Genomic DNA, 117498 nt, shown 5'->3' on the forward strand with positions numbered 1-117498 from the left:
ACCAAACAACAAAACATACATTGTCAAACCCAACTTGCCAAGCCATTTTCAGTAATTTTCTACTTACTCCTTTCTGTAATCTTCCATTTCCATGTAGTCACCTCGTCTCTTTTTTGTTTCCCTTTTTACTTTTCCATAGTTCCTTTTTGTTCCCTATCTGCTCTCCCTTTAAAAACAGCAGTCACCTTTATCTTAGTTGGAGTTGAACTCATTTCATACTGGAATCTCTCTCCCTTTCTATAAATGGATGAATAAAATCTATCTTGCCACCTTTAACAACTGTTCAGTTGTGTTTTTCTTTGTCAGGGACACATATGTTCTATTTGATTGATTTTATTTATACAGTAGATGTTTCTGAAAATGCTTGGTAAAAACAATCAGGCTTCTCACTCTTAAATCACAGAATAAGGCTCTAGTGAAATCCCTGTTTTTTTCAGTTAGGAAATTATATATGTCAGTATTAAAGTAGAATTATTTGAGGATTTATACAATTAGAATTATAAATTGAGCATAATCCATCTATAGGTACCACATCTTCTTTGATTTGATGAACAGAATTGAAGAATCTCAAGATAAATATTGAAGAAGTGTTTGTCAAAAAATACATAGAGTTATTTCTCCCTTAGGGTGGAATGGGTTAACTAACACAATATGTTTACCAAGAGGAAAATATTTGGGTATGGCACACATCTTACAACATGTGGAGGAGAATCTGTCACAACTTGATCCACAGTGGTTGAATTAAATAGAATGACTTTGCTTGTGCTTACTAGCTATTTCAAATGTTTACTACGCCTACTGTGTCTCAAAAGCCTACTCCCTGTTTTTTTCTTATTTTCTTTTTTAAACTTTTGACAACAAAACAAGCAACATTTTATGACACAGAAAGTAGCAATTACCACACAAGCCAGTAGGAATCCGATCACATCCAAAGAGTGGTCCTGGAAACAGGTGAGGTTGTAAGAAACTGGCCGTAGGTGCTCGGCTCCTTTGTGCTGTGTGACAAACTCAGTCCAGAAGACTGCTCCATCCAAAGGCTTTAGAACCTGATCATGATGAATGGTTGATAACCACATAGCATTCTCTTTGTAGCTGGAGGAAAATCAAATAATTTATAGAACAAACTGGAGAAGTATGTTGATTTTCACATGGAGGGTAAAAATGAGTGCCACATAACCCTGGAAGAAAAATCTATCATTTTTCTTAGAGATGATTATAGAGATCTTAATGGGCTAGAATTTGCTAATGTCTAGGATTTCAAGCTGTGAAGAAAAAGAGAAGTTGGGCAAGGACAAGTATTTCTAGTTTAGAAAGGCAAGAAAAAATACATGATTGAAATACATGATTTCTGTGTGCAAATTTTGAATTATCCAGTAAGGAATTGTTAATAGATCTGTTGAGAAAGTTTCAAAATATTATTATAATCCAGAGATAGGATATAAGTCCATGATGAGGTTAATGGACATGTCCGGGCAGAGCTGATCAGGAGCTGGTATTGACATGATAGCAGTGAAATTAGTGATTAGAAGTGTGGAAGTGGATTGTATTGGCTTGAATCCTGACTCTGACACTTGTGTGCTTTTTTTAGTGTTTCTGTTCCTCGGGTTTTCATTTTTGAATGCATAGGAATAGTACTTTTCTTATCTGATTATTTTGAGGAATGACGTATTGATTCTTGGATTTGACCCTATCATTTGGTGACCCACTTTGTGTTTGCTGTTGTGGTTTTTCTTGTTGGTATTGTCATTTTAGAATCTGGAGAGTGCTCAGCATTCCACTTTCAGGCATTGCCAGTTTCATTGGTTTCTACTGTTGAAATGATTATGAACTAACAGACAAGGAAGAAGGCTAAATAAAGAGGGCTTACAAACTTTAAATCACAAAGTGCTATAACATGGGACTGTAGCAGTACAGTGGAGGTAATATCTGTCTCTGTCCTGTAAAAACCAGTGAGAATTCTGGGTTTTTGAGAGGAGAGAAGTAATCCTGAAACACATTTGTAATACAATAGGCAAAGACTATAGTGAAGAAGTTACTTACTCCCTACAAAGAATTTACTAGTACAATGTGTACCATATCACAAACATTCAGTATACATCAGCTAGTTTTCTTTTTTGGGCACAGCTTTACCTTATTAAAAATTTTAAAAAGTAGAAAGACATCTATATTAGAAAGATGTGATTTGACATAAAACCACCAAATGGAAGATACAATCCTTAAAAAAAATGTGCTTCTCGTGGTGCTTATTTAAGATGAATAATAGTTGGACTAAATTAAAACTAGACAACATTGTTTTTAAAATGCAAATGTCCATTTAAAATGCAAATGATACTATAACCAATATATATTCAAGCAAAATTTTATTTCTAAAGTCATTATGAAACCAAAAGGAGAAAATGTATACATAATTATGATATTAATAATAATAGGAATAGTAACATCCTGAACTAATTTGGAAACCAAATATTTCTGATACAGAAAATTTGACTTTTAAAACGAATATTCCAATATATCTGTTCTAAGTCAATTGCTTTTTGATTTTATGGTTCTTCTACCAAATAAGACAAAAACAAGCATAAACAAAATTAATAGAATTTAACTAAATTTATAAGTAGTGTTCACATAATTTTTAATCGAGTAAATTTGAAAGCCCTAGTTATTTATCATTTATCTGTGGTGGGAGCAAAATATTACATAGAAAATTTTGGAAGTATTTAATGGGAATTTGCGACTGATCAGGTCATACTGGTTTACAGAAAGTAAACTATTTTAGACGAGTTTTAAAACAATTTAGTTCTCATGCTGAAAGAAAACCATAATTGTGCAGATTAGTACTATAACGGTACTAATCTTTTTTTTTCTGTTTACTTTTTTTGATTTTTTTTGCATTTCCCATCTAGCTTGGGTAATGAAACTAGACTGGTCAGTTTTATTCCAGTTTCTGTAAAACTCAGTTTTCCTTCCTGGTTTTCTGAGACTTGTGTGTTGGTTCAGAGCCCTGTGGGAAGTGTTGGAAAGCAGGCATACTCTGTACCTCCTGTTTTTCTGAACCTCGCAGATGATGCCAGTTTTGATATTTTCCTCCTTTTCCTTCTCCAGACGTCCAAACGGATTCTTTGGACAGAGGTGTTTGGAGAAACTGCTTTTGCGATTATACATGTCAGAGCCTAGACAAAGTATGTTTGAAGATACAGACACTAGTCTCTGCTCCTTAGAAAGCTTCTGGGTATAGTCTCCCCAGTGTAGGGCATAGGGCCAGGTGTGTTGGTTGTTTTGATATTTGGCTGTTTTATTTCTCCTTGTTTTTTTGTATTGTGGTTTGTTCTCTTGTTTTGCTTTGTTTTTCTTTTTTTTTAATGTTTTATTTATTTTTGACAGAGAGAGAGAGAGAGAGAGACAGAGACAGTGCATGAGTGGGGGAGGGGCAGAGAGAGAGGGACACAGAATCTGAAACAGGCTCCAGGCTCTGAGCTGTCAGCACAGAGCCCAACATGGTACTCGAACTCATGGACTGCGAGATCATGACCTGAACTGAAGTAGGACGCCCAACCAACAGCTACCCAGGCACCCTGCTTTGTTTTTCATTTTTGCCCTAATCCTTGGGTTTAAAGTTCAGGGCTGCAGGTAAGGGGCAGAGTGGCAAGGCCAGTACAAGTGGTACCCGTGCGAAGGAACCCAGCTGGCATCACTATAACAACATTCATGGTTCCCGACTTCAACTTTGTTCTCAGTGCTTCCTCTTAATCTTTCTGTTAACCATTTCAGTGATTCTTTTTATTGATATTTCAAAATTTATCCACTATTCTTTGTTTTAAAATTTTTAAACATTTATTTTTGAGAGAGAGAGACAGACAGAGTGTGAGTGGGGTGGGGGGTGCAGAGAGAGAGGGAGACACAGAAACCAAAGCAGGATCCAGGCTCTGAGCTGTCAGTACAGAGCCTGACTCAGGGCTCAAACCCACGAACCATGAGATCATGACCTGAGCTGAAGTCAAATGGTTAACTGACTGAGCCACCCAGGCACCCTAAAATTTCTCCACTGTTTTTAACACTGTTACAAACTTTTCCCCTAAAACCATTGAAGAAAATTTACTGTGCCACTCAAAATGGGTTATTGATGGCTATCTTCAAAACATTGAGCAGATCTTACTCATAATTGTGTTCATGTCAGGACTCATTTTTGCTCACCTGACCTTCATATTAGCATCTCTCTAGAAATTGTATCTAGTAAAAAAAAAAATTGTACTCGTGAAGAATCATTAATGACTCACTTCAATGCATTGAACAAATCTGTACTTGACATTGTGTTCAAGTTCAGTCTAACAGCTGCTTTTCTGGCCTTTATGGGAGTGATGTTACCGGGTTGATCCACAAGCAAAGGAATGCCCACCATTGGATCCCCGTGATAGATCATCAGTTCCACCATGAGTTATACAAGCTTCAGTTTTTGGATGACCTAGAATTGAGTGAATTTTACTAAAATTATTTTATAAGTCTTTAAAATGAGAAATGAGCATTATAATGCACTGAATCTAGAGGCAGTATTTTTTAGATAACAGACTATTATATATGTGAAATTGCATTTAAATTGCTTTCAGAGCTCAGAGCAAGAAGCATGTAAGTCTGCTGGAGAGGTAAATGAAGACTACATGAAAGAAGTGGTGTGTCATTTGAACTTCAAAAATGAACACAAGATTGGCAGGTGAACAATTTGAAGAACATTTTGGATAAAAAGAAACATGTGCAAAAAAGCAGGGGGCATGTTGGAAACATTCTCTTAAAGTAGTGAAGTCATTGAGTCTGATATAAAGGACTTCAGGGCAGCAGAAATGGTGATGGTGGTGGCACTGGAAACAGAAGAAGGAAAATCCACATTTATTCATGAAACGTATTATTAATTAATGAAAAACATTGTATATTTTTTCCTATAGAAAATGGAGTACAATAAAAGCACTGTTATTTTTCAATAGCATGTGAAATACCCCTGCAACTAGGAGAAAGATAGGTGTATGGAGAGAATTAAAAGACAGCAACAATTTTGGAAGTTATTGAAAAATTCACCTGTGAAAAGTAATTACACCTGAAATAAAGGTATTTTGATTTGGGCCATAAGGAATGTAATGAAATGCCAACTCTTACATTTTTTCCTTAATTTTTCTAGGACTGGAAATAATAAAAATAACTTGTTTTATTTTTTAATATTTCAACAATAAATGCAAAACAAAATAAATTTGTTTTTTGTTGAGCTATTATCACATTGCTCAGCTGTTATGTTTTCAGTTTTTGTTCTCCTGAGTCATACCAAGAAGGTCATTCTGGGGGATCCACATATACAGCCGAGAATTGATTGGGTCCTAAAGTTTCTGGCTTCTTGCCATCAAATCACCATAAAACCTGTTAAGATAAAGAAAATACTTTTCTGTAGTTGAACTTCAAAGTTACAGCGTATTAGGATTCTAGGGTGATTCAAAGACATCCAATTAAATCCCTTCCATATGATGGATGAAGAAATGAGGACAGGAGGTGTTAGGTAACGAGAACCAGTAAGACACCGTTATAATAGAAATGCTCATATAACATGTACATATTTTTTATGTTAAGTCAACTATGGAGTAAAGTCACGTATTATGGCGTAGGCAAATAATAGTGGCATAATCAATGACAAATTCAGATATTTAAGAAATTGTAAGGCTGTCATGATTCTAGAGCAGAAAACAATGGCAAATTAATCTACAAATTTATGTTACTATATATACTAGCTCTCATTTTCTAAACTTAATATTAGCCTGTATTTGTTTTTGGCTCTTATAGAAGGGAATTTACTTATATCCACTTGTTTCTCAAGTTATTACATGGAGTTTTGTATCTTTTGATATACAAAAAGGCTAATATATGCAATCAACTACTTATGAGAAGTATTTGTTATTTCCTTGTAATTCATAATTAATTCGGCTTAGGAAATAAGTATAACTTCTTTCAGATTATAGATTGTTAAAACACTACCCCCAAGAAAAATGTCAATTGATAAGTTTTGACATGAATCCAGAGTATTAACACTACTGCTGGTTTGCAAATTCTTTCGATGTTGATAATGTATAAATAGCAGTGTGGCTGTTGAAAAAGTTCCAAAATTGTAATGCTAAAATTTATTCAGCTGACTTCCAGTACTTAAAAAATGAAGCACAAAGCATTGACAGCATTGTTTAACATGCTTTATGTATATACCAGTACCAAAATACGGTGCCGATTTTGGAATTTCCAAGCAATCCCCATGACTTGGATTATAATTTACTAGGGTTTAACTTCTGTTTGTTAAGCAGAATGTAAAGTAACTTTAGATTTTCAGCAAAAAATAGGAGCATAGGTGATTAAGTGAAGATTCTATCAGATGGGAAACTAAAAAGTAGTTCACAAATACCCAAAGACCCCAGGTATTTTTTTATATATTAGTAGAAACTATTATATCTTAAGGTGAAGGATGCATCTGAGCCCTTTACATGCAGTCTTCCCTCTGCTTGACTCCTTTTATTCCTTCTTTCTCCATCAGGAGCAGTAGTTAGAAGCAGAGTCCATTTGAGGCCAGATTTTATTTTATTTTTTTTTATTATTTTTATTTATTTATTTATTTATTTTTTAATATATGAAATTTACTGTCAAATTGGTTTCCATACAACACCCAGTGCTCATCCCAAAAGGTGCCCTCCTCAATACCCATCCCCCACCCTGCCCTCCCTCCCACCCCCCATCAACCCTCAGTTTGTTCTCAGTTTTTAACAGTCTCTTATGCTTTGGCTCTCTCCCACTCTAACCTCTTTTTTTTTTTTTTTTCCCTTCCCCTCCCCCATGGGTTTCTGTTACGTTTCTCAGGATCTACATAAGAGTGAAACCATATGGTATCTGTCTTTCTCTGTATGGCTTATTTCACTTAGCATCACACTCTCCAGTTCCATCCACGTTGCTACAAAAGAGGCCAGATTTTATAATGCACAGGGTTCACTTAAGGACAGGACCCATCTCAACTATCTTTTATTTTCTTGTTTCAGATTTTAGTAGGGCCCAGTCAACCAGGACAGACTGATTTTTCTTTCTCTAAATCATCGTGGCTGGCTTAGATACCTGGACACGGCTTGGTGAGCTCTGGCCATCCTGAAAAGCACACTGAATAGGCCTATTCAAAATTTAGAGGAAAGAAAAGAAGGATTATATGGCATGTGTAAAAACTGCATGATGCATTCAGATTTTTATCAATATTGCTTAACATTATTGTGCTAGTACAGCTACTGTGAAAGTTTAACTTTTTTTCTGATAACATCTACAGCGTGCACAGTGTCCTCAGGAATCCTTCAGTGAAAAGGAGCAAATGATAAGGTAGAATTTAGTGATTTTGTACCTGCCCACAATACCATTATAATACCAAAATTTCATCGTGTACCTCATATATAAATATATATATATACACACACACACACACACAAACACACACATATATATAATTTATATATGGTATATAGATACATATTACAGTGTCAATGTCAAAGTTACTGTCAGACACCCTCGATACTACTTTAGCCCCTGCTGTGTTTTATTTTGGTTTTTAAATGGATATCTGAGGTAAATTTGTAGGCATAATAGTTACCTGTCTTGCAGGAAATGTTTATAATCAAAACTTTTACAGAGCTTGACTTATTAAGTAGCTGTTTGTTATAAGATACTTTACCTTCTGTGGAATCTGGCAAGGGCTGATGCAATCACGTCGGCTCTTTCTTCTGTCATGTTACTGACCATTGACCCCAGAGTAAAAACCACAATACCATTTTTTTCCAGAGCTCTGGGAAAACTTTCCCATTTCCTGTGAAAAAAGAATTTGCTCCATCACAAAAAAAGGAACAGCAAAGCAAACACTATTTAAAGGATAACTGTAGAAACAAACACATAAAATATAATCAGAAACTAAGGGAGCAGCTGTTTTTTTAAATTGTAAAATGCATATAAATTTTATCATCTTAATTATACCTAAGTGTACAGTTCAGTAGTGTATTTGTTGTGCAACCAATCTTCAGAACTTTTTTGTCTTGTAAAGCTGGAAGTCTATACCTATTAAAACTCTCTATCTCCCTCTTCCCTAGCCCTTGGCAATCATCATTCTGCTTTCTGTTTCTGTGAATTTGACAAGTCTAGATACTTCGTGTAAGTTGAATTGCACAGTATTTGTCTTTTTGTGACTGGCTCCTTTCGCTTACTGTCAACTTAGTCCGTGTTGTGACATGTGTCAGAATTTCCTTCCTTTTAAAGGCCAATATTCCATTTTTTGTTCATACCATGTTTAGTTTATTACTTTATCTCTTGGCCACTTGGGTTGCTTTTGCTTCTTGGCACTTGTTAATAGTGTTGCTGTGAACATGGCTGTACAAATCTGTCATCTGGATCCTGAGTTCAGTTCTTTTGGATATATACCCAGAAATGAAATGGCTGGACCATTTGATAATTGTATTTTAATCTTTTGAGGAAACTCCTTGTTGTTTTCAGTAATAGCTGTTTTTTAACAGATCTAATCCCTCATATCCTGGGAAAGAGATGTGTCCATGAGGTCAATTTCCTCTGTTATATATATTTGTGCAAATGAGTGTATGTGTGTGTAAGCAAGAAATTAAATAGAGCCAGTACACAATAGTGTGGAGGAGATACTCTTAGAGAGTATTATATTCAGACTCTTTATAAATAATGCTATCAGTTACTACTGTGGGGGCCCCTGAGTGACTCAGTCAGTTAAGCGTCTGACTTTGACTCAAATCATGATCTCATAGTTCGTGAGTTCAAGCCGCGTGTAGGGCTCTGTGCTGACAGCTCAGAGCCTGGAGCCTGCCTCATATTCTGTGTCTCCTTCTTTCTATTCCTCTCCCGCATTTATGCTCTCTCTCTCTCTCTCTCTCTCTCAAAAATAAATAAATATTTTTTTAAAAAAACTTTTTTTTTTTAAATTTCTACTGTGGATTTTTGGAAGAGAGCCACACAGCATTTTTTTTTCTTTCTTTCTTTTTTTTTTTTAATATATGAAATTTATTGTCAAATTGGTTTCCATACAACACCCAGTGCTCATCCCAAAAGGTGCCCTCCTCAATACCCATCCCCCACCCTCCCCTCCCTCCCACCCCCCATCAACCCTCAGTTTGTTCTCAGTTTTTAACAGTCTCTTATGCTTTGGCTCTCTCCCACTCTAACCTCTTTTTTTTTTTTCCTTCCCCTCCCCCATGGGTTTCTGTTAAGTTTCTCAGGATCCACATAAGAGTGAAACCATATGGTATCTGTCTTTCTCAGAAAGCCACACAGCATTTATCGTTTATTGTTATACTTCTACTAAATCATTTGTGTTTATTCCAGGCAGGTTTTCTGGAGAATTATTTTACTCATTAGAATTTCATTTACCTGACTATGAGCACTAGGAAAATGTTACTTACGATTAAGATGAGTTTATATCTAACATTATCTCAGCCTTATAATTCTTTATACCTTACCTTCAAATTTTTCGAAATTTCCCAAACTCTCTCCTTAAATTACTGATTGCTGACATTGAGGAGTATGGTATTATAGTTTGAACTTTTGTGAAAGCATCCTACGAATCCTCTTTATAACCCGGAAATATACTTCTGTAGTTACATATTTGAGTAACAATATTGCTGGGTTTGTCTACATATGATACCATATGCCCTGAAATTATATTGTAAAATTGATGTCTCATCAGAATGTGCTCTGTGTAGCTGGAAGTGAATGGAAGGGTCCTGGTCATCACCACAGTGAGTGTCTCAGAGAGCACTTGCACTATGGTGGGAGAAGTATGCAGGGCTTTGTCCAGCAGACATGTGGTCATCTTCCTTAGTAGCTCAGTTCAAACTATATAAGGCTCCTGGTGAGGACATATTTGCCTGCAAATGTTTCAGAAATCCATGGCGATTAAAAACAAATATTACTTTCTACGCTAGACTAACTCCACGTTGCTCAGTGTACCCTCCTACCAAAAAAAGAAACAAGAAAAAAAAAATTGTAGAGGAACAAAAGTTTCCTGGATACCTGGTCGAAACCATATACTCATCTTTGTCTTTTTTTTTTTTTTTTTTTTGCTTCTTTTCTTTAAATTGGTTATTAGTTCTTTTCTCTCTGGAACATAATGATCTAACTTTCCAATATAAAAACTCTACTTTCTCATCCTAATCATTGTCAAAAAACTTCTTTTCAAAATTGTTTTTACAGAAAAAGGAAACTGTTTTCAAGCTTTGGTGATCCTGTGGGCTATATTTGTGGAGCATTCTTCAAAGTATAATTCCACCCAGATGACATTATTTTTAATATGAGGATCACTGAACTTTCCTGTAATTGACCTAGTGCATCCTTATAACATGTGTGATTTCAGTGATGTGTACCAACAGTTAAGGTTACCTGTTTTCAGTGTTTTGTTTCATTGGCCTAAAGCTTCTTCATTTGTACTGTGGAAGATGGTTCCTTATGGTATTACAGTAGTATATCCTCTGTGGATTAATGACTGATGTGGACTGGTTGTTCTCATTCCCTGACATGCTTATGAAAATAATTTAAACTCATTGCAAGAAAATTTGCAAAAGTGTAAAAAATTACAAAGAAGGAAATAAGAGTTACTCATGCTTTATATCAGGATATGCCTGGCTTAATATTTTGTATGCTTTCTTTTTTTAAATTGAAATATGATATATAACATTGTGTAATTTAGGGTACACAACAGGTTGACTTGATACATTTGTATATTGTGATATGATTGCCATTGTAATTATAGCACCTCTATTGTGTCACATAATTATTTCCTTTCTGTGGTTGGAATAATTAAGATCTAGTCTCTTAGCAAATTTGGGGACTATAATACATTATTTTTGTATTCACTATACTCTGCGTTAGCTTTCTAAGACGTACTTACTGCTAGTTGCAAGTCAGTACCCTTAAACAATATCTCTGCTATTTCTCCACTTTTTTTGGTGGTTAGCCCCTGATAACCACACTAACCGCTCTCTGTTTTTTATGAGTTTGGCTTATTTAGATTCCACATATAAGAGATATTGCATATTTTTTCTCTGTCCTTTTGAAAAGATAAACAAAGTTGGCAAAGCTTTAGATAGACTAAGAAAAAAGACTCAAAATTAGAAGACATTATAGTTGATAATTCAGAAATGCATAGGATCAAAAAAAACTACTATGAACAATTATATGCCAACAAATTAGATTACCTAGAAGAAAGGGATAAATTCCTAGAAACACAGAACCTATCAAGACTGAATTATGAAGAAATAGAAATCTGAACAGACCAATAATGCATAAAGAGATCGAATCAGTAATCAAAAACCTTCCAACACAGAAATTCCCAGGAACAGACAGCTTCACTGGTGAAGTCTAACAAACATGTAAATAAATATTAATGCCAATCCTTTTCAAATTCTCCCAAAAACTTGAAGAGGAGGAAGCACTTTCAAAATCATTCCCCAAGGCCAGCATTACCCTGATACTAAAGCCAAATAAGGACACCTCAAGAAAGAAAACTACAAATCAATATCCTTGATGAATATAGATGTAAAAATTCTCAACAAAATATTAGCAAACTGAATTCAAGACCATATTAAAAGGATTATACACCATGACCAAGTGGGATTTATTCCTGAGATGCAAGGATAGTTCAATATATGGAAACTAGTAACTCTAATACATCACGTTAATAGAATAAAAAATAAAATAATCCAATCCTAATAGATACAAATACAGGTTTGATATAATACAACATCCTTATGGTATCTGTCTTTCTCTGTATGGCTTATTTCACTTAGCATCATACTCTCCATTATGTGGATCCTGAGAAACTTAACAAAAACCCATGGGGAGGGGAAGGAAAAAAAAAAAAGAGGTTAGAGTGGGAGAGAGCCAAAGCATAAGAGACTTTTAAAAACTGAGAACAAACTGAGGGTTATGGGGGGTGGGAGGGAGGGGAGGGTGGGTGATGGGTATTGAGGAGGGCACCTTTTGGGATGAGCACTGGGTGTTGTATGGAAACCAATTTGACAATAAATTTCATATATTAAAAAATAAATAAATAAATAAATTTAATTGTGAACTCCTCAAAAAAAAAATAATAATACAACATCCTTTCATGATAAAAAAAAAAAACCCTCAACATATTGGTCATAGAAAGAATACAACTCAACATAATAAAGGTTATATCTGGCAAATCCACAACTAACACTATACTAAATGGTGAAAAATTGAAAGCTTATCCTGTAAGATCAGGAAGAAGATAAGTATACTACTCTTGCCAGCCCTATTCAATATAGTACTAGAAGTCCTAGATAGAACAACTAGGCAAAATAAGAAGTAAAAGACATCTGATTGGAAAAGAATAAGTAAGTTGTGTTTTTTTGCAGATTATATAATTTTGTATATAGAAAATTCCAAAGACTCACCCAAAGAAACTGTTGTAACTAATCAACCATTTAGTAAAGTTGCAGAATATAAAATTGACATACAGAAATCAATTGCATTTTTATACACCAGTAGTGAAACATCCAAAAAATAAACAAAACTGTCCTATTCATAAAAGCATCAAAAACAATAAAGTATCTGGGTATAAATTTAACCAAAGAAATGAAAGGTCTATACAACAAAAACTATAAGACATTGTGGAAAAAAAAAAAAAAAAATAGAAGACTCAAATGATAAGACCTCCCATGTTCATGGATGTAAAGAATTAATATTGCTAAAATGTCCATAATACCCAAAACCATCTATAGATTCAATACAATCCCTATCAAAGTGTCAATGACTTTCTTCACAGAAATAGAATAAACAAGCATAAAACTGTTATGGAACCACAAAAGACTACAATTAGGCAAAGCATCCCTCAGGAAGAAGGACAAAGCCGAAGTCATAACACTCCCTGATTACAAACTATGTTGCAAAACTATAGTAATTAAAACACTATGGGACCAGCATAAAAATAGACATATAGGCCTGTAGAACAGAATACCGAGTCCAGAATTAAACCCTATATAAATGGTCAACTAATATTCACAAAGGGAACCAAGAATAACCAATGGGGAAAGGATAATCTTGTCAATGAATGGTGTTAGGAAAACTGTGTCAGAAAAATGAAATTGGACCTGTATCTTATACCAGTCACAAAAATTGACTCGAATAAATCAGAGACTTAAACATAAGATCTGATACCATAACACTACTAAAAGATAAGATAGTGAAGAAGCTCCTTGACATTGGTCTTGGCCGTGATTTTTTTGGACATGAGACCAAAACCACAAACAACAAAAACAAAACCAACAAGTGGGACTACATCAAACTTAGGAGCTTTCAAACAGCAAAATTAAAAGGCAACCTATAGAATGGGAGAATATTTGCAAGCCATATATTGGATTAGTGGTTATTATCCAAAATATATAAGGAACTCCTACAACTCAATTACAAAAAAAAACACAATATGATTAAAAAATGGGCAGAGGAACTAAATAGACATATTTCCAAAGAAGATATCCAAATAACCAAGAGGTACACAAAATGATGCTCAGTATCACTTATCATCAAAGAAATGCAAATCAAAACCACAATGAGATATAACCTCACATCTGTTAGAATGGCTATTATCAGGAAGTGATAAGTGTTTGTGAGGATGAGAAGAAAGGGGAACTTTTGTACACTGTACATGGGAATGTAAATTGGTTCAGCCACTATGAAAAACAATATGGAGATTCCTCAAAAACAAAATAGATCTGCCAGGGCTCCTGGATGGCTCAACTTTGGCTCAGGTCATGATACCACAGTTTGTGAGTTTGAGCCCCTGCTGTTAGTGCAGAGCCCATTTTGGATTTTCCGTCCCCTTCTCCCTGCCCCTTCTCCACTCACACTCCCTCTCTCTCAAAAATAAAACACTAAACAAAAAATATATCTACCATATAATCCAACAATTCCATTTCTGGGTGTATACCCAAAAGAAATAACAGGATATTGACAAGATATATGCACTCCCATATGTATAGAAACATTATTCACAACAATCGAGGGAAACAGCCTTAAGTGGCCATCAACAAATGAATGGTAAAGAAGATGTGATATATATATATATATATATATATATATATATATACACACACACACACATACACACACACACACACAATGGAATATTATTTACCTATGAAAACAAAGGAAATCCTGCTATTTGGGACCAAATGGATGGAGCTTGAGGACATTATGCTAAAATTTGTATGTTTTTATTCTAATCTTTATTCATATAATTAAATCTATATTATGACATGTTTTGAAAATTTTAATCCTAATTTATACTTTTTTTCATTCTGTAAGGAAATTGTGTCTTATATTTACCATTTTGTCCCTTTCTTTTCAACTAAACCTCATATTACAGCTAATTTAGTGTAATTAAGCATTATTTGATTAAACCGATTATAATGGTGTAATATGCACAAATATAAGTTATTTACTCATTGCTTAATTTTGGATATTTATGATACTTCCATTATTTACAGTGTTTACTCTTATGAATAATTGCCCAAAATAGATTTTGCACCTCTGGATTATTTTTCTTTGTATAGTTTTATGATTATATTATGAAGCCAAATGCTATAAACATTTTTAAGACTCTTGATGCATCTTGCCAAATGTCTTAATTCTTAAAAAGTGTACAAAAATTTTCTGAGAAGGTAATAATTAATGGAAAAGTAAGTAGTGTGTAGAAACCATTTCTTTGTGTAACAATGTCTTCACAGTCACTGACATGGATTCAAATCTTGTTTTTGCAACTTAATAACAACAGCTACTATTAGCAATCATTATTATCTGCCACACATCCTTCTTGTCCTTCTCTCCCTCCTTTTTTTTCTCCTTCCTACTGACAATTATTTTCTCAAAACTGAAAGAGGAAATCTTTTAAGAATAAGGTTAGCTAAGGTAGAACTTTCACTAATCTTACCACTGTCATTGAACTTTGTGAAACTTATCAGAGGTAGCATAAATAATTTGCAATCAAAAGATACATTGTGTTTTACTCTCAAATAAGATACCAGTTTTATGTTGCTACTAGTAAAGAGGTAGACAAAAGGATCTCTTAAGAGATTGTAAAGTAGTCCACTAAAGATCATTTGCTTCCTATTTATGTTTTAAAGATTTATCAATTTAAAATGTATTAGATTATTGTTTTCCTTCATAAGGAATATCATCCTATAAACTGAATAGAATTGTTTGTAATTTTAAACTGTGGGCAGTTTTAAGATTCAAGTGGTAGAGATTATTTGATCTTTATTATATGGCAGAATTTATGGTTCTTATTATATATGAAGTCTACATTTTCTTTGTGCTCATTCTGTCAGGCAGCTATGATGTTGAGACCTATATTCCCTAGGGGAGCTTTACTGAGGTTTTCTGTAAATTTGGTGTAGGAAGAAAACATCTGTTCTAACAGACTAAGTCACTCTTTTAAAATGCTCTAAGATGGGGGGTGCCTGGGTGGCTCAGTCGGTTAAGTGTCCAACTTCAGCTCAGGTCATGATCTCACACTTTGTGAGTTCGAGCCCCGCATCGGGCTCTGTGCTGACAGCTCAGAGCCTGGAGCCTGCCTCAGATTCTGTGTCTCCCTCTCTCTCTTTGCCCCTCCACTGCTCATGCTCTGTCTCTCTCTATCTCAAAAAGTAAATAACAACATAAAAAAAAAAAACTTTTTTAAATGCTCTAAGATGTAAAATCATGGGATTTCATATGAGGAATGTTTTTTATTATTAATAATTTATTTATTTTTCAATTTACATCCAAGTTAGCATATGGTGCAACAGTGATTTCAGGAGCAGATTCCTTAATGCCCCTTTACCAATTTAGCCCAACGCCCCCTCCCACAACCCCTCCAGCAACCCTCTGTTTGTTCTCTATATTTAAGACTCTCTTATGTTTTGTCCCCTTCCCTGTTTTTATATTATTTTCATTTCCCTTATGTTCATCTGTTTTTTGTCTTAAAGTCCTCATATGAGTGAAATCATATGATATTTGTCCTTCTCCGACTGACTAATTTCGTTTAGCATAATACCCTCTAGTTCCACTCACGTAGTTGAGGAGTGATTTAAAGGCTGGAGTAGATGCAAATAAATGTTGGATTTAGCTCCAACATTGTTAGGGAACACATTTATATCATCGAGGAATGGTTTTCCTTTTAGTTAGAGAACTGGCAAAGAGCCTTAACCCTTACCAAAAAAGGTGAGCATTTTAACATGCTTGTCTCATTGCCAGTCCTTACACATATACTTTTAAACAACTCCATAGGATACCTGCTCTCTAGGACTTTTCTAGAGAGTATAATCTTGATGTGTTAGAAAACCAGTTCCTATTAAATGAGGAATTAGATCTGGGTGGTTGGCACCATTGGGTTGATTATTAATAGTATGTGATAGTACCAAAATAACAATAATACCAAGTTAACATTTCTTCTGGATTACTGAGTATGTGCCAAAGATATTTGGGATGTTTTGGGGCGCCTGGGTGGCGCAGTCGGTTAAGCGTCCGACTTCAGCCAGGTCACGATCTCGCGGTCCGTGAGTTCGAGCCCCGCGTCAGGCTCTGGGCTGATGGCTCGGAGCCTGGAGCCTGTTTCCGATTCTGTGTCTCCCTCTCTCTCTGCCCCTCCCCCATTCATGCTCTGTCTCTCTCTGTCCCAAAAATAAATAAAAAAAAAAACATTGAAAAAAAAAAATTAAAAAAAAAAAAAGATATTTGGGATGTTTTATGTGTACTATTTTTTCCTCCACAACAGCAATATGAGCAATGATGATTATTACTATCATCTCTCTATGAACAGTGTAGTGTAGTTTTCCATAATTGCTGCCTATATTTTGCAACAGCCTGCTGAGTGGTCCCCCTTTTCACTCTTGCTCTTTTGCAGGCTAACTCAGTGACTACATCCCGAGGGATTTTTTAAAGAAGGAAATGTGATCATATTACTCCTTTTCTTAAACCTTTTTGTTTTCTCCTTAATGCCCTTACTAGAGGTTTGAACCTCCTTATGATTGTCTGTCTCCAGCTTCTCCCTCCAGCATCATCTGTCCTTCACTTGGCATCTTCCTGCTAGGCTAAATTTGGAGCTCTTGAAAACTATCATTCTTCTTTTACATGCTTTGCTTTTGTGTCTTCCTTACTCTCTGCTCCCATCACTTCTACATATCCTTCTGTATATCCTTCTGCATATCCCGTGGTTTGCACCTTGATTATCAATGACTGAGATATGCTCTCTGTGATTCCCACTGAATGTTCCTTACCGCTGTGATCCTTCGTTATTATAACATGTTTCATTCTGTTTTTATTATGTGCTTGTATTCTGTCTTTCCAGATAGAGTGTCAGGTCGGTGGTCATGAAACTCTACAGTTTCCCTGCATGTTGGCACTTACCTTTAGAATATGCTAACTACTTTGGAAGTATTCTTTTAGTGAATATCTGCTACTTACTTATGTATTGAATAATTTAGGCCTTGATTTAACTGAAACTATTCTCAAAGTCTCCCAGGAATTCCACATTATTTTGTAATGTTAACGCAATTCAGGTACTTGTGTTGTATAGAAATACGTGAGTTTCTAATTGACAGGTCACTTTAGCTTCCCATATCTCTCTCACTATAAATAAACTAAGTAAAGAATAGAATCATTCATATTGAAAATGCAAAGTGGGGTGCCTGGGTGGCTCAGTCGGTTAAGCGTCTGACTTCAGCTCAGGTCACAATCTCACGGTCTGTGAGTTCGAGCCCCGCCTCGGGCTCTGGGCTGATGGCTCAGAGCCTGGAGCCTGCTTCTGATTCTGTGTCTCCCTCTCTCTCTCTGCCCCTCCCCTGTTCATGCTCTGTCTCTCTCTGTCTCAAAAATAAATAAACGTTAAAAAAAAAAAAAAGAAAATGCAAAGTGACCAAAGCAAAATAAAGAAATAAAGAAAGAAGAACCTTAAGCAGGGGTTCAGCAGGTTTGCAGGTGAGTCCCCCAACAAAATGAAAATGTGGTAAGAGTGGACGAGAAAATTCAAAATCCCAGTAGGTTCAAATGAGCCATATTTGAGCCTTCCCCATTAACTCAGATAATATATTGGGTCTTTGTGGGTGGAAAAACACATACAAAAACATAAAACAACTGTTAGACAAAATGAGAATTTTGTCATGTGACTGTAGTAATTTTCTAAAAGCAATTTGGAATGATGAGCCAAAGATGTTTGACAGTGTTCTTTGATAAAGCAATTGTGTGTGGGTGTTGTGTATATCTATAAAGATCTACATATATATTTATATATATATATGAAAGGTGATGTGAGAGAAATGTGAGAGGAACATTTTATCTCTAATGTCATTCACATCAGTACATTCACCAACAAAATACTAACAACCAAATTCAAAGGCACATTAAGATCTTTCACCATGCCAAGTGGAAATCATCTCTGGTATGTGGGGATGATTCAACAAATTAACATGATACATCACACTAACAGAATGAAGGATAAAAGTCATATAATTATTTTAATAGGTGCAGGAAAGCAGTTGACAAATTTAACATCCTTTCATGATAAAAGCTCCCACCAAATTAGGTATACCAGGAACATACTTCAGTATAATAAAGGCCATATCTGGCAAGCCCACCTCTAACATCATACTGCTTGATAAAAATTTGAGAGATGCCTCGGTGGCTCAGTTGGTTAAGCACCCAAGTCTTGGTTTCAGCTCAGGTCATGATCTCAAGGTTCATGAGTTTGAGCCCTGCCCTGGGCTCTGCACTGACAATATGGAACCTGCTCCCAAGCAGAAAAGAAGTAAAATTCTCTCTGCAGGTGGCATGATATATATAGAAAATGCTAAAGACTCCACCAAAAAACTGTTACAACTAATAAATGAATTCAGTAAAATTGCAGGATCAAAAGCAACATACAAAACCCAGTTGAGTTTCTATACACTAACAATGAACTATCTGAAAGAGGAATTAAGAAAGGAATCCCATTTATAGTTGCATCAAAGGGAATAAAATTGTTAGGTGAACATTTAACCGGGAGGTGAAAAATCTGCACATGTGCACATTATCCTTTTTCATGGGTATATACCGAGAAGTGGAATTGCTGGTTCATATAGTAACTCTCTGTTTAACCTTTGAGGAATTTGCAAATTGTTTTCCAAAGTGGCTGTACCATTTTTAATTCCTAGAAGCAATATATAATGATTTTAATTTCCCCACGTTCTTGTCAACACTTGTTATTGTCTTTTTGTTTATAGTTATGGTACTGGGCATGAAGTTGTATCTCATTGTGGTTTTCACTTATATTTCCCTGATGCCTAACGATGTTGAGCATTTTTTTTCATGTGCTTATTGGTCATTTGTATATCTTCTATGTAGAAATTTGTTTTAGATACTTTAGATACTCATTTTTTATTGGTTATTTTCCTATTATTGAGTCGTAGTATTTCTTTATATGTTTTCAGTACAAGCTCATTATCACACATGATTTGCAAATATATTCTCTAATTCTGTGGGTTGTTTATTTTTCACTTTTTTGATGATATCCTTTGAAGCACAATAATTTTAATTTTGATGTTCAACTAATACAAATTTAATTTGGTTGTTTGTGCTTTTGGTGTTTTACCTAAGAAAACATTGTTGAATCTAAGGTTACAAATATTACCCCATGTTTTTTATTAAGAGCTTTTCAAATTATTTTTCTAAGTCTTACATTAGATTTTTTATTTATTTTGAGTTAATTTTTGTATATGGTTTGAGGTAGAGTGATCCAACTTCATTCTTTCACATGTGGATAATTAATTTTCCCAGAAGGAATTATTCTGGATTTAAAATCTATTGATCTATACATCTATCGCTATGCCTGTAACACACTCCCTTGAGTACTGTAGATTTATAGTTGGCTCTGAAATCAGGAAGTGATTTAGATAGTCTTTAATGTCCTTCCACAGTATTTTAGAGTTTTCAATGGTGTGAGTTTTGAATTTCCTTTGTTAAATTTATTCCTAAGTATTTTATTCTTTTTAATGGAATTGTATTCTTAATTTCATTTTGGAGTGGTCATTGCAAAATATATAGAAACTCAATTGCTTTCTGTGTATTGATCTTGTATCCTGAAAACTTCCTTAGTTTGTGTTTTGATATAATATTATTTTAGTGTCACCCTTAAATTTTCTCTACGTAAGATCATGTCATCAGTCAAGAGTTTTACTTCTTCCTTGCAAATTAGGATTTATTTTATTTCATATTCTTGTTTAATGTCTTAGCTAGTACCTACATACTACACTAAATGAAAGTGAAGAGACTGGCTTTCCTTGTCTTTTTCCTTATCTAAGAATGGAAGCATTTAGGTCTTTCACCATTAAGTATGATGTTGGCATGGATTTTTTGTAGATGCCTTTTCTCAGTTTGAGGAAGCTCACTTCTATTCCTTGATATATTGAGTATTCTTGTCATGAAGGTTGTTGGAGTTCATAGAATAACAACAGTGAATTTGTTTGCATTTATTGAGATAATCATGCAGTTTTGTCTTTTATTCTATTTGTATGTGGTATTATATTAATTGATTTTTCAGATATTAAAGCCACTTTGCATTCCTGGGATTAGTTCCATTTGTGTGTGTGTATATATAATTCTTCTTACATGGTTAAAGATTTGGTTCACTTGCATTTTTTTGAGGGTTTTTGGGTATATTCAAAAGGGATATTAGTCTGTAGTTTTCTTGTGATGTCATTGTTTGGTTTTAGTATCATGTTTTATTGAATGTATTTTCTGCTCTTGTATTTTTTGGAGAATTTTAAAAAATAATTGATACTAATTTTTCTTTAAATTCTTGGCAGAATCACTCAATGGATCCATCTGGGCCTGGGCTTTCCTTTGTGGTAGTTTTTTGATCCCTAATTCAATCAATCTTTTTGTTGTTGTTGTCATAGGTCTATTCAGATTTTCTGTTTCTACTTGAGTTCTTTTCATATTCATGTCTTTCTAGTGATTTGTCCATTTCACCTATATCTTATTTGCTGGCATACAGTTTCTGTTAATGTTCTCTTATGATCGTTTTTATTTGCCTAAGGTTGCTAGTTGTATCTCCAATCTCATTTCTTATTTTAGAAACTTGTGTCTTTTCTTTTTTGGGGTGTCCATCTAGCTAGAGATTTATTAATTTTGTTGATATATTGAAAGAACCAAATTTTTGGTTCTGTTCTTTTGCTTTACTGTTTGTTATTCTCCGTTTTTGGGTATCTCAGCTCTAATCTTTGTTATTTCCTTTCTTCTACTATATTTGAGTTTTGTTTGCTCTTCTTTTTCTAGTGTCTGTGTTTTAAAAATCTATTTTCTGGTTTTACTAAGAGATATTGGCATATAACACTGTAAGGTATACCACTTAATAATTTGGTGCATGTATATATTGTGTGTGTATATATATAAGTTTAGTTAATATCCATCACCTCACACAGGTACAAATCTTTTTTCTTGTAATGGGAACTTGAAAGATCTATTCTTTTAACAACTTTCAAATATACAATACAATATCATTGATTATAGTCAACATGCTGTATATTACATTCCCAGATCTTATTTATATCATAACTAAAAGTTTGTACTTTTGACCACCTTAACCCATTTCCCCCAAACTCCAGCTTTTATCTCTGGCAACCACCAGCCAGTTCTCCATTGCTGTGAGTTCAATTTTTTTGATTTCACATACAAGTGAGATTATACAGTATTTGTCTTCTCTGTCTGATTTATTTCATTTAGCATCATGCCCTTGAAGTCCATTCATGTTGTCACAAATGGCATGATTTCTTTCTTTTTTATGACTTAATAATATCCCTAGGTATATATCAATACACCACATTTTCTTTATCCATTCATCACTGATGACACTTAGAATGTTCCTATGTTATGGCTATTGTAAATAATGCCAAAGTAAACACGGGAGTGCAGATACCTTTTTGAGATAGTGATTTCGTTTCCTTGGGTGGCTGGGTCATACAATAGTTTTACTTTTAATATTTTAAAGAACCTCCCTAGTGTTTTCTGTGGTGGCTGCACCAATTTACATTCCCACTGAAGTGCACAAGGGTTTCTTTTTCTCCACATCCTTGCCAACACTTGTTACCTCTTGTCTTCTTGATAAGGGCCACTTTAATAGGTGTTAGGTGACATCTCATTATTTTGTTTCTGCATTTCCATGATGATTAGTGATGTTGAGCATCTTTTCATGTACCTGTTGGCTATTTGTGTGTCTCCTTTGGAAAAACGTCTATTCAGTTCATTTACCCGTTATTTTAATTGGATTGTTTGTTATTTTGCTATTGAGTTACATGAGTTATTTACATATATTTTGGATGTTAACTGCTTATCAGGAAAATAATTTGTAAATATATTCTCTCATTCTACAAATTACCTTTTCATCTTGTTGACAGTTTCCTTTGCTATGCAGAAGCCTTTTATTTTGGTGTTGTCCCACTGGTTTATTTTGCTTTTGTTGCCTTTGCTTTTTGTGTTATATCTAAAAAGTTATTGCAATGACCAATATCAAGGAACATATCCCCTATGTTTTACTCCTAGAAGTTTTATAGTTTCGGGTCTCATATCTAAGTTTTCAATCCATTTTGAGTTAATTTTTGTGTAGGGTGCAATATAGGGGTCCAGTGTTCTTATTTTGCATGTGACTGTCCTGTTTCCCCAACATTTATTGAAAATAGTGTCCTTTCCCCATTGCATATTCTTGCCTCCTTTGTCTTAAGTTAATTGACCATATATGTGTGAGTTTATTTCTGGGCTCTCTATTCTGTGCCTTTGATCTCTTTTGCCAATATTTTACTGTTAAGATCACTATAGGTTTGTAACATGATTTAAAATCAGGAAGTGTGACACCTCTAGCTTTGTACTTGTTTTTCAAGATTGCTTTCACTATTTGGGGCCTTTTGTGGTTTCCTACAAATTTTAGGGTTGCTCTATTTCCGTGAAAAATACTAAGGAGTGCCTGGGTGGCTCAGTCGGTTGAGCATCCCACTTCGGCTCAGGTCATGATCTCGCAGTTCGTGAGTTCAAGCCCTGCGTCAGTCTCTGTGTTGGCAGCTCAGAACCTGAAGCCTGCTTCAGATTCTGTGTCTCCCTCTCTGTGCCCCTTCCCCGCTCATGCTCTGTCTCTCGCTGTCTCTCAAAAATCAATAAACATTTTAAAAAAAAGAAAAATACTAAATACTATTGGAATTTTGATAAGGATTGCATTGAATCTATAGATTGCTTTGGGTAGTGTGGACATTTTAACAATGTTACTTCTTCCCATACATGAGCATGAAATATCTTTCTATTTATTTGAGTCTTCTTCAGTTTCTTTCATCAGTCTCTTTAATTTTCAGTGTACAGATATCTTGCCTCCCTAGTTAAATGTATTTAAGTATTTGTTCTCTTTGGTACAATTATATATGGGGTTGCTTTCTTAATTTCTCTTTTTTTAATAGTTTTATGGTTTTATTAACACAAATATGACATGCACATAAGCTGTCTATTCATTTTCTTCATTGTGCAGCGTGCACTGGAATTGGCCAGCTGGGCTGCTCTGTTCATAATGACTTTACAGTTCTTAGAGGAGACATTGTGAGCAATCTCTGCACTGTAAGATTTGCTGAAGAACAGTAGCGCTTTAAGCTCCTTGATGTTGTGGACTAGGAACTTCCGGAAGCCACTGGGCAGCATGTACTTTACTTTCTTGCTCCCATAGCCAATGTTGGACATCAAGATCTGGTCATTGAATCTTCTGTGCACCGTATTGCCAATGTCTCTGGGTTTCTTCCAGTTGCACTTAGTTTTGACATATTGAATTTCTGACTGCTGCTGGATGAACTTCTTGGTCCTCTTTTAATGATCTTTGGTTTCACCAGAGGTCTGAGGGTGGCCATGATGCCCAGTAGGAGATGGCTGCCACTTTTTGAGGTAGCACTGAGGAAGACGGCTTAATTTTCCTTTCTGATAGTTGATGTTAGGGTATAGAAATGCAACTGGGATTTGTGTTTGGATTTTGTACACTACAAGTTTACTGAAATCCTTCATTACTTCTAGTAGTGTGTGTGTCTATGTGTGTGTGTAGTCTTTATGGTTTTCTACATATAATATTATGTCACCTGCAAATAGAGACAGTCTTAATCCTTCCTTTCCAATGTGGGTGATTTTATTTTTTTCTTGCCTAATGCTATGGGAAGGACTGCCAGTACTATGTTAAATAAAGGTGGCAAGAGTGGGTATCCTTGTCTTGCTCCTTATCTTAGAGGGAAACCTTTCAGCTTTTCACTTTGAGTACCATCTTAGCTGTGAGATGGCCATAAATGGCCTTTATTATGTTGAGGTGTTTTCCTTCTATACCCACTTTGTTGAGAGTTTATGTCATAAATGGATGTTGACTTTCGTAGGTAGGTTTTTTTCCTGCATTTGTTGAGATGATCATGTGACTTTCATCTGTACTTTTTTTGATGTGGTATGTTACATGGATTGACTAGCAGATGTTGAACCATCCTTGGAATAAATTCCGCTTAATGATGGTATGCAATTTTTTTAATACATTTCTTTAATCTGTGGTTAAATTCAGCTTGCTATTATTTTGTTGAGGATTTTAGCATCCGTGTTATCTGGGATATCGACCTCTAATTTTCTTTTCTTATAGTGTTCTTGTCTGATTTTGGCTTCAGGTTAATGTGGGCCTCATAAAATAAATTTGGAACTGTTCTCTCCTATTTTTCTGGAAGAATTTGAGAAGGATTGGCAATAATTTTTCTTTAAATGTTTGGTAGAATTTGGTAGTGAAGCTACCTGCTCCTGCTCTATTATTTTTTGAGTGATATGATTACTGTTTCAACTTGCTTACTGATAAGTGGTCAGTTCAGACTTTCTATTCCTTCATGATTCAGTCTCCGTGGGTTGTGTGTTTCTAGGAATTTGCCCATTGCTTGTAGGTAGTTCAAATTGTTGGCATGTATTTTTTCACAGTAGCCTCTTATGATCTGTCATATTTGTGTGTTACAGTTTTACGTATCTTCTTTAATTTCTAATTTTATTCATTTGAGTCTTCTCTCTTTTTTCTTTGTAAGTCTAGCTATATCTTTTCTATTTTGTTCATCTTTTTAAAAAATGGCACTTAGTTTCATTGATCTTTTCTATTGTCTTTTAGTCTCTATTTCATTTATGTCTGTCTAATAATGAGTGTGGTTTGTTCCTTTTCTAGTTCATTGAGGTGTAAAAAAAATTTTTTTTAATTTGGGATCTTTCTTTTAAAGTTAGTGTAGATGTTGGGGTGCCTGGGTAGCTCAGTCGGTTAAGTGTCTGACTTCAGCTCAGGTCATGATCTCACAGTTTGTGAGTTAGAGCCCCGCATCGGGTTCTGCACTGACAGCTCGGAGCCTGGAGCCTGCTTCAGATTCTGTGTCTCCCTGTCTCTGACAACCCCCCCCCCCAATGCCTTCCATGCTTTGTCTCTCTCTGTCTCAAAAATAAATAAACATTAAAAAAAATAAAGTTAGTATAGATGTTTATCCATATGAACTTCTCTCTAGAACTGCTTCTGCTGCATGTTATAAATTTTCTTACTTTATATCTGTATTTTCATTTATCGTAAGATATTTTTTGATTTCCCTTTAATTCTTTGACCCACTGGCTGTTTAGTAGTATGTTGTTTAATCTCTACATATTTGTGAATTTACCAGTTTTCTTTTTTGAATTGATTTCTAGTTTCTTAATGTAAGGAAACATTCCAGTCTTCTTCCTGTGTTTCTCCTTACTCTTATACTACTACCATGCTAAAAACATTCTTGACACAACTGGCCACCAAATATGTGTTTTGTTTTGTTTTTTACCATATCAAGAAATTCTCTGTGATACCACCTGGGTGTCCTCGAATTTGATTCTGACACCAGCTACCTGGAGGCAACAGATCTCACAGGTTAAGGGCTCTTGTCCCATGAGATGTCACTTCAGATGCCAATTACAAGTAGTCCATACTTTCTGTTCAACTTGGCTACAAATTGTAAGTTTCCATGGCCTCCTCCCTCTTTGGATTTGATAAGTTGCTAGAACAGCTCACAGAAGTCAGGGAAACACTTAATTATGTCTATCAGAGTATTAAAGGATGTGAACAGCCAAATGAGAAGACACATAAGACAAAGTCTTAGAGGTTTTGGATTGTAGTAGGTTCTCTATCAGTGGATTTGTTCCATGTTCCATTTGTTCCATGTTCCATTTGTTCCATTGTTCCCCCAATCCATGGATGTGTTCTCGCATTTAAAAGCGCTCTGAACCTTGTGCTTTTGGGAGTTTTTATAGAGGCTTCCTCATGTAGGCATGATCAATATTAACTCCAGTTCTAGCTCCTTTGCTCTGTCTAAAGCAGTGGGGAGTGAGGTTGAAAGTTGCAAGATCAAATTATGCTGTGGTCTTTCTGGTGACCAGCTCCCGCCCAGGAGTCGGCCTAGAGTTACCTCATTAGAATAAAAGATGCTCTTAGTGTTCTTATCACTTAGGAATATATAAGAGTTTTAGAAGCCTTGTGTCACGGACAGGGATCAAAGACCAATTGTTATTGGAATAGAAGATGCTCTAGTGTACTTACCACTAAGAAATTTATAAGGAGTTTAGAGGTTCTCTATCAGGACCTGGGAATCAAGACCAATCTATATATTTCTTATTATTCCACAATACAACACTTCTGACACTTCTGACCACCACGTCAGGAAAGTTGCTTGATATGATTTCAATTTTCTTAAGTTTATTTAGACATTTTTGTGACCTAATGTATGATGTATTTGAAGAATATCCCAGAACCAAGGATCAAGTTTGGTGTTTCCTGTGCAGCTGCCACAAAAACTGGCATGTCAGAAGTGTGTACAAGCTCATTCCAGTGAAGCAGTGGTAATCTGCAATGGGCGAAAATGTGAACAAGAAAATGGTACACACAGGCCTCCCTGGACTCCGGGAAGGATTGCAATCTGTTGATAGATTTGTGCTGAATTGGAAGCCTATTCCTTGGGAAGCAGCTTTTAAAGTATGAAATAGACCTCTTTCAGGGAAAGACTGGAAGATGGGCATTTCTGTCTGCTGCCTCTGTGTTGAGCCTTAAGAGGTTAACCAGGTAGTAAGACCTTACATCTGTTACCTATCAAAGGCTGAATATGAGAGTGAAAGCAGCCAGGTGAATATTTTTTAAAAAATATGTATGTTTATTCATTTTTGAGACAGAGAGAGAGAGAGACAGAGTGCAAGTGGGGGAGGGGCAGAGAGAGAGGGAGACACAGAATCTGAAGTAGGATCCAGGCTCTGAGCTGTCAGCACAGAGTCCAATGCGGGGCTCAAATTTGTGAACCACGAGATCATGCTCTGAGCCAAAGTTAGACACTTAACTGACTGAGCCATTCAGAAGCCCCAGTCACGTGAATATGTTTAAAGGTCAGGAAGAAAAGAGAATTTGGTCATGAAATCAAAGACTTTCACATAGTTCAATTTTATAACAGGATGCAGGTATTAGTGGTTGTATTCCTTTATTTTAAGTTTATTTATTTTGAGAGAGAGAGCGAGCACAAGTGGGGGATGGGCAGAGAGAGAGAATCCCAAACAGGTTCCACAATGTCAGCACAGAGCCTGATGTGGGGCTTGAACTTATAAACCATGAGATCACGGCCTGAGCCGAAATCAGGAGCTGGATGCTTAACTGAGCTACTCAGGGTAGCTCATAGATTGGAAGAACAAATACTAAACTGTCTACACTACCCAAAGCAATCTACAGATTTAATGTAATCCCTATCAAAACACTAACAGCATTTTTCACAGAGCTGGAACAAACATTCCTATAATTTGTACGGAACTACAAAAGACCCAAATAGCCAAAGCAATCTTGAAAAGGAAAAAAACTGGAGGTATCACAATTCCTGAATTCAAGTTATACTACAAGGCTGTAGTAATCAAAACAGTATTGTATTGACACAAAGACAGACACATAGATCAATGGAACAGCATAGAAAACCCAGAATGAACCCACAATTATATGGCCAATTAATCTTTGGCAAAACAAAAAATATCCAATGGGAAAAAAAAATCTCTGCAACAAATGATGTTGGTAAAACTGGATAGCCACATACAAAGTATAAAACTAGACCACTTTCTTACACCATACACAAAAATACATTCAGAATAGATTAAAGACCTAAATGTGAGACCTGAGAACGTAAAAATCCTAGAGGAGAGCAAAGACAGTAATGTCTCTGACATGAGCAGTAGCAATATTTTTCTAGATATGTTTTTCTAGATTTTTCTCCTGAGGCAAGGGAAACCAAAGCAAAAATAAACTATTGGGATTACATCAAAATAAAATAAACCTTCTGTGCAATGAAGGAAATAATTAACAAAACTAAAAGGCAATTTAACTGAATGGGAGAAGATATTTGCAAATGATATATACAAGAAAGCATAAGTTATCCAAAATATATAAATAATTTGTGCAACTCAACATCCCAAAACCAAATAATCCAGTTAAAAAATGGACAGAAGACATAAACATACATTTCTCCAAAGAAGAGATACAGATGGCCAATAGACACATGAAAAGATGCTCCACATCAGTTATCATCAGGGAAATACAAGTCAGAACTGCAATGAGATACCACTTCACACCTTTAAGAATGGCTAAAATAAAAAACACAAACAAGTGTGGAGATTTCTCAAAAAGTTAAAAATAGAACTACCCTATGATCCAGCAATTGCACTACCATATACCCCAAAATACAAAAGTACTAATTCAAATGGATACATGTACCCATATGTTTATATCAGCATTATCTATAATAGCCAAATATGGAAACAGCCCAAGGGTCTGTAGATTGAACAGATACAGAAAAATGAAATCTTACCATTTGCAATGACATGGATGGAGCTAGAGAGTATTATGCTAAGTGAAATTAAGTCAGAGAAAGACCAATACCAAATGATTTCACTTATGTATGGATTTAAGAAATGAAACAAACAAGCAAAGGACAAAAAGAGAGAGAGAGAGAAATCAAGAAACAGACTCTTAACTGGAGAGAACAAACTGATGGTTATCGAGGGGAGGTGAATGAGGGGAATGGGTAAAATAGGTGATGGGGATTAATGAGCGCATTTGTTGTGATGAGCACTGAGTGATGGATGGAATTGTTGATTCACTGTATTGTCACCTGAAATGAACATAACACTGTCTGTTAACTATGCCGGAATCAAAATAAAAACTTAATAGAAAAAAAGAGTAAATAAGTAAGTTCATAAATAAATAAATAAATAAACCCACACCTAGCAAAAGGTAGAGGAGATGAAAGTAATATAATGTGAATATATGAGGGAATTTTCTGAAAGGAGTTTGGAATAATTTAGCCAAAAATGTTTAAAAGTGTTTGTGGCTTAATTATGCACACACACAATACATATATGATACAAAGCAGGTATGATGATGCAAACATATATAATGATGCAAATATATATTTACATATATATGTTGTTCACATGTGTATATATAAAAGACAAAGTGTAAGAGGCTCATTTCTAACATCACAGTAGTACATTCACAATCATAAACGATTATTAAACCTAAGCCACTATCAAATTAAACATGCATCTGTTTACTCTGAAATGCTGCAAAAGTAACAGATGCAAATGTAAGCAACTATTTGAGCTCCCCAATCAGTTAACCAATGGAAACACCTTTCCCTAGAATCCTGTCTAATTTCTATAATTTAGCAAGTTATTTCCTTGATCCTAGATTTTCCAAGAAAACTGTGAGGCTTTGAGGGTATGGCTTGATTCCTTGTGCTTACCATTGCGGTTGGTTCATATGAGTAGCTTAATAATTTTTGTGTATTAAATAATATTTGCAAATAACAGCTGGAATATTTTCATCAAGTATGGAAACACGTGCACTGTTAACTTTGGCTCATTTTGTCTTTAATGGAGTGACATAGTTGTGTGCACCCTTCAACAAGATTTTTAAGCCTTTAAAACATGATTTGTAAGGCCTTGTGAAAGAATGTGTAAACAGAAACTTCATATTATAGGTTCCTGAGTCTGGGATAGAGCCACCATATCCTCCAATTGTGAAGGAATCTTTCAGGTAATGTGACAAAACACTTTAAGTTTTAAATGAGGAAACTGAGGAGAAACAAATGAAAATAATGTCCTCAATACTCTATACAGACTGTTGTGCTAGAAATATGGAACTCCTTAGTCTACATGTCTGCTTACATCAAGATGGTGAAATTTCTAATGCCTTTTCTTTTTTTTTTTTTTTTAATTTTTTTTTTTCAACGTTTTTTATTTATTTTTGGGACAGAGAGAGACAGAGCATGAACGGGGGAGGGGCAGAGAGAGAGGGAGACACAGAGTCGGAAACAGGCTCCAGGCTCCGAGCCATCAGCCCAGAGCCTGACGCGGGGCTCGAACTCACGGACCGCGAGATCGTGACCTGGCTGAAGTCGGACGCTTAACCGACTGCGCCACCCAGGCGCCCTCTAATGCCTTTTCTTAAAGATGGGAAAAGTATAGTAAAATGGATATGTAGGAAATAGGTGCAGCAGAGAGGACTTTTAAGGCACTACTCTGATATAATAGTGGCGGGTACATGTCATTACAAATTTGTTAAAACCTATAGAATGTACAACACCAAAAGTGAATTCTATTGTAAACTATGGACTTTGGATGATAATGTGTCAATATAGGTTCATCAGTTGTAACGAATGTACCATTCTGGTGGGAGATGTTGATAATGGGGGAACTTACGAATGTGTGGGGACATTCGTTATATGGGAAATCTCGATTCAATATGCTGTGACTTAAAATTATTCTAAAAAATAAAGTATATTATAAGTAATATTTTCACCCTGTATTTAATAAACAAAGGAAGGATTAAACACTTTACCCAGAAAAAAGTAAAAAAAAAAAAAAAAAAGTTTAAATATTAAAAACAAACACACAAATAATGGATATGTAATTGCTTCAAGAAATCCTCAGTGCTTTATTTATGGGTATTGACTTCCTGGAGTATAATGTATTAATACTGGACCACAGGGGCGCCTGGGTGGCTCAGTCGGTTAAGCGGCCGACTTCAGCTCAGGTCACGATCTCGCGGTCCGTGAGTTCGAGCCCCATGTCAGGCTCTGGGCTGATGGCTCAGAGCCTGGAGCCTGCTTCCAATTCTGTGTCTCCCTCTCTCTCTGCCCCTCCCCCATTCATGCTCTGTCTCTCTCTGTCTCAAAAATAAATAAAAAACGTTAAAAAAAAAAAATACTGGACCACAGGTTCAAACTGACCCTGTTGTATAAGTCTTTCCATAATATTTGTGAGATTGAGGATTGAGAGATCATTTCATATTTTCATTTCATCGTTTCACTTATAAAAGACAAATTCCTCTGACTTTATACAAATGTACCTTCCAAGGCAATAGGATAATTAAGACTTCATGCCACCAGTGAAAAACATGACTTAGTACTTCACTGTAAAACTGAGCCCACCTCTTCTGATTAAATGTTTGGAACCAAAAGTCAAAATAAAGCACGTATATCATATTTTTTACTCTCTCCATGAATACCATTTGATCACTTAATTCTGACATAATAACAGGTATGTAGGATGGAGGGAGAGAAAGTCCTCCACTATACTTTTCAAATGTAAAGCCCAGAGAGAAGCGGAGACTCTACACTAAAGGTATTTTGAGTAGCTCAGGCAGCAGGTCACCACAGGGTCCAACGGTATCTGCAAGTATGACATCAAACTTTGATTCTTGTAATTTTGTCATGAGTTTCCTGTTCAAAACTGCGTCTTTACAGAGCTTTTCAATACAGTCAGAATATTCCCACGAGTTTTCTTGCAGTTGTGAAAAATATGCCCAGAATGTATCTTTCGATAAATCGCATGTCCATTTGGTGATCAATTTTCTGAAGAGAATCCTAAAATCATCTTTCAGTAAATGTGTAGGATAAATCTCATATTTAATAGTAGATGATTTGCTTGGATCAACAAGAATGGAAGCTCAGGATGTCAGAACAGTCACTTCATGACCTCTCTGGACAAGTTCATCCAGGATTGTCTTCATGTTGATCCAGTAGCTGTATTCTGTGGGCCACACCAGCACCTGTCCACAACTCCCAGAGCTAAAGTAAGCTCAGCTGTAGCAGCAGAAAAACTGAAATCCATTTCATAGACATCCTGGTGGAATGTAATGCTTCTTTTCAAATTCCTGTTTCCTTCTACCATCGCTTGTGCTAATACCCAAGGAGAAGTCAATCAAGAAGTTAAAATGTAACGCTTACACTCAAGGTAAACACATATGAACAGTCAAAGCATTTGGATGGCAAGCGGAAAAAGTCAAAGGCAGATGACTTCATCTATGTACACATGTGCTTAGTGTCTGTTTGATGATTATAAGTTCTATTATCTAGCTAAAAGCCAATGACCTTGCATGCGCAAATCACCTATCTTATGTAATATATTTTGAAGAGGCAAGAGGTAACTGTGTCTGCAATCTTCTTGACACAAGAATTAAAGTTATTATACAGTTGAATTATATTTCTTGGATATGATTGTTCAAGGGATTTTTTTGTTCTGTTCATAGAAATTTTGTTGACATGTAATTCACATATTATACAACTGCCAAATTTAAAGTGTACAATTTAGTATTTCATAGTATATTCACAGAATTGTGCAACCATCGTGAACAAAACTGATCAATTTTAGAGCACTTTCTTCACCCCAGATGGAAACCTTTACCCTCTAATGAAACTCTCCATTTTCTTCATCTCTCAGCCCTAGCCAACATTTTATCTACTTTCTGTCTTATATATTGCCTATTCTGAGCGTTTCATATAAATGAAATTATACATTATGTTGTCTTTTGTGCTGGTACTATAATTACCATAATGCTTTATTTTAAAATTTTGTTTTCTGACTTTATTGAGATATCATTGATATAACATTGTGCAGGTTTAAGGTGTACAAATATATTGTGAAATGATTACTCCATAAAATTAGTTAACACATCCTTCACCTCACAAATTTTTTTTTGTGGCATGGACTTTTTAAAGATAATCTTCTTTTCTTTTTTTTTATTGAAGCATAGTTGACACACAATGTTATATTAGTTTTAGGTTACAACATAGTGATTCAACAAGTTATCTGTCATGCTACGCTCACCACAAATGTAGATTCTATTTGTCACCATACAGCGCCATTGAAGTAACTTTGACTATATTCCCTATGTTGTACCTTTTATCCCCCTGACATTCGTTCCATAACTGGAAGCCTGTGTCTCCTACTCCCTTTCACCCATTTTGCTTTCCCCTTCCCCCTCTTTTTTCTAGCAGCCATCGGTTCTCTGTATTTTTTAGTCTTTCTGCTTTTGGTTTGTTTATTCATTTGCTTTGTTTTTTAGACTCCACATATAAGTGAAATCATATGGTATTTGTCTTTCTCTCTCTGACTTACTTCACTTAGCATAATACCCTCTAGGTCTGTCCATATTATCACAGATGGCAAGATCTCATTCTTTTTTCTTTTTTTACGGTGGAGTAACATTGCATTGTCTATATATACTATATCTTCTTTATTCATTCATCTATTGATGGACATTTGGGTTGCTTCCATATGCTGGCTATCGCAAATAATGCTGCAGGAAACATAGGGTGCATATATATTTTTGAATTAGTGTTTTTGTTTTCTCTGGGTAAATACCCAGTAGTGGAATTACTGGATCGTATGGTATTTCTATTTTTAATTTTTTGAGGAACCTCTATACTGTTTTCTATTGTGGCTGCACCACCAACAGGGTGGTGGTTCCTTTTTCTCCACATCTTTGCCAATAGCTGTTATTTTTTGTCTTTTTGATTCTAGCCATTCTGACTGATGTAAGGTGATGTCTCATTGTGGTTCTGATTGGCATTTCCTTGATGATTAGTGATGTTGGGCATCTTTTCATGTGTCTGTGGGCCATCTGTTTGTCATCTTCTTCTTCTTTTTTTTTTTTTTTAAGTAGGCTCCATGCCCAACATGGGGCTTGAACTCACAGCTCTGAGATCAAGAGTCATGAGCTCTACTGACTAAGCCAGACAGGCACCCCTTCATCTATTTGTCTTCTTTAGAAAGTGTCTATTCAGGTCCTCTATTTTTAATTGGATTATTTTGTTTCTTTGGTGTTGGATTGTATAACTTCTTTATATATTTTGAATATTGACCCCTTCGTGGATATGTCATTTGTGAATATCTTCTCCCTGTAACTTGCCTTTATGTTTTGTTGATGGTTGCCTACCCTGTGCAAAACCTTATTTTGGTGTATTACCAATAATAAAAATAGAAGTTTATTTTTGCTTTTGTTTCCCTTGCTTGAGGAGACATACTTAGAGAAATGTTGCTGCAAACAGTGTCAAAGAGATTGCTGCCTATGTTTTCTTCTAGGAGCTTTATGATTTCATGTTTCATATTTAGGTCTGTAATCCATTTTGAATTTAATTTTGAATATGTTGTAAGGAAGTGGTTCAGTTTTATTCTTTTGCAAATAACTTTCAGTTTTTCCAGCAGCATTAACTGAAGGGACTGTCTTTTCCTCATTGTATCTTCTTACCTCCTTCATTATAGATTAATTGACCATATAAGTGTGGGTTGATGTCTGGGCTCTCTATTCTGTTCCATTTATCTGTGTGCCTGGTTTTGTGTCAGTACCACACTGTTTTAATTACTATAGTCTTGTAGTTGTCTTGAAATGTGGGATTGTGATGCTTCCAGCTTTGTTCTTCTTTCTCAAGACTGCTTTGGCTATTTGGAGTCTTTGGTGGTTCCATACAAATTTTAGTATTATTAATTTTTGTTCTATGAAAAATTTTATTGGTATTTTGATAGAGATTGCATTGAATCTGTAGATTGCTTTAGGTAGTAGGGACATTTTAACAATGTTACTTCTTCCAGTCCATGAGCATAGAATATTTTTCCATTTGTTAGTGTCATTTTTAATTTATTTCATCACTGTTTTATAGTTTTGAGTAGGTCTTTCAGCTCTTTTCAGCTTCCTTTATTCCTAGGTTTTCTATTCTGGGAAACTCTTTATCTCTCCTTCCATTCTGAATGACATCCTTCCCAGGTAGAGTATTCTTGATTGAAGTTTTTTCCTTTCAGCCCTTTGAATATATCATGTATTCCATGAAAGGGAGATATATGCAAAATGATCTCTAAAGGTCAGAGGAACCATAAGACAAAATATAAAGACTGACAAGTCCTGCTTGACAATAAATGGTTTATTAAGGGGACTTAAGGGCAGAAACACATCTTAGGTAGCTGCAAGTAGATCTCCACAACTCCACCTCCTGTAAGACCTGCTTTTATAACTCCAGTGGCTGGGGAGTATGTGCTGGTAGGCCACTGGGGAGGAGATGTTTGAGAATTATAGTCATATCTCGAAAGCAGATCAAGGACATTATGTCCCAAGGGTGTATTTAAGGGTCGATTAAACAAAAATTGTAACCACTAATGTAGTTTACTTATTAAAACACATAGGTTATTCACGAAAACAAGTTTCAAGATCTCACCTCACTGTGTCCAACAATCCAAAGTTATGTCATAAACTTTTCCCAGTTCCAATCATTGCCATGCTTTACAAAATCTTCCTTGTGATCACCAACCCAGGCCCCAGCACCTTAGAATGATCTTCCCTTGACTTCCTTCTTCTCAAATCATTGTAAAACCCTGTCAAGGTGCTGTTCTCCCTTCTTGTCATGTCAAATAAACCTAGCTTTGATTGATCAACTTTTAATTAATTAATTTATTTATTTTTGTATTCTTTTGAGGAGTTGGCAGTTGACTTATATATTCAAAAGGATCTGAACTGCTAACAGAAATCCTTGAATACAGTGAAAGACAAATCCATAACTAAGCTTCTTACATTTGTGTGTCATTGTGTCCAATATAGGTGTTATTGAATCGATCCATATTTCTTCTTCACAACATTTCATGAAGTCTCTTTTGATATATAGATTTTCCTGATTGTGAAGGCTACATATGATAATATAACCTAATTATGAGATTACATATAACTACTTTGGTAAGAGAAGGACAGCACTCTTGTTAAAACATTGAAATGCACATAAGAAAGAACCCTCAATTTATTAACCACAACCTTTCCTTGTGTTTCAAATTCCCACTATCAGTAGGCTCCCCAAGTTTAAGCTTCAGCTAAGATTTATCCATTAATCCTTTTTTCTGGTGGTATTATATTAATTGATGGAAACAAAGATTTATGGAAATATTTTCCTTTTCTTAAGGTTTTATATCTTTTTTCTTTCTGCCTTATGTTCTGCTAATATCTGACATGGTATATTAATCTCATCTCACATTAAGGAAATAACTGTTCAAAACCTCGTATACTTTTTTTCTTCGTTTTTACTCAGAACTTTTTACTCAGAGTTCTAACAAAATTGCAATGATGTGCATTAACATTATTTTTATATAAAATGATTAAATCTTGTATATAAATGTGATGCTATTTCTGATCCTGGCCCAGATATTTAAAGGGAGCCAGAGCCATAGTTATAATAATGAGTGTGACAAATTTTGCTTATAAACTATTTCAGGTGGATTTTACTCCTTGACAGTGTGATGATGTAATGGATAAGACATTTAATCAGTCTATATATAAACTAATTGGAGTGCATTACATAAAGTTATTTTATTTGTATTTCTAACTTTGTGGCTTATTGTGTAGGTTAACATTAAACTGGATATTTCCTTCCTGGTATCTTACTATATTTGTCTCAAGCCTAGCCAGTGATACTAAGCAATTTAAATGATTGAAATAAAATTATTCAGTTTATGCACTAATGAATGAATTTTAGTGCACCAGAACAAATAATTTCTGAGAAAGGCTTCTCAGAAACTATTCACAGTAGTTATGTTCTATAACAGAATGTGTTAGCAAATATCGAATCATTGCTCCCAGGGGAAATATACAGTTAGGTTCCTACTAGTCTCTCCTCACATTTTCCTCAGTTGATACACATATAACTTTGTTTCAGGTGTATTTCTGTTTAAAAACACTTTATTTAATATATATTATTGATTCATTACCATCAAATTCATAGTCAAAAGTGCTATAACTAATGGAACTGAATGAAGCTTAGCCAACAAACATATTTTCTCTCTGAGGCACATCACAATCTTCTTGCCTCCTCTTAGGAACATTAGAAAACACTTCAGCACTGTCCTCAGGGGCCATTCTAAACAATGAAATCACCAAGAAAGAGCACAGAAATGCAAAAGATATGTAATAAAATATACTAGGAAAGGGACACTTGTTTATAGTCTGAAATGAAACAACAAGGCAGAGTATGGCCTTATTCAGCCTCAACGGGGAACATGCCTATTGGGTGAATCTATGTTTTTTGCTGCTCTGTGCATATCTGTGAGTGACCATGAAAGCGCTACACGTATTGGTTTGGGGGTTACCAATAAACTTTAGTGAGTAGACAAGTTTGAAAATATGTCATCTGCAAATAATGAAAAATGACTGTCATAGAGCTTTTTATTCTCACACGGATCCAATAAGGTAGGTATGCAAAACCTTTTTTTTTCTTCCCATTTCTCTCTCTTTTTTTTTTTTCTTGTACAACCATATTTTACGGAAAAGGTATTACTGTCAGGATTGGGGGGGGGTCTTTGTATATTTTCTGGCTATCATAATACAATGTATCAAAACACTAGACTCTATCTTATCTTGATTTCATGAGCAGTAAGTTCATGATCTGAGCTGAAATCAAGAGTCAGGTGTTTAACTGATTGAGCCACCCAGGTGCCCCAACATCTATAGTTTTCATAGCTGCTTATTCTATAAGTTTCCCAAGAGCAGTGACTGCATTTATGTCATTCACTCTCCTTCAGTGCAGAGGGTGGAATCTAGCATCTAGCGGAAGCAGCACACACATTTGTGGGAAAAATTATCCTTTCTTACATGTTGGACAGTGAAAGACTGTTTTATAGTGGCTATATCCACATGATCTTACACTTCTTTCACACTTTTCTCAACGGTTACGTAGCCCGGAATCTTCGGTGATAGGTGAACTATGAAACACTGTCATGTGAGGGACTGGTGTGAAGAAATTTTACACATTGCCCCATGTCTTTTCGGTAAGATGTCTGAATGTCGGATGGAAGACTCTTCCTAAGGGATTAAAGTTTTACATTAGGCAATATTTTGGCAAGTTTTCAGTAGAGTCCTCCAGTGAATGCAAAATTAGTTAATGGGGGTGGGATGGGGAGGAGGGGGTGAGGAAATTCAAAATCCCAATATTTTGTATCAGCCACATGCCAACTTTTCCCATCATTTCACATAATGTAGTGGATCTTCCTGAAAAAGAAAATAGAGAAACAAAGATATATTAGTTTGTGAATTTTTGTTTATATTTCTTAGAAGATATAGTAATACAGTTTCAGATCTCTGTGGGGCAGGATGTTCAAAGTATGCCCGTGTTTTAAAGTTTAAACAAACATTTAAACAAAAATGAAAAGAAGACCCTGTGCGTGAAAAGGTTACATATTTAATAAAATACTCCCACTTCTGCAGCCTTTCTAGGTTCAAATATTCAATAAAAAGTCATTTTCTTTCATGTATTACAAATTCAAGATGACTGATATGTTTGTAAGTATTTCTCTGTGAGCATTTATATAATTTATATTACATTCTAAATGGCTATCTTGTTTTCCATCTCTGTATCATTAGGCTTGTGTCTCTTTTATGATATTTGTGGTATTTTTACTTAACCCTATGGCATTTTAAGTGTGCTTTATTTTCCGTGCTAATGATCCTCATCATTTGACGAAGACACATGTGACTGAGTTTTACATGGCACCTGGGCCCAGCTCGGAACTCACTTTGCTCCTCACTGAAAATGGAGAAATGCCCCAAGGTTGATGTGAGTGACTGAATAAGAAGTTTTCTTTTTCTTTTTTTTTTTTTTACCGATTTTTTAATTTTTATTTATTTATTTATTTATGTCTCATTTATTAACTCGTTTTATTTTTTATTTTTTTAAATTTACATCCAAATTAGTTAGCATATTAGTTAGCAAATTAGTGCAACAATGATTTCAGGAGTAGATTCTTTAGTGCCCCTTACCCATTTAGCCCATCCCCCCTCCCACAACCCCTCCAGCAACCCTCAGTTTGTTCTCCATATTTGTGATTCTCTTCTGTTTTGTCTCCCTCCCTGTTTTGATATTATTTTTGTTTCCCTTCCTTTACGTTCATCGTTTGTCTCTTAAAGTCCTTATATGAGTGATGTCATATGATTTTTGTCTTTCTCTGACCAACTAAATTCGCTTAGCACAATACCCTCTAGTTCCACCCACATAGTTGTACTTGGCAAGATTTCATTCTTTTTGATTGCCGAGTAATACTCCTTTGTATATATATACCACCTCTTCTTTATCCATTTATCCATCGATGGATATTTGGGCTCTTTCCATATTTTGGCTATTGTTGATAGTGCTACTATAAACATGGGGGTGCATGTGCCCCTTCAAAACAGCACACCTGTATCCCATGGATAAATGCCTAGTAGTACAATTGCTGGGTCGTAGGGTAGTTCTATTTTTAGTTTTTTGAGGAACCTCCATACTATTTTCCAGAGTGGCTGCACCAGCTTGCATTCCCACCAACAATGCAAAAGAGATCCTCTTTCTCTGCAACCTTGCCAACGTCTGTTGTTGCCTGAGTTGTTAATGTTAGCCATTCTGACACGTGTGAGGTGGTATCTCATTGTAGATTTGATTTGTATTTCCCTGATGATGGGTGATGTGGAGCATTTGCTCATGTGTCACTTGGCCATCTGGATGTCTTCTTTGGAGAAGTGCTATTCATGTCTTTGGCCCATTTCTTCACTGGATTGTTTTCTGGGTGTTGAGTTTGATCAGTTCTTTATAGATTTTGGATACTAACCCTTTATCTGATATGTCATTTGCAAATATCTTCTCCCATTCTGTCAGTTGCCTTTTAGTTTTGCTGATTGTTTCCTTCCCTGTGCAGAAGGTTTTTATTTTGATGAAGTCCCAGTAGTTATTTTTTGCTTTTGTTTCCCTTGCCTCCAAAGACATGTTGAATGAGAAATTGCTGCAGGCAAGATCAAAGAGGTTTTTGCCCGCTTTCTCCTCAAGGATTTTGATGGCTTCCTGTCTTACATTGAGGTCTTTCATTCACTTTGAGTTTGTTTTTGTGTATTGTGTAAGAAAGTGGTCCCGGTTCATTCTTCTGCATGTCGCTGTCCAGTTTTCCCAGCACCACTTGCTGAAGAGACTGTCTTTATTCCATTGTATATTCTTTCTTGCTTTGTCAAAGATTAGTTGGCCATACATTTGTGGGTCCAGTTCTGGGTTCTCTATTCTGTTCCATTGATTTGAGAGTCTGTTCTTGTGCCAGTACCATACTGTCTTGATGAATACAGCTTTGTAGTATAGCTTGAAGTCTGGGATTGTGATGCCTCCTGCTTTGGTTTTCTTTTTTAAGATCGCTTTGGCTATTCGGGGTCTTTTCTGGTTCCATACAAATTTTAGGATTATTTGTTCTAGCTCTGTGAAGAATGCTGGTGTTATTTTGATAGGGATTGCACTGAATATGTAGATTGCTTTGGGTTCTATCGACATTTTAACAATATTTGTTCTTCCTGTCCAGGAGCATGGAATCTTTTTTCCATTTCTTTGTGTCTTCTTCAATTTCTTTCATAAGCTTTCTATAGTTTTCAGTGTATAGATTTTTTACCTCTTTGGTTAGATTTATTCCTAGGTATTTTATGGTTTTTTTGTGTTGTCTAAATCTCACCCTTATCTTCCATATTAAATATGGGTCTGCAGCATGAAAAATTTGCATTGATCACACTTATCTCAATCTGGTCTTCAGTTGCACTCAGCCAGCCACCACAGCAAAGACAGGAAGCTGATTATCCTTTAGAAGTATAGGGAAAGGCAAGCAGAAAACCCCAGTGGCTCAAAGGTCCTCCCTGATGATGCAGACCTCACCAGGAATCAACATGCCTCCCTTTCCATAGCTTTGCAGATTCATCCTTTCCTATATATTTTACAAAAGAAAAGTTATTGCAGGACCAAATTCCTGGACTTTCTATAATCAGTAAAGTGCATCATGAATGAGATGCACTACATAAAATGATGTCTTTCACCTCCACATCCATGTCATGTATTTTTATCTGTTCGAGGAAACTTGAAACATTCCGACATGTATTAATTATTATGATTTAATGTAAAGGGAAGGCTACTTGATAACTGCCTGGAAAGAATGGGAGCCGAAGAACTGTTCCATGATTCAGTCCATTAAGTGTTTTCCTGGATCTAAATTTGTGTCTCTGTTCTCCAGAAAAATAATAAAATGAAAAAACTGAAGATAAATATTACTAAGCATGTGGGAGTGGGTGGTAAGAGAGATTCACCTTCAAAGTGTTGTAAATTTTCCTTTTTATATATTTGTAATTTAACCAAGCGATCTCTTTTGTCACTTTCTAGGCCTAGAATAAATCAGCAGTTCTGTGACTGGTGCCTGTTCAAGAAAAGGCAAACAACTTCTGGAGAACTAAGCTGGAAAACTTCTTGTTGTACATGTTTATTTGCATCAGTCTTTTGCATCTTTGTCCCTTTATTTACCCAAAATAAGGGTTCCTTTGCTTCTTTATGACTTTGGATTATTTATTTAGTTTTTTATTCCCAGAGACCCATCAACTCAACCACCCATTCCACTCACCATCCGGTTTTCTACTTTGGTTGTTTGCCTCTTGATGCCCTGTTTCTTTCGTATTACTGTGCAAGTCCGTATATTGCATCATCTAAAAGATTATTCTCTATGACCTATGATTCTTGGTTAATTTTTAGCAGATTTATCTTAGAAACTTTGGTCTTTGTATTATCTCTTTAGTGTTTTTTGTGTTTCAGTTTGGTTTTTGATCATGGATCTGCCCACCTTCTCACTTCATTTACCATCCAGCTTTCTACTTTAGTTGTCATTCAATGCCCTGTTTTCCTTCACATTACCTTTCATGAACTTGCAATGGAATCTCAGAGAGTCAAAAAAGTCCCCAGTGTTCTAGGTTTACCTAAAAGAAGAGTTTCTTTTCTATGACCTGTGATTCTTTAATTTTTAGCAGATTTATTTTAGAGGCTTTAGTCTTACTTGTATTCTCTAACCCACTGCCTCCAGTAACCTCATACAAAATATATAGTCACCGGTTAATGTTTTAATAACTAAGAGCTTTATTTTCTCAGTAACCTTAATCTGACATACCTTTTAGCTCCTAAGAATAATTATGACATTTATGCGAGGGTAGTTAACTTCCATTTGAAAGGGATATTTTTCTTAGGTTTCCAAAATGTTTATAATACTGCTCAACAAAAAGATGCTCTTTCTATTGAGTAAATTGTCATAAGATAACACTTTTTTTGGTAAAGTTAAGTTTGGGTAGTTGGTGACATATGCTGGCAATGGAAAGCATCCGTTAAAAAGACCACTCAGGGGACGCCTGGGTGGCTCAGTTGGTTAAGCATCTGACTCTTGATTTTGGCTCAGGTTATGATCTCATGGTCATGAGATCAAGCTCCATATCAGGCCACATGCTGGGTGTGGAGGTTGCTTATGATTCTCTTGTTCCCTCTCCCTCAGCCCCTCCCCCACTCCTGCTCTCTCTCTCTCTCTCTCTCTATCTCAAAAAAAAAAAAAAAGACCACTCAGATTAAGAAAAATTAACTTTCTTGGTCTTCTATATAATAGTATACTTGGTACTTAGTACAGTGTCTCTCTCAGTAATAGGTTTTGAAGTTAGGGTCTCTCTCTTTTCTTTCGGTTATTGCAATATGCAAATTTGTTAAGTCCAGGAGCCAGACTGCTGTGTCTCAATTCCATCCCAACATTTCTTACCTATGAGAACTTGAGTAAGTTACCTGAACTTTCTGTACTTCAGTTTTCACATCCGTAAAATGAGAAGAATAATAGTGCCTATAAAAAGAATTTCTATGTGTGTCTTCCATGAGTGAATAAATATGAAGGACATAGAAGATTTCCCGGGAGACAGTAAGTTCTCAACAAATATTTATCAATTTCCCCTTTAAACAGGAAACATAGGTGAAGCTCAATAAACTTCTTTATTGAATGAATGTGCTCACAAGATCATGATTAGAAATCATTCAGATATGACAAATATACTGGACCCTCACATTTTGCTTTATTTTTCAAGTGGAAAAAACCTGAAAGTAAGTAGTTAATCTAGCATTAGAAAACAGATACTGATAATTCTAATGTAATCCCCAATGTTTCAGATTTACCTAGCAGATGATTTTTAATCCATTGAGAAGGAAGGAGTAATATAAATAATGCCCAGAGACAACTTATCCACAATGAAGCAATTTTCCTTTCTAATGGAGATATTAGATGATTAGATGAAAGAATTAGAACAGATATAATAGTAAAAAAAATTGAATCTAGAAGAGAGATATAAGAACTTTGATTTTTTTTTTTTTACATTTATTTATTTTTGAGAGACAGAGAGAGACAGAGAATGAGCAGGGGAGGGGCAGAGAGAGATGGAGACACAGAATCAGAAGCAGGCTCCAGGCTCCGAGCTGTCAGCCCGACTGGGGGCTCAAACCCACAAACCGCGAGATCATGACCTGAGCTGAAGTCAGACGTTCAACCAACTGAGCCACCCAGGCGCCCCAGGACTTTGATTTTGAAAGCTGAAAGGTACCTTAGCTATAAGTGCATAGTAAATTTTAATTGTAAAGGCAAGCAAATGTAAAGTTCACACAAAATAGTCATTATTTCTTATATATGAAGAATATTTTAAAACAGAAAGAGGTTTGGAAAATATGTTTCCTCATAACTGACCTTCATTGATTTTATAAGTATATTTAATGAAGTTTCTTCCTGTAGTGCATTGAAAATAGCTACATATTCTTTGCAAGTTCTTCTATCAAGAGGTGGAGGCTATTTCTCCAATCTTTGGATTGGATTTGCCTCATGACCTGTTTTACCAATAGCAGTGGTAAAAGTGACATAGTATGACTTCTAAGTCTAGGCCTAGAACTTTCATGTGAGCTCTTGTGGACTTTTACTATCACTGGAAAAAACACATGCTCGTCTTTGGATAGGCCATATGAAGTGAGACTCAAAGTGTCCTGCTAATTTAGCAAACCCTAGCCATGTGAGTGACACTTTTTTGGACCATTCCTCTTTAGCTGGGGCCTAATGAGTGAGCCCAGGAAAGCCCCAAAAGAGAAACATTTCTTTGAGCCCAGCCTAAATTGCTGGTCTGTAGGATCAGCAAATAATGTTTGGTTTAAACCCTGAGTTTTAAGATGGTGGGTTACACAGCAATAAATAACAGAGACATCAGGATTTATGAAAAACACAGTGCTCTTTAAATAATTAAAGCCTTAAGAATATTAATATAGTAGATCAATGTCAAGTGGAGGGACATCTCTAGTGTCACAGAGTTCTAGATTACTTTGCACAAGTTCTCTTGAATGGTTGATAAATTTTGATTGAGAAACTATCATATATCCATTTCAACACTAAACCTAAGAAAATATAAATTCTCTTTAGTTTAAAATTATATATATATAGGGGCACCTGGGTGGCTCAGTCGGTTGAGCGTCCGACTTCAGCTCAGGTCACGATCTCATGGCCCGTGAGTTCGAGACCCGCGTCGGGCTCTGGGCTGATGGCTCAGAGCCTGGAGCCTGCTTCTGATTCTGTGTCTCCCTCTCTCTCTGCCCCTCCCCCGTTCATGCTCTGTCTCTCTCTGTCCCAAAAATAAATAACGGTTAAAAAAAATTATATATATATATATATTTATATATATATATTTATATATATATATATATAAACTCTACATCTATATCATCTATATCTATGTATCTATGTGTAGTATATCTATGTACAGTATATATAAAATAAGGTTTCTTTCCACCTACTTTAGATAAAATGTAATAAACTACTGACTTATCTTTCACTGTAAAGCTTATCCCAATTCTTATTAAAGGTCTCAAATACAAAGTCAAAATATAGGAGTAATACAACATATTTGTCACCCTCTTCGTAATTATCACTTTGTCATTAAGTTCTGAGATGACAGCAGGTACAAAGGAAGATCACGTAAGCCTTCCACAGTTTTGCATACATATTGCTAGTGGTAAAGTAAAGACAGTAGACCAAAAGTAGGTTAAATGATTCAGACAGTAACTCACCACAAGGAGAAATGGCATCTCCAAAACTAATATCAAAGTTATATTCTTGCAGTTTCTTCATAAGTTCCTTGTTCAAAACTGCATCCCTCACAGAGCTTTGGAAAAGTATCAGAATATTTATTTTTTTGCATTTTTGAATCATACGTCCACATTTTACTCTTTGGTAATTCATATACCCACATCTTGATCTTTTCATGACAAGCAAATCAAATTCATTCTTAGTAAATGATGTAGGATACACTTCAAATTTCAGAACAGATGGTGTGGTGGAATCCGCAAGGATGAAACAGTCACCTCATGACCCCTCTGAGCAAGTTCAGACAGTATTGTCTTTAAATTGATTTAATGATTATTCCAATCGCCACATTAGCACCTTGCCACAGGTCCCACAGCTGAGATAAAAATACAGCACGGAAAGATAAGTCCGTTTCTTAGACATTCTGGTAAAATGAATCCTTTTTTATAAACCTCTCTTAACTTCTGATGCGGCTGTCATTCACACACAGGAATGAATGAATGAAGTAGTTAAAATATAACTGGTACGAACTAACAGTAGAGGTTTCGGTAAGCAAATAAGGAAAAGGGTAGATGATCTTGTATTTGTATGTGCCTCTAATTAATCCCAGTATCACTGGAAATACTGTTATCGCTGGGCTAGAAAGAAACTACCTTGCATATAGGGAATCTTCAGATAAGAAAGCAGCATTGTGTTAGAGCAAATCTTTTCTGATTTGAGCATTTCCAAACCAGCTTTCTGAATTTCCTCTTCCATATTTTACATGTTATATTTAGCTCTATTTCATTTCTTTGCCTGTGTTTTTCTGACTGTAGATACTACTACTACTTTTTTTTTTCTTTTTATCCATACTTGGGTGCCCTTTGAGTCCCACTTAAATTACTTTCATTCATTTGAAAATGCTACCTCCCAATTATGATATTTTCCTTTTCTGAACATTTGCAAAATTCTTATGTTAGTTTTACTTCCTCAACACTTTGACAAAGTATTTATCCTCTAGGTATCTTCTGAACTTTGTTTTGCAGTCTACCTTCATAATCCATGTAAATTGTATTTTAAAAATCTTATCAGGAAGTCTCTTCAAATTAGAAGTAGAAAGGGGAAGACTCATGTCATGGAATAGGTTTGTTTTCTTGCTATTAATAATCTGTTGACTTGAAATGAGAGGAGATTCTCTCTTAAAAAGGATTTGGACAGAAGATTCTAAGCAAAGCATTGTCCACAGAGTTGCAACATCCTTTAATATGGCAATGCCCTTTGGTGGATGTTTGATGTGTTACCCAGATTCTCCTTTTGGGAATATAGAAGTTATTCCTCCGCTGCTGAGAAGATTGACAGCTCTCATCTATCAGCTTCCTTTAAGAGCTGCTTCTGCTGAACAGAACTATATAGTCTAAAGTGATGTCTTTTTCCTGGGGCAGCCCATATCCAATGCCTGACTCTTCATTTCAATTTGGGGAAACTCTTAAAGGTGATCTTACTTTCAGATTGGGTTGGTTGAGACCTAGGCTGAAGCTTCATTGCAGTAGTCTCCCCACCCCTTATCTGCAAGGATATGTTCCAAGACCCTAACTGGATGCCTGAAACCACAGATAGTACCAAACCCTGTATATGCTATGTTTCCATATCCATACATACCTAAGCTAAAGTTTTAATTTATAAATTAGGCAACAGTAACTAAATAACAGATAGAAAAATTAAAACAATATACTGTAATAAAAGTTCTGTGAGTGTGGTCTTTTTCTCAAAATATTTTACTGTACTGTGCTCACCCTTCTTCTTGCAATAACATGAGATGATAAAATGCCTATGTGATGAGATGAAGTGAAGTGAATAATGTAAGCATGGCGATATAGCACTAGACTACCTTTGATTTTCTGATGATATGTCAGAAGAATCATCTGCCCCTGAACTGCAGTTGACCAGGGGTAACTGAAACCACAGAAAACAAAACTGTGGATAAGGGGAGGGATACTGTAAGTCTCTTTTTTTTCTTTTTTCTTTCCACCTTTTTAAATTTTTTTAAAGTGTTTACTTTTGAGAGAGAGAGCACGAAAAGCGGAGGGGCAGAGAGAGAGAGGAAGACACAGAATCCAAAGCAGGATCCAGGCTCTGAGTTGTCAGTACCGAGACCATTGCAGGGCTCAAACTCACAAACTGTGAGATCATGACCTGAGCCAAAGTCAGATGCTTAACCAACTGAGCCACCCAGGTGCCCTGTCTCTGTTTTTTCCACTGTTCAATCTTGCTTCAAATCCTTCATTTTCACAGACTTTGCTTCCAAGATCACTCCTTAATAATCTCCCTGCAAGCTTATCTTCAGCTTGATAATGGAATCAAGAATGGAATCAGAGTAGACACTGAGATTGGATTTTGGAGCTGGCTCATTCACCGCCAGTTGTAACGAGGAAGATATTACTCAAACTCAAAAGAACTGGAGGACACAGCCAATATCTCCTAGTGGGAACTGAGAAATTATATAGAGAACTATATGCTGAGGGACTGGATTTAGGAAAGTGGAATATAAGCTTGCAGAAGGAAGCATAGTTTTATTTTGGAGCACTCTCTCTCAGGACATAGAATTCAATACCTTTGTTCACACTTCAGGAAGCAGTGGTAAGGAATGGCCCACACAAAGTGAAACTGACATGCTGGAAGTGCCATGGGAAACAGTGGAAGAAGGAATCAAAGGGCTTGGAGAAGTGCATATATTAAGATAGAGATGCTACATAAATCTGGAAAATCTGCCAGTGATTGTGTACTGACTGAAGTTATAAGGAATGCTCAGTGTGGTGTCCTCTGATGGCCAGGTCTGTTTGTAGTTACAAAACAGCTCAAAAACAAGTTGACAGCACTCAATTGTTAGAAGCCAAGTGGTCACAATGATCACAATGAGCAGTAAGGTCAGAGTTGCAACCAGGCAGTCCTAACCCATGTAAAGCTATGGATATGGTTATATACAGCAGGCAGAGCTAAGGGTAAAATATATAGGCAGCCAAAAAGGCTTTGCACATTCTATACGTGCGGAATCTCTGGCAAGCCTAGGAGAATAACAGCACAGCCAGATGATGCCATCTGGACTGAAGGATTACATGCATTTGAAAAAAAGAAATCCTGGCATGTTTCAGGACCCTGTTAGAACCCTTGACCATGAGATGCCATGTTAATGCCCACCAGAGAACATCCATCATGGAATAGGTGCTAAACACTAAAGTAGGCAAAATCACTCAGCCAGTCTCTATAAACAGCCATCCCAGTGCTGGCCCCAATAACAAATTAACGAAGTGACCATCATAGCAGACAGTAAGGCCATGTTTAGGCCTGCATGTATGGACTTCTATTTACCAAAGCTGATCTAACTACTATTTAAACTGAGTGTCAAGAATATCAAATCTGCTAGCTATAGAGTCGAACACTGTATCCCTGATATGGAATAGTTGAGGATGCCAGTTTCCCAAATTGGATCTTTTCCACTCTGGCTATTTTCCCTGACAGCAATAGCCACGTATACTGAGAATTACTTTATCTTTCTTATCTGCATGGGCTCTGTGGAAAGGTCACATTCCATTAACCTGGAATTTTAGCATTTAAAACAGTTGATAAGGCTGAGAGATATAAATTGGTATTAAAATCAAGATAGTTTAAGGTCATGTGTGAAAACTGACTTTTGCGTGTCAAAACAAAGCCCTTTCTCAGTATCTTAATTTTTAGTAGAAAATAGTGTGGGCTATTTTGAATTTGCAAATTACATAGTGGCTGTAGTCAGAAAACTGGAGAGACCTTACGATTCACTTCATTAGTTTACCTTCTTTTAGTTATCATCTTCCTGTGATGCCTAATATTCAATGTCTGAAAATAATTGTTATATATAATTTTCGCATTTTCTATTTATTTACAGTAGAGGTCTAGTCTGCCCACAGTAACACCATAAGGACCAGAAATGGAAGTCCAAACCTATTTTTAAGCAGTGCAAGCAACTAGGAATAGTCTTGAGTAGACAAATTAAAGCAGAAACTGAAGAAGCTTTGTGGCAAGGGAATATTCTTTTTTTAAAAATATTTTTAATGTATATTTATTTTGCAGAGAGAGAGACAGAGCAAGTGGGGAAGGGGCAGAGAGAGCGGGAGACACAGAATCTGAAGCCCACTCCAGGCTCTGAGCTGTCATGAACCATGAACTGACTACATGAACCATCAACTCACGAACCATGAAATCCTGACCTGAGCCGAAGTCGGATGTTCAACCTACTGAGCCACCCAGGCACCCCAGGAATATTCTTAATATAGATGTTTGGTGACTTACTGAACTGAGAGAGTGCACACCCTCTTATTTTTCCAGACTTCCTAAGATTAAGAAAACAAAATAAGCACCCTTTTCCCCTAATAAAGAACAAAATAGTTTACACTCATGCCAGGATGCACCTATTAACATTGCACAAATAATACTGATAACAGATAAGTTCACTGGCTGTAGATCAGTGGTTTTTAGCAATTCTGTGGTGAATAACAGATATAATCAAAATAATGTCTGATTTAGGGAATTTAAAAAAATGAACCAAAGCATAAAGTTAGAAAATAAAATATGTGATTTGAAATGCCTCACTTTATTATTTGAGTAATGATTTCTTCACATTTTTAGCCCCAGTTTCAGAAAAAAGTGTTATGGTATGTTAGCAGGGGGCTGGTGAATCAGATACATGGTCATTTCCTCTAGAGCTCTCCAGATTATTTGAGGAAAAGAAAGAACACTGTGTGTGTGTGTGTGTGTGCGCGTGCGCACGCGTGAGTGTGGTTGAAAAAGCTAATTACAGTGTTTTATTTTTCTATTTTATGCTTATTTGGTTGTCTCCTTGTTTAAGGAAACTCATGTCAGATGTCTTCAAGTGTAAGTATATTTTTCATTAAATATGCTGGTTCCTTTGAGTTGGGAGTTTATATTCTTAAACAGGATAAATACTTTTCCATATATTTCTCATTCAAAACTATTTTTTAAAGCATGGAATTAGAATCCCACTGAATGCCTAATTACTTTAAGAAAGATAAGAAATGGGAAAGGACGTTTGGTTAAGAAATAATGACAAATTTGTAATTAGAAGATATTCTTAAGGACAATCATTGGAAAGATCTTTAATGATCTGAATTGCAAAGAAAATACTAAGTAACTGTAACCCTAAGGGTTTTGTTATAGTTTAAGTTGGAGTGAGATAATTTTTACTGATAAGTTTAATTAGGAAATATACCAAACTTATATGTACCAGTTTAAAAATGTTATTTTTTCCCTAAAATCACCTCATACTTTTTATATGAACTTAAAAAAATCCTGTTGTAAACTTTCCTGGCAGGAACATATCATTAGAGTTTTATTTTGAAGTGGATTTAGGCTGTGAGATTAAGACTATTTTGTTATTATAGATCTTAGATCATGAACTTCTTGATCAACTGAGATATTTACACGTCTCTCCTCATAGAAAACTCATCATGAAATAATTTTTGTGAGGAATTGTTAAATCTTTGTGAATTAGTTTCTAATTTTTCCCAATATCTTTATAATTTTTTATTTTGTCATTTATTAGAGACTTATATTACTTAAAACACAGAGAAGGAGTTATTTTTAATATCACCTCTGCTGAAAGACTCAGTGTTTATATGTTAAAGAGATGAGATGAAAGAAAGAGCTTTGAGAAAACATAGAAAGAATGAGAAAAGAGAACCTAAATTTTGTTTACGGGGAAAATAGCTTTATATACAACTTATTCATAAAAACACTTTCAATAACACAATATAGCCTACAATTTTGAAAGAATAATTATTCAAAGACTTTAACTTCATTAGATGAATTGCATTTGAGAACTTTCACTATTGAAGGATATGTATAGAGGGAGAAGATCTAAGTAAAATATCTTTAAAGCCATGAGGAAAAATTACTGTAAGTTGTGAAAGAAACAACTTTCCTAAATAGCTCCATATACCATAATAAAATTTAAAATCTAATGTAAATTTCTTTTTGAGGTGATTTATTTTTGAAACACAAAATTCTGGCCATTCCCTTTGAAGGAATTTGCCTGCATAAGGAGGGATTCTAACGATGGTTGTAGCACTATTGATCTCTCCAAACCTGATCAAAGCTGGACTCTAAGATTCAAATCTAGAATTTCTGTTTTCAGTGAGTGATGAAGCTGTAGGAAGTAAATCACATTTAATTAAAATATGGTGAGCATTTGCCAACAAATATTCTTTAAACTAGTTTGAGCACTTACACTTCAATAATCAAAGTACGTTTAGCACTTGAAATGATTTTTATTTATTTTTAATTTTTTTTCAGTGCTCAAAGGCCAAACTCACACTTCCCCCAACTCTGTGAATGGCTACTTGGACATACATCTGAGATTGGCAGTAAAAGTAAGCTCTGTTAGAAAGGGATTGTGCACAGAAAATTAGCCAAGGTCTATGGGCAAGGGAGAAACCACAAACTTGAACTGTAGTGTCTCTTTAGGAAAACAAAAGCAAAGTTTCAAGCAACTGGCCTGATGAGCTTTAAGATCTGGAAAAGACATAAGAAGCTTAAGGTTTCTGCCACAAAAGGGGGCAAGAAGCATGAAACAAGTGTATCCATACAACACTGAGAAAGCCCCAGATATAAGCAAAACCAATGTAATGTATGTCTCAGTTGTTAGCAGTTGTAAAAATTGGAGGAGGTGACCAATAACCTCAAATGCAAAACTCCAAGGAACATCAAAAATCAAGGAAACATGGCATCACCAAAAGGTCACAAAACTGTCCAGTAACTATCACAAAGACTCAAAATTCTGCAACTTACCCAATCAAGAATTCAAAATAGCCATTTTAAGGAAACTTTATTGGCTCCAAAAAAAACATAAATAATTCAATAAAATCAGAAAAATGATACATGAAGAAAATAACACATTTAACAAAAAGATGGAAATAAAAAAGAATCAAATAGAAACTGTAGATCTGAAGAATACAGTGGATGAAATAAAAAATATATATTTATTTAATAGAGACCATCAACAGCAGAATCGACCAAACAGAAGATAGAATTAGTGAGTTAGAAGATAGGAATTTGGACATAAGCCAATCAGAGGAGAATTAAAAAAAAAAAATACAGTGGAAAAAGTCTATAGAACATCAGTAAAAAGAAAACTTATCTACATATAAATGAATCATTGGAATTCCAGAAAGAGAAGAGTGGGAGAAGGAGGCAGAAAGTTCATTTAAAGAAATACTAGCTGAGACCTGCTCAAACCAGAGACTTGGATATCCAACTTAACAAAACTAATAGATCACCCATAACTACAATTCAAAATAATCTTCTCAAAGACATATTATAATGAAGCTGTCAAAAATCAAAGACAAAGAGAGAATCCTGAAAGCAAGGGAAAAGAAGATTGTAATCTAGAAAGGAACCTCCATTAGGCTATCAGCAAATTTTTTTCAGCAAAACCCTTACAGGCCAGGAGGAAGTGAAAGGATATATTGAAAGTGGTAGAAGAAAAAACTGCCAGTCAAGAATCCCCTATCGGGCAAAGTTATCCTTCAGAAATGAAGAAGAAATAAAGACTTTACCAGACAAATAAAAGCTGAGGGAGTTCATTATTCCATATTTGCATTGTAAGAAATGCTGAGAGGAGTTCTTTAGCTGAAATGAAAGAAGTTCTTTAAAATAAAAATTACTACACATCCACATTACAAGAAACAGTGAAAAGGAGTACTTTAGCTGAAATTAAATGAAAAAGCCCTTTCATTTATATGTTTTCAATGAAAACATATGAAAATATACAACACAGTAGTCAAATAGTAAATATACATATAAAGGTTAAAGGAAAAGAGAATTAAAAATAAATATGACAACTGTAATTTGTTAATGAATACACAATATAAAAAGAGGTAAATTGTGACATCAAAATAAAAGGGGTGAGTAAAGGGAAGAACTTTTTATGCAATTGACTTTAAGTTGTTATCAGTTTAAATAAATTGTTTTTATCTATAAGATGTTTTATGTAAGCCTAATAGTAACAACAAGGCAGAAACCTATAGTAGATTCACAAAAGATAAAGAGAAGTGAATCAGAGCACACAACCATGGAAAATCACCTATCCACAAAGGTAGGCAGAAAGAAAGTAAAAGGAGGACAATAAAACTACAGAACAGCCAGAAAGCAATTAATAAGATGGCATTACCAAATCATTACAAATCAATGATTATAATAAATATAAATGGATTGTTCTCCAATCAAAACACACAGGGTGGCCTGACGGATTTAAAAAAAAAAAAAAGACCCAGCTAACTATACAGTGCCTAAAAGCTTCTTACTTCCACTTTAAGGATACACATGGGTTCAAAGTGAAGGGATGGAAAAAGATAGTCCATGCAAGTAGAAACCAAAATAATAATAATAAATAAAAATTTAAAAAGAGAGAGGGGGGACAACTACACTTATATTAGACAAAATACACTTTAAGCCAAAACTGATAACAAGAGGCAAAGAAGGTCATTATATAATGATAAACGGGTGAGCTCATCAAGAAGATATAACCGTTCTATACACATATGCACGAGAGAGAGAGAGAGAGAGAGAGAGAGATGGAACGCTAGCAGAGGAGGCCAGAGACAGAGGGAGACACAGAATCTGAAGCAGGCTCCAGGCTCTGAGCTGTCAGCAGAGCCCCATGCGGGGGTCGAACCCACTAAGGGCAAGATCATGACCTGAGCTGAAGTTGACGCTTAATCGACTGAGCTACTCTGGTGCCCCTAGGGCATTTTTTAAAATTACAAGTTGTTATGTACTATATGCTAGGTCATTTCTAAAATAACACTGTGATATAAGTAGTGTAGGTTTCTTGGAAGGAGTTTAGATCAGGCATGAGCCTGGCATGTAGTTCAAAAACAATGAGAAAGCTGATCTTATAATTTTAGAAAAACACTAAGATTGCAGAGGGAGAAGAGTGTTTGTTTCTTTTTCCTAGGTTAGACCTAATTCTGCCCACTTATTTTTTAACCAAGTGTATATCTGTGAACTCTTACCCCAGCTGAGAATGTTCGAGTTGTTAACCTTATTTTTTAGAAGAAATTGGGGGCGCCTGGGTGGCGCAGTCGGTTAAGCTTCCGACTTCAGCCAGGTCACGATCTCGCCGACCGTGAGTTCGAGCCCCGCGTCAGGCTCTGGGCTGATGGCTCGGAGCCTGGAACCTGTTTCCGATTCTGTGTCTCCCTCTCTCTCTGCCCCTCACCTGTTCATGCTCTGTCTCTCTCTGTCCCCCCCCCCAAAAAAATAAAAAAATAAAAAAATAAAAAATAGAAGAAATTGGATTGATCGGCTTGATCACATTCTGGATGGGCAAGTGAGGAAACATTAAATTCAGGAACCTATGTCCCAACATTTTTGTTGCCATTTCCCACCTGAAACTAGAAAAAGGACTAGCGATTTTGGACTGGCTTTTGGTTTTTCTCCTCTACTCCACAGAGTTTTAGTGGACTCATCATGGCCTATGAATCTCTCTCAGGAGATAAAATAAGTATGCTATTCCCAAATTTTACACTGCATTTGGTTTGGCAAAAGAGGGAATATGAGCAAAGGCAGGAGTTAGAGGCCATTTTAATCTAGAGTCAGAGCTTGTAAACTCAACACTTTGCCAATTCTACACTGGTTAACAGGTAGTGGGAGTAACATGACTCCCTCTGAAACTTCTTGCAGGTTTCACACTTTGTCTAGAAACTGCCCCACCCCCTTCAATGGGAATAAAGCCTGCCTGATGGATGAATTTAGAAATTCTTTTGCTCCTAGCCATACTGCCCAAATTTTATCCTTAATTTATAACATATAACTTCTTGAAAGCAATCCAAAGCAAGATTTGCAGAATTTAAGCAAATGAGTAAAAAGATATCTGGTTACACGTGCATTTTGAAATATTACCTCCTTTTGTAGAAAGCAATGTATAGTATGATAGAGTTTAAAGTTTATCTAACTTTCCATAAGATCTGGGCAAGGGCCACTGATTATGTTTGTGTTTTCTTCTGTGAGATTTTTGATTACTGATCTCAATGAAAGCATTGCAATACCATCTTCCCCAGAGCTCTGGGCAAATTCTTCCATTTCCTATAAAGAAAGAATTTCCTCATCTATGAAAGAAAGTCAACATAGGGTTTTCTTAAAAAAAGAAATGGGAGCATATACTTGGAATTAAAGTGTTAATACAAGCTCTTATGTCTAGGAGTCCTTGGAAAGGAGACAGGAACTAGAATGAGGCATGCTAATCAGCATAAAGGATCCCCAGGACAGAGTGGGTAGCTTCCCTTAGTCAAAGAATCATGATTTGATAATCTGACAATCACTTTAAAAGTAAAAAAATAAGTGTCTGCATTTCATGGTATCATACGGATTGCTGGTATATGTGAAGGGAGTTCAACTGAGCGGATGAAAGGACCGTCTCTGGGAAAAATAATTGACAGGAATTAAAGTGAGAGATTAAGATTTCAGTCTCTTTAGCTGCGTTTAGAGCCAGAATCAGAACAATGGCAGAACTGAAGTGGGATTGAGAAGCAAAGAACCCGGGGAGAAAATAAAAGTGAGATTAGAAGGCACGTAGTGATTCAGTGTAAATTGTGGAACTTACATTTTTCCGTTCCATAGGCAGCAGACACATTTTAGTCTCAACTATAACAGTTTAAAATATCATAAATATAGAGGTGCCTGGGTGGCTCAGTCAGTTAAGCCTCTGACTTCAGCTCAGGTCGTGATCTTATGCTTCCTGAGTTCAAGCCCAGCATCAGGCTCTGTACTGACAGCTCAGAGCCTGGAGTCTGCTTTTTTAATTTTTTTTTTTTAACGTTTATTTGTTTTTGAGACAGAGAGAGACAAAGCATGAATGGGGGAGGGTCAGAGAGAGGGAGACACAGAATCTGAAACAGGCTCCAGGCTCCGAGCTGTCAGCACAGAGCCCGACGCGGGGCTCGAACTCACGGACCGCGAGATCATGACCTGAGCCGAAGTCGGCCGCCCAACTGACTGAGCCACCCAGGCGCCCCTGGAGTCTGCTTTGAATTTTGTGTCTGCCGCTCTTTCTGCCCTTCCCCTGCTTGTGCTCGCTCTCTCTCTCTCTTTTTTCTCTCTCAAAAAGAAGCATTAATTTTTTTAAAAAATAAAATACCACAAATACAAAAAAGAAATTCACAAATACTATTCCCTTTAATGTAGGGAGTATGGTAGATCTGAGCCTGCAGGTGAATCATTACTTTTGGTAAAATATGTAGAATATAACAGAAACAAATCCCTCATTGAAAAAAGCCAAACAAGTTTAAAAATCAAAACATACAATATGAATGAATTTTTATTCACAACATGTAGAACATTCTTTGTGTTAACATATGTGCTCATGTACAAAACAATTACATCTACCTATTAGCATTTTCAATTAAATTATGATCTACATTTTAATTGACTAGAAAAGCCAGAAGTCATTAAACTCCTGAAAAATGTGTTCTTATTAAAACTTAAACTGGAAAAAATATAATGCTTCAATGGTTTTATTTAGCCTTTGTATACCTAAAATTATTATCAGAGTTTATATATTTAATATTATGCTTTATAGATTATTTAAATAGACAAATATTTCTTTTTAAGAAAAGCTTTCATCTCCACAAGGTAGAATATATTCCTTTAATTGTTAAGGTAGTTGTTTTGAATAAACTCGGGAATTGCTAACAAGGTATGCAAATCTTTACTGTAACTCCTTTATGTCATTTTATAACAAAAAAGAAGGAATATCTTTAAACTATGATTTTAAAGACTATTATAGGAAAGCACATTATCTAATTGCCAGATAAAATAATTCAGCACTATGAAACATTGCTTTGATAGATCTTAAACCAAGCAGCATTAGGGTTTACATTTTCAAACTTTATTCTTCAAAGCATCATAATTATTTTCAAACCTCATCAAATTGAGAAAATATGTTGTTTCTTTATATTTCTTTATTATTAATTTAACGCCTAAGAATTGTTTGCCTTGCTGTTATTTAGGCCACTATTCCTGTAAAACACAGATAATCCTCCAAATGATTTATATTGTTCTAAGATGCAGCTATAATTTTAGGTCTATTAAAATTGGATTATAAATATCAAGCTGTGGTAAATCATTTACTGAGCTTAATACATAATTCCAGTTGGATTAAATAATTCTTCAACCTCAAGGGTAAATAACTGGCAGATGTACTGGAAGATAGTTTTTTTAGAAAAGAAAGGGAGAGAGAATCCTTACTTCTACTGAAATTCAATGTATATCCTTATGCTTACTGCAGATTTCTGGCGAATGCTAGTTATCAAGAAGCCTAAGTATTAGTTCTTGGTATAGTGGTCACAGTACAGTTTTTGAGAGGACCAGGAGAAGTGCTGGGGTAAGGGAAAGGATGAAATGGGAAAACCCACTGCATTTCTGTTAGATGGAGAAATCATCCCCACAGCAGACAGAATTCTGAGAAATGCATATCCCCCCCCCCCCAAATTATCTGCAGTGCAGTTAAAGAGTTATAGTTTTGTCTCTTCTTTCCAAACATGGATATTATAAGTAAAATTGGTGGGAAGAGTAAAGGGCAGGTATTAAATTATAATTGTTTGGTTTTGTTCCACCATACCATCTATAATTCTAAGTAATCGAAATCAACTAGTTCTCTAAAGTCACAAAGTATTATGGTACAAATCTGGTACTATTATTATTAATTTTTAAATCAAGGGCAATCTTCAAATCAAAGACAAAAGATAGTGTTTTGTACTCCAAGGGGAACAAAGATCGATGTGTCATATGAAATGAAATTAATGGTTTTAAAACATGATCCACAGCAGAGTAGAAACTTTGAATCTCCTAATATTTCTATTAGAAGGGAACCTCTGCTTTTTTTCTACTTTGTCTAGTTTAGAGAATATGCAATAATTATAACATACTGGATGCAAAATGATGTTAAGTATTTAGAAAAGGTTTAATATGATTGGTACTGAAAATAGAATTTATTATTGCATTCCTGAGTTCTCAAACACCATCCTAATTTGTTGAGCTAAAACAAGTGAATAAAGTACTAGGATTTTAGTAGTAGGAACCTCCATGTGTTTATCTTCTCTTTTTAAAGAATAAGGTATTATACATCTTAACTCTAAATCATGTGGTGAACTCCTTGGGTGATTCTTTGATCTTTGACTTCATAAGCTGAGGAATGGACAAGAACTGGGAAAACTAGGAAAGAAATCTGTTCAAATCACTGGCTGGTTAATTCAGATGGGCCCTGTTTTCTATCTAAACTATTAAACTATTCTCTCTTGTTCTTCTTCCCTGTCTTACCAAATTTCCAGCAACAAAACAGGCAACATTTTGTGACCAGGAATATAGTAGTAGCCACACAGGCCAGCAGGAACCCAATCACATCCAACGAGTGGTACTGGACCCAGGTGAGGTCATGGGAGGTTGGCCGAAGGTGTTTGGCTCCTTTGTGGCGCATGACAAATTCAATCCAGAAGACTGCTCGATCCAAGGGCTTTGTAGGCTGATCATGGTGAATTCTTGATAACCTCATAGCATTCTCTTTATAGCTAAAGATTGGATACATAGATAGCAATTTGAAAAAATTCATTAAGAACATGAGATACCTAAAATTATGTTTCTATCATTAAAAGGATATTACATAATTATATAAGAAATTGTCATAAATGATATCGAGTACAGAATGCCTATGACAATTTATTTCCTCTTGAGAGATTTCTAGATACGTTGGCCCTATCAGCAGAATTGTTTGTAGTTTAAGTAATAATTGGAAGTAAGGGAGAAAAGACTTGCTAATTGGAAATACCATTAAAAAGTTCAGAAATAGGAATGTAGAGGGACACCTGGTTGGCTCAGTGGGTTAAGCCTCTGGTTCCTGGTTTTGGCTCAGGTCATGATCTCATGGTTTGTGAGTTCAACCCTGAATGGGGCTCCTTGCTGACAGTGTGGAGCCTGCTTGGATTCTCTCTCCCTCCCTCTCTCTGCCCCTCCCCTATTCATGTGCACTCACGAGCTCTCTCTCACTCTCTCAAAATAAATGAAAGTTAAAAAAAAAAAAAAAAGAAATATAGAATATGTAGGCTGAGAATACAGACTTTTGATCTCATTTGCTAAGGAAGGTATTAGGAACGAGCTAGTGATAGGAAGCAGTATTGAGGGGCAGGCCAGTGATAAGGGGCCCCCTCTCCCCCTGCCTGAGTTTGAGCTGGAGTGTGAGTGGGATGATGCAAGCAAAATGAATCTGTGTTCCTTTTCTTCTTGGGATGTTATTTTCAGTTTGTTGTTGTTGTTGTTGTCGTTGTTGTTGTTCTGATGTGTTGCTAAAATTTGTTAAGTGGACTCTAGTTCTTTTCTGGAGCTGTTTTCTTTCCTGGAGGTCTCTATAAGGTTGATCTTTGCCAGGCAACAGAGAGGCTAGGGTCTTCATCTTGCTGTTTGGATCTCTCAATTGTAATGTATCTGCTTTCTCTTGTTTTAAGTTAGTATATACCAATATAGGATTTATTTTTTATTTATTTATTTATTTTTTTAATTTTTTTTTTCAATGTTTTTTATTTATTTTTGGGACAGAGAGAGACAGAGCATGAACGGGGGAGGGGCAGAGAGAGAGGGAGACACAGAATCGGAAACAGGCTCCAGGCTCCGAGCCATCAGCCCAGAGCCCGACGCGGGGCTCGAACTCACGGACCGCGAGATCGTGACCTGGCTGAAGTCGGACGCTCAACCGACTGCGCCACCCAGGCGCCCCCCAATATAGGATTTAAAAAAAATTTTTAATGTTTATTTATTTTTGAGAGAGACAGACAGAATGCGAATGTGGGAAGGGCAGAGAGAGAGGGAGCCACAGAATCTGAAGCAGGCTCCAGGCTCTGAGCTGTCAGCACAGAGCCGGACACAGGGCTCAAACTCACAAACTGTGAGATCATGACCTGCGCTGAAGTCAAGACGCTTAACTTACTGAGCTACCCAGGCACCCCAGTATAGAATTTTTTAATCAAAAAGTAGCATGATCCAATTTTTATAAAATTATTTCTTTTTCTTCCCTATTTATAGAATAGCAAAAGGAAATATCTGAAGTAATATTTCTCTACTGCTAACTAGTTATATCTGCATCAGGAAAGTTATTTTTTATTTTTATTTCTCTATTTTTTATTACATTGCCTAATTCTTTATACTGGTAATATTTGCAATTTTTAAGAAATAAACAATAAAATTGTTAGTAAAAAATAAAGATCTGCGTCTCTTCAACAATAACTTATTTTCTTTAAATAAGCAGTATTTCTTTGAGGTTGTAATCTATTACCTATTAACGGTAGGTGAATCAAAAGGCCTACATAAAATTTGAGAAGTATAAAACAATTGAATTTGATATTACCTAAAAGTGTCAGCTTAGGGCACCTGGGTGACTCAGTCATTAAGCATCTGACTTCGGCTTAGGTCATGATCTCACGGTTTGAGTCCCACATCCGGTGAGCTCCAGCCCCACTTTCGGTGAACACGAGCCCTGTTTCAGGTGAGCCCTGCTTCTCTCTCTCTCTCTCTCTCTCTCTCACCCCCTCCTTTCTCTCCCTCTTTCCTTTCTGAGATTCTCTCTCTCCCTGCCCCCTGCTCACTTGCACCCTCTCTCTCCATCTCAAAAAAGTGTCAGTTTAAAAATTGAATGAAACAATTTACTCCTTTTAAAACACCAGATGCTTCTCAGAAAAGAATATATTCTATACTCACAAAGGGTTGTTAATAACTGCCTTCAAAGCGTTAAGTAGATCGGAACTTGTCATTGTATGTAAGTCTACTTTAAGAGCTGCCCCTTTGGCTTTCATACGAGCAATATTATCATACTGATCACCAAACATGGGAATTCCCACCATAGGGACCCCATGGTAAATAGCTTCATAGATCCCATTGGTTCCACAGTGAGTGATAAAAGCTCTGGTCTTGGGATGACCTAAGAGGAAAAAACATATCATTATTCAAAGTTGTGAGAGTTTCAGAAACAGAAAATCGTGACACCTATAAACCATTGATTCAATTAGGTAACACATACTTAAATTCAAGTTAGTTAACATGCCATGTAGTATTGGTTTCAGGAGTAGAATCCAGTGATTCATCACTTTCATATAAAACCCAGTGCTCATCCCACAAGCATCCTCCTTAATGCCCATCACTCATTTAGCCCCCTCCCTCCCTCCCTCCAGCAACCCTCAGTTTGTTCCATTTTTTTATGGTTATTTATTTTTGAGAGAGAGAGAGAGAGAGCGAGAGAGAGAGAGAGAGAGAGAGCGCATGAGCTGGGGAGGGACAGAGAGAGAGGGAAACACAGGATCCGAAGAAGGCTCCAGGCTCCAAGCTGTCAGCACAGACCCTTACATGGGGCTTGAACTCACGAAGCGTGAGAACATGACCTGAGCCAAAGTCGGATGCTTAACTGACTGAGCCACCCAGGCACCCGTTCTATGTCTTTAAAAGTCTCTTATGATTTAGGCAGCATCTTCTACACAATTCTGTGCCATGAGACTATATATAAATTCCTATAAGATCTAAAGAAAGCAGCAATTCGTTATTCCAGGCTAAGCAGCAATTACTTACTCTAGCAAGTAAGTCATTTCACAAACCTCTAAGAAGGTCTATGTGGACTTTAAATGATGGAGAGTAGTTGCCAGTTGGACAAATTGGGGTGAGGAATTAATAAAAAAGAGGATGGAGTGATTTAAAAAATGAAATTCTTGTATGGATAAGGGAAGGAGTGGTGGGAGGTACAGGGTTTCAGTGGGAGAATGTTGGCATAACAGTCTAGGAAGATAAATTAGGGAAAGTTCATGAAGCACTCTGTTTAATAAAATGGGATTTTACATTTGATTTTATAGTAGTATAGAGACATTTATAATATTGGAGATGGTGAATAGGATTCTCACTTTTTTTTTTTTCAAACAGAAGAGGAAAGAAGAGAGGTGGGAGTAAGTGGATATAGTAAGTGGATAGAGGCTGCTGCAGTATTTTATGCAAGAGTTAATGAGAGCCTGATCTAAATGTGTGTTGACTCTGACTCTGAGGAGTCATAAATGGGAGAATTCTATTTTGATTGTAATTTAGAGCTCGGGAAAGATTTGCTCCTTGACCAAACTCTAGTCAAATTTCTTTGAACTCTCTTCTCAACTAGGCTCTGATTTTGGAGCTTCTGAATTTCTCTCTGCATTGCCCAATTTTAGCAAGAATCCTACTAAATCAGTTTAGCTAGACTCCCCCAGTTTGGTATCTGATCACCCATATTTATATCTGATTGGTTTCCTCATCCTTCACCTTCCCCAGGTGGTGTCTGATGACCCTGGTCTGTTTTCGGCAAGAATCTGCTTAGGTTGGTGTAGCCAGAATCCCTCCCTTGCCCTGATGTTTCCTCTTAGTGTTCTTCTACCCAGTGACCCCCACTCTGCTCCTTGGCTATAAGATCCCCACTTTTTCTTATTGTATTCAGAGTTGAGTCCAGTCTCTCTGCTTCACTGCAAAAGTCCATGAACTAGTATCTATATTCATCATAATGGTCTTGAATAAAGTGTGCCTCACACTTTTTAACAAGTATCATGAAGAATTTTTTCTTTAACAAGTTCCAGAAGAAATGCGAAGAAGAAATTAAAGAGTTTTTTGCTTGTTTTTAACACAAATTTGTTGGATTGATCCGTTACTAAATTATCATTCAGAGGATCCCTCATTCAGCTCTGTTTAGTTTTGCTTCTCTTTGGTCTTACCAAGAAGATCATTCTGGGGAATCCATTCATATAGCCGGGTATTGGGTCCTAATGTGTCTGGTTTTTTTCCTGTGTATCTCCACAGAACCTGTTAAAATAAATACCTTTAATCTATTAGAAGATTTTCAGAAGCACATCCTTTCAAAATGAGACACTTACTCAGAATTAGCCTAGTTCAATGCCTCCCTGTAACAAATGAACAAAATAAGACCTTAAATGATTAAGTAATGAATGTTTAAAGCACTGAAACAGCAACTATGTTTTCAAACGCTTGCAATAATCCTAATAGACTGTCATCATCAGGGCCATTCTCAGTAGGTGAAGAAACAAAACCAGACAATCTGTATATGGAATAACTACATATTGGTGTTATTAGGCCTTTGTGGGAACTTTTGGTAATTTTTTTAAACAACGTTTAAAATTTTTTTAAACAACGTTTAAAGGGAATTTTTTTAAACAACGTTTCCAGAGGCAAAGGAGAAGGATGTTACATTCCCTTTAGGAATTTGTAAGTGTTTTGAACTTTTGTTATAAACTTGGCAGTGACATAGAAGCAAGTATTGTTGGGGTGCCTGGGTGGCTTAGTTGGTTAACCGTCTGACTTCAGCTCAGGTCATGATCTCATGGTTCGTGAGACTGAGCCCCACGTTGGGCTCTGTGCTGACAGCTTGGAGCCTGGGACCTTCTTCAGATCCTGTGCTTCCCTCTCTCTCTCTGCCCCTCCTCCGCTTGTGCTCTCTCTCTCTCAAAAGTAAATAAATAAAACATTTTTTAAAAAAGAAGCAATGTCTTTTTTATTGTGGTCGAATATATGTAATGATATTTAGCATTTTAATGTATTATAAGCATACAATCCAGTGGCATTAAATACATTCACAATATTGTAGAACCATTACTACTATTTTTAACTCAAATGTGTCTGTCCATCATCTCCAACATGAACTCTGTATCATTAAACAATTAACTCCCTATTCCTCCGACTTGGCAGACTTTGGTTACCTTTATTCTACTTTCTGTCTCTATGAATTTGACTGCTCTAGGTACCTCATCTAAGTGTAATCATACAGTATTTGTCTTTTTCTGACTGCCTTATTTCACTTAGCATTATGTCCTCAAGGTTCATTCATGTTGCATCATATCAGAATTTCCTCCCTTTTTAAGGCTGAATAATATTCCATTGTGTGTATATACCACATTTTGTTTATCCATTTATTTGGTGGTTGTGAATAATGCTGCTATGACCATTGGTGTACAAATATCTCGTTGAGTCCCTGATTTCATTTGTTTGGGTTTTTTTTGGATATGTAGGTAGGATTGTAAACACTGGGTCATATGAGAGTTTTATGTTTAATTCTTTGAAAAACAAAACTGTTTTTCATAGCTACTACATCATTTTGCACTCCTACCAACAATGTGCAAGGGTTCCAATTTCTCCACATTCTCACTAACACTTGTTATTTCCCAATTTTTAAATAATAGCTATACTAATGGATTTGAAGTGTTATATCTTTTGTGCTTTTGATTGCAATTTCCTTAATGATTAATGATGTTGAGCACCTTTTCATGTACTTATTGGCCATTGTATATATTCTTTGGAGAAATATCTATTCAAGTCCTTTTCCATTTTTGAATTGGGTTTTTGTTGTTGAGTTTTAGGTGTCCTTTATGTATTGTGGACATTAATCCCTTATCAGATACATGATTTACAAAGCTTTTCTCCACATCTGTATGTTGTGTTACTTTCTTGGTAGTATCTTTTGATGCACAAAAGTTCTTAATTTGATGAAGTCCATTTTTTTCTTTTGTTGCCTATGCCTCTGGCGTCATATCTGTGAAATGAAAGCCAAATCCAATGTGATGAAGTTTTCTTCCAATATTGTCTTCTATAAGTTTTATAGTTTTTCTTCTAAAGTTTAGGTTTCTGATCCATTTTGAATTAGTTTTTGTATACAGTGTAAGATAGGGTTTTAACTTCATTCTTTGGCATGTAGATATCAGGATTTTACCAGCACTTTTTCAGAGACTCTCCTTTCCCTACTGGTCTTGTACCTTTGTTGAAAATCAACTGATCATATATGTGAGAGTTAACTTTTATTCTGTCTTTCATGCCACTGGTTTATATGTCTCTTCTGCCAGTTCCACATTGTTTAATTTACTGTGGTTTTATAGTAAATTTCAAATTTCAGAGTTGAAAAATGGGAGTCCTCTAACTTTATCCTTTTTCATAGATTGTTTTGTCAATTTATGGCTCTTGCAGTTCCATATGAAGTTGAGGATTGGATTTTCATTTGTACAAAAAAGTCTGTTAGAATTTTGATAGGCATTGCATTAAATCTGTACATTGCTTTAGATCATGTTGACAACTAAACCATGTTAAGTTTTTCTATCCATGCACATGGTATGACTTTACTTATTTAGATATTCTCTGGTTTCTTGAAGAAATGATGTTTTGTTGTTTTCAACATACAAATATTTCACCTCCTTGGTTAGATTCATTCCTAAGTATTTGATTTGTTTGGTTGCTCTTGGGAATGGAATTGTTTTCTTAATTTTATGCTCAGATTGTTGAAATATGTGTGTATAAACACAGCTGACTTTTGTGTATTGATTCCACAATTTTGTTGAGTTTGATTATTAGCTCTATTAGCTCTTTGTGGATTCTTGGGGATTTTCTATGTATAGGATGATGTCATCTGCAAATAAACATTATTTTACTCTTTTGTTCCAATTTGGATGCTTTTTCATTTCTTTTTCTAGTGTAATATGCCCAGACCATAACTTCTGGTACAATGCTAAATAGCAGCAATGAGATTAGGAATCCTTGTATTGTTCTTGATTTTAGGGAGAAAACTTTTAGTTTCTGCCATTAAGTGTGATGGTAGCTATGGGTTTTCCGAGTTTACTCGTTATCATGTATTGAGGAATTTACCCTCTATTCCTAGATTTCTGAGATTTTTTTTTATCATGAAAGAATGTTGGATTTTATCAAATTCCATTTTTGGGTAAGTTGAAATAATCATGTGGTGTTTTTTTTTTTCCTTCATAAGTATTAATGTGATGTATTGCACTGATTAATTAACTTCGGCTGAACTACTCTGGCATTCCTGGGATAAATCCCATTTATGGTGAAACACCTTTCAATATTATAGTGGATATCATTTTTTTAAATAATTAATTTTTTTCTAGTGGATTTTATTTGCAAATATTTTATTGAGTATTTTTACATCTATATTTACAAGGGATCTTGGTCTGTAATTTTATTTTCTTTTACTGTCTTTATCTGGCTTTTGTATAAGGGCAGATTTGGCCTCAGAATCATTTAGGAAGTGATCCCTCCTCTTCAATTTTTTTGAAGAATTTGAATAGCATTAGTTTATTTAATTATTTCTTAACTGTTTGGTAGTATTTACCAGTAAAGCTATATGTCCAGGACCTTTTGTCACTGAGAGGTTTTTGATTACCAACTGAATGTTTTGAGTTGGTATAGGTTTGTTGAAATATTTGTTTCTTTTTTAAAGTAAATTGTGTTTTTCAAGGAATTTATCCATTTCTTTTAGGTTGTCTAATTAGTTGATATACAATTGTTCCTAATAGGCTCTTATAATCCTTTTTATCTCTGTAAAGTCAGTAATCTGCCCAGGTTCATTTCTGATATTAATTATTTGCATCTTCTTTTTCTTTTTTTAATTCCTCTTTGCCAGCCTGGCTAGAAGTTTCAGAAATTTGTTGATATTTTCAAAGAACCAACTTTTGGTTTCATTGATTTTCTTTATTATTTTTCTATTGTCTTATTTCTGCTCTAATGTTATTTCATTCCTTCTGGTAACTTTGGGTTTAGTTAGCTTTCTTTTTAGGTGTTCTTTTTAGGTGGTTCTTTAAGGTGTAAAATTAGGTGTTGACTTTAGATCTTGCCTCTTTTTCAATGTAGACATTTATAGCTATAAACTTTCCTCTGAGCACTGCTTTCATTGCATCTCATATATTTTGGTGTATTGTCTTCATTCATTTTCAAAGTATTTGTAATTACTCTTGTGATTTATTTTTTGGCTTATAAGTTGTAAAGTACAATAGCATACATTAACTCTGCTCCTTCATAGCTACATCCCCCACTCTCTGTTCCTGATGACACAAGATACACATTTATACATTATGTTTATAAAAATAGATTAGATTAATAATGGCTATTTATGCATTTTTGAAAAATCTTTGAGAAGGTTTTAAAAAGTAGAATACAATAAAATATTTGAGAAGATTTTAAAAAGAGGAATACAATGGCACAAAAACAGACACTCAGATCAATGGAACAGAATACAGAACCCAGAACTGGACCCACAAAAATATGACCAACTAATCTTTGATAAAGCAGGAAACAATATCCAATGGAATAAAGAGAGTCTCTTCAGCAAATGGTGCTGGGAAAATTGGACAGTGACATGCAAAAAAATGAACTTGGACTGCTTTCTTACACCATACAGAAATATAAACTCAAAATGGATGAAAGACCTAAATGTGACAGGAAGCCATCAAAATCCTCAAGAAGAAAGCAGGCAAAAACCTCTTTGACCTTGGCCGCAACTTCTTACTCAACACATCATCTCCCGAGGCAAGGGAAACAAAAGCAAAAATGAACTATTGGTACCTCATCAAAATAAAAATCTTATGCACAGGGAAGGAAACAATCATCAAAACTAAAAGGCAACCGACCAGAATCAGAGAAGATATTTGCAAACGACATATCAGATGAAGGGTTAGTATCCAAAATCTATAAAGAACTGATCAAACTCAACACCCAAAAAACAAATAATCCAGTGAAGAAATGGGCAAAAGACATGAATAGACACTTCTCCAAAGAAGACATCCAGATGGCCAACAGACACATGAACAAATGCTCCACATCACTCATCATCAGGGAAATACAAATCAAAACCACAATGAGATACCACCTCACACCAGTCAGAATGGCTAACATTAATAACTCAGGCAACAACACATGTTGGCAAGGATGCGGAGAAACAGGATCTCTTTTGCATTGTTGGCAGGAATGCAAACTGGTGCAGCCACTCTGGAAAAAAGTGTGGAGGTTCCTCAAAAAACTAAAAATAGAACTACCCTATGACTCAGCAATTGCACTACTAGTTATTTATCCAAGGGATACAGGGGTGCTGTTTCGAAGGGGCATATGCATCCCAATGTTCACAGCAGCACTATCAACAATAGCCAAAGTATGCAAAGAGCCCAAATGTCCATCAATGGATGAATGGATAAAGAATAGGTGGTATATATATATACAATGGCAATCAAAAAATTTTTGGCAATCAAAAAGAATGAAATATTGCCATCTGCAACTATGTGGGTGGAACTAGAGGGTATTGTGCTAAGCGAATTTAGTTGGTCAGAGAAAGACAAAAATCATATGACTTCACTCATATGAGGATTTTAAGAGACAAAACAGATGAACATAAGGGAAGGAAAGCAAAAATAATATAAAAACAGGGAGGGGGACAAAACATAAGAGATTCTTAAATATGGAGATCAAACAAAGGGTTACTGGAGGGATTGTGGGAGGGGGTTTGGGCTAAATGGGTAAGGGACTTTGAGGAATCTACTCCTGAAATCATTGTTGCACTATATGCTGACTAACTTGGATGTAAATTTTAAAAATGAATTAAATTTTAAAAAATAAGAAAAAAAGTAAAAAGTCGAATACAATTAAAACTACAATAATACTAGCTTTTGTAATTGCCTTAGTTTTTACCTTTGCTGCACATCTTTATTTTGTCATGATTTTGTGTTACTGTCTAGTAGCCTTTCATTTCCACCATAAAGACCTTTCATTCTTGCAGGGGAGGTCTAGTGGTAATGATCTCCCTTGCTTTTGTTTATTTGTTAATGTTTTAATTTCTGACCTCATATATGAAAGAAACGTGCCTGAAATGAAATTCTCAGTTGGCAATTTTTTCTTTCAGCACTTTGAATATATCAACCCATTACCTTTTGGCCTCAAGGTTTCTGTTGAGAAATCGTCTAGTCACCCTTTGTGTGTTGAGTTGATTCCCAAGATTCTCTCATTGTCTTTGTCTTTCAACAACTTGATTATGTATCTTAGTTTGGATCCCTTTGAGTTTATTCTACTTTAAATTCATTAAGCTTCTGAATTTTTAGATTTGTGTCTTTCATTGAATTTGGGACCTTTTAAGCCATTATTTCCTCAAATTATTTTTGCCCATTACTCTCAGGGACTCTCAGAGTGTGTTTGTTCTTCCACTTTATACTATCCCATAAGTCCTTTAGGCTTTGTTCACTTTTCTTTGTTTTTCTTTTTGTCCTTCTGTCTTGATAATTTCAATTATTCTTTCTTCAAGTTTATTGATTCTTCTGCTGGCTCATATCCGATTTTGAATCCCTGAAGTGAATTTTTTATTTCAGTTATTGTAATTTTTAGCTGCAGAATTTCTTTTTGGTCATTCTTATGATATCCTTCTCTTTACTGGTATTCTTATTTTGTTCCTACATCATTTTCTTCTCTTTATCAGGGTCTTCCTTTAACTATTTGAGCATCTTTAAGGCAATTGTTTTCTTTATCTAGTACTTCCAACAGCTAGGCTTCTTCAGGAATGGTTTCTCTCAGGGTGCCTGAGTGGCTCAGTTGGTTAAACATCTGATTGGGCTCAGGTCATGATCTCACGGTTCATAGGTTTGAGCTCTGTGTTGGGCTCCACACTGCTGGTGTGGAGACTGCTTAGGATTCTCTCTCTCTCTCTCTCTCTCTCTCTCTCTCTCTCAAAATAAGTAAATAAACTTTAAAAAAAGGAACGATTTCTCTCAATATATTTTGGTCCTTTTGATAGGCCATAGTTTTACATACCTTTGTATGCCTTGTCACTTTTTTTGTTGTTGAGAACTGGACAAACATTTTTGTAATCAATATAATAACTCTGGAAATCAGATTTTTTTAGGCAATTTTTTTTTAATTTTAGAGAGAGAGCATACAGGCAGGGTATTGGGCAGAGGGGGAGAGAGGGAGAGGAAGAGAGAGAGAGAGAGAGAGAGAGAATGAATCTTAAACAGGCTCCATGTTCAGCATGGAGCACAATGCAGGGCTTGATTCCATGACCTTGGAACACGACCTGACCTGAAATCAAGAGTGGGACGCTCAACCAACTGAACCACCCAGTGCCCCTGGAAATAGGATTCTCTCTTTCCTTAGGGTTTGAGGCTTATTTGTTTATTTTCATTATTGAAAAGTGTCTCTTTGCTAGGAATCAGACTGAGGTGAATGCTTTAGATCTTCTATATCTAAAGCATTTTTTTGGACCTGTATCTTTCCCTTCACATGGATATTGCTTTCTAAATTCCATTGTATGTCAGATTGTTTTGAATGGCCTCATTCCTTAATGTCTGGCTCACAGGCAGAGAAAAGAGGGAAAAAGAAAAAGAAACAAACAAACAACAGTGCTGCTTCAACTAATGGCTGTTGAAATAATTATGACCAACTTTTGTTTCTACATATCAGTGGATGGAAGGCAATAGTTAGCAATCAGAATGCAGAATCATAATATTTAGAGGATAAGATCCTTTTTGTCCATCTTGGCTCCACCAAATCACACAGTAATACAGGCAGGTTAGCTGCCATGAGGCTGGGTGATACAGGATCTGAAGCTCCTGCAATGCCAAAATTAACTACAATTGACCAAAATTAATTACAATTGATCAGCCAGTATTTCTCCGCAAATTCCAAGTGCTCAGATAGACTGCAGAGTTCTAATACAGTTACTTCAGAGTTTTTGCTAGTATAATTGCTGTTTAGGTGCTTCCTTGGTGCTTCCTACTTTACCTTGATGTCACCTCTAAACATACTTCAATACAATTAAAAATTTAATACTTTTATGAAGATTTTTAAAAATTAAATATTTAAATGGGTACTGCTTCCACAAACAATTTTCCAAAGGAATTTAGTTATGAATTTAAGCACTGTCATGATTGTTTGGAACTTAAAAATACATGTAATTGTCTATTTTGACTAAAGCTAGAAAACAAAAAAAATATCCCTGGTAGTTTAAGAACATTATTAAGTTATAACCTAGAATGTTATTAACTTAAAAATCAGATTTTGCTAGGAACATCATAGAGTGAACTGCACAAATTTTTTACCGTATTACTAAAATTTTTAACTGTTTAAGAGAATCCTTATTTAGGAGTATTCTAGGAAGCTAAGCTGTCAGTTCCAGGCTAAACCAGGACCTGGTTCAAAACCATCAATTAAAAGTCCCAATTATATATAGTCCCAATTATGTCCCAATTATGAATTAAGTTCATATTTTTAAAATATCTTTTCCTTTACTATCATATTCGTTATAACTGGCATGTGTGCCTCAGACTTAAAAATAAACAAGAACAACAAAATAAGATTAGATTACATAGAAGCCTTAAATCCTAGAAATAGAGCCAACAGATTGCTTCAGATTAGTGAATGATTTATTTTATCCTATTAGTAAAAATAAAAATACTACAATATGTGTTCCTGATAGTAATGCCAAGTTTAAAGCAAGATAATAATCAAATGTTTTTAGTGGCCCTCTCTAGCATTTAATACTTTTTCCTCAGAGTTCAGTTAAATTGATATTAACAATACTAATAGCTTTTCTTAACATTCGTTAAGTAGATTTTTAAGGAGAACTTCATGGATTTTAAAATGGCTGCCCCTCAAAAAAAGATAAGATTATCCGACCTTCTGTGGAATCTGGGCAAGGGCTGATGCAATTAGATTAGACTTTTCTTCTGTGAGGTTTTTGATCATTGAACCCATTGTAAATACCACAACTCCATCCTTTCCAGAGCTTTGGACAAACTCTTCTAACTCCTGTAAAGAAAACAGTCTTTGTAATAATGAAAATTTAGAGCTTACAAGAACAAGAAAGCCATATAACTTTAGCACTGTGTTTGAATTATTGAACAGTTCTGTCTTTCCATGTTAACCATTTTGGAGTATGAAATATGATCACTGGTTATCAGGCTAATAAAAATAATTTAGTTTGGAGGTTCCCTTCCAATGTGTTCTAAACACTTTTGAGGTATGTTTGTGTGTGCCTGTGTTTACAAATTATTGACTATGTGTTATCTCCTGCCACGTGCTGAGGTCTTTGGATGCATTATTTAACTTAGATATATGGTGAACTTAAGAGATACGTATACATTTCCACACGGGAGAGCTGTTTCAGAGAGGTTAAGTAATTTGTCCAACGCTACACAGCAGTAGCCGGCAGAACCAAATTTCTCAGTGAAGCTTGTTGACTGTACAGCCAGTGACCATACTTCGTACTCTCTACTGCCTCTAACATCCTCTCCATAATGCCCCAAATGTGGCATTTGATTACTGCTTTAAGTTAAATTCTTCTGGTACTTCACTTTATATTTAGCCTTGGATGCTAAGAAGATTATCATGAACTTTTATGTTCATTCACAGCCAGAATAATGATATGCTAATGGCATACTTACTTTTTGTCTGTTTCTAAATTTAAATTTTCTTTTGGTTACATTTGTGCTTTATATAAGCTTCCAGTACCACATTTAGAAATCAGGTAGCCATACAACTTATCAGATAAGTAATACAGAAATACCTATAATACCTATAAGTGACAATAATATTATGGAAATATATGGCTTTGCATTAAAGATAAAAATGGCATATTTAATCCTGTTGAAGTCAAAAGCAATCTTTTTATCCCATTTTTAAGTACTAAATAAACTAAGCCAATCAAGTAAGACAAGAAAAAAAAATGTATGATGACTGAAAGGGGAAGGCAGGAAAGAGATTCATTTTAAAGAATTGGATCACATGATTATGGAGGCCGACAGGTCCAAAATCTGCAGGATAGGCTATCAGTCTGGAGACTCAGACAAAAGCCAATACTGTCTTTCAGTTCTGAAGGCTGTCTGCTGTCAGAATTCTCTTTTGCTTCAGAATGGTCAGACTTTTGTTTTATTCAAGCCTGCAGAGGTTCACCAACATAATGGAGAGCAATTTGCTTTACTCAAAATCCACCCATTTAAATGTTAATTTTATCCAAAAATTACCTTGCAGAAACACCCAGAATAATATTTGACAAAATATTTAAGTATTTGGCCCAGGCAAGCTGACACATAAAATTAACTATCACACTGTGATGATAGATGGATTGACTTAATATGTAAACCCAACAGTCTCTTTAATTTTCAATTACAGCAAAATCTTCTTGAGAAATCGGCAAGTATTTTATAATGTATGTAGAAGAATATCTTTCATAAATAATTAATGAATTTTGGAAAATAAAAGGAAATACTTGGAAGTATCTCAGATAATAATATGTAATATATAACATGAAATATGTAAAATGATTGCTCTGATCTCCTAGTAGATGATGTGAACAATAGAACAAAAGTGGTAAGACCAGAAAAAGAACTGAGTATATGAAAGCCTGCCATGGGATAAGAGTGATGTCAGAAGTTAGTGAGACAATCAGTGAGAAAAAAATCACACTGAGTAGATTATTAGGAGTGGTGTAATAATATATAAATTATTGAGACAAAAAAGGGAAGTGAATATTTATCTCCTACATATATTTATATGATATCATAATAATAATTTAAAATCTAAATAAGCCTGTTCAAGCCTTTAACTGACTGGATCACCCACATGATGGAGAGCAATTTGTTTTACTCAGAATCCACCTATTTGTTAATTCTTTAATATGCAAGCATTTTCGCAAAATTTCATTCCCTGAATAATTCAGGTGTTTAGTTTTGGTATTAGAATATTGCAGGATTTTCAGTAATATCCCTAATTATAAAAAGCAGATTAAGGACACTAAATGTATGTTACCTACAAATACAAAAGTCAATGTGAATGTACAAAGTAACCCATAATGAGGATGAAAAGTGAAGTAATCATGAGGTTTGAGGCTCTAACAGAAAGAAACATGATGACAAAATCTGATAAAACTTGATTCTTTCCACAAATAATAACCACATTTGTGTGCTGTTTTTGAGTTAGTGTTTGTACACTTTTGGAGTGTCCCTGGGGTCCTACTATGCTCTGGTGGGACGAGATAGGGGAAATAAGATTGCATTGGAGAAACATACATTATTGGTGAAATAAATAATTATGTAAATACACACAAACATAGATTATATAAACACATATGGTATGTTATGGTATCAGTAATAAGGCAATAGGAGGGTTCTGAATAGTACTGAATTATTAAGATATAGCAAATAAGCCTGTAAGTAAATCTTACACTATCCTGACAGTTTTTTGTCTTTAGAATTGAATCTATACAGTGCATGGATATTTTATCAAAAACTATGAAATAACATAGAGAAGGCTCAGAATATTTAAGTGATTACTTATTTTTTAATGTTTGTTTATTTTGAGAGAGCAAGTAGGGGAGGGACGGAGAGAAAGGAAGAAAGAAAATCCCAAGCAGATTCCATAAGGTCAGCACAGAGCTCAAAATGGACCTTGATCTCATAAACTGTGAGATCATGACCTGAGATAAAATCAATAGTTGGAGCTTAATAGGCTGAGCCACCCAGAGGCCCCTAAGTGATTACTTTCTGAGCAAAAGCAATAGTTTAGAATAATACAGAATGGATTTCCAATATTATTTAAGTTGTCAAAATATTAATTTATATAATAAAATAAAGTAAAACTTCCTGTTACATGGTTTAAAAATTCCCAAATATTCTCAGTCTCTTCGATGAGTATTCCATATACTTTCTGGTCTTACTGAAAATTGGATTTTGCCCTATAATCCTTTAAGTATACTCTATTCATTCTACCATACTCGTATCCGTCAGGGTCCAGATAGACACTTGATCCGTGTTCTCCTCTCTTCTGACTGTATTTCCAACGGTTTCCTTTACTATGCCTTAAAAAAGTATCTTCATCTTTATGTTTTTAATCATAAAAACATATCAATATCAATAACCCATGATTCCTAATGCCAATTGTCAATCTTTTAGGAACAGCCCCCGTTCACAGAGGCATCTAGTTCATAGTCTTATGCTCCACCCCAACTTCTGTTTTTACTCTGGGTAACTTAATGTTCACGATAAGCACCCAATATGAAATCATGTTTTTTTTTTTATCCCTTGACATCCCTAATTTAAGACCATTGCTTATTTAAAAGGCAAAACCATGGAGGCAGTAAAAAAGTGGTGATCCCAGGGATTTAGGGATAGGGATAGATGAATAAGTGGAGAATAGGAGATTTTTAGGGCAGTGAAACTGTTCCGTATGATACTATAAGGGCCAATACATGACATTATACATGTATCAAAACCTATAATATATATAACATAAAGAGTTAACTTTAAGTTATGGAAATTGGTTGGTATTGATTGTAACAACTGTGCCCCACTAGTGTGGGATATTTATGGTGGAAGAAGCTGTGTGTAGGAAACAGGCAGGAAAGGGTGGGAATTCTCTATATTTGCTGCTAAATTTTGCTGTGAATGTAAATGGCTCTAAAAACAGTGTATTAAAATTAAAAGAAGAAAAACACAAATACTGCCTATCCCCTGAGATTAAGACACTGTATTCAACAGCTGCTTACTTAACATCGCATTGGTACCTCAAATTTAGCATGCCCAAATATGAACACATTATTTTCCCTCACAGCTGTTCCCCTTTAATTCTTCACTTTAGTAAATGCCACTATTCTCTGCTAAATTGGCTGTAAGAAACCAACAAAGACATATACAAAGAAACAACAAGCCAAGGATTCATTCTCGAACTCTCTCCCTTAATCCCCACCTCCAGCCAATTACCAAATCATAATGATTTTTTTTGTAAGTACTTCTTAAATCTCTCTACTTCTACTCAAAAATTACTATCATATTATAGTTTGGATCTCTATAATCTCTTGCAGGAATTATTGCAACTGTATCTCAGCTCATTTCCCTGTGTTAAATCTTGCTTCATTCCAAACAATTCAATAGTCAATGTTTATGAAAAGGTGAGTCAATGTTTATGAAATGTTTTGCTGTTTAAAATTATACACTGATCTTTCATTGATCTTAAGTTTGAAGAATACTTAGTATTGCCCATTTGTTTGTTTGTTGTTTTTTTTTTTTTTAATAAACTATCTCCTGATAACCTTCTCAGTCTAATTTCTCTTCTTTGTTAAAACCAAACAGTTCATCATTGTTGAACTTTTGCCAGGTTTTTTGGATGGGCCATTATATCTCTATTTGAAATATTCTCAAAGTATTATAATTTCCCCACTATTATCCATTTCTAAGACTAGGTTATGCTAAATAACATGCAGCTACAAAATCTCAGTGGCCTAAGACAACAATTTATTTTTTTCTTATGTTGAATCCTTATCTATTGAGCTGCAGCTGGTTTATCCATTCTTTAATCGGGAACTCAGGTTGATATATTATCTAGAACACTACCTGTAGCTACTATCTATAGCCCTTTGACATAACAAAGGAAAAGAGAACTCTGTAGTAACCAGATCTGACAATTAAATAGTGGGCCTAGAAGGGATACATACCACTTTACCTCAGTCTCATTGTGCAGAGTACTCCATGGTTCCACTATACTCAGGGGCTAGGAATCTCATCCTTAGCAAATATGTGACATAGCTGATGAACAACATCACTAGTGGTTGTCATGATAATGTTATAAGATACCTATGGTAGTATAATAGTCTAAGAAAATAATGCCCATTAATTGCTGTGTCTATGTTTTCAGCTTAGGGATTAAACATTATAAATAATAAACTAGAAATAATTCCAGGAGATAAAAAGTTAAACAATCAAAAATAAGCACACTTATTTACCTTCGGTAGGGGCTTTGCAGGCTTGCAGTGCAGTCCTCCAACAAATTCAATGTTAGGTAAATAAGGGTAAGGAAATTCAATATCCCAGTAAGTTCGAATCAACCACATTTCAGCTTTCCCCATAATCTCACATAATGTGGCAGGTTTTCCTGAATAAAAATGAAGGATAATGGAAAACAAACTGGTATATTAAATAGGAAATGTTTGACCATCTAATTTTCTAAGAAAAATCTTTAAAGAACCAATATTGGGCCCATGCAAACCATACAAAATCAATTCACCTTTTCCTGAAGGCACATAATAGTGAGATTTTGAATAACCAAGCCAGGATTTAAGTCTAGAACAAGACCAAAAGCCTGCTGCTTTCTCCTGCCAATGGAGTCTGTCTCTTCAGCTAAGCCTGAGCCCTACTTCATGCTCAGAATTGGCAAATACTCTCAGCAAAGGATAAGAAACAAGCAGTGATCCTTGGCTCATTGTAGTAGGGTCTCTGACTCTTCTGGAATTACAATTTATCTCATTCTTGTTGCTCCAAAAGCCTTTTGATTTCTTTAAAAACTGACCTTTGAAATTCATCTGTCTTGTGTTTTCGAGTGTGCTGTAAACACCTAATCACATCCAGCCAGGAATAGAATCTTTTAATACATTTTTGAAAAGTCTTATCTCCTTTGCTATGCAAAATTAAAGTTCCTGTTTCACAAGAGTTTGTCCTCTTTGGTGGCAAAATATTAGCTATTCTGACATATTTAGTTGACTGACAGCAACAAAGGAGTACCTTTCAACTGATGTGGCAACCAATTGAACATTAACAGAATAAAAACTCAAATTAGTGGCTGAATTAAATGATTTTCCTTATTTAGGAGCCAGAGCTTTATTTCTGAATTCTAGTCAATTACTATGGTATAAGGAAACTTACCCAGAGGTTTTGTGTCCTTTTGAAATATATATTCAGTATTGCTGATACGAGGAAATTGTAACTATACAGTTTTCCACCATAAGGCCTTTTAAATATTCTCCTTGATAATTCTAAACATGTTAAAATTTTGATCAGAAAATATGAGGGATTTTGAATTGACCAGGAACAATCTATCTGTATAAGCAATCACAAACAAATCTCAGTAATTTATGGGTTTGATTCTGGTAATGGCAATGGTATTGAAAATCCAACTTCATACTCAGTACATACTCCATTTTAGTGACTTCCTGGTGTCAGCCACGGATGTAATCTTCTCTTTGTGTAATGCTTCACTCGCCCCACCTTTTTTATAACAGTTTTGTAATTTATATGCCATACAATACTTCCTTCTAAAATACACAGTTCAGTAGTTTTTAGTATATTCATAAAGTTATGCAGTCATCACCATTATTTAATTTTAGAATATTTTCATTACCCCCTCTAAAAAACCCTGTATCCATTGGCAGTCATTCTGTTTCCCCTTCTTCGCAGCCTCTGACAACCACTACTCTACTTTGTCTGTATTGGTCTGTTCCAGAATAATCTCACTCATTTCATATAAATAAATTACAAATGGTCTTTTGTGCTCCCATTTTTCACTTAGCATAATGTTTTCAAGGTTCATCCATGTTGTAGTCTGTATCTGTTCTTCATTACTTTTTATCGCGTAATAAGATTCCTTTATATAGATATGCTTCATTTTCTTTATCCATTTATCAGTTGATGATCATTTAGGTTGTTTTCATTTTGGGCTACTATGAATAATGCTGCTATGAGCATTCATGTATATGTTTGTGTGGGCATATGTTTTTATTTATTGTGGATACACAGCTAAGAGTAGAACTGCTGGGTCATAATGGTTGATTCACTTCTTCATAACAAGATAATGTCTTTTTGCTGTTGAATCTCCATTCCTGAGATATTAGGACATTAGGATATTTAGGACACTTAATGCTATTTATTGAAATGAAGTCAATATAGTACAAGGGAAGTAAAAATAATTGATTTGGATAAAGAGATTTTTAGAAACCATTGTCTCAAATTTGGAAGTCAAAAGAAACCACAGCATGCCTTTTTGATGTCATACTGAGACACTGTTAAACAATAAATGATGGAAGAATTATTTAATTCTTTAGAAGAATGTGCCTATATTTTACTTTTTTATTACTGATTCCCTATTTACTTTTGAGTCCACATATACTTGGGTTAAATGTTAGCTTGCGTATTTCTGTCTGGTAGAAAATATCATCCCCCAAATTATGATTTTATTGCTCTATATGACACTAAGCAGTTTTGTGTCTAACTTTAGTAGTATTACCCTAACATTACTTTTTCCCCCCAGTTGTTTACAAGTAGCTCCTCAAAATATATTTGAACCACACTTGCATTCTTAACTGGTTTCCTCCTCAATGATTGAAAATATATATATATATATACATATGTATATATATATGTGTGTGTGTATGTATATATATGCATACATATATACATTTATGATTCATTTAATGATTGTATAAGAATTATGGGTTGTATTTTTTTCAAAAATAATTCAAAAAATACTTGGAATACGTTACATAATGAAGATACTAAATTCTGAATAACCCTAAATAAAAAACTTTATTCTACTAAAGTAATAGAATTTTTAAACTTCTGAGCCAAAGAAATGTTTTCCATCTACCTATCAAGCCTTCACATTCTTCTTTCTCAGATTACTGATATATTCCCAAAAAGAATATTCTAGGGTGCCAAGAGCTAAGAATCAGAGACAAAGTCATATTCCATCAATGATGGTTCACTATAAAAGAGGTTCCAAAACTTCATGTTAAGTTTCTGGAACCAGAAATAAACAGACAACTTAGATCCAGCAACAGATCACTCACCGCTTTATTCATGACTCAGAAAATGTCTCCAAGATGAGATGCTGTTACCTTTGCTCAGTTTTGCCTTTTGCTGTTTGGCCCCTGACCATGGGTAAGTGATGGGCATAGCAGTTTCTGTCCACATGTTTTAAGGGCCAAATCTAGAAGAAATAAGCACCTGCTTCCATCCACAGAAGGCCCAGAAAAAGTCACAGTGCTGTGTGTTAGATCTTATACTGTCCTGAACTAATCATTGGCATATCTTGGGCAGCATAGTTCATCAGCAAAGGCAAATGCTGTTTGATATCGATTATATGCAGAGTCTAGAAAAATCAAACTCATGATAAGAGAGATCCGATTCGTGGTTGCCAGAGGCTGAGTGTAGAGTGGATGAATGGGACGAAGGTTGTCAAAAGATGTCCATTTCCAGTTATAAGATAATAAATACTGGGGAATATAGTGTACAACATAATCATTATAGCTAAGAATACTATTTTGTTTATTTGCAAGTTTCTAAGAGAGTAGATCTTAAAAGTTCTCACCATAAGGGAAACAATTATAAGTATGTGAGGTAATGGGTGCAAACTTATCATGGTAATCATTTCACAGTAATACATCTCTCAAATCATTGTGATGAGTATCTTATAAAATGTTATACCTCAACTGTTATCTCAGTAAAAGTGCAAAAATTCATAACAAGAAAAGAGTTTTGGTTATCACCTATTACTCATGATCTTATTGGAGCAGTCAGTCAATGGAATACGCAGCACACACACATACACACACACACACACACACTCACAAAATCACACAAAAACAAAAAGCAACCCTCCAAAACAAACCAAAAAGTGAGATCAACTTCTGAAAGAAAAAAAATGACTGTCATTACTTACTGACTTTTTTTTTTTTTAATTTTTTTTAACGTTTATTTATTTTTGAGACAGAGAGAGACAGAGCATGAATGGGGGAGGGTCAGAGAGATAGAGGGAGACACAGAATCCGAAACAGGCTCCAGGCTCTGAGCTGTCAGCACAGAGCCGGACGCAGGGCTCGAACTCACGGACCATGAGATCATGACCCGAGCCGAAGTCGACCGCTTAACCGACTGAGCCACCCAGGCGCCCCACTTACTGACTTTTTATGAATTGTCAGTCCAATCTAAATCTAACTTAAATACTAGTAGAGTTGCTAAGGGATTATATTTAGGTTGCTGAATTCAAGAGTGAAATACAAAAGCACCAACGGATCTCCTTTATCTTTATAACTATAAAAAAGAGATATTAATGGTAACTAGACTATAAAAATAATGCTAGAAATAAGTGAGAGTTTTAGCAAAGAATGGTAAAATATTACTGATTGTTATAAAAAAGATCTGAATAAAAATTTGTTTTGAAACACTTTAGATGTTCAAGAGGTCAGTTTTCCCCTGATTGATCTCTGAATTCAGTGTAAACTTAACTCAGTAAACACATAGAATGCTTCATAAACTTTCCATAAAGTTCATTTGAGAGGAAAGATGCAGAAGGCTATCTACAAACATTTTATAATAAACAAACATAGTAGGAATTTATACTCTTAAGCTCCAGAGATATAACTGAAGAATCTTATGTGGGAGTTTTTTTCCTGACATTATTTTGTTCTGGCATTGAGAAGAATGAATAGAGAGAAACCTAAAAGCAAAGTGAAACTAATATGTATAATGTGAAAATGTCTCGCATCACAAGGAAGTGTGATTCAACGGTAATAGTTGATAAGTTATTTGGCCATGTTAAAATTTACACTTAAGGTATTAATATTCTAAATCTTTAGGGTTACATAGAAAAACTTCATAGGGAGGGTAAGTGATTATTTTGTTATTGTTAAGATGCCAGTAGTAATGCCAGGGACCAAGTTGTTGAGAAGAGAGATTTTGCTTTTAAAATATACTTTAAAGAGAAAGACAAGGATGTAAGATGTCTAAAATATGCAGACTTGTAAACTGGAAGACTAGGCAAGCATAAAATAATAATGAAGATACTTTCTATTCTTATAGCTTTTTTTTTTTTTTATGTTTATTTTTGAGAGAGAGAATGAGCGCACAAGTTGGGAAGGGGCAGAGGCAGAGGGAGACACAGAATCCGAAGCAGGCTGCACACAGAATCCGAAGCAGGCTCCAGGCTCCTAGCTGTCAGGACAGAGCCCAACATGGGGCTCAAACCCACAAACTGCGAGATCGTGACCTGAGCCAAAGTCGGTGCTCCCTCAACTGACTGAGCCACTCAGGCGCCCCTATTTATATAGCTCTTTGTAATGTAAAACAAGACAAGCCATAACAGCAAAAACTTCACCTTTTGGAAAAAAGAATTATTATTATTACTTTTAATGTTTATTTATTAGAGAGGGAGGGGGGAGGGGCAGAGAGAGACAGAGACAGAACCCAAAGCAGGTTCCAGCCTCTGAGCTGTCAGCACAAAGCCCAATGAGGGGCTTGAACCCACAGGCTGTGGTATCATGACCTGAGCTGAAGTTGGGACACCTTAACCAACTGAGCCACCTAGGCGCCCCTGGAAAAAGAATTATAATGAAACTTCCCATTGAACTAATCTATAGTATGGGAATGTAGAATATAAAGAGGTAAAAGGAATTGCTGAAGTAGGAGAGAAAACAGTGTGCTCAGGGTCAAAGCTCACACTTTGACCTCTAATGCAATTTTGAATAGAACAAAAAAAAAACAAAACAGTGAGATTTAAAAATCTGGAAACATGGTCTTTTAGGGGAAAAAAAAAATCACATTTTGCCATTGGGAGAGAACTGCATATGAAACCAATATATATTTATTTATTTTCTAGTTTTGTGCTCATCACATGCTAAACCCTGCAACCAGCAATAAAACCTAAATTGGATGCAAACAGAAAGCCTGAGAAAAAGCAAGTCGATCAGGAAAAAAAAAAAAACAAAAAAACCCCCCAAAAAACCAGACTGTATAAAAGCAAAACTAAACAAGAGAGGAATAGTCCAGAATTATGTCAAATTCAGCACACAGTTTTCTAGATATTCCAAAAACATTAGTAGCAGCAACCAGGATTTATGTGTATACATGGAGAATATTCTTCCTGTGATAATTTGTAAAAAATCAATCATCCAAAACCAAAAAAAAATTTTTTTTTTTTTTTTTTTTTTTTTTTTTACTTAAAAAGCTTGGATCCTCACTTAAAAATATTTTTTTAAGGGACACCTGAGTGGCTCAATCAGTTAAATGTCTGACTTGGTCTCAGATCATGATCTCACAGTTTGTGGGTTCAATCCCTGCATCAAGCTCTGTGCTGACAACTAGCTCAGAGCCTGGAGCCTGTCTTTAGATTCTAACCCTCTCTCTCTGTCCTTCTGTTACTTGCACTCTATCAAAAATAAATAAAACACATACAAAAAAATTTTAAAAATACGTTTTTTAAGATTTTATATCGTCAGGTAAACATTTACATTTTATTTTTTAAGTGTTTATTTTGAGAGAGAAAGCACACAGGTGTGAGTGCATGAGTGGGGGGAGAAGCAAAGAGCAAGGAGAGAGAGAGAGAATCCCAAGCAGGCCTCGGGCTTGATCTCATGATCACAAGATCATGACGTGAGTCACAATCAAGAGTCAGATGTTTAACCAACTCAGCCACCCAGGCACCCTTTTACTTATGAAGTAAGAATCTTTAATGCATGCAAATATATCTTACCTAAAGCCTTGCTGTAATAGTCATCCCATTCCGGAAATATAAAATATAAAAACATAATATCAGTCACTATGTACAGTAACCAATTCTCTAGTCTCTGTACAAAAGTCATGCGGTCTGTCAGTCCCGATGTGATGCCAGGAACATATGAAGAAGGGATAGGAAGCTGAGCACACAGTCTCTCAATGACATTCCCATAAGAAAATCGAAAAGAGTATATAAATGGAATATTGAGGAGCTCAGCCAACAATTCCCCACAAAAGCTTAAGGGATCAGCTAAACAGATATCAAACTTAGCTGCTTGTAGCCTGCTGAGTAACTCCTTATTTGTGATGGCACTCTCACACATTCTTTTGGCTGTCCTAGAAAACCTGTAGACAAGTTCTGTCAGTTTTCCTTGCATGCTCCACCATGAAAGTTTTGGCACTTCAAAGGAAATATCATAGAGAATACCATTGAACTCTTCCATGAGAGTTTCTTTAGTTACTGGAAGTTGAAGGATCTCCACATTAAAGGGAATCTTGGTATGATCAAACAGATAACTTGGTGAAGGTACCAGGACAGTTACCTCATGCCCACGAAGCTGGAGTTGATCCAGGATAACTTTTAAATTAATCCAGTGACTAAAATCCAAGGGCCACACAAGTATTTTCCCAGTCCTTCCAGAGTCGAAGAAATACAGATGCAGCATGAAAAGAACCCAGAAACCTTTTACAGTCCTCATGATCAACTCTTGCTCTAACTAAACCGAGGCTTAAACCAAGTTCATGAAGTTCACAATCCCACAGATCTCTTTCATGACTTTCTCAATCAATTTATAGTAGGTTGAGCTGAACTTTGGAGTACATAGTTGGTTTTACCAAATGCAGCTGTTTTGTTTTAAAAAAAATCAATACAGTTGGGGCGCCTGGGTGGCTCAGTCGGTTAGGCATCCAACTTTGGCTCAGGTCATGATCTAGTGATTCGTGAATTTGAGCCATGCATCAGGCTCTGTGCTGACCCCTCAGAGCCTGGAGCCCACTTCAGATTCTGTGTCTCCCTCTCTCTGCCCCTCCTCCACTCGTGCGAGTGCGTGTTCTCTCTCTCCCTCCCCCTCAAAAATAAACAAACATTAAAAAAATGTTTTTAATCAATACAAACAACGAAATGAGTTAGGTAGAAAATAGAATGAGAGTTTTAAAACTTCTTTTAGAGGATATGAAAACAAAAAGGCTTAAACACAAATTGAGAATAAATTCTAAATGATGTTAAAATCCATCACCATGTGAAGCATATTCAATTAAGGCTGGGTATTTTGGTAACTTTTTCTCTGGTATCTTAAGTTCCTTTGAACAGAATGGTCTGTGTCGTATTTTTCTTACGGACAACTCTGCTAGGAATTCTAGAGGAAAGAGGTTATCACCTACTTCCAGAAGCAGAGTATATGTGCCAGAGGCATTAGGGCAGGGAGAAAATTTAAATCCAAATGTTCTCATGCTGAATTCAGTGCCCTTTCTGCCAAATCACATCTATCTTTAAGAGAAAAAATATTTTTTTTCTTTTGCTATTACTTCATATATGAATTCAAGTTCTGATTCTAGATCAGATTCATATTATGTTGAAAAGAAACAGAATAAAGGCAAGTCATGAAGAAGATGCCTTAATAATCTTATTCTTCCTTCCATCACACTCAGTTCTATTTTCTTTACTTTCTTGTTCTAACAAACTTTTTATAATGTAAAATTCTATTTTCTTTTTTTTGCTTGGATCCCTACACCTGGAAACCACCATCCCATGTAGAAATGGGTCCAATGATATTTAGGACAATAACTTTATCAATAATCCTTTTGCTTAAAAAGTTGATTTTAGGGGCGCCTGGGTGGCTCAGTCGGTTGAGTCTGACCTCAGCTCAGGTCATGATTTCACAGCCCATGGATTCGAGCCCCACATGGGACCCTGTGCTGACAGCTCTGAGCCTGAGGCTGCTTTCGATTCTGTGTCTCCCTCTCTCTCTGCCCCTTCCCTCCTTGTGCTCTGTCTCTCTTTCTCTCCCTCTCAAAAAAAATAAAAAATTTTTTTCTTAAAAAAAATTGATTTTATACAAGGAATTAGTAAGAAATATATCATAATAACATTATCATTTCCAATATCATAAGAATATCTGACTAATAAAAAACAGGATTGAGCAATTATTCAATTGATCACTGTATCTATAAGTTCTACTCCCAAGTTATATATTGATCTGTTCTTCTCTGTCAGTTGTTATTATCACTTTAAACCTAGCCATTTTCATATCCAACTTGGATTTACTGCAATAGTTTTCTAACATCCCTACTTTCATTTTTACACTCTCATAACCCGCTTTATACAAAGAAACTTTCCTGACTTTCAAAAAGTTTATTTCAGAGAATGTCAGTCTTGGGTAAAATATGTTAACTCTCTTTTTCGTGTATGTTAAAATCTGTATTCTCTGAAATGGACCCATGAATCCTGACTGATATTCTAATCTTATGTTATTCTACTTTATTCCTCCATCCACATCAGCTTTCTTTGAGCTTTTTGATTATTAGCAATTGTTTTCTGAAGTGATATCAGCAAGAATTATGGACTCCATCAGTAAGCCTGCCTACCAGCTTTTGGGGACATCTCATCTTCACACCTCCCTTCCCCAGCTAGGCCCACAGTTGTCCCCAACACTGCAAGTACCTCACTCCTATTACCTTTGATAGCTCAAGGTGCATGACCCCATTGTGGTGAGACTAAGCCTTTGTAGACAGCTTTTGGGCAAGTGAAAAAGGCTGGCCTGAATCTGTGGGATTGGGAGAGTTTACACAAACTTAAACATTTCAGGGCTCTGCCCTAGGGAAAATGAATGGGAAGCTCTCAACACTAGGTCTGTTTTTGTGGGTTAGGATAAGTCATACAATCTGAAGACATCCCCTCAAGAGGGAACAAGAAGTAAGGAGCAGACATCCATAGAAAAGGACTGAGAAAGCTAGTGGGACGGACGGGTGAAGGTGTTTTTCTCCCCCAGAGCCAGTCAGCAAACCCTGGAGGGAATGATCACTTCTTTAATGTGAAAACTGACACAAGACTTCAAGGAACAAGAAGAGTCAAGGAAATATGACACCACCAAAGAACACAAAGAAATGCAAATCTGTGAATTGCCTGCAAAAATTACAAATTAGATTGTTCTAAGGAAGCAGAGTAAGCTTAAGAGAACACAGAAAAATCAATGAAATCAGAAAAACAATATATGTACACAATGGCAGTTTCAATACAGATAGAAATCATAAAAAAATGAGCCAAAGATAAAGTTAGAAAAAAATTAAAGAGGATATTTTGCTTATATGAGGACCAAACAAACAGAAATATTGGGTCTGAAGAATATAATGAATGAAATGAAAAAATGAATACAGATCATCAACAGCATACTCTATGAAGCAGAAGAATCTGGGAACTCAAATACAAGTTATTGAGATATTGGAGGAGCCAAGATGGCAGAACAGCATGGAAGTTTTTTGTGTGTCTCGCATCCATGAAATACAGCCAGACCAACACTAAACCATCCTATACACCTAAAAATCTAATTGGAGGATTAACACAACAATCTGCACAACCTGAACCACAGAATTCAGCAGGTATGTGGCACGAAGAGGTGAACTTGGGGGAGAGAGAAGCCAGTGGAGGGCAGGGAGCCACTTTTGCAGGCAGAGAGAGGATGGAGACTTGGGAGGGGGAGGAATACGGGAAAAGTACCCCTCCCCAAAAGCAGCTGGAGAGAAAGTGGAAAATTAGAAACAGCCGCAGGGACTAAACTAAAAAGGGAAAAGGAGAAAGGAGAAAGGAGAGGGTTTAAATTCCATTAAGACTGTAAACAAGGGGAGTGCAAAGTCTGCAACTCCACAGCTCGATACCTGGCGGTGCTCTGGTGAAAAGGGTGAATCGCCAGGAATAGAGTGGGGTCCGGGAGGTTCTCAGGCCACACGGGGAAAATCAGTTCCACTGCTGGAAGGACATTTGGTGGAGACTACTGAAGCCACCGGTCGCAGCAGACCCCAGAAAACAGCCACATTCGCTGGTGCTGGAACAAGGTCGTTAAGGGTGAAGCCTGGTGACAGATATGTGTTGTGATTTTCCATAATCCCTGAAAAGCTGCTGCTACACTATCTCGCAAACTTTTTATGGGGCAGGCAGGCACCTGGCCACAGTCTCGGGGCACGGGCAGCAGCAGGGTCCCACAAGCGTTCCTGGGTGCAGCCAGCTTTTGGCCATTGCTCAGTGAGACCCTCCCAGAGGGGCAGAACGGGTCAAAGCCACAGTCCTTCAGAAGTAAGAGACCAGGGTAAAAAGCCACATTTGATACAAAACTTGGGAGAGAGGTACTGCCTGGGTGGGGCCTGGTCACGAAGAGTGAAAAAGCAGGGAGCAGATGAAAGCTGAAGAGAGAGGACAAGTGTGCAATTGCTGATCAGGGAGAACATAGATCCAATACTAGAGACTGGGTAGCTGTGTGACATCATTTTCACCTCTCCTGCGCATGCGCATACACACCTACGAGCACCACAACAATCTACCCCCGTGGACTAGCAGTGCCATCTAGTGGAGAACGGAGCCGTTACAATGAGCCCCGCCCAACGGGGCCAACCTCGTTCTTCAAGAACACAAGTCTCACCACCTACTTAGTTTATGGACTATAAAGCGCTACATAGTCTGACTTCTATGGGAAAACGAAGTAATTTCACTCCTATTTCAATCTGTAGGTCCATCTATTCAATTTTCTTTCTTTTTTTCTCTTTACACTATTTTTCTTTTTCTTGAATACAGAAAGAGAAAAATTCATTTTTATTTTCAATTTTTAGTATTTTTAATTTCGTTACTATATTTTTTACTTTTGTGTAAATTTTTTCAAACTCTCTTACTTCCATCATTTTATTTGTCTTCTTCAGTGTATTCACCTTTTCAAATTTTCCAACGATTTCCTTTTTTTTTCTTTTTCATTTCTATTCTTTTTCTTGAATGCAGAAAGAGAAAAACTTCATTTCTACGTTCAATTTCTATTAAAAATATTTTCCTTTAATTTTTTTACTATATTTTTTGATTTTATGTAAATTTTTTCAAATTCTATTTTACTGCCATTATTTTATTTTAATCAACTACAGTGTATTCACTTTTTCAAATTTTCAATCATTTTTCATTTTTCTTTTTCTTGAATACAGAAAGAAAAAATTCATTTTTATTTTTAGTTTTTATTAAAAATATTTTTAACTTTTTTCTACTATATTCTTCACTTTTGTGTAAATTTTTTCAAATTCTATTTTACTCCCATCATCTCATTTTAGTCTACTTCAGTGTATTCACTCTTTCAAAATCTCAAATGATTTCCTTCCCCCCCCCCTTTTTCTCTGTCTAATCACTATCAACACCCAGAACAAAACACACCTATCATCTAGCACCATTTATTAGATTTTCTGTGTGTGTGTGAGTGTTTATTTTTTAACTTTCATATTTTTTAATTTTCATTTTTTCATTTTAATTTTTCTACCTCATTAATTCCTATTCTCCCTTCAAAATGACAAAACGAAGGACGTCACCCCAAAAGAAAGTGCAGGAAGAAACAACAGCCAGGGATTTAACCAACACAGATACAAGCAAGATGTCTGAACCAGAATTTAGAATTGCGATAATAAGAATACTAGCTAGAGTCAAAAATAGATTAGAATCCCTTTCTACAGAGATAAAAGAAGTAAAAAATAGCCAGAATGAAATTAAAAATGCTGTAACTGAGCTTCAATCATGGACGATGCAGCAGCAGAAAGGATGGATGAGGCAGAACAGAGAATCAGCAATATAGGACAAACTTATAGAGAATAATGAAGCAGAAAAAAAGGGGACGATTAAGACAAAAGCGCACGATTTAAGAATTAGAGAAATCAGTGACTCATTAAAAAGGAACAACATCAGAATCATCAGGGTCCCAAAGGAGGAAGAGGAGAAATAGGGGTAGAAGGGTTATGTGAGCAAATCATAGTGGAAAACTTTCCTAACCTGGGGAAAGACACAGACATCAAAATCCAGGAAACAGAGGACCCCCATCAGATTCAACAAAAACCAACCATCAACAAGGCATATTATAGTCAATTAAACAAAATACTCAGGCAAGGAGAGAATCATGAAAGCAGCAAGGGGAAAAAAAAAGTCCCTAAACAAGGGAAGACAAATCAGATTTACAGCAGACCTATCCACAGAAACTTGGCAGGCCAGAAAGGAGTGGCAGGATATATTCAATGTGCTGAATCAGAAAAATATGTACTCAAGAATTCTTTATCCAGCAAGGCTGTCATTCAAAATAGGGGAGATAAAAAGTTTCCCAAACAAAAATTAAAGGAGTTTGTGACCACTAAACCAGCCCTGCAAAAAATTTTAAGGGAGACTCTCTAAAGGGAGAAAAGATGAAAATATATAGAAAATACATACATACATACATACATACATAAACACCAAAAGCAACAAATATTAGAAAGGACCAGAGAACACCACCAGAAACTCCAACTCTACATGCATCATAATGGCAATAAGTTCATATCTTTCAGTACTCACTCTAAACATCAATGGACTAAATGCTCAACCAAAAGACATAGGGTAATAAAACAGTAAGAAAACAAGATCCATCTATATGCTGTTTACAAGAGACCCACCTTAGACCTAAAGACACCTTCACATTGAAAATAAGGAGATGGAGAACCATCTATCATGCTAATGGTCAACAAAAGAAAGCCGAAGTTAGCCATACTTCTATCAGACAATCTAGACTTCAAAATAAAGACGGTATCAAGAGATGCAGAAGGGCATTATATCATAATCAAGGGCTCTATAACTAAGAAGACCTAACAACTGTAAACATTTATGCACCAAATGTGAGAGCACCCAAAGATATACATCAATTAATCACAAACATAAAGAAACTCATCAGTAGTAATACCCTAATAGTAGGAGACTTCAACACCCCACTCACAGCAATGGACAGATCATCTAATCAAAAAGTCAACAAGGAAACAATGACTTTGAATGACACACTGGACCAGATGGACTTAACAGATATATTCAGAATATTTCATCCTAAAGCAGCATAATATACATTCTTCTCCAGTGCACATGGAACGTTCTCCAGAATAGACCATGTACTAGGACATAAATCAGCCCTCAGCAAGCACAAAAAGATCGAGATCATACCATGCATATTTTCAGACCACAACACCCTGAAACTTGAAATCAACAACAAGAAAAAATTTGGAAAGGTAACAAACACTTGGAGACTAAAGAACATCCTTCTAAAGTATGAATGGACCGACCAAGAAATTAAAGAGGAAATTAAAAAGTATATGGAAGCCAATGAAAATGATAACACCACAACCCAAAACCTCTGGGACGCAGTACAGGCGGTCATAAGAGAAAAGTATACAGCAATCCAGGCCTCCTTCCTAAAGAAGGAAGAAAGATCTCAGATACACAACCTAACCTTACGCCTTAAGGAGCTGCAAAAAGAACAACAAATAAAACCCAAAACCAGCAGAACACATGAAATAATAAAGATTACAGCAGAAATTAATGCTATCAAAACCAAAAAAATAGCAGAACCGATCAATGAAACGAGAAGCTGGTTCTTTGAATTAACAAAATTGGTAAACCACTAGCCAGTTTGATCACAAAGAAAAAGGAAAGGACCCAAATAAATAAAATCAAGAATGAAAAAGGAGAGATCACAACAACACAGCAGAAATACAAACAATAAGAGAATATTATGAGCAATTATATGTCAATACAATGGACAATCTGGAAGAAATGGACAAATTCCTAGAAACAGATACACTACCAAAACTGAAATAGGAAGAAATAGAAAATTTGAACAGACCCGTAACCAATAAGGAAACTGAATTAGTAATCAAAAATCTGCCAAAAAACAAGAGTCCAGGGCCAGATGGCTTTCCATGGGAATTCTACCAAACATTTAAGGAAGAGTTAACACCTATTCTCTTGAAGCTGTTCTAAAAAATAGAAATGGAAGGAAAAATTCCAAACTCTTGCTATAAGGCCAGCATTACCTTGATTCCAAAAGGAGACAGAAACCCCCACTAAAAAGAACTAGAGATCAATTTCCCTGATGAACATGGATGCAAAAAATCCTCAACAAGTTATTAGCCAACCGGATCCAACAATACATTAAAAAAATTATTCACCATGACCAAGTGGGATTTATACCTGGGATGCAGGGCTAGTTCAATATCCACAAAACAATTAACGTGATTCACCACATCAATAAAAGAAAGGACGAGAACCATATGACCCTCTCAATAGATGCAGAGAAAGCATTTGACAAAATACAGCATCCTTTCTTGATAAAAACCCTCAAGAAAGTAGGGACAGAAGGAGCATACCTCGAGATCATAAAAGCCATATATGAACGACCCAACACTAATATCATCCTCAATGGGGAAAAACTGAGAGCTTTCCCCCTAAGGTTAGGAACAAGACAGTGATGTCCACTCTTGCCACTGTTATTCAACATGGTATTGGAAGTCTTAGCCTCTGCAATCAGACAACACAAAGAAATAAAAGGCATCCAAATCGCCCAGGAGGAGGTCAACCTTTCACTCTTCGCAGATGATATGGTACTCTATATGGAAAACCCAAAAGATGCCACCAAAAAACTGCTAGAATTGATTCATGAATTCAGCAACGTTGCAGGATATAAAATCAAAGCACAGAAATCGGTTGCATTCCTATTCACGAACCATGAAGCAACAGAAAGAGAAATCCAGGAATCAATCCCATTTACAGTTGCACCAAAACCCATAAAATACCTAGGAATAAATCTAACCAAAGGGGTGAAAAATCTATACACTGAAAACTATAGAAAGCTTATGAAAGAAATTGAAGACACACACAAAAAAAGGAAAAAGATTCCATGCTCCTAGATAGGAAGAACAAACATTGTTAAAATGTCGATACTACCCAAAGCAATCTACATATTCAACGCAATCCCTATGAAAGTAACACCAGAATTCTTCACAGAGCTAGAACAAATAATCCTAAAATTTGTATGGAACCAGAAAAGACCCCGAATAGCCCAAGCAGTCTTGAAAAAGAAAACCAAAGCAGGAGGCATCACAATCCCAGACTTCAAGCTATACTACAAAGCTGTATTCATCAAGACAGTATGGTACTGGCACAAAAACAGACACTCAGACCAACAAAACAGAATAGAGAACCCAGAAATGGACCCACAAATGTATGGGCAACTGATCTTTGACAAAGAAGGAAAGAATATCCAATGGAATAAAGACAGTCTCTTCAGCAAGTGGTGCTGGGAAAACTGGACAGCGACATGCAGAAGAATAAACCTGGACCACTTTCTTACACCATACACAAAAATAAACTCAAAATGGGTGAAAGACCTCAATGTAAGACAAGAAGCCATCAAAATCCTCCAGGAGAAAGCAGGCAAAAACCTCTTTGACCTTGGTCGCAGCAACTTCTTCCTCAACACGTCTCCGGAGGCAAGGGAAACAAAAGCAAAAATGAACTACTGGGACCTCATCAAAATAAAAAGCTTCTGCACAGCAAAGGAAACAATCAGCAAAACTAAAAGGCAACTGACAGAATGGGAGAAGATATTTGCAAATGACATATCAGATAAAGGGTTAGTATCCAAAATCTATAAAGAACTTATCAACCTCAACACCCAAAAAACAAATAATCCAGTGAAGAAATGGGCAAAAGACATGAATAGCACTTCTCCAAAGAAGACATCCAGATGGCCAACTGACACATGAAAAAATGCTCAACATCACTCATCAGTGAAATACAAACCAAAATCACGATGAGATACCACCTCATACCTGTCAGAATGGCTAACATTAACATCTCAGGCAACAACAGATGTTGGTGAGGATGCTGAGAAAGAGGATCTCTTTTGCACTGCTGGTGGGAAGGCAAAGTGGCATAGCCACTCTGGAAAACAGTATGGAGGTTTCTCAAAAAATTATAGAACTGGGGCGCCTGGGTGGCTCAGTCGGTTAAGTGTCCGACTTCAGCTCAGGTCACGATCTCGCAGTCCGCGAGTTTGAGCCCCGCGTCGGGCTCTGGGCTGATGGCTCAGAGCCTGGAGCTTGCTTCCGATTCTGTGTCTCCCTCTCTCTCTGCCCCTCCCCCGTTCATGCTGTGTCTCTCTCTGTCTCAAAAATAAATAAAACGTTAAAAAAAAATAAAAAAAAAAAATTACAGAACTATCCTATGACCCAGCAATTGCACTACTAGTTATTTATCCAAGGGATACAGGGGTGCTGTTTCGAAGGGGCACCCCAATGTTCACAGCAGCACTATCAACAATAGCCAAAGTATGCAAAGAGCCCAAATGTCCATCGATGGATGAATGGATAAAGAAGAGTTGGTATATATATACATATATATATATATACACACACACACATACATATATATATATACACACACATATATACATATACACATATATACACATATACACATATATACATATATATACACATATATACATATATATATACACATATATACATATATATATATACATATACAATGGAGTATTACTCGGCTCAAAATGAATGAAATCTTGCCATTTGCAACTGCATGGATGGAACTGGAGAGTATTATGCTAAGTGAAATTAGTCAGAGAAAGACAAAAATCATATGACTTCACTCATATGAGGACTTTAAGAAACAAAACAGATGAACATAAGGGAGGGGAAAAAAATAATATAAAAACAGGGAGGGGGACAAAACAGAAAAGACTCAAAAATATGGAGAACAAACAGAGGGTTACTGGAGGGGTTGCGGGAGGGGGAATGGGCTAAATGGCTAAGGGGCACTAAGGAATCTACTCTGAAATCACTGTTGTACTATATGCTAATTTGGATGTAAATTTTAAAAAATAAAATTAGGGGCGCCTGGGTGGCTCAGTGGGTTAAGCGTCCGACTTCGGCTCAGGTCACGATCTCGCGGTCCGTGAGTTGGAGCCACGCATCAGGCTCTGTGCTGACAGCTCAGAAGATGGAGCCTGTTTCGGATTCTGTGTCTCCCTCTATCTCTCTGACCCTCCCCCATTCATGCTCTGTCTCAAAAATAAATAAATGTTAAAAAAAAAAATTTTTTTTAATAAAATTAAAAAATATAAAAATATGGTTTTTTGTTGCAAAGTAACTACTATAATTGAGAAATAGTGTGTGAAAAGATTTCCCCCCACTCTAGTAGACATAATTTCAAGGCCCCCTCTATAATGCCTCATTCATGGTATAATACCCAACATTTTTTTCTCAGGCCTTTTTGCTCTTATGGAAATGACAGGTACTTTAAAACATACTGGATGTTAGAGTTTGCTTACAGATTGTTGAGAAACTACATGAATACGAATATCTCATTAAAAATTCAGATTATGTATAGAACACCGTATGTTAAGTGTTTTCTGTTTCAAGTAGAAGTACTTTCTCTTAGATTTTTCTTTTTACTTCATAACACTTGTCATTGTCTTTCAGGTGGAAATGAGGTATAGTCAGCATTGTTGCAAATGCACCTACATTCCTGCATATATTATGCATTTGTGCATAATTAACCTCATTATAAACTAAAAGCCACATAAATAATGCAAACTGTCCCTGTGATAACTGTGCATATCATAATGTATCTAAGTGCTGGATGTAAATGTGGATAAAAGCATCAGTGAAACTGAAAATATTTTAATGTTTTCTGCTCTCCAACAACAATTTTCAAAGCTTTAATCACTTAGAAATTAAATACCAGAAAGGTATTTAATAATAACAGGCTTCCTTGGAGCCTTCTCTGGTAAGAAGATAAGCTAGTATTTTATAGACCGATTTGGATGCCTTTAACATAACATAATTTCTAAAAGATCCAGTTTTATAAATCTAAAATAATGGTTAAATAGAAGGCTTTACCAACAGTTTTGTTCAAATAAAAATAAAAGTGCGAACAGTCAAAATCTAAATTAACTGTAATTATTTTCTCCTAAGTGTTGTAACCCTTGTGGGAAACAGCATTTCTGGCAGTATTCCCAAAGGACTTGAATATAAAGCAAACCTAAAGCACAAGCAAAATTGCTTTTATTTACATTGTCCTTGAGTTAAGCACCTATTCTTTATATTTGCATACATATTAATAATTTGTGTTAAGGGAATTAAATTACTTTAAGTGTAATTTTATTCCACTGTATTTTAGCTTGATAAGTAATTTTTATAAGTTGACTACAGTGGCTTAAAAACATGGAATTTAAGTAAAATCTACGCTGAAAATAATACCTGTAAACCACACCAAAAATAACAGAAAATGGGTTAGGTAGTATATTTGGTATACAAGGTAAAGTTTTAACAATATATTCATCATACAGTGTATAATGTTATTACCAAAAATCACTTTAATAATAAAATAATTTTATGTCATTGTTATAATTGCAATCAGAAATTAAAAATGTTTTTAATTGTGTAATTTTTAAACATGTGTTTTGACTATATTAAAATGTAATAAATAGTTTTATTCTAAAAAAAATTGATCTTTGCAATTCTTAGACCATATAATCAGATACATAAACCTATGTCCAATTACACATGATCAAAGAATCCTCTATTCACTTTAATTTTGCAGTTTCACATAAAGCAATATATATACATAGAGTTAGGAAAAGACGTAAACATAAAGATACACTGAACAGTCACAAAAATCCCATTATACATTGCAAAAACTACAATACTATCCATGTGGTTGTTTCTTCAAGATCAATCCTAACAGCTTTCAAATGTCTACGTTGTCCAAAAAGATTTAAACACAAAAACTCCAAGCGGTTACACAGAATGACAGGATTGATATAACTTTTTCATCTTTATAATCTCTGTGTTAATACTGTTTATTTCAAATATACAGCTTACAGTCAGAATTTTGTAAGCAACATAGAGGTCAAAGACAAAAATCAAGTGATTATGAAGTTAATCTTGAAAATAACACAGGGAAGATGGGTCCATCTACATCAGGAACTGTGTAGGAGTTTTAATTTCCATATAGACTGCAGTATCTATTAAAGGATAAGTAATACAAATAAGTAATACAAATATTAAAATTTCTTATATTTTTAAAAGTATCTTTAGAATTTTTAAGTACATTTTTAAAAATATATGTTCTTAAAATCCAATAATATTCACAAAAATTACCAGATAATAATAAAAGTCACTCCAGGGACCTCTACTGGTGAAGCTTGACATTTATCCAGTTAGCAAAGAAGAAATGTTTACAGGGTCCAGATTCAAGATCACAAAGCTGAATCTGAAGCTGAGACACAAACTGAAAACTGGCACGCAGATATTTCAAATTTCTCATTTTTTAGCATCCCAAAGATTCTGTACCTTTGGGTACTGCACCATGATACAACTCAGATGAATAATTTTAAAGTGAAGTCTGTGAAATGGGGGTTATATGAAGCCCTGACAAAGATAAGCATGAAGGAGGCCCACCGAATCTTCAGCCCCATTGATCTCCAGAAGTATAATCCAAGTAGACATACGAGCAGGCTAGATTCTTTCTATCAGTAGTAGTAGCCCAGTCATAGTTAGAGGGAGTCATTCTGTTAGGCCATGTGTAAACCTTCATCTCTGCACCCATCACCAATCTGTTGAAAGAGCCATCAGACCAGCTCTAGAGTAGCCAGTTATTTGGTGCTTCTCCTATGGTGGATATTTATTTTACCAATGCAAAACATATGGAAATGCAGTTTATTGGGTTTAATTGGCCATCTTTTTGTATGTTTTTTGTCTCTTCAGGTTTATTGTTGTTTGCACGTACTGCACACATTGTCTACTGTGGTGTTTTTTCTACTGACTCTTCTTTGGTGAAGACAAGTTGCAAAGGGTAAACTTAATCTAAAAAATATAGAATTCTGGGGTCATGGATGACAGGGCCCAGAGTGGCAAAAAAAACAAAGATTGATTATACGATCAAAAATAAGATCACATAAACTAGCAACAATTAGAAATACTAAGTCAGAGATGAACTTTGGAGCTATGACTGATCAATCATAATGAGGACATGCAGGTTTTGAGAGTCAGAATGGAATGAAATAAAAACTGGGGCAAGGGGACACCTGGGTCGCTCAGTTAATTTACTGTCTGACTCTGTTTTGGCTCAGGTCATAATCCCAGGGTTGTGTGATCAAGCACCACATCAGGGAGCTCCACGCACTGAGTGTGGAGCCTGCTTAAGATTCTCATTCTTTCTCTCTCTCTCCCCCACTTGTGCAATCTCTCTCTCTCTTTCTTAAAAAAAAAAAAAAAAATGAGGGGCGCCTGGGTGGCTCAGTTGTTTAAGTGGCCGACTTCAGCTCGGGTCATGATCTAACGGTCCGTGAGTTCGAGCCCCGCGTCGGGCTCTGGGCTGATGGCTCAGAGCCTGGAGCCTGCTTCTGATTCTGTGTCTCCCTCTCTCTGACCCTCCCCGGTTCATGCTCTGTCTCTCTCTGTCTCAAAAATAAATAAACGTTAAAAAAAATTTTTTTTTTTTTTTAAATAAAAAAAAAAAAAAAAATGAGGGCGGCTCGGTCTACTGAGTGTCGGACTTTGGCTTAGGTCATGATCTCATGGCTGAGTTCGAGCCCCACATCAGGCTCACTGCTGTCAGTGCAGAGCCCACTTCAGATCCTCTGTCTCTGTCTTGCTCTGCCCTTCCCCCACTTGTGCTGTCTCTCAACAATAAATAAAACATTAAAAAAATTATTTAAAAAAAATTTTCTAATTGAGGCAAAGACACTGAAATCAATCCCAGATGCTTCAATAAAATATAGGATAGGTGATCAATGCCAGGAGAACAATTAGAAACAAAAAAGCCTTAGAAGTACAACAGGTAACCATCAGAGCTCTAATGTAGGCGGTCAGCATGTAACACCTCTATTTTATTTATTTTTTTTTTATTTATTTATTTTTTTTTAAATTTTTTTTAACGTTTATTTACTTTTGAGACAGAGAGAGACAGAGCATGAACGGGGGAGGGTCAGAGAGAGAGGGAGACACAGAATCCGAAGCAGGCTCCAGGCTCTGAGCCGTCAGCACAGAGCCCGACGCGGGGCTCGAACCCACAAACCGCGAGATCACGACCTGAGCCGAAGTCGGACGCTCCACCGACTGAGCCACCCAGGCGCCCCGTAACACCTATATTTTAATCAGTTTACTGTAAATTCCTAGAGTCTTTAGGTCTAGGGGGCTCTGTCAGTCAAGGTTCAGTCAGGAAAACAGAAAATTCACTAATTCCATCTACAGCTGATCTTGTTCGCTCTTCTATTCATCCATTCAGTTCAGTTTCACTTCATATAATATTAAATTTCATATAATAAATGAATTTCTGATTTCTAGAATTTTGGAATGGTTATTTTATATATCTTTCTCAACTCATTCCATTCTTATATTAACTTACCCTTTCATGTCTAAACACTTTTTTTCTCTGTCTACAATCTTTAGGTGCAAATCATCCTATTTTGTATAGTTGTTATCTCATGTGGTTTTCATGAATTAATCTTCAATAGGTACTGATCTCTGCAAACACTCACTGCACATGTCCTGGATTGTGAAAGCATCCATTCAGAATGTTTTTTTCTGACCTCCTTTGCTGCAGCTTAACGTGATCACCAATTTCATTATAATTTAACTTTTTTAGCCTGAAGTCACTGCACTCTACAGATAGTGTAAATTTTGATGCCTATTGTTAAGGCACTTACCTTTTTAAAAAAATGTTTTTAATCTTTTTTTTAATGTTTATTTTTGAGACAGAGAGAGACACAGCATGAGCAAGGAAGGGGCAGAGAGAGAGGGAGACACAGAATGTGAAGCAGGCTCCAGGCTCTGAGCTGTTAGCATAGAGCCTGACGCGGGGCTCGAACTCACGAACTGTGAGATCTTGACCTGAGCCAAAGTCGGACGCTTAACCAACTGAGCCACCCAGGCGCCCCAAAAGTTTTTTTTATTCTCCCCCAAAACCACTTTTTTATACTTCCTACAAGCATCTATTCATGGAATTTCCTTTTATTAAACCTAACAATCGGTGGATATCCTTTCGTGGTTTCATACTTGGCTGTGTATGTTGTTCTATGTTGTCTTTTCTTCAGGATGTATATGCATGCGATTGAAGCAGAAGTGGAAAAGCATGGAGTCCGTTAAAATCAACTCAGTCCACTACACTGAATAGAACTCTTAATGTACATGTTTGGGAGAAGGAAAATTCCTTTTAATTAATGATTTTTTAAAATTTTCTTGCACTATAGCCAAGAGTTGTTTTACATAGATATGTTAGAATTTGTTGAGGTTTTATCTGTGACCATGTCTAAGTTCAATTTTACAAAATTTTTCATCTGCACTTGAAAAGAATGTACATACTTCCTTTGAGCTCCCGAATTCAACTGATGAATCTTGTTACTTGTTTTGCCAAAATACTCAACTTCTGGAGCGCCTGGGTGGCTCAGTAGGTTGAACATCTGACTCTATGTATCAGCTTAGGTCTTGATCTAGTAGTCAAAAGATCATGCCCCACGTTGGGCTTTGCACTAACAACATGGAGCCTGCTTGGGATTCTTTCTCTCCCTCACTCCCTGCCCCTGCCCCACCCCCTCTCTCTCTCAAAATAAAAAAATGAACTTTTTTTAAAAAAATCAACTTTCAACTTTTGTTACAAAAACAATTTTCATACTAATTTATTGTTTGCTTGATTTACTGGTTTCCGAGGTATACTGAAATCTTACAATTTTTCTTATTTGTTAATTCTTAGTGAATTACTTCTATCCATAGAAATGTTTTTCTTTATTACATTTCATACTGTGCATCTTTTATTCTACTTTGATATTAATAGCATTACATTAATTTTCAGTTAGTACTGGCTAAATACAGACACATATATAAAACAATTCAAGGTCATTCTGTGTTAGTTATTTTCATTTTAAACAAAAATAAAAGGTGGATTAAACAATCTTTCTTAATAGATGAGTTTACTTGATTCATACTTAATGTAAAAGTAATACATTAAATGAAAATGAAAGCAACTACATTAAAATACTAGTTTGCACTTACCTGTAACAATTTAACATTTAATTACCATGTTTTTTCTCACTGCATTTTCTTTTTCCTGCCTTTTTATTAGAATGATCAAAATGTTTCTATTCTCTTGAACTGCCAATAAACGTTATACTGTACACATATTTTTCTCAACTCTAAGAAGGGCCTAGAAACAGTAACATCCCAGCAACAATGAGCACACCTACAACCCAGATCTTAATTTCTGTATATTACTCCTCAAAAATAGGAACCACGGCTTCCTGGACAAATGACTGATTTTAATTCAAGGCAAGAAAAACTACAAGATGAGCATGAATCATCTTGAAGTACATTAAACAATGGGAACACATCAAAAGGGTAGTGAGCAACTGGAGAGGGCTCCGATGAATCAAATCTGGAATAATTTGAGTGTAAAAAATTAATAATGATAGTTTTGGACTAAACTCCATAGGATAAATCAAATACCCATAAATCTATACTGACAGAAACAAAAATAAATAAAGGAAAGGGGTAGCTCTTCCTTATGTTCTAATTCCAATTAATAATTAATGGATACTAAAAATAGAGGGCAAAAGTATGATGACAAACAGGATATTTACACAGTTTCAAGGTATCTCCTCACAAAATACTTAATTTCAAAAGGAAAAATTGTAACTTTATAGTGCAGAAACCTGCAAACATCATCTTAATCAAGTGATCAGAGCTAATTTTACCATTAATGAGATACATTAACATCATATGAGTCATGAAAATCATAATGAAAAGAGCATATCACTTCTGTCATATTCTTGCCAAAAATGCACAACTGGAATTTAATCATAAAGAAACATCCAACAAACCTAAGCTGAAAGTCATTCTATAAAATAACTGGCCAATAACTCATCAACAGTGTTAAAATTAAGAAAGACAAAAACAAAACAAAACAACAACAACAAACACCCCAAAGGATTATCTCAGATTAAAAGAGACTAAGGAGGTATGATAACTAAATGCAACATATGATCCACGACTAGATACTGGTACAGGAAAAAATATATATACATATCAGCTTCTAGACACTTACACTTGTGGTCCATACACTTCTACCCTCCTTAATCCCCGCCCCCCCACCCCCCGCACTGACCACAAAAAAATTAAGAGTCCTCTTCTAAAGGAAATGAAATAAACAGTCCAAGATGAAATAACGTAACCAGAATCAATGTACCACATACAAGTGTAAAGCCTTTTTCATTTTGACATTTATAGTACTTAGTAATGTCTAGTAATATACACATATTTAGCATAAAAGTCAACATCAGTCAAAAATAAAAATCTCAAATAAAAAAAAAAAAACTAGCCAGTTAACAAGTCCTTCACTGGTGCAAAGAGATCCCTGTGAGTCAAAATGCATGCGCACACACGCACACACATACACACACACACACACACACATACACAGACCCTCAGGACACAGTGAAAAAGGATAACTTTAAAAAATGAAAGGTTAACTGTTTTAGCAAATATAGATATCCAAAATATTTCACCATATAAATAAGATACTGTAAAACAGAACAGAAAAAAGGGAGGACTCATATATTTCACACCTTTTATGCCCCACCTCATATCTCTTCAGCCCATTTTTCTCCTCCAGTTTTTGCTGTGGCAAGGAGCTTCTGCACAGTTGTAACCTAACAGCATAGATCTCTTAGCTTCTGCACTATGACTTCTTTGGCACCACTGCATACTGCTGAAGAACCTCGCCTAGCACTCACATGTATATAATTGCAGTATGTTCAGTAGGAGTGCTCGCCTATACTTCAGGTAGTCGGGTCCCGGCTGGATTAAGTCCCAATTGTTCACAGTGATGATCAGCTTGGTATTGTACTTTCCTCCTTTCTCTGGACTTTCCTGGTTTACCTTTACCTGTTCCCTACTCCTGTAACCCTTGGATTTCTCAAAATAAACTACTACATTCTGATCCTCATTTCAAGCTCTGTTTTCGAGGAGAACACAGACTGAGACAGTCTGTAACAGAACTGGAAATAAGAGCAGAGCCACAAAATAAGACTTGGGAATTGGACAATTAACTTGTAACTGGCAATAACAATCTCATTGCTGATGACATGAGCAATAACTATAACATGAGTGATAACTTCTAGAACTCAATGAAATCAACAACTTATGAATCACACAGGGGAGTAAAGAATTGGGAGATGGTAAAGTACTGATTTATGGACAGTATGGACACAATGGTAATTAAATAGTATATAGAGTGAAAATGGCTTTTGTTAACAGTTTTCTATGCCTTGTAAAAAAAATGACAGCGTCAGTTTAAATAAACATCAAATCAAAACATGCTGTCAAAGTCAGAAGTTCTCATTGGCAGTGTTTAGACTCTTTTCTTCTGAAGCAGCAGAAAAGCAGGTTTAGAATTGCAAAGGTAGCAGAGCTACAAAGGAGACTCAACTCACAACTTCAACAGCCCTCCTGCGCGAGAGTCAGGACCTAGACAGAAAAAGAATGAAACCCTGGGAGAGTTGGGGTGAGGGGAAAAAGCCTGAAAATCCTGAATCTCCCAGATTCTTCTGGGTTCTGTTTCTGGGGGTAGGTTGGTAGAGAAATTTCTATCAGAGGACACAGTAAGGTTTCCACTCACCTAAAGCTATGACTTGCTCATTTTGGACTCCTCGTATCAGTGGGACAATGGGCAAAGAAAATAGTTATTATTAGTGGGAACAACTAACTTTGACAATTACCCTGATTAGGATCACAGTTACATGGTAGGAAAAACAGATTTTTCCAAGACCCAGGAGATGTAGAGGAGTGCCTAAAATTCAGAGTGGTAGAAATCATTGCCTAATGATAACTCTTACGAGTTTACCTGCAGCAACCATGATCGAAGAATGCTAAGGTAACTTGGGGATGAAGGCTCATGTCATCCCATCAGACTAATAGCTCAGAACAGCCAAACTGCAGGCCCAGAGAGAAGGAAACAAGAAATTTGTAAAAGGGGAAGAGGATGATAGATACTTTATTATTCCTTCAGGGCCAGCTGCAGTAGCTAGGACCAAACCCTGTTCCCACTAATTCCCTTTGGTAAAGGGGAATGAACTTGACCACCATATTGAAAACACTGTAACTAACTGTACTCAATAGAGGGCACCAAGGGATATGCGCATTGCAAAATGTGGACTATAGTTATCACTCATTTTGCCCTACCTCACCTCTCCACTGCTTTCTACTCCCCAACCATCCTTCAGCCACTGCCATAGTCAAACCAGCTTCCTTAAAGAGATAACCAGACACTAGCCAGTGGTCCTGAACAATCTTGCTTTCTGCCCCAGAGTTTCTCTGATGTTACTGTGGGACGTCTATGAGCAGCTATGTTGACCACATGCATCCAAATACGGCAGAGAGTTACTGGCACCTTACACCAACCTTGACAAATGGGGGACAAGAGCCAATAATACATTCTCTCCTTCCTCTACTATTTTTTAGGTGGCCTAATTAATCTAAGAAGCATTCTACATACCACCTGAAATGGTCCCAGGAGGATAGAAACCAACTCTCCACAGTACTGACCAGGCTGGTAACATACCCTGGTACTGACTTTCCCTCCTTCCTTATGTCACTTTCCTTGTCCTACACTCCTATTTCATGGAATCAGTTCTAGAAACAAAACACTAACATGCAAGTCCTTTTCTTAACTGCAGCTTTCTGGGGTAACTAAGCTAAGAGACACATTCTTAGAAGAGAAAAAAACACAGTGGCTGAAATTGAAATAGGTGAAAACAAAAGGTATGTTGGAAATCTCTTAGAATATATAAACAAAAAACAAAGATGACAGCAAATGTGAAAAATGAGATAAAGTGAGTTATTAATAAAGTAGAGGTCCAACTAAGATCAAATGAAGAAAGAAAGAACTGAGAAAATAAAAAGCAGCAAATTATTAGCAAACCAACGCAATGAAGTTTTCCAGAACACAGACATGTATGTAATCTTCAAAACGAAACAGCCAATGGAGAGCCAAGCTGGATGCATAAAATATTCATTACTATGAAACTTTAAACGAGGATAAATGGAAGATCCTAAAAGATTTGAGAGGAGGAAAATTCTGATGACCAGCGAAGGAACAGGAATTGCACTGCCATCAGCATATCATCAGCAACAAGAAATGCAAGAGGACAACATAACAATGTCTTTATATTCCAGAAGGAAATGGATGTTTAATACAGCAGTTTACATCTCTCCAAATTAACTATCAAGTATTCAGAAAATAATACGATTTGAAATATTTTAGGAGTTACACTCATATCTTTCTGACGTCCGTCAGGATATACTAGGTTATGCTGCAATAATCACTCAAAACTCTTCCAGGCTTAAACCAATAAAGGTGTATTTCTCTCTCATGTTATATGTCCACTGCAGTTATATTGAGAGTTCTGTGTCAAATAACCCTCATTCTAGAAACCAGACTGACAGAACTGCCACTATCTGGAACACTTCTAGTGACTCTCAGACAGGAAAAGAGGCTTTTCACTGAATAGTTATACTTGAAAGCAAGTTAACTTTTAGGCAGCAGAACTATACAAACCTACAGTGTGCCTAGAAGTTGGGCGGTGCGTGCAGGGGAGAAAAATACATGCTATACAGCACTAATGACTATTATACTTTCTCAGGCAGTTATGTGAATTTACTTCAATAAAACAAAACTCTAAACCAAGGAACAAAAAAGAAACTGGAACCACCGAACGGTGGACTCACAGAGGAACTGCTGTGCCAAGTGTAGGCACCATCAAGTTGGAAAAGGATGACACATGGCTCGCAGAAGACTTAGTTAAAAATGAGTGAAAAAGACGACTGAGAAACTGGAAAAAAGTGAGGACATGATGAAGAAAATTATGGGGTGGGGGTACTGAGGAGGAGGAGGAAGAAAAGAGGTGAAGAAAGAGGAAAAAGGAAGAAGGGAGAAAGATGGGGGCAGGGAAAGAAAAGAAATCCAATTAAAATTTACCCTAGGAATGTTAACCATTCAGTAGCATGGGTGTCACAACATGGAACATGTAAAGAAGTAAACGGTATTATTTGGCTTTGGAGTAATAGTTGCAATATACAAAGCAAAGAAAACTGTATTTATTGACTGTTAAGAATCAAACTATAAAGACAGAAACTTTATGCTTACAAAGCAATACAAATGTCACTAACCTTGAAAATGTAAAAGCAGCAGCGTATTTTAGAGTAGTTAGGTAAAGGCAGGAGGTAAATGGAGGTAGAGAGGTAGGTGGATGGATAGAAGAACCAATGTCCTGATCTTAAAAATGAAGACACAAGTGACACTGTCTCTTAAAAAAACAAAACAAAACAAAACAAAACAAAACAAAACAAAACAGTGGTTGCAGTTTCTCAGTGGAGAAACTGAGACTAAAAAACTGGAAGGATTTGAAAGGAAGTAAAAAGTTTTACAAGGGTTAGGTAAATTTATTCAACACACATACATTATCTAAACTTTAGAAGTCTTTTTGTTTTTCTTTTTAAGTTTGTTTATTTTGAAAGAGTGCCCCAGTAAGCAAGCAAGGGAAGGGCAGAGAGAGCGAATCCCAAGCAGGCTCCGCACTGTCAGCGCATCCAGAGCTGGACTTAGGGCCTGAACCCATGAACCGAGAGGTCATGACTTGAGCTGAAACCAAGAGCCAGACATTTAACCGACTTAGCCACCCAGGCACCCCTAAACTTTATAAATCTTCAAATAGCTACATACCATTATCTAGAGATGTGATAACCATCAGTAAAAACCAAAACTGAAATGGTTAAATAAGGCAGATTGTCAGAAGATACTTCTTTTTCTTTTTTTTAATGTTTTTTTTATGTTTTTGAGAAAGAGAGACAGAGAGTGAGTGGGAGAGGGGCGAGGAGAGAAGGAGACACAAAATCCGAAGCAGGTTCCAGGCTCTGAGCTGTCAGCACAGAGCCCCATAAGGGGCTCAAACCCACGAACCATGAGAGATCATAACCTGAGCTGAAGTCAGGCTTAGCCAACTGAGCCACCCAGATGCCCCACTTCTTTTTCAATAAGCCCATATATACCATTTGATCTATCTAATCACAATTATAAATTCCCAGGATTTTGCTAAGTTGTGTTTATTTTTTTCCTTTCCGCAGTGAAATATTATCCTTGAAGTACTGGACAAGAATGTTTAGTTGTTAATCTGAACTATTCACTATGGTACTGGAAGTCCTAGCCAATAAGAAAATTATGTAAAAAAATAAAATTTGGAACACAGGAGGAGAATTTGTCATCATTTGTGAGCAATGTGGTATTGAAGAAAATCAAACACAACAAATAAAAAATTATCACAGATTATTTTAAATTCTCTAGGATAACCAAATATAAGATCAGTATTAAAAATCTAAATGTTGGGGCACCTGGGTGGCTCAGTTGGTTAAGCAGCTGACTTCGGCTCAGGTCATGATCTCACAGTCCGTAAGTTCAAGCCCCACGTCAGGCTCTGTGCTGACAGCTCAGAGCCTGGAGCCTGTTTCGGATTCTGTGTCTCCCTCTCTCTGACCCTCCCCTGTTCATGCTCTGTCTCTCCCTGTCTCAAAAATAAATAAAACGTTAAAAAAAAAAAAAAAAATTTTTTAAAAATCTAAATATTTCCTGAGAAAAAAAATCAATCATAAGGTATTGTAGAATTTGCCACAATAAACAGAAACACAAAATAAAGGATGATTTCTCAATGATAAATCATGTTGGAACAATTGTGCAGTGAGATCTCAATACCATATTCTCACAAAAACAAATTTCAAATTGAATATTACATCTTTAAATGCAAAAAACAAAAAAACCCAAAACTTTAAAATTTAAAAAAATGTAGGGGCGCCTGGGTGGCGCAGTCGGTTAAGCGTCTGACTTCAGCCAGGTCACGATCTCGCGGTCCGTGAGTTCGAGCCCCGCGTCAGGCTCTGGGCTGATGGCTCGGAGCCTGGAGCCTGTTTCCGATTCTGTGTCTCCCTCTCTCTCTGCCCCTCCCCCATTCATGCTCTGCCTCTCTCTGTCCCAAAAATAAATAAAAAAAAAAAATTAAAAAAAAAAAAAATTTAAAAAAATGTAAAAACTTGAGACGAAAGCAGTAGAAAATCAAGAACTCTAAACTACTTACATATTTAACTATATGGAAGATTTTAAACATTTATATGAAGGAAGATACCATAAACAAACAGAAAGCCTATCATTGGTAGAGAATACATACCACAAACCATTAATATTCATGTGTATTATTCATATGCATAAAGCATAATAAAAAAGTAAACTCATAAATATATGAGCAGAGACTGCAAAAAGACAATTGCCACAAAAAGAAATATAAATGGTTAAATGAATTATGAAAAGATGCTCAAACTTATAATTATAGAAATACAAATTAATACAAAAATGAAAATAGTGTTTTTCTCTTGCTAGAATGGCAGGAATTTAATGGCTCTATATTTTCCAGTACCGATAAGAAAATATAGTAAATGGGCAAGTCTCAGAGACTGTGTAAACTGTACAACTATTTGGAGAATGACTTGACAATACCTACGAAAATGTAAACTGACCAAATTGTATCATTCAGTATTTTATGAAAAATAGTATAAGTGTTAAAATATATTGGGGCGCCTGGGTGGCGCAGTCGGTTGAGCGTCCGACTTCAGCCAGGTCACGATCTCGCGGTCCGGGAGTTCGAGCCCCGCATCAGGCTCTGGGCCGATGGCTCGGAGCCTGGAGCCTGTTTCCGATTCTGTGTCTCCCTCTCTCTCTGCCCCTCCCCCGTTCATGCTCTGTCTCTCTCTGTCCCAAAAATAAATAAAAAAAAAACGTTGGAAAAAAAATAAAATATATGTGCAAGAATATCCATTACAGCACAGATGCAATAGCAACATTTAGAAGTTCTCTGCCCAAAGATAAGTAAATAAAGACGTTTTGGTTCATCTATACACTAGAAAATATGAAGCTACTAAAAAGAAAAAGGGATGGCTGGGTGGCTCAGTCAGTTGAGCGTCTGACTTTTGATTTCAGCTCGGTCATGATCCCAGGGTAGTAGGATCAAGTCCTGAGTCGGACTCCATGCTGAGCATGGCCCCTGCTTAGGATTCTGTCTCTCTCTTTTCCCCTCTCCCCCACTCGCTCCTCTCTCATTTTCTAAAATAAAATTAAAAAAAAAAAAAAATTTTTTTTTAAAGAAAAAAGGCAGTCAATATGCACTAACTCAGAAGTATGTTCATGATATACTGTTGAGTGCAAAGAAGCTATCTACAGAAGTATTTATTATTTTCTAACACAATAATCTTAAAACATAAGTATACAGATGATTACAGAAATATAGGGGAAAAAAAGCCTGGAATAATAAATAACAAACTGATAACACACCACCCATGGAAATGAGATTCGACTGGAAAGTGAGACTCCCATTTTATGTATTTTAATTTAGTATTTGTTCAAGGGGCATGCACTACTCTTATAATTTCAAGAGATAATTACAGTACTTTTTCTACAGTTATTGCTTTACATAAAAAAACCATTCCCAGCAAATAATTCCTGGCAATCTAGCTCTCACATAGCTTTTGAATACACTTTCAACTATAGTCCTCTCCCATGTTCCAACACTCCACCTTACATGTAGCATTTCTAAATCTCACCCATTTTCCCCAAACAATCCTGCTTCATCATCTGAATTTATACTCATATTCTTCTTGCTTATGTACTTTATCTCCATATAAGATTTAATCTCGGGGCGCCTGGGTGGCTGGCTCAGTCAGTTGAGTGTCCGACTTTGGCTCAGGTCATGATATCACCATTGGTAGGTTCGAGCCCCTGGTCGGACTCTGTGCTGACAGCCCAGAACCTGGAGGCTGCTTTGGATTCTGTGTCTCCCTCTCTCTCTGCTCCTCCCCGGCTCATTCTGTCTCTCTCTCTCAAAAATGAATAAACATTAAAAAAAAAATTAAAAAAAAAAAAGATTTAATCTCCTTGAGGGCAGAGATTGTCCTTTTCTCCCAAAGTGTCCCACTGAAAATGTTTAATATGTTGTTAAATTCAATTAATGTAAATTTACAGATATGCTATATTGAACATACTTTGAAAATCTGCACTAGTTCATATTTGTTCACCATTTTTTAAGGGAAGCTCTAAGAAAACTAGACAGAAGTGTTTTTATAGGAGATAGTTCAAGACAGTGATACAGAAAAGATCCTGAATTGGCCTCCTCCCACAGACAAACCAAGTCTACGGCTACATATGCAATGATTTCCTCCGAGAGAGACCTGAAAACTACCTGAGTAACTCCTTCACATTGGGCAGAAGAGAAAGAAGCAACATTAAGGCAGAGTGCAGACCCTAAGACCCAAGCTCGCCATAAGCCCCACCCCCAGTGCAGTGAACCACAACTGGGAGGGAATGCACAACCCTGAAGCTTCTTCCTGAGAAGCAAAGGGTTAGTCCCCCAAATTAGACACACCAACTTTTAAGACCCCCAAAACATATGCCTTGAAAGCTAATGGGACTCCCGTCCACAAGCCTCAAAGGACTGTAACGAACTAGAAACGGTTCTTAAAGGACTTATGTGCAGACTCACTCACCACAGGGCCTAGCGCAGAAACAGCCACAAAGCACAGAAGCAGCCATCTGAGAAAAGGTACCAGACCTTATGTGAAAGAGATTCATTTGCTGACCTTAAAAGCACTGGCCAGAAGGGCAGGGGCTTTTGGGGATCTCTCAGGGGATGGAGTCTGCTGGGATCCACTTTTGACATTTTCCTCCCTCTCTTCTTGTCATCTTCACACTCTCCCTCTACCACTCCCCAGAGTGCCAGTATCTCCCAGAGGGAAGTTTGTACATTCATCTGGTGCCCCGGTTTTTACATCTGTTTTCGCATCTGATTTTACAGCTGCAACTCAGGTGAAACCCCTGGCTCACTTGGCCCTGGGAGGCCTGTGGGGCTTGCATTCCTGGGTACCATGGGACTAAAATAACTGGGAAGGTGGTTGTTAGCAGATTCCAGTCCCCATAGTACTGCACAGATAGCAGACGGAAAGACATCTGTGGACTTTCCGAGAAAGAAGCCTATGTACATAGGAGCTTTGGCCTGAGGGCTAGGCTTCTGGTCTGGCACACTTCTAAAGGCCTATGGAGATGTTCTCAGGGAACTGTTAAAACTAATAAATTCAGTGAAAAGTATACAAAATCAATATAAAGAAATCTGTTGCATTTATATACACTAATAATGAACTACCAGAAAGAGAAATTAAGAAAACAATCGCATTTACAATGCATCAAACAGAATAAAATACCTAGCAATAAATTTAACCAAGGAAATGAAAGAGCAGTCTACTGAACACTATAGACACTGCTGAAAGAAACTGAAGATCCAAATAAATGGGAAAGATATTCTGTACTCACAGATGGGAACTGTTAAAATGTCCACACTACCCAAAGCAGTGCTTAGACTCAATGCAATTCTTACCAAAATTGCAATGACATTTATCACAGAAATAGAAAAATAATCATAAAATTTATATGGAAACACAAAAGACCCTGAACAGTCAGAGCAATCTTGAGAAACAAGAACAAACCTGGAGGCATCAACTCCCTGATTTCAAACTACATTACAAAGCTATAATAATTAAAATTGTAAGGTACTGGCATTAAAAAAAAACAAAAACAAAAAAAACACAGAATAATGGAACACAATCCAGAATTCAGAAATAAACCCATGCATATATGGTCAATTAATTTACAACAGAGAAGCCAAGAATACACAATGAGGAAAGAACAGTCTCTTCAATAAATGATGCTGGGGAAACTGGACAGCCACATATAAAAGAATGAAACTAAAATCACTATTTTACATAATACACAAGTTAAGTCAAAATGGATTAAAGACCTGAACTTAAGACCTGAAACGATAGAACTCCTAAAAGAAAACACAGGTGGCAAGCTCCTTGACATTGGTCTTGGTGATGATTTTTTGATAGGACTCTAAAAGGAAAGGCAACAAAAGCAAAAATAAACAAGTGGGACTATACCAAAGTAAAAAGCCTCTGCACAGAAAGGAAACCATCAACAAGATGCAAAGTCAACATACAGAATAGTAGAAAGTATCTCTACGTACAGCAAGTAGAAAGAAATCATGTATCTGATAAAGGGCTAATATCCAAATAAAGAATTCATACAGAGCTCCTGGATGGCCAGTTGGTTGAGGGTCTGACTCTTGACGTTGGCTCAGGTTATCATCTCAGTGTTCCGGGGTTGAGCCCTACATTGGGCGCCATGCTGAGCATGGAACCAGACCGCTTGGGATTCTCTCTCCCGCTGCCCCTCTCCCCTGATCACACTTTCTCTCTCCAAAAAACCAAACAAAACAACAACAACAAAAACAAACAATCTAATTTAAAAATGAGCAAAAGATCTGAACAGACATTTTCCCAAAAAAGGCATACAGGTAGGCAACAGGTACATGAAAAAGTACTAACATCACTAATGATCAGAACCACAAGATATTAGTCACGCCTGTTAGAATGACTATTATCAAAAAAGACAAGCAATAGTAAGTGTTGGTTAGGATATGGAGAAAAAAGAACCCTTGTGACTGTTGGTGGGAATGTAAATTGGTCATAGCCATTGCGGAAAACAGTGTAGAGGTTCCTCAAAAAATTATATAGCTACCATGTGACCTAGCAATTCCATTACTGGGTATCTATCCAAATAAAACGAAAATACCAGTTCAAAGATATATATATGCACCCCCATTTTCGCTGAAGCATTATTCACAATAGTCAAGATATGGAAACAACCCAAGTATCAATCAAAGATAAACAGATGAAGATATGATATACACACACAGAAAGGCCTACTACTCCGCCATAAAAGGAATATTTATCTTGTCATTTGCAACAACATGGAGAAACCTTGAATGTATTATGCTAAGTGAAACAAGTCTAACAGAAAAGGACAAATACTACAGGATTTCACTTATATGTGGAATCTAAAAAAACAATCAAACAAAACCTAGACTCACAGATGCAGGAAACAGATTGGTGGTTGCCAGAGGTGAAGGGGGTGAAGGTGGGAGATGACAGGGGTGAAGGCAATTAAGAAGTACAAAAAACAATGTCCAACTCTTGACTTCGGCTCAGGTCATGATCTCATGGTTCATGGGTTCAAGCCCTAAAACTGGCTCCTTGAGGAGCCGGCTTGAGATTTGGTGCAGAGCCTGCTTGACATTCTCTCTCTCTCCTCTCTCTGCCCCTCTCTCTCAAAATAAATAAAAATAAACTTAAAAACAAAAGAAGTACAAAGGTCCAGTTGTAAAAGTAGTCATGGAGATACAATGTATAGCATGGGGAATATAGTTACTAACAATGTATTAACTTTGTAAAGTGCCAGTGACTAGACTTTGGTGGTAACCATTTCGCAATACACACGAATGACAAATCACTATGTTGCATACTTGAAACTAATATATGTCAATTTACCTCAATAAATTTTTAAAAATAAGATTGTGGGCTACTGAGTTAAAACAATGAGGCTCAAAGCCTGACTTTATTGCATGCTGGCAATAAAGTCTGAGGCACCTACCAGAGATGATGTGAGAATTAAATGTGACATCATAAAAGCTCTCTTTTGCTTTTCCTCCTTTACCTTATTTTTTACTATGCAACTCCAATGTGCTCTGAGCACCTTTCTGCCCCCATCCACGCTTGGGTCTCATGAGTCCAGTCATAAAACCTATCCCTGTGTGATTTCTAAACGAGCAGAAATGTACTTTAACAAAATCTATTTGTCCCTATTAATCCTGCACCCTCACCCTCTACTTTATTCAGATGATCTCTTCCCAAATAGTTTTTGTTTCTGTAAGTCTCTGATCATGTTTAAAGGATCTTTAGGGGGAGCCTGGGTGGCTCAGTCGGTTGAGCATCCGACTTCGGCTCAGGTCATGATCTTGCGGTCCGCGAGTTCAAGCCCCGCATCAGTATCTGTGCTGACAGCTCAGAGCCTGGAGCTTGCTTCTGATTCTGTGTCTCCCTCTCTCTGCCCCTCCCCCGCTCACGCTCTGTCTCTGTCAAAAATAAACTTAAAAAATAAAAAATTAAAAAATAAAAAATAAAGGATCTTTAGGTCAAGGTCCAGTGGAAAAAAAAAATTTCCTCAAAGATTAAAGAAAGTTCTATTCTATGGGGGGCCTGGGTGGCACAGTCGGTAAACTGTCCGACTTCAGCTCAGGTCATGATCTCACGGTTCCTGAGTTCGACCTCCACATCAGGATCTCTGTCAACGCACAGCCTGCTTCAGATCTTCTGTCTTCCTCTCTCTCACTGCCCCCCTCCCGCTCGCACACACTCTCTCTCAAAAATAAACAAACATTAAAAAAAAAAAGTTCTATTCTATCATGCAAGATATTTCTGGCTTTGTCTTGTTTGTTGGATTTATCTTAAACCAGTTTCCTGAAGCTGACAAAATAGTTCTAACAACTTCAGGCTTGTCACATAATTTAGTCCCCTAAGGTGAAAAAGTATCTATTCTACTGTCTCTTTCCTAAGAGCAAGTAAATCTCTTTTCCAGAAATCCTCAGAAAAACTCTCACAGCATTCATCGGCATATGTATGGTAAACTGCTCAGTTCTAAACCAAGTCTTGGGAAAAAGGAATGCCATGCCCAGACTGATTTAGGAGTTCCTGTGGGAAAAAAACGAATACAAGGCAGAGCCAGTTATTTCTGAACCACATGGGGGGGGGGGGGGGGGATACTTCAGTGATAGTTCAAGAACTGTTAGGATAAATACAAGAACGGAGCCATACAGGAAACCAGTAACGTTCACCATAACCGTTATTTAAAATTTATTAATAAAAGGAGTCAGTGAATCTGTTCTCAAACTCTTCAAATGTGTGTCCTCATGGCAGTGGTAACAGACAGCTGCTATACTAAAGGTAATGTATGTTTCTAAAGATGTCTGCTTGCAAAGTATGAGAATAGCCCACTTTTGCATGAGGTTTTCTACACAGGACATGGGTGTGATTTTGAAATAAGATATGACAAAAATGGGATTTAATCATACCCAAAATCCCCCAAAGAAAGTCTGTATACAGTACATATTTTATATGCGTTTAAAGTTTGAAAACACAAAAATTAAAAAAAAAACACACATTAAGTACTGTGAGCTGAAAATTAATCCCAGTAACATTCTATCTCCACAGATCTCAGTTAAAAACTCTCTCAAGTTAAATAGACAAAAAATACTTCATCTAGAGAATGTTCCCATAAAAACCACTTAAGTCTTAATTTGTACCACGATTCTCATACACTTCTGAAATACCACCACAAATGAACTGGGAAGTAGGCATGTTTGCATTCTATAAGCCAGTTATGTGCCAAGTGATCCAATATTTCCAGCCAAAAACTAAGCTTACATTTCAAATCAGAGTCCCCTGGAAACTTTGAGAGGCTAACTGTAGCCTCCTGTGTTCTGGCCATATAATTTAAAAATAAAATTCCTTTCAGTGGCATCAGTGGAAGTCAAATCTAGAACAATAATTTACTGACCTGTTACACCCTGAGTACCGTTAGTAGGACTGAACAGTCTTTCAGATGCCACACAAGAGACAGAAAAAACTGAAAGGGAAACACAAAATGTAAGATTTAGGGTCACGGAAAGAGGCAAAACTATTAGATGACCTGTATTACTATAAATTAAATTCATAAGATTCCTATCCCCACTACAATGAACTTGAGGTCTGAAAGTTTGCCCCTCCCCTCAAAAAAATAAAATTTTGCCCCCATAGTGTCATATGTCTCATTTTTAATTTGTGTATCAAATTGCGTTAGGCATTTTCTATCCAAACCAAACAATTCTAAAATTCAGAACAAAATGACTTACGTGGCACCCTTACCTTGAGGTCGGGGAACTCTAGCAAAGTCAGTGAAATGCTGGCAACAATTCTCATTTCCTTCTTTGTATTCCATACATCCGACATCCCTTGGGATCATTTACAATAGTATGGCAAAGCAGAATCTATGTCCTTCAGAAGAGTGACCAATGCATTCTACAGCAGGAAAAGAGATATCCAGGAAAAGGAAGCTATGCCTATGACAAAATATTCTCAGTGAGTGAAAAGTGAAGACATTCAGATGTTAGTTCTGTATGAGATCACCCATTTTTATCAGATATGTTACTCTGTCCACCATTTGGAAGCCATCCTTCCTGACAGAATTCCTCTGGAGCTGACCATTATCATCTCCTGCCTCTTTTGCCTCCCACACTGGTTGGTCAAAGAACCCCACTTCCCTGGACACACATTAGGTCAGAGCTGGCTCCATGAAACTAGCATGGCTATTCAGAGTCCTTCTGAGGAAGTGCTATAGAAACATAGTGGAAAACTGGTCTCTCTCTTTCTGACATTGAGAAGTATATGGATAATGGAAGCCTGGAGATGGTGATGGACATTTATAGAACACTTAAGACTATGACTGGGGCACTTAGGTGGCTCAGTCAGTTAAGCACCCAACTCTTGATTTCTCTCAGGTCATGATCTCACAGTTCATGAATTCAAGCCGTGTCGGGCTCTGTGTCGGGCTCTGTGCTGACAGGGCAGAGCCTGCATAGGATTCTCTCTCTCCCTCTCTCTCTCTGCCCCTCCTCCACTTGTACTCTCTTCCAAAATAAACTAAAAAAACTTTTTAAAAAAAGACTATGACTAAGAATAAAGCATAGAGGGAAAGCCAAACCAAGAGAAGTGATACACCTGGATTCACACTCTTGAACTTTTGCTCTAGCCAATAAAATCCCAGACTGATTTTTAAACTTTGAATAACTGAAATTTCTTTTACTTGAACCTATATGTTACTGATTAGAGATTTTTAGAATTAACATCATAGAGTACACAGAAGAAACCATGCCTCTCCCAATAAGAAAAACGATCATGTCTTCAACTATTTACTATTATGACTCCTTTGCAGAGGGGAAAAATTATAAAGCAATCTTTCACACTATGTTCCTGTCAGTTTTTTCGTCCAAACAAAAATTAGAAGAGAAATCAATTCTTGTGAAGATTAAATGAGCTAACGCAAGTATACAGAATGCTTAATAATTAGTAAGAACTCAATAAATGTTAATTTTTTTAGAATAAATTAACTGGATAGCAAGCTTATAAAGCATAGGTTAACATCTAAGTGACTACACACTCCAGGAATAACTTCTCCTTAGTAAGAAAGCTTTAAGAAAATGTTTAATATCCTTAGGAGAACCTAGCACCCTGGTTTTAAACATGTATTAATTTATGTTCTCTTTCTTTCCAAAACAGATGAGGTGACTTCTTTGGAAAGATCAAATTAGATACAATATGGATGGACACTTGCTCCATCAACTGCTACCTTTGTACTCTTGGGCAAGTTTAATCTCTCTGGGCCTGTCTCCCCATCTATAAAAACAGTAAGTGAGATGTTACAGAAGGATGAAATGAGTAATGGAAGCACAAAGTGCCTTTTTATACTAAGCACTCGATGATTTACAATTTATTACTATTATTTCAGGAAAATGACTTTAGTATTACCTAATTTTGCATAACTGGTTATTTCTTAAAATAACATTTTTGGTGATTCCTCTAAATCTTAGAAATTTTCAGTTTAAAACTTGAAGAAAACCATTAGCTATTAACTTCTGTACCTTATTGATGAATACCAACAAATGTCAGTTATATTATCGACTGTTTTAAGTCCAATTAAAGGCAATGCTGCAACTAGAACCCAGGTTTCCTAACCTCCCCCCACCCCACCCCAGCTAAATGTTCTTTCTTCTCTACTACACTGCACATAATTAAAATAAATCCTTAGGCTTTATTTCTGAAACAGGTAAATAAAACTACTAATTATGAATGCATGGAAAAAACATTCTAAATGCCAGGCAGAACATAATAC

The 117498-nt window shown here is 36.1% G+C and overlaps 1 protein-coding gene and 1 pseudogene across 4 annotated transcripts; both read right to left on the reverse strand.

Annotated features, from left to right (window-relative positions):
* Positions 1-773: 773 nt before the first annotated feature.
* LOC131508062 (UDP-glucuronosyltransferase 2B17-like) lies at positions 774-32264 on the reverse strand (annotated as a pseudogene).
* A 24407-nt stretch (positions 32265-56671) lies between these two features.
* Positions 56672-105884, reverse strand: LOC131507505 (UDP-glucuronosyltransferase 2A2-like). Of its 4 annotated transcripts, none has more exons than XM_058722373.1 (6): positions 105759-105884; positions 76955-77103; positions 71857-71988; positions 63129-63216; positions 61114-61333; positions 56672-58937 (listed from the first exon to the last, which is right to left on the reverse strand). In XM_058722373.1, the coding sequence occupies exons 2-6, from the start codon at positions 77075-77077 to the stop codon at positions 58658-58660; spliced, it is 843 nt and encodes a 280-aa protein (XP_058578356.1). In that variant the 5' UTR covers positions 77078-77103; positions 105759-105884; the 3' UTR covers positions 56672-58657. The 4 variants fall into 4 exon arrangements, with proteins under 4 accessions (XP_058578356.1, XP_058578353.1, XP_058578355.1 ...); XM_058722370.1 differs by lacking the exon at positions 105759-105884 and adding an exon at positions 83470-84269; XM_058722372.1 differs by lacking the exon at positions 105759-105884 and adding an exon at positions 84035-84148.
* Positions 105885-117498: the final 11614 nt, after the last annotated feature.

The sequence above is a fragment of the Neofelis nebulosa genome, chromosome 3, assembly GCF_028018385.1.
Source record: "Neofelis nebulosa isolate mNeoNeb1 chromosome 3, mNeoNeb1.pri, whole genome shotgun sequence".
NCBI lineage: Eukaryota > Metazoa > Chordata > Mammalia > Carnivora > Felidae > Neofelis > Neofelis nebulosa.

Bases quoted from the DNA above. Each gene is read 5' to 3' on its own strand.
- LOC131507505 (XM_058722370.1), bottom strand. From the start codon at position 84,190: ATGAGGACTGTAAAAGGTTTCTGGGTTCTTTTCATGCTGCATCTGTAT. The intron at 77,104-83,469 runs GTAAGATATATT...ATTTTTATTCAG, and splicing joins CTATTACAGCAAGGCTTTAG to GAAAACCTGCCACATTATGT. The intron at 61,334-63,128 runs GTAAGACCAAAG...TTTTCCTCTTAG, and splicing joins TCCCCAGAATGATCTTCTTG to GTCATCCCAAGACCAGAGCT.